Source organism: Aplidium turbinatum, chromosome 11 (genome assembly GCF_918807975.1).
Source record: "Aplidium turbinatum chromosome 11, kaAplTurb1.1, whole genome shotgun sequence".
Lineage (NCBI taxonomy): Eukaryota > Metazoa > Chordata > Ascidiacea > Aplousobranchia > Polyclinidae > Aplidium > Aplidium turbinatum.
In genome coordinates, this window is record NC_137482.1 from 216,618 (window position 1) to 359,942 (window position 143,325).

Genomic DNA, 143,325 nt, shown 5'->3' on the forward strand with positions numbered 1-143,325 from the left:
CCAAGTTAAAATTATGACTTATGCCTCTTGAGAAGTCCCACATAGTCTGTGGTGGATCCTGTCCATTAAAGTTTTATTGGTACTTTCACATACAACATTGTAAATGTAAGTTAATTTTGTTTGTCGTATCCAGGCTTACACCCGGTGGTTGAAGATTTAGATTAAGTGGACGGGAAGGCAAGGAAGCCAATCTTCGTGTCCACCTTCAGGCATGCCTTTTAGTGTCCTGCCACAGACACAGCCGCATGCTCTAGAGTGGTGTCGAACCGGCGCCCTTTCGATTGCCGTTCCAGTGTTCTCACCACTAGGCTATGCAGCCGACTGTTAAGTTAATAGCAAGTCCCTATGAGACATTGGATTTTCCGCGCACATACGATTTATAGTGTCAAGAACACTAATTGTGCGCTGTTTTTTTTTTCGGTCATTGACCGTATTTTTAGCAAAATGTCCGAAAAAAATATAGTCAATTTGGTCAAAATGTCCAAAAAAATATATAAATCAACCATTGTATTTTAAAGTAAAAATTAAAAGTCATATTTTATACTGACAAGCTTTGATAACGGTTAGGGAACGTTCATAACTGACTTAAACCACTCTTTGGCCATTCGTTTGCAGGGGTCCCACTCAAGACTTTCCTATTTTTTTATGATTTTATGCCAAAAAAGTAAAAAATTTTATGATTTTTTATGAATTTTTTTGGTTATTTTATGATTGTTTTATGATTTTCCATCAAAATTTTATGCTTTTTTTATGATTTTACATCAGAGCTTGATGTTTTGTTATATTTAATTTTTTAAAGTATTTCTTTTTACACTTTAAGGACACTCACAGCAAGGCAGTTGAAACATTTCACAAACAAAACAGAATTTTTAAAAATAAGACTGAAAATGGCGTTCGTTCAATTTCAAAGTTAACTTACTTGTTGAGACAAAGTTAATTGGTAAAGAATTCACTTTTACGATCTTTTCTTTTTAATTTCAATTTGGAGCCTAGCAAGCACTTTCTCACATTTTCTTTTACGATCACGGCCGATGTCAATTCTTGCTTCAGCTGCTTGAAGAACTTTTCGATCCAACGCTTTGTTTGACAATGCCTCCTGAAGCTTTGCATGCCCATCTCCAATAATTTCATCAGCAGCTTTAATGTTTGCTTCAGTTTTTTTAATTTCATCTTCATTTTTTTCGATTCCCTTGTTTTTCTGCCATATTGTTGGCTTCAACAGTAGCCTGAGCACTTTCTTTCTCTTTTCTCAATTTTTCTTCCAGAGCTCTTTCCTGCTCAAGGTCAGCCATATACTTTGCACAAGCACCATTCACTTCTGAAACTAGTGTTCTGTTAATGGGAAAGTTTACCTCATCATCATACCGATTTAATTCATCTTCCACCATTCTCAGTGCAACAATTGTGATTTCTTTAAGAAAACTTCTATGTGAATCAATCAAATGTTATTAATGGAGAAACTTCTTTCAGGACTGGCTTTACCGTGACTTAATGTTAGAACACATTTTGCAAGACTAAGTAGTTGCGGATATTTTTTTATCCCAGCATCATCTAACAGGCCTCCAATTTTTGTCCAATAATAGTAGTCAATTCTCTTGTAGGAAGACACTTTTGGTTAGGGTGTTACGGTTAAACCATATTTGATTAGTGCCTGAGTCCAGTAAGAAGATTGGGAATTGGTGTATTTGTTACTTTCAAGATCAGTCTTTTTGTAAAACTCATCTAGAATATCCTTAGATTGATACCGTAACTACTGTAGTCTTGCCTTATCATAAAGCTCTTCTCTTGAAACAGATACATCATTGCAAAAGCATTTGCAAGGCACTTTTTAAGGCAATTGGAGACTGATTGACGATAGACGTTGTAGCTCCAACATCATTTCTTTTTACTGGGTGCAAAAATTGTGCCTGCTTAATAACAGATGACTGTAATGGCAAATGATGTAAACTAAAAGGTAACTTGTAGCAACCACAAAAAAGTTTAGACAGTCAGATTTAAATTTCTTTTTGTCAGCTTCAGTAAGGACTGCAATATCACTGTCACTGACTAAAAATTTTGCTCGTGTTCCAGCATCAATCAAGTTCAACGGCTTCTGAAGTTCTTTGTTTGTGACATCAAGCAAAAGATTTTCTGACTCTGTGGATGATATGTTCTTTTTTTGATCAATTTGCTAAACAAAGCCATGATTAGATAGCACATTGCTGAGTAAAGAATGTGAATCAGTGGCTCTTCACATTGGAATAGGACTAAAAACCGTTCAAAGTCACCAGAAGTATCTCTGGGTGGATGCAATGTTTGACTTGAAGTTTTTTTGCTTAGGCAAAAACTGCAGGAAGTAATGTCAGAGGTCCCACTCAAGATTTAAGGACATGTCCGCTGTGAATTTCGAGGCCTGAGTAACACATTGCTTGCAAATGGCCTCAATAGTTTCCTTGCCTAGCTCTACGCTTTTTCCCAAAACATTGCTGTCAAATTATCCTTTTACCATTCTTCCACAATAACTGCAATGTCTTGAGATCTTGTCAGCGTCTACTTGTCTATGTCTAATGACGTTTAAAACATGCAATGAAGGTATTTAGCTACGCTCCTTTTCTAATTCCAGCTCCACAGACAACGCTGGACTTGATTACGCAACCACAGGTTTATCCTAAATCAGCTCATTCAAGAGACGGCGTTACAATCGTTACACAAATAATCAAGCTGTTATCATGGTTGGAACTGTTACACATTGCACTATATCAATTTTTTTTTGATTTTTACATTCTCAGTTCTCCATCAACACTAAATTTTATGATTTTTTATGATTGCGTCTAAATTTTATGCTATTTTATGATTTTTTCCAAATCAAGCAAAATTTTATGATTTTTTATGATTTTATGCCGAGTGGGACCCCTGCGTTTGTCTCTTTTCTGAGGGCTTTCTCTTAAGCTTCATGATAAACCCTGACGCCACAAATTGCAAAATAATGTGTCAAGATGATGTCACAATGCAAATTAACATCAAACAGCAAGTGCTATTACTAGACTACAAAAAATAATGAAAATGTTGCTTCCAATGCTTCGTGAAACTCAGCGTGAGAACTCTCATTGCCTCCCTTCCACAAATCAATCATTGTATTTTAAACTAAAAATTAAAAGTCATATTTTTTTTCAGAACGGCTAAACTATCGCTTCCGTCGCCCACTTTGGCCGTCGCCCACTTGGTTTGTCGAATCGTCGCACACTTGCAGGGGTCCCACTCAAAAGTTTCCTATTTTTTTTATGATTTTATGCCAAAAAAGTCAAAAATTTTATGATTTTTTATGAATTTTTTTGGTTATTTTATGATTTTTTTATGATTTTTTATCAAAATTTTATGCTTTTTTTATGATTTTACATCAGAGCTCGATGTTTTGTTATATTCAATTTTTTAAAGTATTTCTTTTTACAATTTAAGGATAAAAAGCGATTACGGAAAAACAATCAATGCAAGTCATCACGTCAAACCCAACATAGGCTACAGCTTTTGAGTGGAAGTACAAAACATATAATAATATACTGTAAGCTTGTTATTCTTTACATTATTTCAATATGGTTACATTGTTTAGCTCAGTTCAGAGCATGCTGCACTTTAAAAATCAAATCAACGCAACAACAGACTTGCGAAGACATTGGGAATAACCAGTAGGCTACTTCTAGGTTCTGCAGAAATCTAACTTATCGTAATTTCTTTGGAACAGACCTGTTAATCAGTACAGTAGAACTCGGTTAATCCGGATTCGATTTGACCGGCGATTCCATCCGGATTAGGCGAAGATCCGGATTAACCGATGACGGTTCTATCAAGCCTGACGTTACCTAGATAGAAGGGTGTCGGTAAAAATCACCGAAATTGAACGCATTAGTTTGGCCATCTGTCAATTCCGAGACGCGCGATCACCATATTAGCGATAGAATTCTTTTGAAATGCAGTATGCGTGTAAAACGATTGTATTTGTAGACTCTGCGTCTAACGCAAGAACACACTGGCAAAAGTTATATCTTTAGACATGCGTGTCGAAATAATCTGTAGTCACTCAAACTTTTGAAAACAGTTATGGAAGACGAGTTTCTTTGGAAAACTTACAAAAAATCAAACAAAGTCTTCTATTGGAAAAACATCACCGACATACCGCCGAAAATTCCACCAACATCTTTTCAAGTGACAGTACGAGTTTGGGCATTTACGCACGAATTTTGCGTTAGGAGGAATTACTGTTCATGAAAAGAAGAAATCCGCAATGATTTATTGCGTCACATTAACGGAACAATAGATAAGAAATTTCTCGCAATAAGCCACGTTACGTTTTAGCATAAAATGGCAAAACTGTCGGGAAAATCCGGATAAAGCGATAGAGAAAGCGCAACTTTTGTCCGGAATAGGCGAAGATCCGGATTAAATAATCCGGATAATCCGAAGCCGTTTCTCAAGGAAAAGATTACAAATCATTTGTACTTCCAGTTTCATCCGGATTAGGCAAAGATCCGGATTAACCGAGTTCTACTGTATTTGTTGTGGCTTGATCTTTCTAGCATTGCTCATGTAAACCAACTTTTTAGTAACATTACCGATACTCAAATGGTCAAACTGAATGTCTAGATCACCCTGCTTTGCCGAGTGTCGTAAATCAGTTATTATATTATTATACTCTTACTACAACCAGCCTAAAAAATAAAGAAAATGAATATGTAATGTGTGAAGAAAGTGAAATATGTGATGCAATAATGCTTTACAATAAACGATACAACTGTTCAGGAAGCTGCAATACCATAGTGTAGAACATGGCTAGTTGGCTACTATGTCACTTATTTAAATGCAAGAACAGTAGAATACCTAGTTTCAAATAGCTACAGACCTATATTTTAACACTAATAGGGGCTTTTCTAAAATACCAGTGGCCACTACATATGGTTAATGCAACCCAAAGCTGATCTAGCCCTATTTCAGATCTCGAACCGAGTCATGACCTTACTTTAAATAAGTTCAGGCTTAACTCTAAACTTAAAATAAACCTCCATAGGTATCATAACCAATGATCCTTACTCGACTAGTGGCCAAAGTGACCCTATGAAAAACTATAGCGGCCATTCATAGTATAGAGCAGCCTCTTCACAACACTGAATTGAAAAATGATAGGATAATGATGATGAAATTTCTGATAGGATGATGATTAGAGTGGTTCAAAAAAATACAATTTTCTCAGAATCTTCCTCCACAAGGCTTAAAATGTGCCATTTCCCCATAGAAGTGCCCTTGCAAAAAATTAGACTGATTGGAAGTCGTTTAAAGGTCAATCAGATTTTCACTTTTTTACCACATTCTGCCTATGTCAAACCCTATAGCACACAGGCCGATATAGTGTGCAAGAATTACAGAAGGGGAAATGCCCGCTATCATCTTGAAAACCACAGCAGAGAATGAGCTAGACTTCTAAATGATGCAGAATTAAACTTAGTGTGTATGTAAACAGATTTATTAACTTAACACCCAACAAAGCAAAAATCTTATTTCCATACTAAACTATCGGCAATTCGGCATCTACCATTATTATTGAAAAACACTCGAAACCGGCATTAGTCTCATCAGTCATCACTTCAATCATTTTCATGAGACTCAGAAACAGTACCAGTACCTACTGCAGTTAGTAAGCATCTACAGGAAAAGGTTTCCGGTGCCAACCAAAGCAACCCTTAATCTCAACAAAGCCTGAAATAAGACTGTGACGAAAACAGTGGCCGAATGTCATATCTGATTTAACACCACAGTCCTTGATGCTAACATTGTATTTTAATTCATTTATCGTGATATGGATGTCTCTTTGTGATAAAAGGAAAATTGTATTATGTTTAAACTTATTTAACCTATCAAAATAATTGAAGTGATGACTGATGAGACTACTGCTGGTTTCGAGTGTTTTTCAATAAAAATGGTAGATGCCGAATTGCCGATAGTTTAGTATGAAAATAAGATTTTTGCTTTGTTGGGTGTTAAGTTAATAAATCTGTTTACATACACACGAAGTTTAATTATGCATCATATAGAAGTCTAGCTCATTCTCTGCTGTGGTTTTCAAAACAATAGGGGGCATTCCCTCTCTGTAAGTCTTGCACACAATATCGGCCTGTGTGCGATAGGGTTTGGCATAGGCAGAATGTGGTAAAAAAGTGAAAATCTGATTGACCTCTAAACGACTTCCAATCAGTCTAATTTTTTGCAAGGGCACTTCTATGGGAAAATGGCACATTTTAAGCCTTGTGGAGAAAGATTCCGAGAAAATTGTGTTTTTTTGAACCACTCTAATGATGATGATAAAATTTCTGATTCTGAAGTACAAAAAACCTAAGCCATACTAGATCAAGAAAATGCAAACAAAAACTAAGAAAGAGAGATACCGATTGCAAGTCAGCATAATTTAGGCTACTTCACTAACAAAATAGAAATAAAAGAAATAAGACTGAAAATGGCGTTCGTTCAATTTCAAAGTCAACTTAACTTGTTGAGACAAAGTTAATTGGTAAAGAATTCCCTTTTACGATCTTTTCTTTTTAATTTCAGTTTGGAGCCTATAGCATTAGCAAGCACTTTCTCACATTTTCTTTTACGATTACGGCGATGTCAATTCTTGCTTCAGCTGCTTGAAAAACTTTTCGATCCAACGCTTTGTTTGACAATGCCTCCTGAAGCTTTGCATGCCCATCTCCAATAATTTCATCAGCAGCTTTAATGCTTGCTTCAGTTTTTTTTAATTTCATCTTCAATTTTTTCGATTTCCTTTTGTTTTTCTGCCATATTGTTGGCTTCAACAGTAGCCTGAGCACTTTCTTTCTCTTTTCTCAATTTTTCTTCAAGACCTCTTTCCTGCTCAAGGTCAGCCATATACTTTGTATGAGCACCCTTTTAGTTCTGAAACTAGTGTTCTGTTAATGGGAAAGTTTACCTCATCATCATACCAATTTAGTTCACCTTTCACCATTCTCAGTGCAACAATTGTGATTTCTTTAAGAGAACTTCTATGTGAATCAATCAAATGTTTATTAATGGAGAAACTTCTTTCAGGACTGGCATTACCATGACTTAATGTTAGAACACATTTTGCAAGACAAAATAGTTGCGGATATTTTTTTATCCCAGCATCATCTAACAGGCCTCCAATTTTTGTCCAATAATAGTCAATTCTCTTGTAGGAAGACACTTTTGGTAGGGGTGTTACTGTTAAACCATATTTGATTAGTGCTTGAGTCCAGTAAGAAGATTGGGAATTGGTGTAGCTATTTGTTACTTTCAAGATCAGTCTTTTTGTAAAACTCATCTAGAATATCCTTAGATTGATACCATAACCACTGCAGTCTTGCCTTATCATAAAGCTCTTCTCTTAAAACAGATGTACATCAATTGCAAAAGCATTTGCAGGACACTTTTTAAGGCAATTGGAGACTGTCCAAGTTAGATTGACGATAGAAGTTGTAGCTCCAACATTATTTGATTTTTCTGGGTACAAAAATTGGGTGCAACCTAATTCGTACTCTAAACACTTCGTACCCTCATTTCGTACCCTGAAAAGATCAAGAGAAAAAATTAAAAAAAAGCCAAAGTGGCTGATCGCAGTATCGGCAATATTAAAATTTTCCTCCTGAAAAGATCGAGATTGCATCCCAAAAATTGTGCCTGCTTAAGAACAGATGAATGGAATGACAAATGATGTAAAAGGTAACTTGTAGCAACCACAAAAAAGTTCAGACAGTCAGATTTAAATTTCTTGTCAGCTTCAGTAAGGACTGCAATATCACTGACTAAAATTTTTGCTCGTGTTCCAGCATCAATCAAGTTCAACGGCTTCTGAAGTTCTTTGTGACATCAAGCAAAAGATTTTCTGACTCTGTGGATGATGTTTTTTTGTTGTTGATAAATCTACTAAACAAAGCCGTGATCAGATAGCAGATTGCTGAGTAAAGAATGTGAATCAGTGGCTCTTCACATTGGAATAGGACTAAAAACCATTCAAAGTCACCAGAAGCAAATGATACAAATGAAATATATTCAATCAAAGGATCTTTTAATGCTTCTGAAATCCTTTTGTATCTCTGGGTGGATGCAATGTTTGACTTGAAGTTTTTTTGCTGAGGCAAAAACTGCAGGAAATAATGTCAGAAGTCCCATTCAAGATTTAAGGACATGTCCGCCGTGAATTTCGAGGCCTGAGCAACACATTGCTTGCAAATGGCCTCAATAGTTTCCTTGCCTAACCCTACGCTTTTTCCCAAAACATTGCTGTCAAATTATCCTTTCACCATTCTCCCACAATAACTGCAATGTCTTGAAATCTTGTCAGCGTCTACTTGTCTATGTCTAATGACGTTTAAAACATGCAATGAAAGTATCTAGCTACAATCCTTTTCTAATTCCAGCTCCACAGGCAACGCTGGACTTGATTACGCAACCACATGTTATCCTAAATCAGTGCATTCAACAGACGGCATCACAATCGTTGCACGAATAATTATTCTGTTATCATGGTTGGAACTGTTACACATTACAGTTACACTATATCAATTTTTTGATTTTTACATGCTCAGTTCTCCATCACAACTAAATTTTATGATTTTTTATGATTGTGTCTAAATTTTACGCTATTTTATGATTTTTACCAAATCAAGCAAAATGTTATGATTTTTTATGATTTTATGCCGAGTGGGACCCCTGCACTTGTCTCGTCGCCCACCTGGTCTCTCCCAAGTGGGTATCGCCCACTTTGTCTTGCCCAGTTGTCGTGTACTGTGTGGGATGCCGTTTTTAAGTCGACGTAGTCTGCTTCAACGACCGCTACCGGTTGTGAGGGTAAAACTGCTGTTTCCCACAAGTTCTATCATCATATGGACCCTGTGTCTGTCAGGGAGCAGACGGAGTAACTTGCAGGTAAGGCTGCTATGCCATACGGTATCATAGGCAGCCGTGAGATCAACAAACACGGCGCCAGCCTTCTTCTTAGCCGAGAAGCTGTCCTCAATGTCTTGGGTCATAACCATAAGTGTGACCTGATCTACGGTTGATCGTCCGTGTCGGAAACCAGCTTGTTCACGGGGGAGCTGCGGATCTATTATTGGTTCGACATGGGCGTAGATGAGTCTCTAGAGGTTCTTGAAGGGGATGCAGAGCAGTGAGATTGGACGATAGCTCATCGGGTCCCCTGGGAGCTTCTTCGGCTTAGGAACTGCAACCACAAGGGCTCTTCTCCAGATTCTGGGAATTCTCAGGTGGCGCAAACAGCAGGAAAGTAAGTCTTTTAACCAAGACTTTAAGGAAGCAGCAGCATGGAGTATCAACTCCGGGCATAGGTGGTCAGGGCCCAAGGCTTTACCTGGCTTTATGTGCTGGAGGGCGGCGGAAAATTCTTCCCGGGTGAACTCACCCGAGATGTTGTCCCCGTCTGGGGTTGTTACCCTCCAGAGGTCCGTCATTTCTTGCAAGACGGATCTATCTGATTCACGGTCTCTCGATTTGTATTTCCCGTTCTCCACAAGTTGTGAAGCGATGGAATTTGCTGAAACGGGACATTGTTGACAAGAGGCACATGATCTGCCGGTTAGGTTGTTCATTATAATCCATGCTATGCAGCTGGAGTGCGTGAAGTCGATTGATTCAACGGCTTCTGTCCAGCGCTCCTTCCTCTTTGAGTTCAGCCTTGCCAGCAGAGCTGTGGCTGAGCTGTTGGGCGTCATTGCCCTGAGGGGCGTGGAGGAAGTCGGAGTAGAGGCTTTCGCACTCCTTATCCCAGCACGGTATGTAGGTCTTTCGTCGGCCGCGGGGATGGATTGTTTTGCCGCTGATGTTATTGCATCACAAAAGTCCTGGTAGGCTTCTTCCATGTTGTTGGTGTGAGGGGATGGGAGATACTGTGTGGCTTCATTGGTGAGGAGGCTGTAGTACTCCCAGTTAGCCATTCTGAAGTTCCATCGCTTAACAGGCTTGCTCGGGACAGGCATTATGAGCATTGGAGCAGTGATAATCGAGGGTCGATGTTGGGACCTGGGGAGTGGGGAACTTCTCTAGCACACGTCTGTCCGGTTGGCAGTTATTGGGGTCATCACTTATCGGGGTCGCTGCACCCTTGGGATCGTGCAATAGGGTGAGGTTATTATTGGCTGACCATGAGGCCAGGCTTTCTCCGTCGATGTTGGTGGTGTTGTAGCCCCAGTCAACGTGGTGGCAATTAAAATCGCCAGCATAGAGGCTGGGTTGGGGGAACACTGGGATGGCTGTGTTAAGCGTGAGGGTGGTGGCTTATAGACATTGATGTGATAGCTTGACATGTCTATGCATAGCCACTCTATCTACGATTGGGCACTGGACTGGTCTATTGGCGTCCAGCTCAGTTGCTCATGAACAAACGTGGCAAGGCCGTGTTTCCTGCTGATTGGGTAATATCAACTTATCCACAGATGTGCAGTGGGTCTCCTGGAGGAGAATAACAAGGGCCTGATGTTTTGTGGCCAGATACTCGATGATGCTGAGCTTGCTGGCCGTAATGCCCTCGGTGTTCAGCTGCAGTACGGTGGATCGTCGGTACTTTTCGACACAGGAGCTGCCACGCCCTGAGAAGGGCGTTTCCCTATCCACCCTGCGCTGAACCTGGGCCTGGTTTGCTCGAGTGTGACAAGCTTCGCTTCGCATATCTTTTTTTCTTGAAGATATGGTACTGACGGGAGCAGGGTTGAGAAAAACCCGGGTTTTTTCTAAAAAGCCCAACCCGCCTGGGTTTTTTTTGTTTTTTTTTTAAAAAACATGCAAAAAAGGTAGATTCATGCTTATTTCACCTCAAAACTGCTTTTTACCAATGAAGTGCTCACTCACGGTACATGCTGGCATAACTCAATAAAATAATGCACTAGGGCTGTTTAGCTATGAGGCCTTCTTGCATAAATGAGTTTTAGTGTATAGTAAAGTGGCATTACTTGATTTTTGTGTACCGTACAGAAATATCCACTGCGTTTTCACTTTGTCCTTGGAAATTTCCTTCACAATCACATCCTCAAGTTCTAATTTGAAGTTTGTTTTAAGTGCCTTGCAGAGTCTTTGCTCATTTTTTCAATTTTCTAATAAAAATTGGACAAATATGATGCTTTGGGTTTTAAGTGGGTTTTTTTTAAAAAAACCACCCGGGTTTTTTTGGGTCAGGTAAAATACCGACAACTCTGGACGGGAGGGACCACAAGAAGGTGCTTGTTCTTCCCCCCCCCAAGTAGTTGAGGTATCGCCAATACTTCCAGGGTTCACGATTTCCAGAAGGCCTTCTTTGGGATAAAGTTTCATATTGGCCGGTGTCAGCTCAGATGCCAGCTCGAAAGCTCCTCCTTCTACAATTGGACCCGCACATTGGTGGCAACCTCATCTTGACCCAGTGGGAAAACTGAAGCAAAGAAACTTTTTCTTGAGTTCAACCGGTATAATATAAAGCTGATGAGGTACATACTCAAGTTTGGGAACAAATTGTCGGTTAACAAGAAATTGTCATTGGAGAAAAATAACAAGGGTCTGTGCCAGAACAAAGTACCACCAGGCCCGGATTAAGGTCAAATGGGGCCCCTGTGCTAATGAATTTTATGGGGGCCCTTACCAGCTTATGTGGAGCGTAATGGAAGTAAGCTGGTTTCGCTTGCAAAGGAAACCGAGCCTTGCTTAGGTAAGTTAGATAACTTTGAAATAGCATGTGATCGATGATTAAATAAGCATGTGCAAAGTAAGTCAACAATGTTTACGTTATAATGGATGCAAAGTCACACACATTAAATCAACAAAACCGTGCAAGGGAAAACATTGTAGCAAGGGACCACTGTTAGTACTGCACACTACACTGCAAATTGCAATGAAAAGTTATTCTGAATTTCTATTCTAAACTGCTCTTTCATTCACTACTAACTACCCGTACGTAAATAGGATTTAGAAAACTAACATGAAATTCAGTCAAACGAATTTTTTCTGGCTATTGATAAATGTGTTACTTTTTTTAGACAGAGGGGCCCCACTTTTCTTAATTTTTTTTCTTGAAAATTTTTTTCAGGAAAAATTTGTTATTTTATTTATTTCATTTTTAGGAAAAGTGGGGCCCTCTGTCTGCGGGGCCCCTGTGCTTTAGCACACCCTAGCACAATGGTTAATCCAGGCCTGAGTACCACTATTCCTGGCATAAACTTACCATCATGCCTTTGTTCATTTTTCTTTGGATGCAACCTATTTTGTCCCCTGAACACTTTGTCTCCTGATTTAGTCCTCTAAAAAGATTGAGAGAAAAAATAGAACAAAGCCGAAGTCACTGATCGGGTGCAACCTATTTCGTCTCCTGAACACTTCATACCCCCATTTCGTACCCTGAAAAGATTGAGAAAAATATACAACAGAGCCGAAGTAGCTGATCGGAGTTGCCGCAAACATTTCAAAATTTCTCTCGATCTTTTCAGGTGACGAAATAGGTTGCAGGCCTCGAATTTTATTTTGTTGATGGCGGTCAAACGTGTCCGGTCTGATTAGCTATCTCGGCGGAAAAACTAAGTCTCAGGGCAAACACACCAGTTTTAACGTCGATCGTCATGCTTAATTACTTTATCTTGAACAATATCTACGGTTTAGAAGACTTTTTAAAATTTCAGCAAACTCACTCTGAAAGGCTTTCATCAGACCAATGACCTGCGCTTGAAAAGTCAAACGTTTTTTTGCGTGTCATGACGAGCGAAAGTGATGAAGAGCAAGTAGGTTCATCGCCCTCAATCTCTTTCATAGAATTTTCGGTTATCTCACTGAATCGGCCGCCTTGGTCATTGGCGTCATCAGACGTTGTGACATCACACAAAAAGGTGCAACTACTTTTAGGAAGAAAGAAAAGGGTGAAAAAACGTGGAAGTGATGAAGCGGAATGGATATAGATTTTTAAAGCTTTTGTAGTGCCTTCACTAAATGTGCTGCAGTTTTCTTATTTCTGATCGGATTTTAACAATTTTGTTGTTGTTGGAACGCACGATACTGCATCTACTGGAATCAATTGGTTGTAAGTTCAGGTTTTCAAGGCCTTTTTTTAGTGTAATACCAAAACTTAGCCTACTCCTAATCTAATTTTGTAACCAACCTTGTCTTATCAATATTACTCGGAGATCAAAGCCAGTCATTGTGATGCAAGACTTGAACTAAATTGCGCTGATTAGTGTAGAAGTAGGTACTCCCATCCATTTTTAGCGAAAGAATTTACCTTTGTTACGCTGATTCAATGTCATCAATCGTTGAAGCAAGATAAAAATCCAAAGCTTTTTTGCTTAAATGGAAGCTAAGGGATATAGGTATACAGTATTAACATTTTCTAGATGCGATGGAAATTATATTCTTGCAACAATTGTTCGTGCTATGCAATGACGTCAGGGTTAAAAGTGTTTAAGCCAAGGATTCAACCTATTTCGTCGCCAAAACACTTCGTACCCCGATTTCAGGGTACGAAGTGTTCAGGGGACAAAATAGGTTGCATCCCGCTGATCAGAGTTTCTGCAAACATTTTAAAATTTTTCCCTTGAATTAATTACTGAATTTTTATGGCAGTGGCTATTTGACCGGCTCCGGTCTTTGAATCTGAAACACTATTTGACCGGTCATGACGTCACTTCATAAGCACTTTTTTATTTTTCTCTTTCAAAGCAAAAGACGATAAGCGCCTTAAGTTTTAAATTTAACACGTTTTTTTCAACTGAATCCGTGGCGCACACGTAACGTCTCGGGGTGCCATTCTAGAGGGAATGAGTTCGATTCTATTCGGAAGCGTTTTTTTTTTTTTTTTTTAACTAAATTTTTAAAAGTGGAAAGTTGTCTTGAAGGGTTGGTTGAGATGATGATTTGAAACTTGACTGATTGTTGTGCGACAATGAGACTGGATTTAATTTTTATCTTCGGACTTCAGCGAAACGTAATCTTACAGCCTATTAGAAGGTGTGATTTTTTCAGAGAATTTGTGCTAAGAAATGAAAGGAATTTGTTAAAAATAAAAACTAGAAAAAACTTTTTTAATTCGTTTTGAAGCTTTTTTATTCACTTGTTGATTCATTCATATCAGTTTGTATCCTTTTGTAGTTAAAAAAAAAGAAAAAAAAAAAACGCTTCCGGATAGTATCGAACTCATTCCCTCTAAAATGGCAGCCCGAGACGTTACGTGTGCGCCACGGACTCAGTTGAAGAAAACGTATTGAATTTAAAACTTAACGCGCTTATCGTCTTTTGCTTTGAAAGAAAAAAGTGCTTATGTAGTGACGTCATGACCGGTCAAATAGTGTTTCAGATTCAAAGACCGGAGCCGGTCAAATAGCCACTGCCAATTTTTATGGGCCACCACAAAGTAAGTGTGACTTTTTCTTTGTAATTTTGTCTAGAAATATAATATACCGTAGGAAGTGAATAGATCATTCCAATATGGGAGCTTGTCATCATTTGTAATGGAGGGGCTACAATCTCAATTTGATAAGCCTAACTCAAAAGTGAGGTTTGGTTTATCAAAATAACCTTCAACCCGAAAGTGAGGTTTAGTCTATCAACTATTATTTCAAGATGCTTAGCATAGTCAACAGTTTCGGCAACTCTAACCAGTGACCTCAGCGCTTCTGTATTTTTTCTCTCAATCTTTTTATGGGAAAAATTTTGACATGTTTGCAGCAACTCCCATCAGCGACCTTTCTAGAATTGAGAGTGAATTTTCTAGATTAACTGGACTAATTTGCTATAGCAAGTTTAGTACAGTTAGCATACCGTATGCACCATTTTTTTGTTAAAACGTAACCTATACTGGCACACCAAATTGGCTTACATTCATAAAAGCTTCTGACAAGAACTAACTTGCATTTTGTCGCTTCTACCTTTTTCTAGAATCTGCTGATTGGCATATATTATTTTTTGTTGTGATGGTCAGAAATAAAAACTGATCTGAAATTCTGAACCACTGAAGTTTTAATCATGAAAAGTTTGGCTTCAAAAGCAGATTACAAGCTCGAAAACTAATTTCATTTTCCGCCCTTTTTATTGAAGCCTAACTACCAAGCATAATGCTGCCTTATAAAAGGGAACAATGCTTTGATAATTTTTTTTATTCAATGGTATCAAGAGACAAACGACCACCACAAAGTTTGACATTTACCATTTATTGCAGAAGCCCAGAAGGTTAACAGTGACGCAATCGGCGAATCAGTAGGTTAAAATAGTGTTGCCAGACCAGGCAGATGAATTTTCTGCAAGCCGATTTTTCAATTCAATTTTATTTTTCATTGCTGGCGCGAAAATGAAAAGAACGACAAGATAAAGACACGAACTTGGCACCAACAAAAAGAAAACATGGCAAAAACAAAACGTTTAAAATATTCATTGCTAAAACAGTGTTTGGAAATTAATATTTTTAATTTGCACATCTACCAAACCTACTTATTAGAAGTTAAAAGCTAAAATGCAGAGCAGAGAACAAGAACAGTCAATGAATTCAATTCGTTTTTTTCTTTGTCGTGTAGGGACCCGCGATGTAATTTCCATTGTTTTTAACTTTCTACAAAATGTAATTCTCTCATAACATTTACGTTTCTTAAAAAACTCACTTGTTGTGCACAAATATAATTTTGATAAATCATTTTCTACTTAAATAACCTTCCACTCGCAGCTTTCCAAGTGATTCTGTTCAATGGCAATTCATCGCTTTCAATCTTCTCCGCTTTAACAAAACGTTATATCCGCAGTTCACCTCTGTGACGGAATCTCACCAGGAGTTCACCCCAGTTCGTAAACATATATTGTTGAAATTTGCCAATTTTAAATTACGCAACTGCTTATGCTTTTTCCTTTTTCTGAAAGTGCTTTATATACTTCTGCACAAAACAATTTTTACACAGATAACATAAAAGATAAAATAACATAAATTAGTGTATTTCTAAATTCAAAATCTAAGTTCAATTCGAACTCACAAATAAAAAAATTACTTGAGACTCATTGAGTTACTTCGATCTGTGTCATCGAAGCTTTGTTACGCCAGCAGTGTATCTGCTGTCTTCAGGGGAATAAACATTTAATGCAAATAAAATCTAGAACCCTTGCAGTCGGAAAACAACAGCAATGATGAAGTTAAAAATAGTAAACTGGAACAAAACTAAAAAAAGAAAAAGGTGGCAAAACCACAGAAGTTTAAAACGTGCATGCGATGCAGATTTAAAGGTTACTTAGATGAAAGTAAATTAAGCACGGCCACCAAACCTAACAGTTTGAAATAGATGAATTAGTTGAAAGAACCAGTTGGCTCCACATACCTAAAGCAACTAGAGGTCTACCTTACAACCAATACAAAAAAAAATCAAAAACATGAGAATTTAGGAGTAGCTAAACGTAGGCTACAGTAGCCTACTGAGCTAATAATACAAAAAACTATGCCTACAGTGTTTCGTTTTAAATGAAATGAAGTAGGCTAAAGTGTTCGCAGCAAAGACAGTGGTACCGTAGGCTATAGTTTTAAAATAGGAATCTATGACTGATAGGTTCAGGAATTTACATTGATTATTTTTTGAGCTCGATAATAAAGTGATGATCATAAATGATACATATGGGTGACGGCGGTATCGGAAAGGGATGGAGTTTTTTTGGAGTTTTTTTCAAATGAATTTCCAACCAAACTGCTGGAGGGTGATATCTTCATTGTTGTACGGTAGTACTCTTGTTAAACAAATTTACACAACAAAGTAACAGAGAGTTATAGGATTCTTTGAACAAATACAATACCGTATATGGAGTTCGGCTGATTAATGTCGTATTGCATTGGTAACGTAATTAGTAGGCTATTTAATAGCAGCCTATTTAAATTGAACAATTTTATGTTGTGGTGGTAGGCAGTGACAGTGACAGCTGTAATAAGCTAAGCAGATACTTGGTGTCAAACAGTAGTAGGCCAGCCTACCTGAAAGATTAAATATATAAAAGTAGGCTATACTAAATTGGAGTCATCAGCAAACACAGAAATCATTTATATACGGTAGGCTATGTCAAAAACAGAAAGGTCCTAGAATTGAACCCTGGGGTCCCCAAAACATATTTTGCGTCTAGTACAGGGCTTCCCGATTGGGGGTGCTCGCACCCCCTGGGGGTGCGAGTAGCTGCTGCTAGGGGTGCGAGAATCCACCGAGGAAGAAGAGCTATACTGTATGGCGTATATAGAGATAGATTTTGTTTAACGAGGGAGGTGGTGATTATCTCTCAGAGCATTCTATGTTGGCCTATACACTATACAGCACAATGCACAAGAAAATACCACCTGACAAGTTGCTGATAATAAAAAGGCTGTGGTCCAAACGTCACTTGATGGGTGGCGGGATAATGAGTTATTAGCCTATTGTGTCAGCAATTTGCTCATAGTTGACAATTTCTTATCGTACACATTGGGAAAGAACGTGTTTTAAGTGAGCACGTTGTAGAGTTGTTAGACTGTGGATTGACTTACGAAAGGGAAAGTGTCAGCTACTAGTCACTAGTCAGGCTACTAGTCAAACAGATAATTGCAAAGAGGCAGGAGAAAAGAAAGAGCTTGATTATCGCCATTGTGTTCTCAGTTTGTGTTATTTATTAGCTTTGGCATTTTGTGTGATTGCGCTGTTGAAGGCTGCCCTTTTTCCTATTCGTTAGCCATATAAAGGCCTGCGAGCTGCTTTTCTGGGTTGTTTTTGTACGTATTTTGAATTTTGTCTCAAAACCACTCCGCTTCAAAACAGGGGGTGCGAGATTGGCTTCATCAATCCTATGGGGTGCGGGGTGATAAACGAATCGGGAAGCCCTGGTCTAGTAGATTGTAATTAAAATCTCCCATTATGAAACATTGTGCGTTTGATTTTGTTTTTATTCTAAGAAGGAGCGTTTGTAGAAAATCAGAGTTGACAGCACAAAGTGATTGAAAAAATTTATAGGCTATAGCCTAATAGACAGACAATACCAATTAAGGCATATGCAGCTAATAAGGCCCGGCCAGTAATAAGGCCCACCCCCTGGATCTCCGTTGTTACAAATCTTTTAAACAAAATTGGAAGCTCTGATTGCTGCTATGGTGAATTGAGACTAACTGGTGAAGTTTCACAGCCTAAAGTTGAGAACTTTTTGAGTTACGGAAAGTTGAAGTTTGGGGGGACTGAAATTGAGTGGTTTTATTAATTTTCACATATTTTAGACTGTTCTGCAGTTAACAAACCGCTTTGACTTTCTTTTTTTTTGCATTTTATGTAAAAGATATGTGCATGCTGATGCAGTCAAACCAATAAATTTGAACTTTTTTTCTAATTAAAGCAAGACTGATAATGATGATCAGACTAGGCTAATTTTGGTAATGAGGCCCATGGGCCCCTGGGGTAACGTTGTGCACCCCTGGTTAAGAAAGTGAGGGTTAAAGACTTGAGTGGCCTAAACAATTCTTGTTACACCATTAATCCAATTTGTTATTCCAATGAAAATATCATAATTTCGGAATCAAAATACTTTATCATCCCTACCATATCTAAAAACACCATGTCGCTTTTTAAAAAATGGAGCATGGGGCGGGGGAGGGAATAGTTGTCACTGTGTATTTAATTATTAGTTATGTGCCTGTGTTGTAGATTAGAATTTGTTTTGTGGTGTTGTTATAGTGAAAATACACCTTTTCCATCACTTTTGGTGCTAATTCAAACCGGGCCTTATTCACAACACGTGCATCTAATAAGGCCCGCTTGAGATTTTTTTTATTTTTTTAATATTTTACAACCCCTTTTACTTAGAAACTTGTTTCATAGATATGTTGCTTAGATAGACCCAAAGTATCCTCATTCCAAGTTTCGTTCAAAATTATGCAGTATTTAGAAAAATATTGAGGTTTGAAAATTAGCGGGCCTTATTAGCTGCAGGTGCCTCAACCACACGGCATTTAACATCATAGGCCTACATTAAAATGAACATAAAACTATAAACTACGAACGTTTTCGGCCATACTCAAGTTAGCCCTTCTCAAGTAACGAAAAAAACTGATTTTACAACTAAGCTACATTTAGCCTACACTGAAAATAACTGACCTACACCATGAATTGAAAAACGAAATGAACAAGAATGAAACTGCAAAGCGGAGGAGAAAGGCACATCACATAGCGGTTAATTACGCGAGGCAAAAAGCGCATCATACATACTCACTCACCTACATACACCAAAATTGTATCTACATAATAGTACCACAAGTTAACTTTTTCTCTTGCAAATGTATCAACAAAATGAGATTCAAAGATTTTTCTTTCACAATTGTCAGGTAATAAAAAACAATAACTCCCATAAAAAAACTCCCACTCCACTTCCAGTCCCATAAACAAGAATAAAAGACAACTTGTCATGATGCTAAATGGAAAGTTAAAACCGCTTTTTAAATCAATCATCAATCATTTTATTTTTCGTCATAAACGTGTCCAGTACAAGAAAAAAATATGCTACTAGCTACAACAGTCGAAAATACCAGCACGTCAATGAACGGGAAAATCCACAATCACAAAATCATTCCACCGTCACTTTTTCTCCAAATCAGCTGCAGGCCTAAATGCACTTTGCTGAGCTACGTCCTTGAGTATAATTGGTCTAATAATCTTTTTGAACTCAACAATATGTTTCACCTTGCTGGGATTTTCACAAGATTTTTATTCAATGGAATGGAACAATAATTTTGTTTCAATAAAAACTTTGGCCGAGTGGTTAGCACGTTGGGCTCGCAGTCGAGAGCCTGCATGTTCGACTCCAGCCACCCGCACGTGCTGTTGTTTCTCTGGGCAAGAAACTTTACGATAATTGCCTCTACCCAGTGATCGATTTCGAGTAGTGGGTAGTACCAAATTTAAGTCATAAGTAGAGTAGGCCTAGCCAACCGGAAACAGACATTGCCGTCGGCTGCAGCGTGGGTCAGGTGTACCTCGGAAGGCGTACACCGATGCATAGCGCTCAAGTCCGCTTTCCCGCAATGCAGGATAAAGATAATAAAACAAACTTTCTGAAGATTCCAGCAAGGGTGAAATAGAATGTTGATCTAAAAAAAAATAACTACGTTTACTTAAATTTGCTTCGCTTACGAGCATTGAACATTTATTCAACACTTTCTAATGTTAAACTTATTCATACCATTACTGCATTGAAAAATAAAATAAAATAAAACAATGAAAAAACTATTAGGCTTAATACTACAAAAAGTGCTCAATGCTAAGCAAAAAAGCAAAGCAGAGCGAATTAAATCAAATATAGTTATTAGGCCTACTATCTAAACCCTTAACAGCCTGTTTCACCCAAAGGAGGATTACCAGAAGGTCCTTATTCAAATAGAATTTTTTAAGAAAAAAAAGAAAAAAAATATCAAGAAAAATAAAATATATTCCGAAGATAAATTGTAGCAATTGCACACAAAGCGCGCAATGCAGCCAGCAAAGCTAAGCTAATACAATTACAAAAAAAACTAAACTGGCTAAACTATGCGCTAGACTACCCAAAGGGTCATGCTAGGTGACCCAGCAATCATCACGCTTAACACGTATTCAAATAGAAAAAGAAATTATATAGGCAAATATGTCCATTCACAAGTCATAGGTACGTAATAATCAACAATACCTTCCACTGGCAAAATATTCAAAGTAGTACGATACTGTAGTTTTGTTTTAACTAAGCACTTATAAACAAAATTATTATGTCATGAAAGTATAAAAAAAAGTTTGACGAAATGTATAGTAAATAGTGTTGCCTTCATTAAAGTCATGTCAAGATCTCACCCAGTAATTTGTAACATAAGCCTATGCCCTTTATTGGAATAACTACTTTCTTGCTAACAGGTGAGTAGATCTAACGTATTTGGTTCTTAAAACAGCGCTGTTTCCACTGTGGATAATCGTTGCCTTTAGGATTTGTAACTAGATCACCTCCTCCAGTGGTGAGTGCTGAGTAACAATGCAGTTACTTGCTACTATTTTTATAATGTCTCTGGCACGACCCAGTGCGGTATTGAACCTACAATTGCCAACTCAGAGATGAGATTTCATATCTACCAATCTAGTGAATTCGGTAATATTGTGATATGCCGGTCGCCCATGCTAGGTTGATCAAAAGGTAGAGGCCAAACAAAACGTACCGTAGTCTAAAGTACCCTAGTCCCCAACGGTGGAACAGGCAGATGAAGTCAATCAAGCTCAACGACTGTGATGGCGGATGAAGGCTGCAGCATGCCACCAGCTCCAATCGTCTTGGCTTACCATTGGATAAAGCTGATGGCTTTGTCAAATTTATGTGTGCTTATTGAGTGTGCGCCATCAAGTCCACGCTAATCAATTCACGCACAGGCGTCTTCGCAAGGCTTTATTGCGGGGACCATCATCCTCGCAGACGAGGGATAACCATCATTCTAATAGCTTTTTCAGCAGTTCAACGCTTTTGCAAATTCCTTCTATTAGTAGCAAATGTAAATAAATGGAGAAAACAAAATAAAGTTAAGTCTCTACAAGAGATGTGGCAACACTGCCATCTTAGTTACTGGGCGTTGACATCATGAGACTGTCACTATTTATGATTGTTTGCTTTGCAGTTGCATGTTTGTTCGAAACCTCGCGCGCCGCTTGCGTGAACACAACAATCACAAATATCTTCGGTGAGATAAATTACCTCCCTTCCACTACATTGTTACGTCATACTCGGAGATGCACATGGAACATTCGTCCACCTACGGATCGGTTTGTGTTTGTGATCCAGTTCAGCTACATTGTCCAGTATGAAGACAACGATGCCATCGCCCTTCCGGATGGTGAGAAAACGTTTACAACTGTGTCGTAACAAAAGGAACAAACACGTTCTCTTTTGGAAACTCTTTGTGTTTTGTGTAAATTCTCATCTACATAAATTTTTCTTCTACATGAATCTACATAAATAATCTTCTGTAGGATCAAACCTCCCGCGTCAGACGCTATTGTATGGAGAGCAACCTATTTGCTTCAAATACATCCTCATCAACAGCCGATCCAAGAAGTGTCTTCAAGATGTAGAAGGAAAGTATTGTCCGGGGACGAATCTTAAACTGATTCGCACTCCTTTTGAAATATCCTCCAAATCCATCCCGACCTACCAAGATCCTCCGGACCTCTTCTTTTACACTAAGTTCCAGCTCACCTACACTTTTGTGCTTTGTGCGGAGGACGAGGAATACGTAGGTTCGTCTTCAGGATTCAGAAAGATTGTTGCATCATAATTTGTCATTCAACAGTTTATTATTTTAATTGAAGACAAGTAAGACCTCTCACTCAAACCTGATCATTTCGATCAATTGTGCATTATTGCCGAACAAGCGGTTGATTGAGTCACGTGACTTGGTTGTTTGTTTTTTTACAGGTGGAAACAATAATCTCTTTGGCGATCTTGCAGAGAATGAAAACGTCCAGAGCAACACTTGGCTCGCGCTGCTCATTATCTTCCTTCTTCTGGGCATTGGTGTCGCTGTTGTCATTATGATCAGGCGCCGGTAAGAGATCTTGCGAGAGGGGTGCTAGGCTTTTGATGCCAAGCACCCCTTCTGATACCAATACACAAGTAAATAAAAAGGTTTGCCACAGTAACCAGGTAAAAAATTTCAAAGACTGCTTTTATTGAACGGCACTTGGTGCATGGAATAATTCATCACAAACAACATTTCAACAGCAAGCTGAGAGTTGAATCTGTCAATCTCGATGATCAGGCGTTAATGGTCCAAAGCCTATGCGAGTAGACTATGCGAAACTGCTTGGATTAAGTTCTCAAAGAACTTTTCTCAATCCGCGCATAAAGATTCCCGCAATTAATCAATTGAACCAAAACTTTCCTCGTCATGCTTGAATGGAGTTTTGAAATAGCTAAGAGATGAATTTACCCTCATGAGGGCGCTCTTTGATTTTCTTTCTTTTTCAGAACGCAACTTCTTGCATTCTGTGAGCGCGCTCGGGAAGGAGAAAACGATATAGAAGAGGACACCACTGAAGGGGAAGGAGGCCCCAGGGGGCCAGGAAAAAAATGCCTGCATTGTGACGCATACACTGTAGTCAAGTTTTTATGACCCTTATGACATCACTATGCTGGAAATCAAGATTCTTGTAATTGCAAAATGCCGGTTGCGTGCGGCAATTGTACAATAAACAAACCGGTGTTCTTGTTGCTTTAAAAGTTTATTTGATTGCATCGTAAATTACTAGCTGGCCTACCACGGTCGCATTTTCCGATTTACTGACTCACGGTTGAGTCTGACTGTATTGTCTATTAGTCGGTCATCTAGGTCAGGAGTGGACTGATTTAGCTTTTAGATTAATACTTTACATGCTTCACAAGGTTACGCCTTTGAGTTACGCTTTCAGCAGCATGAACGTTGCTTACTTCACAATGTAGATATTAACGACGTGTTTTAGCCTGATGCTGTGGGTTTGCTGTGGTAGTAGCGAATTACACGAGCTTTCGGAACACAGTTCCCTAGTCATGTGCTATGACGAAGGCACATAACTAGGGAACCGCACTCTCTTTTGATACTGCGATCCGGTTATTATAACTAGGGAACTGTGTTCCGAAAGCTATTGCAAACCGCTACTACCACAGCGAACTCGCAGCATCAGGCTAAAACAAGTCGTTAAAATCTACATTGTGAAGTAAGCAAAGATCATGCTGCTAAAAGTGCAACTCAATCTATTGCAATTTGCAGTACTGTACAATTGTACATGTTGAACACCAGCTCCTGAATCCCGATTTAACTTGCTGCTAATCTGTAGTTACCAAGGATTCTGTAGTTACCAAGGATTCTGTAGTTACCAAAGTTTATGTAGTTACCATGGCTTTTGTTGTCTAACTGGCATTATTTATAGACATGGGTTAACTTTTGATATGTAGCTAGCTTCCCATATCCAGTTAACTTCAAGCTTGCTTCACGATTGGCATTTCACAAAAGCAATTCATATCTTTGTCGCTCATAATGTAATAGCGTACAAAAACATGAAACACATTAGCGTATGTTAGACAGCGTAAATCTTTACGGTAGGCTACCGTATCTCAAATTAAAACAGTAGCCTATTTAAAAAAAACACTTATTTCACGAAACCACACATTGGCAACACCTGGGCGTTTATGAATCAATTAAATATTGATGTTGTTTTTTCTGATAGTTTTTGAAAAACAATTTCTCAAGTAAACTGCGTCATAAAATGCGACGATACTGATAATAATAATAATAATAATGCATTTGAAATCATTTGCTCCAAAATTAATTTCCCTCTAGACTTAATTTTCTGTGAGATTTGGTAACTTTGTGACATAACAATGATAACTGTTTCTGTAACAAAATCAAAATTCTTTTGAATGTTTTATGTTTAATGTTTTGCAAAAGCACTTTTTATAGTAAACCTATCAAACGTTTAAAATAAAAAATAAATAAATATTAACTTCAACAACATGACGCAGTAACAAGTAGGTCTGTGCCCCCTTTGGGAGATAGCCTAAGAAAAAACTAACTACGCTAGAAAACATTCTTGATGTAAAATAGAATATCGATCCTGGCTTTCAATGAACAAATAAAGATATGGTGCAATTCTTGTTGCTATGTATGGTTTCAGCTCTCCTTCTGTCGCCCGTGTATAGTAAGTAACAACTAACAGTTTCAATAAATTTTTGTTCTTTAGGTTACAAGTAAACTACTTTTTCTAATGGACTGAGATTAATAATATTATTGGCTAAAATCTTTCAGTAAAATAGCTTAGGCTATTTGTTTGTAGGCCTATTTGGCATGTCGAAAAGAAATTGCCTCTAAATAACCAACCTACCAAGAAAAAGGCCAAAAGTTGTAGGTCAAACCTGTAAACGGAAATAATTTAGTTTAATTAACATAAAAATCGATGGTTATCGTCACATAAACGCAAAACAACAAACAACTTTTGGACTAACAATATAAACGACTATCGTATAAATAGCAACAATATATTTACATCAAACTTAGACATCACTGACTGGATTTCGTTTCGTTTATCTCAGTAAGTCATGACACCAACTTCCGGTTCAACTTTCGCGGAGCAGAAAGCAAAAAAACGTCGACAGCCACCACAGTTGCCATCTTCAGCGCGGCGCTCATTGTTTCCGTCATAATCAGCATGTTCATGGGCCAACCAACGAAGTGAGTGGGATTAGTGCACTGAAACAGTTTTACAAATCGGTGCTTCACTGTGATGAAATAATCACATTGTGCCCCACTAGACGAAACGTGATTTAGAAATCGTAAAACGCAACCCGAAGCGAACTCTCTTTCTTCAAGTTTTGATGACACAGCAATAATCAACTTCGCCTTGCTTCTATTTAATTTCGTCTCTCAGCTTGGGCAAATTAATGATTGACTGTTGTCTTGCCAGTTGCACAACTAAACTTTCCACTTTCTTTTGATGGTGTTAAATTTGTGAGTCGATCACTTTATTTTCTGCAAGCTTGGAAACGAATCTGCACTGAAATGAAAAAGTAAAAACACTTTTCTTCAACTTGATGAAGAGGGGGCGGATATTAATTACTGAAGTATTTTTGAAACTTAAACATCTTGCAATATTGTAATGTTCGTTTTCGATCAATTCGGTCAAATTTATTAAGTGACATTTCGCCTTTGGTTGAAATGTTTTTAGAACCACCGAAGATGAGAAAGACAAAACTATGAAAACAACAAAGACCAAGTTGAAGTCGGTTGATAAAGATCCGCCGGAAAAATCTGGAAAGAAGAATCGCGACGTGGCATGGATGGAACTCCTGACTCTGGAAAGCCGCTGCGACTCCGCTTTTGTTGAGGAGGATGGAAAGCATGAGGACCCGCCTTGCAAAGACGAAATGTCGCGTCATCCGAAACCGAAGACCGTTCGTCGAAAGCGTCGATCGCGACCATCGGTGACGACCGTGACACCAGCAGAGCAGCCCGTGACGATGACGAGCCGCGCGACCGAGGATTCATCTCGGCCTGGAATTGCGGAAAGAGATTCTTATATCAAAACTGCAGATAGGACACGATTTCGACATCTGACGCCATGCAGCTCGATTCTGACGTTAAACAGCGACATTTATCCGGTTTACACGATGAAGACCCTTAACATCACATACGCTCGTCCATCGGTATCGGAGACTATCTTTGACAGGAAATACAAAGAGATTCATTCTGCGCTCGAATCGATCTGCAACTCTGATGACATGGAAACCGCAAGCATGATTGCATCCACGATTGTTGACGAACAAAGAAGTGAGTATTGTGACGATCCTCTAACAAACATTCAAGTTTTGAGTTTTTAATTTTACCAAGGCTTGAAGTTGTGCTAGGTATGAGCGATGGAATGGCAGCACTGGGCCGTGTGTTGACTTCAGTTTGAAGTGGCCTCCTCGTACCAAGGTAGTCAGTGTTAGTTAAATTTTATAAATGACAGAATTAATATTTTTGATGTCGATATTAATCGCAATGGAGTAAACTGATTTGAAGATGAAGCAACTATACCCCGAAGTAGAGCAACCTACAAAAACGGGAGTTCCTTGTTTCGCGCCACATGCGCGCTTTAAATGACAACCAGAACCATGCGATTACATAAATTAAACGTCGTAATTGCTGAAAAGAAGCATCATCGATATTTATTAAACGTGAATAAACCATTCTTATGATTTAGGTGCTGCCAGCTCCAAGAAAAGACGTTTTTGCAAAGGAGAGAATTTTAATCAAACTTCCAATTCCATAATGCTCCTAACTGCCTTCCTCATTATGACGTTGGTTCAAATCACCAAGAAACTGAACACATCCGGGTATGCTCAAATATATCATCCAGGGATTCTAAACGTAATCTTTATTTGTAAGTTAGCCTATTGTAATTCAGAGCAGCCTAAAAATAGCCTACAAACTAAGCCCTAGAAAAAGTTGAAAAATAATTTAAAGTCGGAGTCGAAAAGACAGCTGAAGGAAGACTTTGAAAAGTCAAATTTTGAATAAAATATTGATCCGGGTCCAATATTTGTGTTGTTGGTCTAAAGTTATATTTTAAACTTGTAACTTTCCAGAGACCATCGAGGCCCTTCCCTTGATCCAAAAGTCATCCTCAAACAAATCCAAGCAATTACATCACAAGGTCGTACCACTCCAAGCAGGTGGGAAGCGGAAAGCGTTAAATCTTACAATGAAAAGAATTTTGGCACCCGAAGCCGTGGCGACAGCCAACAGCATGACACATGGCCAGCATTATCGCGACATAAAACCGAAAAATTGACAGGAACTATTAATGGAAAAGGCGAGAAATTGGTAAAAATTGTTCATGATAAAGGTCAGAAATTAACAAGAAATCTTCAAGAACAAGGCGGAAAATCGGCTGAAAGTATTCATGAACAACTTATGAATAAACAAAGATCGTTTTCTGGATCTAAACGTTATTCTGCGGATCGTGATAGAGAATCTATAAGGAGCAGCAGAATAGCAGGTTCAGTTACGTCAGTGACTGTAAGCGACGAACCGATCGAGATGACGCGAGCGAGAAAAATAATGAGAAATCAACCTAAGCGGGAGAATGCAGGGAGAAGGAGAAGCCAATTTGCCAAATTCTTAGAAAAGACACCACTGCCGAGTATATTCAGCAACAGAAAAATGGACACGGACGAAACAGAATGATGAGACACTGCAGCAGCAGAGGCATCTTGTTCTTCAACTTTCAAAAGAAGCTCCACAGAGTGGCTGCGAAGTGGCTGCACTTGTTCACAGGCCAAGGGCGAGACCTTGAGGAAGATTAAGACAAATTTTGTCACTTAATAAATTCTGTGTCGGTCAAGCGTTGGCAAAATTTCATTCTCATAAAATAAGTTTCGAACAACTGTCTGTTATTTACGTCATAGCTACTCAAACGAGTAGCTACAAGTTCCAAATGGAAGTGAGTGCATGGGAGAGTAGCATTGAGTGAGAACCTACTTAGGTAAATTAAAACATAGCCTACAGTACAAACAAATTCTACAACAAAGATCTAAAGTTGATGCCATGGCCATTGGCCATGAGCTGGAGCAAGCACCCTCAGATACAAAACAATAATATATAGGCTGTGTATATAGGCTGTGTAGGCTATATAGGCTGTGTATATAGGTGTAGGCTATATAGGCTGTGTATATAGGCTGTGTATATAGGCTGTGTATATAGGCCTAGGCCTTGTACCTAACTTAACTTTTATCTTAACCTCCCTCCTGCTGCTTTATTTTACAAAACTAACAGGCGACATGGGTAGGCTACAATTGTAGGCTACCTTCATATATGCTGCATGAAAATTAGCCTACCTAGGCTATACTTTCTGTATGGTCTTTATCGATTCCAACGTTTCAATACACGACTCAGACATAGGCTATCTTGTTATAGCGGAAACAATGAAAAACTTTGTGGTTTGCGTCCAACCTGTTTGCGACGAACATGGGCTACACAATTAGGCTACACATAAACAACGTGTGTTGTTTGCACAAATGAACAAAAAAGCTTCCTAAGCAATTGTTGAAATTACAGTAGGCCTATAAATAAAATCTATTGTATTCTTTTCGTGTAACAAAAATTTATTGTTTCCAAAATAGAAATTACGTCTTTTTTCTTGCATAAATTCCATACAAACTATGCGAAGGTACAATTGTAGCCTAGGAACGAACTTTCAAATCGAGAACGTTGTAGACAAATAGGCCTAATGCATTGATTATAACGAACGAATTGAACTGATTCAGAACATGCAAACTAGCCTAACCTATAACCAGTGTTGGGCGCGATAACTCATTTTTCAGTTAAGCGATACCGATAATAATCGATAAACGAAAAATGCCTAAAGCGATAACGATAAACGATAAATCAAAAAAAGGTTAAGCGATAACGATAAATTATGTCGCTTTTCCTTTTTTAAACACCTTTTATATCATACCAGCTATTAAATTCCTCTTTGATTGTAGAAAATAAAAATATAGGCTACTTCCCTAGTCAAGTCAAGTTATTTTATTTCAACAGCGCCATATATTAACAAACAAGCAGAGTAAATGTAATTGTCAAAAAAAAATACATTGTACAACTGTTGGTTAGTCCGCCCTGATAGCTCAGTTAGTTAGCGCGTCACTTCTGGAACGAAAAATCTTCAAGATCAAGCGGCGCTGGTTCGACTCTAGTAGTGTGCGCTTGAGCAACGCACGTTAAGGACTGCTCTCCATTCAGCGGCATCTAATGGATGGAATAATTTCCCAGCTACAACACTTCAACAATAGGAAACTTCACTCTGTCAATCTCGGTAACCGGGCCTGCGTCAGTGATTCCAAGCCTCTAGAAGTATGCGAAACTTCCAGGATTAAGCTCTTCAAGAAGCTTTCCCAGTCCGAAGATAAAGATTTAATCAATCAATCAAGTCAAGAAAAATAAACTAACCTAACATCCTATTCCTAACCAAACATCCAAAAAAAAACCTTTGGCAAGGAAATGATAAAGCACATGGTTTTCAGTGATGCTTGCATTCTAAGTACAATATATTTTTATTTTTGTTTATTTTATCAATATTCTTCTGCTGAAAACGCGAATTAAAAAAATATCCATCATGAATAAATCAATGCTTTTAGTCTGATTGGTTTTGGTTCTCATCCTCACATTAAATTAAAATATTTAATTTTTTATTTCTGACTTGGAAGCATGACGCTAATTTTTCAAGCAGCTATGAATAAATATTTGGTTGGTGCTTGGATTTTCCAAAAAAGTGCGAAGTGGCTATTTTTCCACATTCAATACCATGGTTACAATCAGGTGTTGCCAGAGTTGGGATTAAAGTTAGGAAAGGTTAAGGTAAAGGTTAGGGTTTTGATCTTTGCCCAGGACTAAGCAAAATTTTCAAAATACAAGTTTTTGTTTTCAACAGCTTTAAACTTTTCTCAAATTAGGGCAGAATTCCTTATCTGGCAACACTATTGAGGCTATTATTACACTATATAGTGTAAATATAGCCACAGCCAAAAAAGTGATGGATTTGCTGCTGTGGGTAAGCAAGTGTAGCGTGATATTTCAAACAAATTTTTTGTTAAAGGATTTTTTATTACAGGCAGTTGAAATAAGATGACAACTGTTTACAAAACTATTTTCTTGTACAGAAATCCTCGCTTATTAGACCTACTACAGAACCGGATGATTTTGGGCTTATTATTAAGCAGGAACAAATTCTTGCCACTCCTAATAGTCCTTTACACATAATTGACTATGACCCACTGCCACTGTACTACGGCTACAAGTTACTAAATGTGTCAACAACTGTTCCTAACAATCAGTTCTTTCCTGTTATGCGACACACAATTTTGCAGCACCTCAAAAATCACCAACAAGTTGTGTTTTGTAGAACAACCACAGAACTTTCAACAGTAAGAACTTAGTTAACAGTGTAATAAAGCATGAAATTCTCGAAAGCAAGACAAAAAATAGTATATTGTGATGCCTTTTTGCACAATTTCAAGCAAATGTAATAAAAATTAAGCATATTAAGCGTTTTTTTTATTACAGGAATAAGTAAAAGTATTTCAGGACTGGACCTAATTGGGCTTCATAAGTGGGTGAACCTATTAACCGTGCGCTTAATAAGCGGGACTACTGCATTTAGTAAATCATTTTTCTCTCGAGCACAATTTAATGTTCATGTTTTGTTGATTCTACCTTTTCTAGATCCTTACTATGTTACGGCAAGTGATATTGTTTTTTTGCTTTAATGGTTGGAAAAAAACACATGAATGAATGAACTTTGTAGTCAGTCTTTTTCTAGATATCTGCTGTTTTTGACATATTGTTTTTTGTTGTGATTGTCAGAAATAAAAACAAAATGAACTACAGTACATAGGCTTTGGCCAGGTTGCTACATCTTTTACTCATCTATCTGCTCCAGTAGCTCAGTTGGATATGTGTTCAAAGATACATACAGGTGCATTGTAAATATTTTGTTGACATTAGCCAATTGGAGGGCTCTCTTCAACCCATTGTTGTTTTGTTGATATGACCAGTTGGGAGCAGCTGACTAGATGACCAAATGGTCTTTCACTGCGTTTGACCAATCAGATTGAAGTAGGCTATTCAACACTGAGCATAGGCTTACTACTTAGGAATTGTATTTTATTGTGTACCGTACTATTATAGAATCTGATTGGAAAATAAAGTTATCTTTAAATAACATGATATATGTTCTTCTGGTGCAAACTACGCTGAACTATCACAAGGTTTGTAAAATGATAATCTGCTTTTATTCCGACGTTTCGTCAATTAGACACGAGTGACTTCTTCAGGGAGCTAGGTCAGGTATTGACTATCTGTCTAGCATGGCAAAACACAGCACCATGTTGCTGCAAACCAACCAAACATGCAAAATGAAATTCAAATTCCAAACAAAAATTATCACATGCAAATTTTGAAACTAGAAAAAAGAGTTTAAATGTCATCAACCAACAAGAAACTTAAATAACAGCAGAGTGGTAAGAAAGTGAACCATATGAATCATGAAGAATCAAATTGTATATGTACCACTGCACAGTTTACAATCAGCATCAAACCAATTTAAATACATCAAACAAGCACTTACAATAGTTGTTTATAAATAGTAGGAAAAGAGATGCCATCATTACGATTCATTACATGAGGCTTTTGAGTGATAAACCAATCAAATGGCATCTCTGTTTTGCCTTCCCATCAGCATATTTTAAATCTTTAACCACCAGCTTGGATATGACAAAAAACGACACGTATCGTACTGGCAATGAATGGAAGAATTGACTGACAACAATGTTTTATCAAGCAGAAAATTGAATTTGTCAACCATCATGGCTTTTTCAAATTTGAAGATAACAATTCTTATAATCAATTTATGCTTTGTTTTCTTAAATTCATATTGAATGTAAAAAGATTTTGATTTGGTGGAAAAGTACTGTATGTTACTGATACCGGCGCTTAATTGTGATTGAAGTTTCACAATGAAGCTTTTTGATTTAATAAATTCTTCATAAGACAACCTCAGGTACAAATTCATAATAAATCTTGTAGCAATGTTTTTGATGCATGATTTTTTTTTGTAGAAATTTTTGTTTAACATTGTTAATAATATACCACTCCGTGAATAGTTGTGTTTTGTTTGGTTATCGAATACTTAGCTCACTGGCGCAATGTCTGATAAGAGTGATAATGTTCGTGTTGTTGTTCGATGTCGACCTATAAATGAAAAGGAGAAGTCAGCTGGACATGTCCAGGCAGTGCGAGGTCAGTAATAAGATTTGTTTGTTACTGCGTTACTATTGCTACTCAGTACTCATGCTTTTGAGATATAGTTGTTGGATTTTGGCGTCTAGAAGTTTCCTCTGAAATGATTCACGGCCTTCACGCTTCACGCAAATAAATATAAAAAAATAAATAAATGTAAATATTGACAGCTTTTGATCTTTTTTCAATATAATTTTTGCTTAAAACCTTTATTTAAACATATTCTTACATCTTCTCTTGGCACATCTTGTAAACTTAATTTGCTTTTAAATGTTGTTTTATTTTTTTTACTTATGTTAATGTTCCGTAACTACAGTAGGTACTGTATTATTTATGCCTTTTCTAAGTTTACACAAGTTTATCCTTTTCTTGTATTTCAGTTGATGAGGTTCGTGGACAGATTAGTGTTGAAAAGTTAAAATCAAAAGATCCTCCAAAGACCTTCACCTTTGACACTGTCTTTGGAGTTGAAAGCAAACAGGTTGATGTTTACAACCTCACAGCAAGACCTATCGTCGACTCTGTACTCGAGGGATATAACGGTAATTATATACCTGACGAGTTACATTTAACTTTCTATTATTTAGTCGATCAAATGAAGTATCACCACTTAGTGGCAGCAGTGTTCTACACAATGCCAATGTTTGGTGAAAACAGGTGAAGTTCACTTATCATGTAACATTCTGAGGTATCACAAGGGATAATCATCCTGTTTATTGTTGAATCTTGATCACTCTACTTTACATCTATTTAAATATCCATTGCCGAGTGCTAAGCAAGAGCATGTGTCATTTTAGTCCATTTTACAACATCCTTGACATATTCCATGGCACAATTTTGGTAAAGAGGTAACTTTCTTTGAATGATGTTAAATGCCGTGTGGTTGCTTGGTTTTATCTGCCTACGGTATTCCATGGCATTAAACCATCGTTTATCAAATCAGAGGTGGGCACTCATTTCCCTCGGGCAGTGGTTGCTCGTTTTGTTGTGATGACAGTGATAATTGTATATTCGTCATAGCACGTGACCAGGGAACTGTGTTCCGAAAGCTAGTGCGAACCGTTACTACCACACCGAACTCTCAGCATCAGGCTAACACAAGTCGTTAGTATCTACACTGTGAAGTAAGCAACGATCATGCTGCTAATTGCAATTTATAATTAGTTAATTGCAAATTTTTGAATATCCTTGATTCTGAAACTGCGATGGAGGATTGATGTGATCCTTCTGTCTTCAGGAACAATATTTGCGTATGGACAAACCGGAACCGGGAAGACCTTCACCATGGAGGGCATCCGTTCTGCTCCAGAGATGCGAGGAATCATCCCAAACTCCTTCGCTCACATCTTTGGACACATCGCCAAGGCCGAAGGAGGAACCAGGTTCTTGGTGAGATGGCGTCACGTAACCTTCGACCTCGCAATGAGCGACTGTGGTGGTTCTCTGTTTTAGAGTTCGCTTGTTATGTTTGGAAAACAATCTAGAATCTAGATCGTGTTATCTTCAATGTTGTTTCGTATGTCGCTATTTTGTTACAAATGCAAGCAGTTTTCATTTAGCCTATCCATGAGGACGTTGTTGCATTGGTGGGCTGTGAGGTCCTTGAAACTGGGTTACTGGGCACTCCATCATTTGTCTTCAATGAGCAGCTGACTTCAGCAACTTCCTAAGTCTTGTCTTGTGTTGATCTCCTTCCAACGTATTCCTCCCTATCTCCAGGTTCGTGTCTCTTATCTTGAAATCTACAACGAGGAGGTTCGAGATCTCCTTGGGAAGGATCAGACTGCCAGACTGGATGTCAAGGAGAGGCCTGATGTTGGAGTGTACGTCAAGGATCTATCCATGTGCGTTGTCTACAATGCCGACGACATGGACGGCATTATGACGCACGGCAACAAGAACAGTCAGTGATTGTTTTTCATCTTTTGCTGCTTGATTGCTTTGCTTTCCCCTGGTGGTGTGTTCATCGTCAGCACGTTTTTCCTAGGATCGGTCGGCGCTACCGACATGAACGACCAGTCGTCACGATCCCACGCGATCTTCACCGTCACAATCGAATGCAGCGAGAAGGGAATCGATCAGAAGCAACACCTCAGAGTTGGGAAGCTTCACCTCGTCGATCTGGCGGTGAGTGACGTATTGTTGACGTCATTATCTTGTCGAACGCAGCGATCCCGGATCCTCAGTGATGTCACTTGCGGAAATATAGCATGATGTCGTTACAATCATGGCATCAATCGCTTTGTTGCAGGGGTCGGAGAGGCAGGTGAAGACAGGGGCGACCGGGCAACGACTCAAGGAGGCGACAAAGATCAACCTTTCCCTCTCCACCTTAGGCAACGTCATATCCGCTTTGGTGGACGGGAGGAGCACCCACATTCCCTACCGGAACTCCAAACTTACCCGAATGCTGCAGGATTCCTTAGGAGGAAACTCAAAGACAATGATGGTTTGATTGCATTCAAAATTTGCATTGTTTTTATAAAGACTCTATATCTCTTGCGTGATGCTTCTTTGGTGGAACTTACGGGAATGCTGATTGAATTCATTGGTGGACAAAACTTGAAAATGTTGTCAACTGGATATCAATCCTTTCTATTGTCGCAGTGTGCCAATATTGGTCCAGCCAACTACAACTATGACGAAACATTGTCAACGCTACGCTACGCCAACCGCGCTAAGAACATCAAGAACAAGGCCGTCATCAATGAAGACCCCAAGGTGAACCCTTTGTTTGTTACCCTGGTGCTGTGGGGCTGTATAGAGTCATTTGTTTAATCATTTAGTTTACTTTGACGTCATGATCAACTCGCAAATTGCTTTCTCGTTGAGATCACGAACCTTCACGGCTACAATTGCCTGAGGTGAGGCTTGAACTGAGGTCACTGGATCACGATCAGGTCACAACCTTACTGATGTTTTCTTACATAATTTGCTTCCTTCAACTAATCAATGATCCTCCTGCACAGGATGCTCTCCTCCGGCAGTTCCAAAAAGAGATAGAGGATCTCCGTCGGAAGTTAATGGAGGAAGGTGGAGGAAGCGACGAGAGTGAGGATGAGATTGGAGAAGATGGTGTTGTCATCAGGAGGAAAGGTTAGTTGATTGTTTTGGAAGATAAAGTGGACAAAAGCACCCTTGGGTGCTAATTGTTCTTCGTTTGAGCTACCGGGGCCGAGAGCCCATCTTTTCGTCATTTCTGAGACGTCATTCATAAAATTGTGAAAAGTTGATGAGACTCTTTCTTCAGGGAAGAAGAGACGGGGGAAGCAGACCTCTCACATGGCTGAGCTGGAGAAGAAGATTGCAGAGGAGCGCAAGCAGTTGGAGGAAGGTATAGAGATGGTGGAGGAAGAGAAGAATCGGGTGAAGCAGGATCTGCAGAAGAGAGAGGAGGAACTCAAGCGAGCCCAGTGAGCGCTTGAATTGACGCCAACTGCTTTGTGGCGTCGAATATGACACTTCAATTCATTAAATTTACGTCATAGTAAATTATTCTCCACACAGCAACAAACACCACTATTGGGTAATGGGTATTGCAAATTTTTTTGACCCAGCTTTCGATTGTATTTTTTTTGACGCAGCTCGGAACATGACAATGCGGAGTGTGTTGTCACAATGATCTTTGTCATTCTCCTGCTACGTTTGCTTGACAGTTGCGTTGATCGAATTGATTTTCAGATCCGAGCACGAACAACTGCAGGATCGCCTCCGAAAGATAGAGAGGAAGGTGATTGTTGGAGGAGTCGATCTTCTCCAGAAAGCTGAAGATCAGGAGAAACTCTTGGAGGAGTCAAACGTGGAGCTGCAGCAGAGAAAAGAACAGGAGGCGGAACTCCGGAAGCAAATCGAAGACAAAGAGGTGAGCTTATTGTGCCCTCCAGTGTTTTCGCCATCTTCTTTAAGACGCCTACAAACCTGAGGGTTATTTTGATCACGTCAGTTGCTCTACCTCCAAGAAGACTTTAATGTCACTTCAGTGGCAATAACTTGTCACCTACGTCATCACTTCAAACCCTTTTTATATAATCTTCTATTTAATTGATGATTTATGAAATCTTGTGTTCAGGCCGAGAGATTGGATATTGAGGAGAAATACACCGATCTGCGGGAAGAGGCCCAAGGGAAGACCAGGAAGCTTAAAAAGGTCAGTGTTCTGATCCATGGAAGGAAACCTCCTCCATCCACCAACTGTAGTGGAGTAAAGTTGAGTTTATTAAGTCGATAATAAATCTTCAGGTCTGGACAATGCTGATGTCCACACGCTCTGAGGTGCAGGACATGCATGAGGAGCATCAGAGGGAAATGGAAGCTCTGCTGGAGTCAGTGAGGCAGATATCTGGAGAGGTCAAGAGACTTTCTCTCATCGCGGATTACTTCATTCCTCCAGAATATCTCAACCTGATCCAACAGCACACTCACTGGAACGATGAGATCGGGGAGTGGCAACTGGTAAGGCTGTATAATTAACCTGTCATTGAGATGACCCGTATGGTTAGGGGTTTGGGGGGTTTACCTTATGTTGCGTAGTTTTAGTTGTTGAATAAATTCAAGCTGGTCATTGCTTTCCTAGCCCCCCCCCCCCCTCAACCAGTAAAAATGTAACAACATAGCTCGCCATTCAGAAGTCACTTCCTCTGTCTCGAAAACTTGTTTGGTGCTTTGCTCCTGTTTCGAGGTTCTTCCGGAAATAGTTTCTCCTCTAAAGACAGATGATGTTCACTAAGGGATTGAATCTTATGACTTGACTGTGGTGGCCAGAATAGAGATTTGGGAATACTTTTTATTTCTTGAAAGTTTTCATGGGAAAAAGCGTTAAATGTCGCTATAGAACATTTCAACGTCTTTAACACTGGATTTCATTTCCAGAAATGCGTCGCTTATACCGGGAACAATATGAGGAAGCAAAGTCCTGTACCGGAACGCGACCTTTCGAAAGAGGTAACTTTGTGTTGATGTTGTGAGCCAGGATCAGCTACTTAGCTCTCTCCATCAAACCAAAAGCAGCAAGATCGAGCAACGTTGGTTCGACTCTCGGCGTGTGCGCTGGAGTGACGTCAATGACAGCCTTCCATTGAGCGACTGTGCAACAATTGAAGATCTGAGTCGAAGAGCTACTTAAGTCCAAAATACAACTTTTGAAAGAAAGCAATTGAATTATTTCTAGGCAAACACCAGCGCGTGTTATAGCGAAATAAGTAGTTTTTTAAATCAAATTTTGCTTGGGAGCATGCATTGGCCATCGTCATCATCTGTGATGGTGATAACTCCAAACGCAGCTTAAGTAGTTCTACAACACGGGTCTTCAACTTCACACTTCCATGTTTAAACTCCTGAAGGTTTCATTCGCTCAGGAATGAAAACTTACTGAGCCATTCCAAGTGAACAACCATGACCGACAACAACAAACTTTGTACGAAATTGTTCTGTTGTTCGACTCTGCGTCGTATTTGCATCAGAGAATTTTGTTAACTGGTTGACCTCTAATGACCTTTTAGCAGAGGTGGGCAGTAACTAGTTACAAAAGTAACTAGTTACTGTAACTAGTTACTTTTTGAGTAACTGTAACGGTAACTTCGTTACTATTTTCCAAAAGTAACGAAACGCGGTAACTAGTTCCTATTTTAGCACTTTTTCAATAGTTACAGTTACAAGTTACTTTTGTATTGAAATTTCAGTTTTTAATTGCCGTTTATTTCTCTACATGTGTTTGTGTCTTGCTTAGTGCGTGTTTGCTGCGTTTTGCACAATAATGCATTTTTCTCGCAGATGTATCGGCGCAGCACTGCGCATGCGCGGTTCTACTTTTGTTTTGTAGTCTGGTGGGAAGGGTTGCCATATTGGCGAATTTATCGCTGAAGTCCAGAAATCTGGCGATTTTTTAAGACGTTTAGCTTCATATTTATGATTTGGCACTTTTTTGGCGATTTTTGATAACTGATTTGGCTAAATTAATTGTTCTTGGCGATTAATCAATATGTACCAAAGACAGGCAAGACACAACAATACAACAGGGTTGAGCATTACTGTATAATAATATATTTTACATATTTACAAATGAGTTTAACAGTCAAACGTTTTCGGTTTAACTTAAGCCCTCATCAGGAAACTGAAAATATTTATAAAAATCCAGTAAATTTCAACTTCTTGAAGGTAACTAACTAACTGACTATAAGCATCAAGAAACACGCAGCGATTAAAAGCAATTTGTTGATGCTTATAGTCAGTGACTTAGTTACCTTCAAGAAGTTGAAATTTATTGCATTTAGTGTAACGCTTGCAATGCCTCTAAAAAGATTGTCTGACATTAAAACCAGCAACAGCATTGCTGATTGCTTGCCGTTGGTGGACGTTCTTGTGGAAGCAATACAAACCAGATTTGGTCATTGGTTCGAGGACAGCGACTTTCAGCTTGCGACTGCATTCCACCCACAATTTAGACTTATCTGAGTTTAATGCCTGATCATTAAGCGACACTGCTGAATTGAAGACCAAAATAAAACAGAACATGCTTCAAGCAATTGAAGAAGCAAACTGCTCTGCTGAAGAGGGGAGTATAGCAGCGACACTGAAGTGGATGGTGGTAGGTAGAGCCACGGAGGACTTTTTGCACCACTTTACGCAAAAACCAACAAAAGAAAGCAATACGCGTTGAATCTGTTACAGGAGTATTTGGACGCGGACCCTGAGGACAAGTTAAGCGGATCCAGATTCACAATTGGACCGATGAAAAAACTGTTTTAAAAACATAACACTCCCATTCCGTCAAGTGTTGCAGTAAAAACATTGTTTCCATTGCAGCACTTGTTCATCACCAGACTTTATTCGTTCATCCCCGACGCGGACACACGCTCCATCGACCTGACACTATTAAGACAGGCATGGGTGCCCCTCAACCGTCTCCTTACGGGCGTCGGGCTTTTCCGTTCAACCATGCACCAATGGGAAATGGCCTCTTTCTCCTCCTATGAATGTGGTGCCGAGGAACAGACCGCAGACCACATCATTGATTGATTGATTGATTGAATAAATCCTTATCCTCGGACTGGGAAAGCTTCTTGCAGAACTTAATCCTGGCAGTTTCGCATACTTGTAGACTAAAGGCTTTAAATCACTAACGCAGGCCTGGTCACCGAGATTGGCAGAGTGAAGTTTCTGATCGTTGAAGTCTTGTTGCCGGGAAATTATTCCATCTATTAGATGTCGCTAAATAGAGAGCAGTCCTTAACGTGCGTTGCTCAAGCGCATGCCCTGAGAGTCGAACCAGTGCCGCTTGATCTTGAAGCTTTTTCGTTCCAGAAGTGACGCGCTAACCAATTGAACTATCGGGGCGGACATCATCAATGACTGTAGCCTAACATCTTCAAGCCACCTAACGGAGTGGAAGGTCTGCGTGTCATGAATGATGAAACCAAAGACTGGCTGCTCTCTAGTAGCCTTCCAGTGTAGTCCGGGAACATCTTGAGTCTGGGGTGGTAAAAGGATGGACTCTCGGCCCCAGAGGCTCACACGACGACGACGATTGGGCAGGGACATTTTAAAGCCCAAAAGGGCAGGCCTGAGTGACGAGCACTTTGAAATGCTCGTATTTCTCAAAGGAAATAAACATATAAGCCACGAGTATTTTTTTTTGAATAAAACCTTGTTGGTTTTGTACTTGTGCTGTTATGTTAGCATGGTTGGCTCTAACACTATATATCAAATATTGCGGTTAACCTGGACTTGCATGCAGAGCTGGCCAGGTGCAGAATTTTATGTTCAGATTTGTGAGCAACTGAAAGTAACTAGTAACTGTAACTAGTAACGGTAACTAGTTACTTTTTAAAATCGGTAACTGTAACGGTAACTCAGTTACTATTTTGGCCAAGTAACTGTAATTGTAACTCAGTTACTTTTGAAAGTAACTTTGCCCACCTATGCCTTTTAGTCTTCCACATTTTTCTTTGTGACGAAAATTAAAGTTTCTATCATCAATGTAATGTTCCAGTTGTATTTTGGTAACAAAGTTTTATTGGAGACGATTTTTCAAAATGACAACATCTACCTCATCACAGCTTGAGGTTGACCTCTCTAGTAACTACCTCAGCTATCCTAGAGAGGGTGCCAGAGACGCCAGTCAGCGCTTGAAGTCGGGGAAGTCCCGTACGTCCCGGTTGAAATATGGGCGGAAGTAAGTTTCAAGTGTTTTATACATTTGTACATTTTGTTGTTTTACCGAATAAAAATGGTCCAAATATCCACTAGGTGGCTCATATCCTGATGTGCGCTTTGCTAGGGCGGCGCCTAGTGGATGTAATACCAACAACAAACAGTGTTGCTTTAACTTTTCGATGTGGCGTGGAAAACTTCGTTCTCGACAGACAGACAGGCCACACCCTTGACATGAGGAATAATTCATGGCCTGTATAATCAAAATTGGTTGATGATGATATTTTGATTTATATTCACTAAATAACTTGATCGTTTGAGCCCAATCCTAGAAGGTGTTTGAATTTGTTCTTTGTTCTTCAACAAAGCTGCTTGACCAAGCAACCGAGGACCTCGGTTCGGTCTCAATTTTGCGTGTTTTCCTTTTTAGGAAGAGCTCTGCACTGACTGCTCAGGACCAGATCGACGCGGCGCTTCTCAACTCATGACTCCCCCACACTTCGTCCCCCATAGCGGGGCGACCGCACGCGACAACTGCGATTGCATCATTCTTATGCAAGTTCAGACATTATGACGATGTGTGGCGTGATGCAATGCTTGATTTTGGAAGCACTTTAAGAAATTTTTTCATCATCAAACTTTCTACGTCATAATGGTCATAATTTTCAATCCGATTGCGCTACGTATTTCCGCACAATGGCGCCACACTACGGGGCGGCCTGTATCTACCCCACCACTGCGTGGAGTGCCCAGATATTCGCATTAGATCGAAACTTTGTTTGTTGCAGATTTTATTGTTGTTGTTGTCTGGTTACGTCACTGTGTCAATAAATAGTTTATGAACGGGTCGTGGTTGGGGCGGCCTCCCTTGCTGAGACCAACCCAGTGTCAGGAACCTTCACAACACTCAATCGACTCAATGTTGCGCAAGTTGTCAATGCCAGCGCAAGTTGACGATTTATGTTTTGGTCTTAGCCAAGGTTTTGTGACGTCACAGCGAAGGCGGTTTTATTGGAGCTTGTATAAATAAACAAGCCACCCACCAAGGAGGTTGGTTCAAATACCGGAGGTGACGTGGCAATTAAGTGTGCGCTTTAAATATCCACAACATCAGATCAATTGTAGCCATGGTAACTAAACAAGTTTATTGAAGAGCAAACTTCGAAATAGATCACCAGTGACAGCCACGATTGATTTTGCGCCCATTGTGACAACAAAGAGTAAGCTGCTGCACTGCGATCACCAGCGCATCATGACAGACAACAGCGAAAGGACATCGAGTCAGCTGCTCCCGTGATTTTGTCATTTGAGTGACTTGCTGAGACACAGTGCGTGCTCATGAGCGGTGTCGAACCGACATCCTTTCGAACGTCACGCAGAATATTTCACTCCACAGCTGCTAATGAGAGAGGATGAGTTTGTGGAACTCAGCAACAGAAAAGAATTTCGAGTCAGATCGCGTTGTTTTAAGATGAAGTGCAGTCGGTAACTAGCTAACAATAGCTCATTGTTTGCAGAGTTGAAACGCGGTGACTTGTTTGCGTAATCAAATTATTTCACTGGCAATGTTCATAATATTCATCCTCGCAGTTGTTTCGATTGAAATCAAGTTGTGTCCATTTGCGTTCAACGTGGACGATCGGGAGATGTCGCGCGATGTGTTCAACGTCAGTACTTCCGCAGACGACTTCGCTGGTTACTCGGTCGCGGCGAGAAAAGAGCGAGACCGCGTCAGGTGTGTATGACGTCACTAGGAACGGGAAGTGCTTCGTTCGTTCAATGAGCTGCGCTGTTGGTCGCGATCAATCTTTTAAATCAACAAAATGTGAGCAAGAAAATTTCATTTCTTGGTAATCACCAACAAAACAATACAGGCTCGTGATGGGAGCTCCTCATCATCCTTCATCCGGGGCAATTGTGGAGTGCTTTGCAGAGATGGAGAACATAACAGGACAACGCAAAGGTAGGTGGAACAACATGTTCGAGAGTTGCTAGTTCAATTCCCTGCTAAAGCGAACCGGTGAAGTCACAAAGGATATAAAGTTTACAGTCTCTTGGAAAGTTTCTAATCTTACTTTTTGATTACGTAACTATTTTGTTTTGTTGCTATTGCATAGTAATCAACCTCATCTTGCAATTTCCATTCACCATGTTGTCGGCTCACCAGCTCCTGAAGTAGTTGATTCTCAATAGACAATGCTCGAGATGTTTCGATTATTCCGCAAAGCAATTATTGAGCAACAATAACGAAAGCAGATTCGCATGACGTCATTACTACGCAGATGCTCGCTGGCTGTCTCATCCTTCATGTGACGTAACGATCGATGGCGAGTCGATCGCGATCGGAGTAAACCACCTCCGTTCCTCCAGCTCTCTCGGACTCAGCCTTGTCATGAACGACGACCAACATCTCGTGGTGGGAACGTTGTATCATCGTATATTGCTCAACGTTATTGTAACATTGGTTTTTTCAAAAGTTTACCAAAAATCAGACAGCATAGTCACATTCTTACATTGATTTAACGGCACAGCTTTAACGTACATTCAACGGTCAGTTTTACTTATTGCAACTAGCATCCCAGACAACAAAACCTGTCATTTTTATGAAGACGTTAAATCAATGTAAAATGACGCATTTTGCTGTCTGGGATAGCAGTGGCAATCACTGCATGAAAATAAAGTTGCAAAAAAAATGATTTCTTAAATTTACAATAATTTAAAATATTGATCAACCAAAAAAATTGTAATTTTTTTTCCAACTGCTTCCTCAGAGACACCTTTGCTCTGTGATTGGTCCAATTCTGCCCATTGTGTTGAGCAACCTACAATATGCAAATTGGCACTTCGCAGCTTAGATGCTTGTAGTTCTATTGCAAAGTTAATTGAAAGGAAATAATATGTAAAAGTTGTTTTTTGAACAAGATTCCGTCTTCTCATGTTTCCTTGCAAAATATTAGGCTTGCGCTCCCGGAAGGCGAAAGCAGTGCGGGATGAGCAACATCTACGTTCCAGGTGCCTGTTATTACGGTATCCTCCACAATGACATCACAATGCTTACTGATTGGGGCGAAATAAGTGAGTGATTGTGACGTTCAAGTTCAGTTCAAATGAAACGAGTTACAATAAATTAGTTAGGGCGTTGCTTAGGTTTTGCTTTGGCAACTACAAATTCTCTACCACTCCACTCTAGAAACAGCATCAAAAGTAAAAACCCTCCACTTGAAACGTTTGAAAGCGTTTCTTTGCTTATCACAAACTTTTAAGTTGAAACTTCAAATATAATCAACTTGGGAGTTTGACAATATTTGAATGATACAACCAGGCCTGACTTTTAACCTCTATGCATTTTTTGTAAAAACTTCCTAATTTTTCTCTTATCTTTATTCTTGAAAACAGTTTATTGGTTTTATACTCTAAAGATGCTACATCTTCTTTCAGGATGCTTCCAGACGTACTTGGATGTCGTCTTCCTCATCGATTCTTCTTCCTCCATCACTTCCGACAACTTTGAACTCATGAAAAGCGTCCTCATCAATGTATCAGGGGTGTTCAGTCATAGCATTGGGGACACAACACAAATCGGCATCCTCCAATACGGATCTGGGTGCGCCCTTTAGTAGCCTAATCTATTTTTTGGAAACATTTTTTTAGATTGTTGTCTACATCGCCTGCATCGTTTGCGTCGTTTCCTTTTCGTCACAAATTTATCGGGAAAACTTTTTGAGAGAAGTAATTCTTTGGTGTTGTAAGCAGATGATTGACAGCAAAGTAATCGGATTGAGAAATATTGTTCAAACACTAACAGAAGCAACGAAATGAAACAAATTCAAATATTTTTCGCGAGCACTCGTTTAAAAAAACAACCAGCTGTAAATGGCGCACGGTGATTATTTTTTGGGTGTTTTTTCATCAGTAGACTCATTGATCCACTGATGAAGATCCGGTAGTGAAGTTTGCAGTTTGAAATATTCTTGAAGTGAATCATCTCTGAGCATCTTTGAATTGAGCCAATGAAAAACGTTCATCAGCAGTTTTAAGTTTGAGACTTTCATCATTGCATTGTCGCAAATGTCGCAAGCGCAAAATAAATGGTCTCAGCATCGACTTCCATGCGTGCCAGGATCTGCTCTTTGTAAATATCTCTCTGTTTCCAGCACGCAACATAATGCTGGATCACGTGACGCTTATGTGTACACCACGTGACCTTTAATACCAACTGAAGCATTTTTCGTCTTTGCAGTCCCACGTACGATTCTAACGTTGCGAAACATTTTGCTAACCCCACCAAGCTAGGGGATTGTCACGTCATCGAATGTTTGCAAGATGCCATCCGGCACAACATGACGCATCTGAGGGCAACCAACACCTACACAGCGCACGCGATAGAACGCGCGGTCAAGGTAACCTGCATTTGTGTCGTCATGTTAAAGTTGCTCAACTTGTCACCAGAGGACGACAAGAAAGTCTCCACCAACATTCAGGAGATGAAAGTTTTAATCATGTTTTAATCTGCGGCAATACTCTGCAAGTGAAGCTCTTTAGCTGAACACTCAAACCAGATAAAAATATCAAACAATTAAAAATTAGAAACTTTCGTCATCCTCCAGGTGGTGCAACTAATTGATGGTTTGTCTCTTCAGATCGATTTCCAAAAATCCTCAAACTTAGAGAGATCCGTGAAAGTCCTTGTCCTCATCACTGATGGTTCCGCCACGGACCACCAAGATCTGGAGGACATGTGAGTCCCAAAATGTCAACTTCTTCAATAAAACCCGAGATGTTAACTTCTTCAATGAGTCTCGGGATGTCAACCTCTTCAATAAGTCCCGGGATGTCAACCTCTTCAATGACATGTTTCTTTTACTTCTCCATTCGCTGACTTTCAGCTTTCACCTGACAGCCGATCACAACGTCACAGTGTACGCGATCGGCGTCGGCTTCAACGACACTGTGGAGCAGCTGCGCACTAGCGCCAACGGTGGCTTGTCTGATGAACGAGTTCTCACCACTGGCGACTTTAGAGAGCTGAATTCTCAACTTCAAATCCTGACAAAAGAAATATCTCAAGTTACCGCGGAAGGTAAAGTTTGGATGGTTTGTTGGCGATTATTATATAGAGAAGATAAAGATGCCTCTCTGCTGGCAAGCCATAGCCATTAGCCATTACTACCTTGCAGAAAGTCATTCGATCAACCAGTCAGTTAAACATGTGTTGATGTCTACCAGTTATGTAGACCAGGGGTCCGCAAATAGTGGGTCGCGACCCAAATTTGGGTCGCGAGACCATCCACAATGGGTCGCAAAACGGTTAAAACTTACTATGAATACAGTATAACTTGTGTAGCAAAAATAAATGCAATCATATACTCTTTGATGTGCTGAGTTTCGTACAATTTTGTACAAGAAAATTTATAATTTTGATTGTAGGCTAGTACAGTAGTCCCCCGCTTATTAAGTCCACGGTTATAAAGCCTAGAAGACACCTTGAGCCAGGACATGAAAAATCTCTCAGCTTATCTCCCGGTGTGGGTTTTATAAGCGAGGACGACCATATTGAAATTGATATTAAATTACAAAGTATTTTTCCAAAATTATATGTTTCTGAAACGTTTTGGTCGCGAAGATTTCGAACGATTGTTTTTTGTGTCGCGTCAACAAGCATTTGCGGATCCCTGATGTAGACTATGAGTCAATCGAAATCAACATGTTGGCCACCCCTGATCTATTTAGTAACAATATATCAACTAAATAGCACAACAGTTTCCACTCCCATGCCACTCGCAATTTCGTCACGAACGCCGTGTTATGACGTCACTAACCAGCATGCTCTGACGACAGGATCTGGGAGCACGTCAGCAAGTTTGGAGAATTCGCAACTCGGGTTTTCAGTTCATCATTCCAATTTGGTACGTAGATAAGATCAGTGGTTGGCAGCACTAAGGGCCGGTTCAAATTATACCATGACAGTGCGACGATGTAGCAAATATCAAGTAACCAATGCAGTTGAACATGCATTTCACTCAACCTCAGATCGGGTTTATGAGTTGCATGAAGATACTAATCCATGAACTGACTGAAATTGCCAAATTATTCTCTTCTGTCGACGTTATGCAGACGAGACAATGTAAAATTAGTTGTATTTTAAAAAACAACATTTTTCCATGACTGTTATCTTTGGTAACTGTGCGCTTTCTTAAAGGATGGAAATATTTATCTTGGGGCTGTTGGCGCCTACGAGTGGACGGGAACAGTAGCAAAGTACACACCAACAGATGGCGCTACACGTACGCTAGGTCGTCCTAGCATCGAGTCGATGTTTCAAGGTGAAGCCAAAAACTCTTACCTAGGTGAGCCCATGAATGGTCATGAGGGTCCCGTGGTTGTTACCATGGTAATCGGATGACGTTTTGCAGGTTATGAGATTACGACCGGCAACTACAACGGCGGCGGGAAGGTCTATGTGGGAGTAGCCGCACCTCGGTACCGGTTCCATGGCGCGGTGAGTCGCGCATGAATTGTTGTGTGTTGTAAACCAACGACATTCGTTCAATGTCAACCGATGGAAATGTTCATTTAATTTTCAGGTTGTGGTTTATCATTCCAACAACGTCACTGAGGTTTACATTATCCGCCCTCCCCAACATGGAGCCGACCACATACAACCAGGAGCATATTTTGGGGGTTCCCTACTTTCAACGGATGTGAACGGGGATGGAAGTGACGATTTGTTTATTGGGTCGCCGCTCTACACGGGGCAACATTATGACGAAGGCAGGGTGTTTGTTTACGTCACCAAAGGAGGTTCTTCTCTCGATCAATGGGTAAGGTTGCTATGGTTTCTAACTAAGCAACCTCAACTTTTTAAGTTTTATTGTTTGGAGCATTCGAGCTATCGATTTTATGAATTTTGTGATAAAATTTGCAAAATCAACCTCTGCCTCCATTTGCAGGTGACAACTGGATACGAACCTTTGACCTTGAGTGGTTACAAGTTGAAAGGTGGCCGGTTTGGTACTGCCGTTACGTCGGCGGGTGATCTCAATGATGACGGCTACAATGACATCATCATTGCTGCGCCGTATTCTGAATCGGACAATGGAATTGTTTACATTTATCACGGTTCAGTGAACGGGATTGACGTCACGGTGAAACAGGTAGTAACAATCTCAATCACACTCTCAACAGAATGCCTCAACAATAAGGAAAATTTCATGGTGACAACTTTGTTTCGTCCAAAACAACTTTCGTCGATCCAAATATTCATCTTGCAATACTAGCTCATCCTCATCACAACAATATCTTCTTCACTTTCAGGTTATTCGGTCCTCTTCCAACCTCAAATACTTTGGCCTTTCACTGCTAGGTGGTGCAGACCTCAATAGTGACTCCTACCCTGATGTCGTCATCGGTTCGCCCAGCAACGGAGCCGTTGTTGTCATGCGGTAAGTTAGTTTGTGATGACGTGCAAGCTTGATGACGTGAACAAATTCTATTTCGACAACTTCTCAAATCTTTTTATCCACAAGACAGATCGCGAACCTGCAACAAGCAGCACATTGTCTCGTTCCATGAGACTCTAACCTTCCTTGTTGCTTCAGGACGCGACCCATCGCGAGGCTGACTGGCAACCTCACCCTCGACAGTGACGTCATAGACGTGTTCGCGTGCGCCCGCGTGGCTGGAAGACAATGCGTGAGGGTGGAGGCGTGTCTTCTGTTCTGTGGGAAGTCTGTGGAAGCAACTGCAGGTGATTGATTGCGTCATCATAATTTTGTCTAAACAAGCTCCACATCCGTCGCTCAAAAGCGCTAGAATATTATGTTTGTTGCAGAAGTGGAATTCAATATTCATGTGGATCCAATCCTCAAGCGAGTGCAATTTCGAAAGAATAACAGTGAAACACTTTCAGTGTTGCCAGTTCAAACGGGAAAAATGAGGTTGAAGAGGAACATGCCCGAATGCCGCATCTTCCCGCTCCAAGTCCAGGTGAATCGTGCTCTCTCGAACCAAACAAATGACGCCATGAGATTTACTTAAATCTTTTTCATGGAAACAAACATCGCGATTGTTTTACTGAAAAAGCGTCTGGTGCCACAAGTTCCGCGGTTCCAGCGCACATTCATTACCGGACAGTTGTGTTTAGTGATGTCATCATCGATTAAATTTGTTTGGTTTTTCAGAAAAAAGTAGAAGATTTTTCATCTGCAGTAGACTTGGAAATGGTCTTTCACATGACGTCATCACACCTTTCCCAGCCATTGTCGTCCATGGTCGACCCGTTCGTGATGTTTGTTCTGTCATAGTGGTCTAGTTGTGTCGTCTGAAAACCACTGTTATAATTATTACTTTGTCGTGGCAGGAAGCGAATCCCGTCTTGTCCATGAACTTGAGACCGATCCTTTCATATCATACAAAACAATATAACTTGAACCGGTTTAACATATTTATTACACAAAGAGACCTCATTTTATTTATATTGCAGATTTAAGTAATTCCTGATGAGGACACAAGCACGTGTCGAAAACGTTTGAGTTTATTTTAACTATGTTAAGTCTTTTGTGTAGTAAAACATGTTAAAGCGTTTTAAAGTTACTTTGTTTTGTCCGTTTATGGTTCAACAAAGCAAACTCTCTACCAAATCTTTACCTTTCATCTTACTCTTCCATAGTTCCAACGCCAGGTCCGTTGCAACATCTGGGAGATTTGAAATAAACTGCGGGATAGACAAAATCTGTAGCTCCGATCTGAGAGCAATTGCATCAGCACATATCCCCTTTTTTGTCTCCCCCGGGTAAGATGCGCACGCGTGCGTCGGCCAATGCGTCATAATCGAATCCCGCATAGATTATTATCATGATAATGGATCAGCTTATTGAGAGATGATGTTTAATGTGGACTCGCATGAGGAGGCGCAGTCAACGCTGACGAGTTTACTGTGTAAAAGTTGTCTGCTTCACAAGCGATGTAGCAACTCACCTACAAAGTGGTGATGTGTAAGCACACGTCATACTTGTTATAAACAACCATAGCGACTGTGTTGACGTAAGATGGGCGGCATTCCCGTTGGAAATGTTTGGTTACGTTTTATACGTCATAACAAATTGTATCTTCAGACTGAGCAATACTTGCAAGAAGAAGTGAGCTACAAGAAATAAGCAGAATACCCGTAATAAGAAATAAACTTTGCAACTTTTGACTTCTTGTAGAAATGATGAGGAGGCCGTGGATTGGTCGGATGGGGGAAGGACACTAGTGGTTGCAGCAGAGACTGTTATTCGGCCCATTGTAATAAAGACCAACCTTTCAAACGCGGGGGAGCATGCATATGGGGCGGTGGTTATCCTAACCTACCCCGCTGCGCTAACCTGGCAGCATGTACGTGACTTATTAATGCCACACGAACGAAGTGTGACAATAACAATAAGATACTTTGACATTAAAAAATCGAGATTTGTTTTTTGGAAATGCGCCATTCACTGTATGTTGATTGCTGATCTAACCATGGGTTAAAGATTAATTGATTTTAAATCCTTGGTGTTATGACATCGTTGCTCATGGATTCATGAAACAATGACGTCACCTGATACGCAATCACTTCACTTATTTCCAGGTGGCGACAATAAAAAGTTCAAACCACGAATTCTCTGACTGCATCCTGGATCAATCTCCGGGCTCCATAAAAGGGTCCAGAAAGGTGAAGGTGCTCACCCATGTGTGGGACCAGGAGCTGGGTAGCGTCCTTCCTGCTGGGCAGTGGGTGAGTTGGGTGCTACAACAACCGGCTAGAAATCTATCGCCATGAGATGATGCACTCCATCTTGAATAAATACAACGTTCTATTGTGTCTATCCTACTTTTAGTGTTACTTCGAAATCCGACTTTCGTTCGCCAACTTGAGGAGGACACCAACAGAAGGGCAGCTGTTCATCGCCCTGCGCGCCCATACCGAGTAAGTCTGTGTGATGTCATACTTTAGAAAGGTGCCACGTGTTTGTTGCTTCATTGTGGTTGTTTTTTATCAACTTCCACTGATGTCACAGAGATTCCCAGACTGGACGAGAGACCAACCTTGCCGATAACAAGTGGAACGTCACAATACCGACCCGATACCGCGCCGACGTCAAAGTAGCAAGGTGGGTGATTACGCCACAATACAGTAGGTTGTCATCATTATCGACGTTACAAACGATGATATGGCGTCGACAGTTGCGTGTATGACTTTGTGACGTGACAAAGCAGATAAGTCACAAATTGCGTTTCAGGAAAAGCTCAGAAAACGTCATCGCGTTCAACTTCACAGGAGGCAACTCAACCGTGACTGCTGTCACACAGATTGGTGCAAACACATCTGACGTCATTATGCAGTTTCAGGTTCGTTGTGACATAATTAGCTCACCATGACGTAGGTTACTTGCTAACGAAATACGTTTGTGATGTTACAATTTTAACATTTGAGTTTATTTAACCAAAGCTGTTTGATTATGAAGAAGTTCGATTGATGAATTTGCATATTTTGTAGCTTTCTTCCAATCATTTCAGCATGCAATTTATTAAAACTACATTTTACGAGATCTATCCAACGTGAAGGAAAGATTTTTAGAATTAGATTCAGTTGTCAGTGCTCCTGCATCACTTCCATCAGTGCTCCTGCATCATTTCCATCAGTGTTCCTGCATCACTTCCATCAGTGCTCCTGCATCACTTTCATCAGTACTTCTGCATCGCTTGATTGGTGATGAAAATCTCATTACCATCAAGATAGTTCATGATGGAAGTATTAGGAGGAAGAGTTATCCATTTACTTCACTGACTAGCTTGTTTGATCCTGTCATTATTTGCCTTCAAGAAATCAGTCTACAAATACTTTAATGGTTATTTCAATGTAGGCTGGGTGGTTACACAACTAGTTGATTTACAAAGCAGGGATGCCAAGCGATCTAAGTGGAGTGAAATCTTGTTGTGATCTTGATTTTTTCCTTTCAGATTGAAAACTTAGGTTTTACATCTATTGACAAAGCGGCGCTATCTTTGACCTATCCAAGCATGTACACACCGATTCATCCGCTTCTGTATTTGTATAAAGTTAAATGTGCATCAAGCCAAGTGAGTAATTTAAGTAACACATCAAGGTGCAACTGTTGGAATTATGACGAAACAATAATAACACAAGGGAACACAATTTTTGTTGACTTTGATCTTACAATTGTTTTTGACTAACTTTTAGGCGCTGAATCCAAAAATGACATCGGTTTTTCTCTATCACGTCAAGTTTTTGAGCTAGGCACCCACCACTTTGTCTCATAACCCAGAAAAGTACAACATTTAAGAGATCTGCGTTTATTGTATAAAACGTTTTAAGAACTACAAGCAACCGAAAGTAACTCCATGGTTTTCAAATAAACATTCATACAGCTATATTCTGTTCCTTAAAACGGATATTGCTTCTGCAGGACAAATAAAGTGCGAGTTTTAAGGCAAAAATTTACACTTGTAGCTTTTCCTGGAATGTTCAAGCTATGAACAGTCTCGCTTATTACTCCAGCAATAGTCAGCCAGCATATCTAAATCCAATCTTCCCTGATATCTTTCCACCATCACCTTCAAATCTTGGTGGAATCTTTCTCCTTGCTCATCGCTGACCGCACCAAGGTTTTCCGGGAAATTAGCAAGACGGCTATGCAAAAAATGCATCTTGATGCTCATGTTGCAGCCGAGTTCTTTGTAGCTTTCGAATAGCTTCTGAACAATTTAGATATAATTCTCTGCCCGAGTATTCCCAAGAAATCCCTTGACAAAGTTTTTAAATGATAACCACGCATTTTCTTCCAATTCTGACATTGAACCACTGAAATGTTCATCTTTGATGAGTTTCCAAATTTGTGGACAATTAAATAGGCTACACCAGCCTTAATTTTTTGTATTGACAGGCCAGGAAAAGCCAAAACGAGGTAATTGAAACAGCTACTTTCGGTTGACCATGCTTTAACGAATTGCTTTGTCAGGCCGAGCTTTATATGCAGAGGTGGGAAAATAATTTTCTCTCTGTCAACAAGTGGCTCATTTAGAATATTAGGATCACCAGGTTTAAGGTCAGATCTCGGCCACAAAGCTACTATCACTTCGAAAGTACGGTAAAAACGCACTTTCTTTCGATCGAAAGTGATACCTTCGCTCCTTTCCCAAGTAAATTTTTTTCATTTAGTCTGGATGCTAAGAGTTCCGAAGCTTTTTTTCCTAGTCCCAAATCTTGTGCCAAATCATTCAACTCATGTTGATGGAATACTACACGTTCTGAATCATCTTCAATTGCAAAATCTTCATCATTAAGCTTGTCATCATTAAAACATTCATCATGATCCAAATCTTCGAGCATAGGTGTTTGAACGAAAACTGGAACTGGGATTTCAGCTGAATGAGGCACTGGAGGTAGGCTATAGCTGATGGAAGACTTGGGTACTCAATTTTACGTTTTTTTTTCTTTTTATACCCTGAAGTTTGCACCAAGCAAAAGTAACAGTCTGTGTAATGATTTTTAGGCTCTCGCCAAACTATGGGTATACCGAATGGCAATTTGTCTCGTGTTCCCTTGGTCTACATCCGCAAACTCTCGATACACTGCTTGCATACCTTGTGGCGTGCCCAAGACTTATCTTGATCATCAAGTTTTATTTTAAAAGGTGCAAAGTAGGCTTATTTGACAAATGCACTAAAGTCTTTTCTTTGGCTAGGAATGGTAAAAGTGCCGCAAATATAACAAAATGAATCCGGGTTATTTAGACACTGAGGACGAGAAACAGCAGACACAGTCGCAGACAAGATAGTATTCTAACAAACAAACATGTAGTACTAATAGCCTACATACATGATTGAAAGTGGAAAGCAACTAACTTCAAAATTGATGACTGCATCGTTGGATGATTGCATCCTCCTACCAAAAGTGGGGGAAATAGCATCGACCTAAATCGATGCCTGTGCCTGTTTTGCTTAATAATTCAGTTGACCCTTCTTGTATATAACTTACTATATGATTAGTTTGTGCATTCCTATTACGTATGGAAAAGCAATACGGCTAAACTCGTGAAAAGTTGCATATTTTGGGTGTATGCTGTAGAGCAAAAACTTGACGTGATAGAAGAAAACTGGCGCCATTTTTGAAATCAGCACACCGGAATTAGCCTAAATCAAGTGTAAAATCAAAGTCAACAAAAAATGTTTTCAAAATTGTTCCCCAGTGTAATCTAAGTTGCTTTATGGTTTTGTTGTTTCTGTAATAGACTCTAACGGTCGTTGATTAATTTCAATTAAAACTTTCAAGAATTAATTGAAGATTTTAAGCTTAACTTGTAGAAATTTAGTATGAGCAGTTATTTATCTTATTGCTGACGACAAATTGTCGTTGCAGGGAATTCCTGGCTGCTCCTGTCAACATGACGTCATCAATCGACTAAACCTATTGGTCGTTAATTCATCGTCCGATGACGTCAATGCTGTTGAGGTCATAAGTAACCCCACCCTTTTGCAGCGGACCTTCTTTGTGAGTCAAAAGTTGTTTATGTTGGTTTAATGGGCTTCATTAACCTACACTTGCTTGTATGAGATTTTCTATCAGCCAATCAATGTCGTCCATTGATTTATTTTGTAAGTTTGGCGCTAGGTTGGTTGGATTCTTTCCTCAAAAGCATCCAGAGCATCCACGTGTAGTTGAAGCTAAGTTGGTTTGTTGCTTATTGTTGAAGCAATGTTCCCCAGTTCTGCTGGTCCAGGATTCGGTTCCAGGCTAGACCTGATGCTACGAGTTTATCAACTTCATGACCACGACTTTTAATGTCTGGGAATATTTTGTTTCTCTAGGATTGTAGCACTAACCTGACGTCACACTGGTGTGACGCATTGTTGTGTGACATCACAAAGCTAAATCCTACCGACAAAGTGACGTTGACGGCGACTTTTCGAGTCTGGACGGAGACCCTCCATCTGCAGGTGAGAAGTGAAATGAAGGTTGGTCCCTGGAGGTCGGACCATTTCTTTCGAGTGATCCTGGTTGCCATGGAAATACATCTGTTGTGACGCACAATGAAAAGATTGTTTTGTGTAATTGCTTTGTGACTCAATGAGCAACTAACACAGGATTTGGTTTGCTCACAGAGAAACTTGATGTAATCGAAAAAGATTAATTTAACGTCCGGTTGCGTTGAACAGACGAAAGTTTATTTAAACTGATGCATCTTGTTCCAACGACGTGCTCATTAATATTCTGAAGTGGTAAAACAAATTGTAACGTGTCATCTGATAATTTCTTGTTTCAAGAATGTCTCTGAAGTCGTCTTTCGGTCGCGGCTCGCTGTCAGTACCGAGGAATCCCCCTACGTCATCGATCGATATGGAAACAACCCAACCGTGATGACAACCGAGGTAGAGGATTGAGATTGATCGACCAAATAGACCGTGACTTGATGACGTCATTGTTATTAAATCAACTCGATTCAACTGATGATGTCACCAACGATGCCGTAACAAGCTTTATGCGGAATATTTAAATAATGAATTGATGTGATTGACTGCAATCCATGTTCCATCGCAGGTTGACACGATTGCAACGTTGTACCAGGCGAGTGTGAGGACGCCAGTTCAAAACCTGACCTGGGTGTTCGTGGCAGGGGCTGGGGGCGGATTGCTTCTTCTTTTAATCGTCGTCGCCATCATGTACAAGGTAGGTCGGGGGTAGGTTGGGCCAACTTAACAACTAGCTTCATAAACACAAAGCTACAGATATGATGATAATTGTGCAATGTGGATCTTGTGATCTTCTTCCAACGCTAAAGCAACTCTCGAAGCTTTCAACGAGATGCAGTGACGTCACCGATTGTGACATACATGCTAATTTCATGACATAACCGCTACGTTTGTGTTCCCTCTTGCGTCAGTTGCCAGTGGTGGAACGAGTTTCATCATCGATTGGTTTTGTCTTCAGGGTGGAATGTTCAACAACAAGTTCTACGATGTCCAAATGATGCAAGAGAGGGGAGTTGCTGAGGGAGTCATTGGTCATCTTGAAGATGAACCGGTCCGAATGTGAAGCCCAGGACACTTTATATTTGTTCCGATCACGTGACCCGCTTGAACATTCTTGCGATGGTCACTCTCTGTGACGTCAGAAACATTAATCTATCGTTGTCTTTTTGATTAAAACCTCCCGTTTTAATTCGCAATGAAGTTGATGACGTTGTCATAACGTAACGGCGGGAGGGTGGTTCAATAAAGGTTTGGAAGGCACATGCCAAGCCAGTAAAACTTGTTGTTTTAAAATTAATTGGAAGTCTGGAGACGCTGAACCAACATAAAACTGCTGGCTGGGTGGGTATAGTTGTGCTAGAGAAAGTGGCCGTTGTACGACAGTTTATGTTTGTCGCTCGCTGCCATGTGATTGTGTAGCTGCTATTGTAGACTTTTGTAAATAAAATCAATTTCTTGAAGTTATGTAAACTGCTCCAATTATTATTGTTCGATTCGTCGCAAAGGCCGCACCATGTTTCAAATCAGGTGTTTGGTAAACAATTTCACTCAATTAGGTTTTTAAACTTACTCATTTTCTCATGGTTCACTAAAGGTCGTCTCACAAAAACGTTTCTTTAACATATGTTGCGGGAGCGGAAATATCTTTACACGGTTTCTCTCTAACTTGGTTCTTTCTGAACATATTGTTCGCTATCAATGACCGAAGCTTAAATGTCGCAAACATAAATCCTACGTGTTCTTCAAGCAATGCCGAGAATTATTGTCGCTTTATTGTTATCATATCAAGTCATTGTCACGTCACAATGTTGTGTCCTTGTTATGTCACGTGCAAGATTGTAATCATCACCTGTGCATCGCGTCCCACCGCTCATCAGCCTTCCACCTCCACGCCTTAGGGTGGTTGTTTGGTGCTATTTTGACGCGAAACGACCGCCTTGCTCGTCTACAAGCTATCGCCTGCCCCTCTGCAACTGCGTGGATGAATATCTTGTTTACACTTCAACCCACTCTCCCTCGCCTGGGGCGTCTCTCGCATGGCAACACGTTCGCGAAGTCATTCGGTGATAGCGTTGTTTTAATTCTTTTTTGAAGGCAATTTTAAAAAAAATTAAAAATTTTTTGATCCAACAATCTCGCTTTTCAAGTTTCGCAATAATGTCACATGAATCGCAGTGGAAATAAGGGAAGCCTTCACGACAACGCCTCGCATCGAGACGCCGCCTTCACGCCACAAACTAATCGAACGTTGTTTGAGAATTTCTAATATACCGCGCTTAAGTTCCTTAGCAGCTTCGTGAGAAACCTTAAAGCTTTTGGATCGTGAGCTGCGGTCGTTTCAATAGAGATGGTTGTGAGACCAGCATCGCCTTTCCAAGTGTCCAGTGCCCACTCTGTGCCAATTGTTTCAGATGATGCTTCTGGACAGGAAGCTGGTGGCGACCATTTCTCGAGCTCATTGTTCGTCACAATCTAGAGTGCGAGATCGATAATTATTTCTTTTTACGAAACCAGAATCTTACCATTCCTATTATTTCACTCAGGATTGTTTCCCCCTAGATTCCCTGAGTTTAATGCTTTGGAATGTCACCTTGTCAGAGCATTCCGCATCGTACTTTTGTAGGACGTCTGTTTTGTTAATTGCACGGTTTCCTATGATTGTTATGTTCTCCTGAACCCCTCCCCGCGCGCTGATGAGCGCGTCTGATAGAAATTTTTATTCTATTTGAATAGACTTGACTGAAGATGATCTAGCTGCTAGCTGATCGAAATCGTTTTTTAGCTGTTTATGATTGAACTGACTTGTGTGAAAATAAATTCGTTCGTATTTGACGATACAACAATTATTCTGGCGTTTACAATCCAAAACCTTTCATCGTTTATGATCTCACAATCATCGTTGTGACGTTTGCTTCCTTCTGACACGGTTCTTGGTCACGCGTTCGCACGCGCGCGACAGGACCTCAGAGAGCATGCGCACGTCGTTGCGCTTTTGTCTTCACGTTTGTTTATTCTTACACTTCCCGTGAAATTGTTGATAGATCAAACATTTCATTCCTGGAAGAAATTTGTGACTTTATTTCAGGAAACGATTCTTTGTAATAGTTTTGTCTCAGAAGATTCACCGAATCTTTTTATGGTCGGCACGCGTCGCTATCTTCTCGGCCTTCATGAAACCGCCCACAATAGAAGGACCAGGTTTAAACCTAAACATCGCTCACGAAACCAGACGAACTCAAAGTGAAAGGTCAAAGATTTTCGGTTTTGTACATTTTTCACGTCTACACAACAAACACTCAAAAAAGAATTTGCGCCTCGCTTGTTGCAAAATGTTTGTGAAAGATTTCAAGATGCAGTTGATTTTCTTCCCTTTCAAATTTTTCACTTTGACATTCTAGAAAAAAATGAGTTTAATGCTGAAAGATCCCAGCTTTGAAAGACGTCGGTTCAAACCTGGAGCGATGCAATTTCAATTCATTTCTTTTTCAATTGTTTTCCACCCAGTATTTCGTTATCAGGACTGTTGAAAGAATGAGATAGGCACAGCACCAATTACATGTTCGGGCACTCAAATCAACACCTCAAAAAAGACGTAACCCAAAATACGTAAGAGAAAATATCAACCAATTCATCAACGAAAGGAATGACTTGGGTTTCTTTTCTCCAAAGTAGATTTTTTGAAAAATGAACCGGATTGTATACAAATGCATCTACAGAATTTGCTGAGGTTTTCTCAAGTGCTTACCTTTTGTGAAAATTCTGGTCCCCCAGAATCACACCGGATTCACAAAACCCCTGAATTTCCTTGTAAGCACAAGTGTGGTTCAATTATTGCAAGTTTTGGTTCCCAAAAGGATCGTCGTTCTTCACTGCGCCCAACAAGTGAATAGAGTTAACCTTGCCAAGCGTAATGATGTCATAAAGGAGTCGCCTGTCCTCGTGATGTTTCCACCCATTGTTTCAATGCTCCATCCATCAACTGAATGTTGCAGCAAGTGCAGCCGCGGCACTTGAAGTGTGAACATTGATGACGAGAAGCAACTTTGTGGTCACTTGTCACAATTTCCTTTGCGACTGATCGCTTTGTTTCGCGCTGCGCAGACTCGTCTCTGCTTGCTCTCTATGATGTTATAATAACTCAACAAACTACTTTAACAAAAGTGATTGTGTAAACTCCACGTCATAAAGAGTTATCAGATTGGTAGCGACTCAGGTTTAACACAAATTCAACAATGAAACAACGTCAGCTCGGGCTTGATGCAGAAGCGCTTATGACGCGATTTTGAAAGAGAATCTTCTGTTTGTTAGTTCGCGTGGCAGATCATCTTGGCGACGAACGAAGTATTTTAGTTTCATTGTTTGCACTTATTAAAGAGTTTTTTACCCAGAATTGTAGTAACTAGTTGAAAAGAATTAATCTGCCAATCACGTTTATTGATCTGCTTTGTCAATCAAAAACAATCGGGGAATCCCCGTCAGCAGTTATAAATAGACCCGGTCGTTGCTGGAGCGACGCATACGAGAGTTGTTGCAGATGAGATAGATGAGCTGGAGATAAAAGTGGAAAATTACTGAAATAATTTTTTTTAACAATAAAAGATTTTTTGCAGCAGAAAGTTTATTAAGTGGCTCGATGTCAGGTCAACGTCATAGTGAGAAACAATTGACTGACGTGACTATCTTTGTTATACAGTATTTGTCAAATTGTTCAGACGTCATATTGAACGTTAGCGCTACATATTGATATCAGCGATGTTCTTGGTGGTCGCCAGGCCTCAGTTCAACTAATTGCTGCTTCGTGTACAAAGCAACTTGCTTCAGTCGAGAGATGGGCGTCTGTATGACGACCGAAAGAACGCAGGTTCGACACCCTCCAAGAGCATGTAGCTGTGTTGGAGCAACACACTTAATGACAAAAGTGGACACGAAGCTTCCTTTCCATCCGGTCCGCATGGCCTAAACCTTCATTCACTGGTCATCAGGTTAAATAAACGCCTTCGTTCAGCTTCGAACCCGAAACCTCAAAGGTTGTAGCAGGTGGGTGGAGCAACTTCCATACATTCATCGGGAGAACCATTCACTTCCATCACGAAAGAAATGATTTCTTTCAACAAAAGCGTGACCACTGATTATGCAAAACGCATTTCAAAAGTTAACCTAAAGACCACAAGAACCAGATACATTTGTCTGGTGAGGTCTCTTCAGTCGTCATTTGTAAACTTTAAATGTTGAATCAAAAGTTCTTCCAATGATTTAAAATGAAAAGTTCATTTTGAAATCAAAGTTTTTTTGTAAAATGAAAGATAGTCAAAATTGAATCTAGCCATCTTCCCTATCTGCAAGGCTTAGAGCGAATAGAATAATGATCATTTTATAAGCGATATATCTACAAACTGACAAAATGTCAACATCGAAGTATCTAGAAATGTATCCGGAACTTTCGATGATTATTACTTTTAAAAGTGCAGGGGAAGATATTGACGTTCATGCAAATACAAACTTTACTATCGATCAACTGGTGATGTCATCACTAACGCGAAGAGTTACCTAAGGCTCAAACCTTGAGCAAATGCGCAGGCGATGTAATTGTGAGGCGCAGGACAAGTATGAATTACGACTGAGGGGCGTAATGAAGCTCCCGACGCGATATGTGCCTCCTTGACGAGCTTTCGCTGGAAGTGAGATAGGACAATCGGTCAGGTGGCAGCTCATTGACAGACTGGTTGGTGAGGGAAACCACCGATGTGAGGTCATAGGGTAATTCCCTATTCTGAGTAGCATTTTGGGCTTTTCCGAAAGAAATTCTGTCGACCTACTTTGTATTGTGATTGAGATAAGAATGGGTTCGATTTTTTCTGATTTCCATAGCAACCACGTTCAGCCTGAGCGCGAAATGCAACGCGAGTGCTGATTGTCGTCAAATTTGTGTTTCATGGTTAGTCGCCATAACGCGAGACTTTTATGACGTAGCGACTATGTGAACTTGTGAATTGCAAAGTGCAAGTCTAAAAGCAACAAACAAGTTGGAAGTTTTATGAAAATATGTTTGTGGGTTCATGGCTTTGTAGGGGTGAGCTGGTCTGGTAGAAAATTCAAGCAACTAAACTTAGTGGAAAGTGATAAGGGCTGCCAGTGGTTTGATTATAGACATGATTATGATTAGTTCAATGTTTGAAGAAACTCATTGTCTTTCAGTGAAGCAACAAAAGCAAGGAAGAGTATTTTTTTAGATCATCTTCACTTATTAATTGAAACACAGCTGAGCTGATTTCAATGTTTTTGTAATCTTTCAGTTGCCAGCAAAATAACCAAAGTCACTTTTTGTAGGTTTTCAATGGAATAAGTTAGAAACTGTGACGTAATAAAGAAAGCATGCGTTTGGTTAATGTTGTTCTGGTTTTCATTGTTCTGCCCATCCTTACGCAGGCCAGGGAAGGTAAGCGACGTTTGCTGTAATTTGATGTGAACAAATAGAAGCATCAAATAGTAAACCACCAGTTCCTTAGGGCGGCTTTGAACCAACGTATCTTTATTAGTCTTCTCACATCAATTTATGCAAAGAACCCATCAATGTTTTATTTGACTTCTCCCAATAATTAAAAACGATAATTATTGTGAATAGTCTACGTTCTAAGAACTTTCTAGTGTGTGCAGTTAGCAAAGTTCCTAGACCAAAAATTTATAACCCAAAGAAATGTACAGCACGGCAGGTACCTGAATTCGTTGACAAAGTTTTGACAATTTGTTTTCTCACTTTGTCAAATTTACTACCTCGAAGCTTTGGTGGCGGAGGATAATTGCTCGAAGATGAAACATAAACAAAAGCGTCTTAATTCACAAGTCGTGCTGTGTAACGACAACGCTGTTGGCCGCTGGACATAATTCCCATGGAATATTTTCATTCCAACCAGCATCGATCCATCCAAGGAAGACAGTCGACTACGTCACAATACAATTCTGCATATCGGGTGACGTCATCTTGCAATTCTCACGTTGCTCATTTGTTTTCAGAAGCTGAAGACTGTCTTTGTGACGTCACAGTGTCTGAAAGAACAAAATGTCCTGCTGGTGAAGCCTTAGAGAAGAGCGAGTGTCTGGAGAACCATTGTTGCTACAGCGAGAAGAAGAAAGACTCTCCCGGATGTTACGAAAGAAAAGGTTGGTTCGCGCAAAGCACCGCATCGGTCTCTGGCGTGTGGCCCGCAGGCCAAAGCATCGGTGACACGTAGTTCGGCTAATGAGATGGTTCTTGTTAACATCTTTGAAATGACACAATTTCAAATTTACTCAGTTACCGCAATATTCAAGTTGTTGATACGTCACATGGTTGATACGTCACGTTGTTGATACGTCACGCACTCAACTCTTTGCAAGTCGAGGCAAGACGATAAAATTCTTGCAATGTTTTCAATATTTTACTTTTTATTTGAATGAAACGCTGCATGTAGCCGCACAGCCATGGCCTAAGAAATTGTTTTTATTTCATGGATGTACAAGATGCATTTTCATTGAAACATATCAGCACATAACGTCATGCATCGAAGTAAGTTCTTCTACTCATTTCGGGTAGATCTCTTATTCTTCGCCCCAAGGCATTTGTGAGAGCTCAACTGAACCAAAAATTAATTTCTTAGTTGAGATCATGATTACAGGATTCGGCGCATTTGTATAAGATCTTATCTGTCGCGTTGTCGCATTAAGACAGGTCAAAGGGTATGGAAAGGAGTTTAAAGTAACTTTGCTCTTGATAAGAACTTCGTCCAATTATAATTTGAGAATTATCCTACATTCAAGTTTATGCCAAATCATAAACATCACATTCAAACCCTTCGCTGAGATACTTGACCGATGAACAAAAGTTTCATCAAGAAAAAATATTTTGTTCTTGATTTGATTTTCAGTTGCCTGGCGCAAACGCACGGCAACCCTGAAACAAGGTCTTGCTTGAAATCTTTATTCCAAGAGAGTTATCAAACACAACGGAATGTATCTTCGCATTGAGTCAAAGTAATTCCTCCCTGACAAGCGTTGTCTGGATGGTTTATTGAATGAGATGCACGTCCACTAAATCCATGCAAACGTGCCATCAATCAATAAATACCAAAAGTCTCTCTCGAGGAGTTACCCCTTAATTTGACGAGGATCAACACACAACTTCGTTACATGCGTTATCGAGAGAGTTTCATATCAAACGGAGAGATACCGATCGTTTCCTGGGGGCGGCTGAACAATGAGCAGCTTCAAGGTCGTCTACATTCTCCTTCGAATCGTGATTGTCAGCAGAAACTATTCCAATTATTTCGCGGATTATCGCGCCTCGCACGCACCACCATGGTGAGATTATAAACTGGTTTGTCGCAGTTTTCCTGGATTTACCAAAGTTGCTTTATATCATAAAGTAGATTATATTAATCTCGCATTGTTCGGATTGTTGTTGAATTATCCGGACAGATTGTCCAGACCACATTCCTTCCCTAATGAGGACAGAGCTATCGAGGCGTTGGTGATTGACTGATGGCGTTTGTTTGCAGCGTTTTGCCGCGACGACAAGTGCAAGGTTCGTCCGGAGAAGCGGCACGCTTGTGGCTACTGGCAACTTGGGAGGAGCTACTGCAGGAACGTGATGGGATGTTGTTACGATCATCGCACCTTCCCATATTGCTACTACAGCTACGGTGAGTCCAACAGATCTTGCACCAATCATTTCAACAATTTTAAAACTGAAATGTGATAAACTCAAGAATGTAATTCTGAATATTTTCCTTTTATGCATTGAACAAATGTTCGCTTTTTGAGTGGTACTGGGGTTGAATTGAATATATTCATATGGGATATAATTCGTTAATTGTTATCCCGGTCTTGGTTGCAGACGATAAACCAGATTTTGTGACGGCTGCTCCAACTACTGCTCCCAAGGCTACCACTGGGGTCCCAATTGACTTGTCCCCAGCCGGTCCCAATCATACCTTCTACAACCCCCAAACCCGCACCCTGGTCCGGGTGAGGTGCGACGGAGGGGCCGAGAAGATCCGGTGTGGGAATTTCAATGTAGAAAAGTACGTCATCAATTTTCTTGTTCTCATTGTCCTTTCATTTGTTGGAGATGAAAGAATCGACTTTTTGCATCTTTAGGGTTTCTAAGCATTGTTACAACAATAATCACTAAATGACGTCACTGTGATGTAACAATACTGTTGAACCGGCAACCAAGCAGAGATGCCTGCCGACTGCTTCAAAGTGTGGCAAAGTTACGTAATTCGATGATTACTTTTGATAGAGCGTTGAGTAAAAAGCAAAGTCAGTGATAATAATAATGATGATGAACTTGATTGTCAGGAAGTTGTCAATAGTAACGCACCACTTTCTTGTTACAATCTTGTAGCTACTGGCACAATACTGCTGTGTCATCATGACTCAGCATGTTGTTCAACCAGTTCTTCACAATTTCCAACAATTTGTTGCAAGTTATCGGTTGTCATCCAAATTGTCTCGGTACCACACTACAAGCAAAAAATGGCCTTGACATAAAAACATTGCTCTGATTGCATGGCTTCCCGTTTGCTACTGAATAACATCTAGATTCATTCCCAGAGACGTCTGTGTGGACTCAGGATGCTGCTGGGATCCAAACCTGGAGGACTTCAGCTGCTTTCAAGCGACTACAGCATCACTTAGCGAAGAAAGAGACTTCGTTGGTGCGTTATGATGTCATGCATTTCTAAAGACGCTTGATTTTGTTGAAATTTTTTGGGGATTTTTTCTCTGCGAGATAATATAAATTCCCCCTAACTTAGCGCTGTGACCTTTGAAATGACGGAAATATATTCGTTGGTGTGGAATACTTTTCAAAGGAATTGATCACTGTTCCAAATTCTGATCCTACGCGGTCATGATGATAGGGTTTCGGTGGGGATACGAACCCGAGATCAGTGAATCGTGAAACAGATGACTTCTAGCAACGCACCACGTCACCTCTGGATCGTCGACGTCTTATAGAAGCTTGCCCGCGCCACCTATAGAGCTTCTGGTTTTCCATTGTTGCGCAACAAACTTGATTCACTGTTCCGTCACATTGAATGTTTTTAGAAACCGTTGCTGTGACTCTGGAAGAATACGTTGCCAAAAAAAATATTTCTGATGACGACGCTAACGTCATCGCCGTGTCACCGATGACGCAATATTCTTACGGTAAATTTAGCGTGCATCTAGAATGTGACCTTGATGACATCACTGAAGAAAGGCCATGTCCAGCGGACAGTAGGTGAGATGCGTCTGCTATTGTTTAGTCAACAATGCATGATGAGATTGCGCAGATGTAATGGACGACTTTGGTTTTAATCGATCTCCAATTTCAGGAGGAGGTGTCTGGAGCAATCGTGCTGCTGGACAGGAAAGAGTTGTCGCTTTCCAAAGTCCTGGTTTCAAACAGGGAAAAAGCGCGTGGCTACGATTTCAACCGGTAAGCAACTTTTTGTCATGTTGCGTGCAGTTGTTTAAAAGTTTTATAAATGAACTAATCGCGAGTTCTGGAAGTTTGTTGGCACATTTTTGTTGTTGTTATGGTTCCCTATATAGGCCATGTTCTAAACTAGAAGAAATTTGTGTGGACACTTTTGCTAAAAATACGGATTCTGTTATTGTATCCCAGTTGATTTCACTAATTTATACTGCACAGATAATCACGTTAAATCGACGTTGATTATAATATACCCACTTGTGCTTTTTGTGACGTCATAAATTGCAAGAAAATTAATTGGTTTAAATTACAAGGAAAAATTTCTGTCAGTTCCAACCAACTTTGTCACATTCCAGGAAGCGATCTTCCCATGATGGCATCCGATCCTGGATTCTGGCTTCCATCTGATTTGTCACTGGAGGGACAATCCGAAGAGCAGGAAGATTTCCAGCTGGTTTGCTCTAATGAGGAAGCAGCTCTCCAGTGTGGATCCGAGAGAGTAACAAGGCGAGTTTTGTTACATTTTTTTCACATTTCTATGGAAAAATAGTTTAGGAATACATTCAAACAACTTGTTTGCTATAAACCAAGTTTTGTCACATCTGTTTGGAATGCAACAAAGTAAAAATGATGAATGGAAAGTATGAACTCCAACGCATTCCACTTGAGTTAACATAAAAGTTTTGCTACTTACCATTGTTGTTGGGCTTGATTTCCAACTGATGCTTTAGAAAGGAATGCGTGGATTTGGGATGCTGTTGGTTTCCTGGCTATGCGCTGATGGGGAGGAATGACGTCATATGCTCTTTACCTTCCTTCTACAGCTCCGAGATCACTGACGCATCCGGAGAGCTTTCTGACGGTAAATACATTGAACAAAATTGTGGTGGGCACCAATACTCTAATGAAATGACACTAATCACAGACATTTGTAATCGGTACAATTAAAACGAACACGATAAGATTCTATCTATTACTTCTGAAGGATCATTTTTATTGACTGATGATTTAATGGATTGATAAAGACTTTTCTTGATTGGGTTATTTAACTGAGCACGTTAATAGTTCAACTCACTTTTAGTTTGTTTTTATTTCTGATCATCACGGCGAAAAACAGTGTATGCCAAACATAGCAATAGCTGAAACATCGTCGCTTGATCGTGCTTGTGTGCATGTAAGTTTTAATATTTGACTGTTCAACTAGAGTCTAGAGCTAGACTAAAAAAAAAAAAAACGGTTTAACTACGGAACGCTGCGGTGTTGTTTGTTCGATTTATTAAGGATCATTTAAAATGTATATTTGAAATAAACTACTTCTTCAGTAGTAGGGCTATTATAAGAAAAGTAACAAAACGCTAACCGAGTTTTCTGCCGCGCGTTAAACAATTCCTACGTTTTTACATTTCTAGATACGTCATCAATTCCTGAACCACCTTCCAGCGCATGGAGCGCTTGGGAAGAGTGGTCTGCCTGTTACGTCACAAAGCCTTGCAGCAACGAAGCTATCAGGTCAAGACGACGACAGTGCAGCGCGACAATTGTCACCAGAAGAGGCCGCCGAAGGAATAGAGCGCATGCAGACATCGGTTGTGCTGGTCCAACTATGGAATACGAGGAATGCTCTGAGCCCACGCAATGCGTCACCAGGTGGTCGGAATGGAGTGGCTGGTCAAACTGTACGTCCACTTGCAGTCCTGGAATTCGCGAGAGACAAAGAAAATGCGAAGACCACAACTCGTTATGTAAGTACAAATGGCGAGGTATGATCAAACATGCTTGACTTACAATTCCTATAGAATTCAAAGACTCATTGACGTGAGCATTCCAATAATGACAAACAAATGTTAACGTCGTACTGTGTTCTGTTTCAGACTTCAACCCATTGTGCGAAAATGTTGCAGCGGCGTTTGGCTTCCTGAAAGACGATATTGAAACTAACCCATGCAACATCAATCTTTGCGATGCGTGGACAACTTGGTCACCGGAGAGTAATTGTGACGCAATATGCCGGTCTGTTGGCGTCAAAAGAAGAACACGGAAGTGCGACAACGGAATGGACTTGTTATCTCATAAACTGGATTGTTATCTCCAGACAGATCCGTGTGATGGTCCATCCATTTGTCCTCCATCGTGGGATGAGTGGATGGAATGGTCGGATTGTTCTGATACTTGTTCTCCTGGACTGAGATCTCGAACGAGAGTTTGCACGAATGAGAATGGAACATTGGTTGATGATGTTGAATGTGAAGGATCTTCATCAGAAACTGGAAGTTGCAATGAAGATTTATGTAACAATTGGGGAGAATTTGAAACAACAACTGATTGTGATGCATCATGTGAAGAACAAGGATTACAACAAACAATGCGGCATTGTCTTGATTCAAGAACAAACGAAACAGATTCTCAAACGGAGCTAAACGATTGCAACAGCAGAATAATAGATTGTTTTGGGGCATTGTGTCGTGGACAATGGGGCGATTGGGGAAATTGGAGTGATTGTGGAGATAATTGCGGACCATCCACCAGACAAAGAATGAGGAACTGTTTTGTAAAGAAAGAAATCACAGAAGAAATATTCCGTTGTCAAGAGAATGATGAAAGTGATGTGGAGGTTTCATCTTGTAATGAACATCTTTGTTCGAGTTGGGAAGAATGGAGTCTCGAAGATGATTGTGATGCATTATGCAGAAACAATGGAATGCAAACTAGTTCAAGATTATGTTCTAATAGTTCAGTCATATTGGAAGATCACAACTCAAGTTGTTACATCACAAAGGCACCATGCGATGGTCCATCCATTTGTCCTCCATCGTGGGATGAGTGGATGGAATGGTCGGATTGTTCTGACTCTTGTTCTCCTGGACTGAGATCTCGAACGAGAGTTTGCAGAAATGAAAATGGAACATTAGTTGATGATGTTGAATGTGAAGGATCTTCATCAGAAACTGGAAGTTGCAATGAAGATTTATGTAACAATTGGGGAGAATTTGAAACAATAAACGATTGTGATGCATCATGTGAAGAAGAAGGATCACAACAAACAATGCGGCGTTGTCTTGATTTCACAATCAATGAAACTAATCCACAATTTGAATTGAATGGGTGTAACAGTCAATTGGTCGATTGTGTTGGGGCATTGTGTCGTGGACAATGGGGCGATTGGGGAAATTGGACTGATTGTGGTGATAATTGCGGACCATCCACCAGACAAAGAATGAGAAACTGCTTTGTAAAGGAGGAAATCACAGAAGAAATATTCCGTTGTCAAGAGAATGATGAAAGTGATGTGGAGGTTTCATCTTGTAATGAACATCTTTGTTCGAGTTGGGAAGAATGGAATCTCAAAGATGACTGTGATGCATTATGCAGAAACAATGGAATGCAGACTAATTCAAGATCATGTTTTAATACTTCAGCCATATTGGAAGATCACAATGAGTCTTGTTACATGACAAAGGTGTCATGCGATGGTCCATCCATTTGTCCTCCATCGTGGAATGAGTGGATGGAATGGTCGGATTGTTCTGACACTTGTTCTCCTGGACTGATATCTCGAACGAGAGTTTGCAGGAATGAGAATGGAACATTGGTTGATGATGTTGAATGTGAAGGATCTTCATCAGAAACTGGAAGTTGCAATGAAGATTTATGTAACAATTGGGGAGAATTTGAAACAATAAACGATTGTGATGCATCATGTGAAGATCAAGGATCACAACAAACAATGCGGCTTTGTCTTGATTCAAGAACAAACGAAACAGATTCTCAAACGGAGCTAAACGATTGCAACAGCAGAATAATAGATTGTGTTGGGGCATTATGTCGTGGACAATGGGGTGATTGGGGCAATTGGAGTGATTGTGGAGACGATTGTGGACCATCCACCAGACAAAGAATGAGGAACTGTTTTGTAAAGGAAGAAATCACAGAAGAAATATTCCGTTGTCAAGAGAATGATGAAAGTGATGTGAAGGTTTCATCTTGTAATGAACATCTTTGTTCGAGTTGGGAAGAATGGAGTCTCGAAGATGATTGTGATGCATTATGCAGAAACAATGGAATGCAAACTAGTTTAAGATCATGTTCTAATAGTTCAGTCATATTGGAAGATCACAACTCAAGTTGTTACATCACAAAGGCACCATGCGATGGTCCATCCATTTGTCCTCCATCGTGGGATGAGTGGATGGAATGGTCGGATTGTTCTGACTTTTGTTCTCCTGGACTTAGATCTCGAACGAGAGTTTGCACGAATGAGAATGGAACATTAGTTGATGATGTTGACTGTGAAGGATCTTCATCAGAAACTGGAAGTTGCAATGAAGATTTATGCAACAATTGGGGAGAATTTGAAACAACAACTGATTGTAATGCATCATGTGAAGATACAGGATATGAACAATCTTCAAGAAGATGTTTAGATCCAAATGAAACTGATGCAATATCAAGCTTTTGTTTTGTGAGAGAAACTGAATGTCAAGGAGATATATGTCGCGGGGTGTGGGCTGTTTGGGGTGAATGGACTGACTGTGATGAGGAGTGTGGACCTTCATCGCGCAATCGATCTCGAAATTGTTTGTTTGAAGGTGACGTAACATCCGATCTGTTCTTATGCCAGGAAGCTGATGAAATGACAGAAACTGAAAGTGAAGTTTGTAATCGTCAGTTTTGCTCAGCATGGGGTGAATGGGTTACTGACGACAATTGTGACGCTCCGTGTAGAGGAAGCGGTTTTAACACAAGAACAAGAAGTTGTGTCGACGAAACGTACAAACTAAGACAACAATTTCTATTAAATATTGCAGAAGATGAGTTGAATGGGGCTTTGAATGAGTCTTGTTACATCACAAAGATACCATGCGATGGTCCATCCATTTGTCCTCCATCGTGGGATGAGTGGATGGAATGGTCGGATTGTTCTGACTCTTGTTCTCCTGGACTGAGATCTCGAACGAGAGTTTGCAGGAATGAGAATGGAACATTGGTTGATGATGTTGAATGTGAAGGATCCTCATCAGAAACTGGAAGTTGCAATGAAGATTTATGCAACAATTGGGGAGAGTTTGAACCTTCTGGATTTTGTAATGCATCTTGTGAAAAACAAGGATTTGAAACATATTCTAGAACCTGCACTCGAAACGAATTCGAGTTTCCAGTTGAGTGTACTAATATGGAGGTTGAGTGTGTAGGTGCTCTCTGTCCTGGTCAGTGGGGGCCATGGGGCGAGTGGTCCGGTTGTAAAGATGAATGTAGCCCATCAACCATGACGCGATCACGATTATGCTTCATCAAAGGTAAGATGGTTGAAAATGCTCGTTGCTTAGAAGGAACTAACCGGGATGAACAAACTTGCAATGACTTCTTTTGTCCCACTTGGGATGAATGGACAACTACGGACTGCTTGGGAATATGTGGAGTTAATGGACAGTATGTGAGGCAAAGAGCTTGCATCTTTAATGGCGAGTCTGTTGTTGAAAATGACATTGGAACAACTTTTCGTGGAACCCCCGAAAGCTGTTATTCAGTAGTAATGGATTGCATAGCAACATGCGTTCCGGAGTGGTTGCCGTGGTCGGAATTTTCGGAATGTTCCGAGCTTTGTGAGCCAGGCATTCAAACTCGAGAGCGATTGTGCACCTTCAACAACTCCATTACTGATCCATCCGTGTGCTCTTCTCACTTCCGATCTGCTGATGAGGAGATTACGGGTGAATTAAGCAATGATGGCAGCACAAACACCATCCCGTGTAACAGCAACACTTGTCTCACCTGGTCAACTTGGACCGAAAGTACCTGCGACGCGAGATGCGACGAGCCTGGAGTAATCAGACGAAGAAGAACTTGTCGATTTACACTCGTGCGAAATCAAGTCACATCGCCTGCAGTTAGACGATGCAGCAACGAAATAGTTCCATGTTTCGGCCCTTGCAACACGTTCTGGACACCGTGGTCGCAATGGGGTTCCTGCTCTGAGGACTGTGGACCCGGATTGAGTACCCGAACAAGAAGATGCAGAAAAGAAGGAGTCGAGTCATCACCTGACGAATGCAGTGAATTACCTGAAGCCACAGAGGACGAATACATCCTCATCCGACCTTGCAACACGCTCGTCTGTGACTCCTGGAGCCAATGGGAGGAAACCAAATGTACGGTACAATGTGGAGGTAGAGGAAAAAAGCAGAGAAGAAGACGATGCTTAGGTCAGGGTTTGACTGCCCCTGTAAGCGCTTCCTTCCGCGACACAAGCTGCCGATTCCGCATAGATGAGTGCGGAAACATTCCTTGCTCCGTTTCCTACTTTCCCTGGACCAGTTGGACATCCTGCTCTAATAGATGCGGCTCAGGAACTCAACGCCAGAGACGACGCTGCTTTGCCAGGGGCAGTGGGATTGCTCGTGTCCAAGATTGTTTATCTTTAGGGCCATACACTAGGACGAGACCATGCAATCCGACCAACTGTCTCGAGTGGTCTTTGTGGACAAGTGGGGCGTGCTCTAAAACCTGTGGGGGAAGAGGAACATTAAGAAGAAGGCGAGAATGTGAAGTCACTGGGGATTTCCCTTCACCCACTTTAAGCGGAAGGTGTTATCGAGAAAGTCAGAGATGCAACGAAGGTCCGTGTCAATAGCGGCCTCTGAAGCTGTTTTCTATGCAATTGTTTCAAAATAATCACTTCTGTTGTCAGTATCAAGAGATGATGAAGTTGCACTCCAGAACCGCGCGTTACGAAAAGTGCCTTTAAATGTGTCACGTCTTCAGTGACAGCTGAGTCAGTTGATATTGTTATCTGTATCGCGGTATTAAACCTAACAACCGTTATGAACAGGGCTGCCAAGTTTTGACTTAATTCCTGAGTTTGTAACTCAGATGCGAAATGTACAAAATGTATTAGCTTAGGCTTCCAACCTTTAGTATAAGAAAACTTCTCAATCACACTGAAAATAATGTTTAAAGTAAATTTTCTATTGCATTAAAGTTTTATGAGCTCAAAACAGAAAATTTAGGATTTTTGGTTGCCCTGGTCGTGAAAGTTGATTTAAACTTTATCAGTTCTTGAGCGGTCATCATTTCAAGTTTATGACATCACAATGATGAGTTTTGTTTTTTAAGTAGTTGAAAATATTCTTCTGAAAGCTAATTAGACACAAACAGGTGTCAACTAAACTATCTGAACATGTTGATGATATGCGCAAACCCTGCACACAATTTGTCGGTAGGCCAATAACTTTCGTTCATTACGTATTGCTACTTGCGAACGAGTAATGCTTGATATGAACAATGTAAAATCTTCATCACAACGACATGTTGTCCTCCTCAAACTGATCCTCCCACAGAGCGCGCTTGCTTTGAAGTCTGCCATTGTTTAGTTTTGCGTCAACAATTTTGTTTTTTACTTCTAGTTCGTCTTTAATAAAAAGATCCAGGTGAATGTTTTTCAATGAAATGCGGTGCAATGATGACGAAACTTTTACTGAACGTTCGCACTTATTGTCTATGACGTCGGGTCATTTTCAGTAGCAACGTTTAAGTTCAAGATCCACTTCGCTTTCCTATCACGCCAGTCCGATGGTTCCAAGTTCAATTCTCAACCGTTTATTTAATACAAATGTATTTATGATGTGGTTACCTTAAAAGCTGTATCTTTGTAATTATGGCATCGGCGACTATGAGCTTATGCAGATAACAATGAAAGAGTCAGAAGCGAAACATCGATCGTGGACGACGGTTACAACCTAGTGCATCAGGTCGGAAATAGTTTCAACTAGGGTATACATCACGAGCTATGGAGTTGCCGTACAAAGCTGTCACTATCGATACTTCATCGCAACCACCAGGGCCTGATTAAGGCTCACGGGGGTCCGAGGCACAGCTATGTTTAGGGACCCCTATTGGCAATCGCTTTCGACGCAGAGCAGCAGTACTCTACTGAAGCCTGGCATAGCAAGTAGGCTAACTTTTCTAGTAACAAATGGGCCCAAGACCATGCAAGCATAATAATAATATAATGTTATGTCTGTCTTGTTGTTTGATACCACAATCCTTCACTTGATCGCGTTCAAGACTTCAAGCGAAACGAACGCGTTCAAGCGAAATTCGCCGAAGCGTGACGATTTGGAATCGCTATTCTATTTACCAATCGTTACTCAAAAATAACAACTGTGCACACAATGGCACAACTTTCACTACCTACGCCTAAGATGCTAATGTAAAAAAATTGGGGGCCCCAAAACCAGAGGGCATGAGGCCTGTGCCTCGTGGTTTATTGGGCCCTGGCAACCACAATCGTGTCTCTGCAAACAACCTTTTAAGGAATATACCAAAGTTTATCTGGAAATGACTTTGGTCAGGCGATACAATGTGATCGCTTGTTGGCAAATCAAAGAGATTCTATTGTCGAGGGCGTAGCGGAGTGTTGCCCCAGCTTCGCCTCAAGCTTTCAACAACCTCAAGCTGTTACAGCACCATGGTTATTTTATTGTGACGTATGCAATCCTTCCGCGATATAAGAAGTAAGGTTGAGAAGTGGCGCAAGATAAAAACAAACTAGAAACGAAAATACTGCATTGCAAGCTCAAAGTAGCAATCAACAACTGGTGGTTGTGCAGAAGTCATCTGTATATCTTCGGACCTGGCAGTAGAGAGGCTTTGAACCACTGATGGGTCACTCAGATTGACAAAGTGAAGTTTCCGATTGTTGTCTGTGAGCTATTCCATTCACTAGGTGCCGATGAAGAGCCGTCCTTGAATAAGTTGTTCAAGCGCACCCACCAAGAGTTAAACCAACGACGCTTGATCCGGACAAGGCTTCTCCATTGTCTATAAGTGTTTGGATGGATTTTACAATTACTGCCTGCTGGGTGATTTACAGAAGTTGGCGGCATCAGTTGAACACCCCTGATGGCTTACATTGAGCGGCACAAGGGCCAGACAGAAGCATCGTCGCAACAACGCGAAGAAACAAAAGCAAAACAAAGAACGACAATAGATCGATGACGAAGGAAATCGCTTTGTGCGTTATTGATCACGACATCGAGCACTTTCCTCCTCAAAGTCAGACGTCGCTGCAAAATAAACGTCACCCGATGATGGTTGGAACCGAACGTACTTCCAAGGTAATTCAAAGTGAACTTTTCTCAACTCAATAAAGTTGCCTCATGCATCAGCTCAAGATTAACTATTGTGTTGTCACAAACCACATTGAGAACATCAGCTAATTACGAGCAGAGATGTGCAGGCTTCTTTAAACTTGGACACAAACTGCTAAAATTTATTAAAAAGCATAGAAATGTCGGCAAAGTACTTTGGCAGCAACAAAAGAGGTCTGAACGAAAAGTTGTGAATCACTCAAACGTAAATTAATTCACGCATTTGAAACATGGCGACCTCTAGTGATTTGCTCCTACCATGAGGGTCCAGCATCCTTCAGAACTGGAACTATGTTCATCGGGGATTCCCCATCATCTTCTTCAAATCTAACCTGGAAATGCATGACGTCATCAGCATTGTTATGAAATGAATCGATAACGTTTCTCACCAAATACAAGCTTTTGTTCACATAAAGCTCAACGGGAGAAGCTTTCCATGATTTTACTGGCAACTATCTACCTTCCGAACCATAACGATTTACAATGTTCTACATCAGGGGTCGGGAACCTATGGCTCTTTTGGCGACGGCATCTGGCTCTTTTGAAGACGGCATCTGGCTCGCAAAAAATCCAATCTTCCAAAGTGGAAGCCGCAAAGTTTTATCTTAACTTTTCATTACAATTTAGAGCTGAAAATACGCTCAGAATGCACCAAATTAAATGTAAGTTTTCTTTTTTTGTGGGGGAACCCCCAAACCCTCGCTGTTTTTCTCGTCTTGCGAAGACACGCTCTCACTTTCACAACTCACCAGTGCCACCACATGTTAGTTGTATTAAGTGTTAAAGCGTTACAGTAGCCTATAACCTATGGCTCTCATGGAAATGTATTTTCAAAAATATTGCATTAATGGCTCACTTACCTAAAAAGGTTCCCGACCGCTGTTCTACATGCACAGGCTTTGACAACTTGCGAACTAGAGGCCGCTGTAATTTTGGTTTTGAACTCGAAACTAAATTGGCTTTATATTCCTTTGAAATGATCGTTTTAAGAATCTAAATTGCCAAACTGTGATCACTGAATTTCAATTCACGATAGAGGAAGAGCTGGTGTGATGTTCTGGGCCACGGCCGTGTGACACACGATGAAGAAGAACTTCAAATTCCTAATTTTACGCTAAAAAATGATAAAGCTTTTACAATTCCTAGTGTTGCCAGATGATTTTTGGATTCCCAGCACAAAATTTAGTTTATTATTTGTACGGTAACAACAGTAGGCCTACAAAAGTAACTCAGGAACACAAAATTTACACAAAGACAAATATTTATTAACTACTACTTAAACTATCTACAAGCGATTTTGGCTGATAACAGATCGGCCTTCAGTCAAATTTGAAGCTGCACGTAGTCATGGCCTATGTGTAAACGTCGCCATGTTCCGAAAGATAATATCTGAGATAATTTAGCGGCAAATCAACGAAACCACGAGCCACATTATGGAAGAGGAAGATGAAAAGTTGATGTCATCAAATTCTTCCATTAGATGTGCATCGCTGGACAAGCAAACATTCGTAATGAGCTTCCAACATCTTTTCAACTTCTCCACCTCGACACGCTTGACTTCCTCTGGAACGGACAAACCCTCACGAAGCCGATGACGTAATAAGTTTTGTATTGTTTATCAACAAAAGTCGAGCACGCGCTGAACTAACCTGTTTCCCATGTTTCGATATGCGCATCTTTCTCCTGTGGACGAACCGGAAGATAACCGCGATCACGGTTAGCGCTATCTCTATGACGGCAAGCAGGGCGAGCGACGCGTTTAGAACAATCGGTGCCTGGAAGATAAAGTCATCCAACACGATAGCTTTGTTGTGTAATAGATGGACTATTATTTTGTTAACAGCTGCCTCACCAGCAAAAGTTGCGTTTTTACATCATTTTAACGTCGTAAGTTGACATGAAACAGCATCTTCTGCTGAGTAGGGCATCTGTCGTTTCAAGAGTAAAGTTTCCAACAGATGAACACCACCTAAGTTTAATGGCTGATGGCTCTTCCGTTCCAGACATAGATGTGGCTTGCTCCTCCTGCTTGGCAATGCAGGTCATGAAAAATAAAAGCTCCTCCCTTTGGATCTTATCTTCCAAGAAATAGTCTTCAAATAATTTCCGTTCAGTCTGAGAGAACCCGAGCAGGAAACTAAATCATGTTTTTCCATTGATCTCTTTTGTTTTCGTTTAGAAAGCAAACAAACAACTTTCTCACTGCAAGGTTGCTGTGATGACGACATGAATCGCGATCAATATCGATGCATAATTGTGTCACCATGGCAACGCGTCTCTCACTAAGATCGATCCTTTCATTCCGTCTGCGTCGTCATAGCTACCTGACGTCACCAACACAGCGGATTCCTTCACATCAAGCCAATACTTGTGAGAATAAGTTATTCTGACACTCTGTTCGCGTCAACGAAATTTGTTGGTTGTGGGGTCGAGATTTTATCATCGACTAATTTTAAAGTTGGTTGTGAACTTATTGCGGAAGGCGCAATTTGGTTTCCATCGGTCTAAGTCACAGTTTCTCTACATGTGGACGATAGAAGGTTTGTATCTTGGTCCACAGAAACGAATGAAGAATGTTTTGAAACAAGAAATTGCATAAAGACTAAAGAACGTGGCATTAATAATTCTGTTCTGAAATCCACCCCTTGAGGTGAATGCTGAATAAAGACTCGTTCTATGGCTTCCACAATCTTGCTCAAGTAATTCCTGCTTCAAACGATTTGTAGCTAGAACTTGGGCGGACATGATCGAGCGTGTCGGGTCAAATAAGCACAAACAAAACCGCGGAATGTTTCTGCTTCCGGGAAAAAAAAATACAGCGTCGGGTTCAGCGGAATTCCTCAGCCTCTTATCAAGAGCTTTTCTCTCAATCTCCTCTCAAACTAATTTCCTACAAATGATAACGACACCTCCGATACAAAGGACGCCATGGCATAAACAAACTCAATGAATGGTTTGAGTACTTTTTATAAAATGCTGTAAAACTGATGTACAGGACTTCCATTAAACTCGCGCAACATGACGACACAATACCCGACATTTGGAATCATGAATATCCTTCCAGGGGCATCTACCGTAAGAGACGAACCATGTAAGGGGTGTGGACAATATGAGGGGTGTGGACCATATGAGGGATGTGGCGTCAAAACAATCAAAGCCGTAACTTGCAAATCAACTTCGCTCTTACAATCGATTATTTGCGAATGTTTCACAAGTTTCTGTTCTGAGGTTGAACAAACGTCGCACGCGCATACGCGACGATGACGCAACAAATGATGGCGATTCACAAACTCACCACGCTAAGTTCATCTTCGCAAAGAAGAATCCACAACTCGACTCCCTCCACGATAATCATGAGCGCCCCGAAGTGGCAGCCAATCACGGAGAATGTGACGAGTTCCTGCGTAATGATCACATCGGTTCATGTCGTGACCTGCCCCTGATAAGCCCCCCACAATTCCATTCACTCTTCCCCAAACTAGTACTTGGATGTCTTTCTATGACAAGAGGAACATTGCCACGCAACCGAATGGTGGAAACATCGAGCCCACGTGGAACTACGGAGAATTGATGTGTTGATTGAACCAGATTAAGATGAAACAACATCGCTCCTTCGCAATACCGAGAAGCTGCTGTTGTGTTTCGATAAGACAATGGTTGAAATTTATCATTCTTGACTTCTCTTCGGTTTAATTCAAATCTTTGGCTACTACAACTACCAGTCACACGCATGAACACAAGTTGTAACTTCCTTGTCGGGTTGAAGACGATTTGTAAACTTGATGCTAATAACCATAGACAAATAAAACCTAACAACCAGACCGCATTTAACATAATAACATAAAAAGAAACTAAAAATTACAAGCGTTTTCAGCCATACTCGTAGTTTATTTTCATGTTATTATGTTAAATGCGGTGCCTTGTTAGGTTTTATTTGTCTAAGGTTAAAAAAACCACCTCTCTACCAAAATTGATGCTAATAATTAAATTGATCGAAAACTTTCAAAAGTAGAAAATTAATTGTTTCGGCAACTCACCCTCAGTCTCTTTCCTGCGTGGACGCTCGTGTAGTTGATCAGGCCAACCAATACGAACTGCACAAGAAACCAATGAAATAAATCTACAGTAAGTAACCATCATTGTGCGCAAGACAATACCACATTGTGTGAGTAGTTCTACAATTAAACATTCGACAATTGCACTGAGGTTTATTCAAACACGCAATGATGATGTCACAACTAGTTTAGTATTTTTAGGCACCAAAGGAATTTGTTATTCTTTGGTTTGCTGAGCTCGGACACACCAAATCTACATTTTGCCTAGATAATTATTTTCGATTTTGTAGGGGGCGAAATGACAATAAGGGACCTAATTTCCAGTTAGTAATGAATAGGTTGGGATTCGAACAGCTCCCCATGAGCCATGTTCAGGGCTTCTTGTGTTTCTCTGTTTCTCAACTTGCATGTGAAGTGAAACTGCAGTCCCTTGCAAAACTTTTAGTTGTAACAAAATGTTTGAGAAGCTTAGCCACTGGAGTTGAGCTTCAAAGCAAAGAGCTTCACAATTGGAATAAATTAACTTCTCGAAGCAAACTAGAGACGCCAACGAAATAAACTATTCAACTTTACCAATAAATTTCATGAATGAAAAAATGTGATAAATTAATCAGTGTGTCTTCAATTATTAGTTAACGAAACAATCCACGTTTGTCAACGTCACAATCTCGTTGCGTCAGTGGCTTCGCAGGCAAACCGGTTTGCGAGTGACGATACATCTCGCGGTGGAATATTGAGGCGTTGGTGTCATCTTAAACGTTTTCAGACTCATCATTAAAAGTCGACTTGAAGTTTTGCACGTTTCATTGTTCGTTCACAATCAATATTGTGTTGAATCAAAGTGAGACACAAACAATCGTTAAAGAACAAGATTCCGTACAAAGCTGCAAAGCGCGAAGTTTGTTGCAATCCACGGATGATTCATTCAGTAGGGTCCGGGTTCGCAACCGACAACACAATCCATAAAATTATTCTAAACTTCTATGACACCATTGATCATTACGCATGAGAAAATTATGAAGCAAAATTCCCAAAACCGAGGTGACGACAAAATAAAAACCAAAAGCTTGTCATGAAAAACACATGTTTCGTGAAGCAGAGTTGCCGTCCAGAAAAAGGAAAGCATGCACTGCATGAACGATATTTGCCTCCTTGGCGCATCCAGTGCATATGTTCCTACTCAAATGCTTTGTGACGAAATAAAGACGACTTTTATAAAAGTTGGTGAAAGAACTCACAAACAAGGAACACCAGATTCCACTTCCCGAGTAGGAACGCTGGACGTTCTCGCACAGAACAATGGAGATTGTGATGCAGATAAGAGCAAGTGTGACCTGTGAGAGCTGAACACAATGTGGTTATTACTCGTCTACATACAACAAAGATACTATCAACTGTGTGGTAACAATTGAATAAAAAAACCATCAAAGAAAATTAAAAACAAACTATTTACAATGACGTCAAAAGAAACGTGTTGCCACTATACAATTTAGAGATTGATGGAAGTATATCGTGCTTTCTAATAAAAATTAACTTTCAGTCTCTAATTACCAACAAAGCTATGGAATTGAACAACATTATTTAGAAAAGCAATTTGCAACAAATTAAATGATAAACAACGTTGCTTCGACGTAGTTTGAAGGAATAGCTTGCTAGCTATTGTTCAGTTACAATGGAACATTCTTACCCCGATTATTCTTAATCGGGACCGAAGATTGTCTTCCGCCTTTGATGAGGATGGTTTTCTGGTGTCGTCTTCATCGCAAATGACATCTTTATTAGGAAGGTTGTTCCGAAGAGCGAGCGGCGATTTGTCTTCAAGGCATGAGACTTCTTCGCGTTTCTGTTCAAAAGGCTTTTCTAAATCTTGAGTGAGGCTTTCTCGCGTCATAATTAATCCTTTCAATAAACAAACATAGACCAACTTAACATGAAGAGACTAACCATCTGATAGCAAAGTGCAATTTTTAAAGACTGTCAGGCGATTACTGTCACAAACAGTATTCAAACACCGGTGACGGACACGGGGAGAGGGAGCGATCGCTCTCCATAAAACACAAAAATCAACTGTATTCATTGTGTTGTTGCAAAGTTGGATTAATGTAAACCGACACGTCATTATGTTTAGTTGAAATCGCCTCCCGCCTAAAACTGCTTTCTTGGTCCACCCCTACCCAACATATACCCCGGACAGCAAATTAATCATTTTCACATCGATTCAACCAACCAAACTTGGTGGAAGCTCACTTGGTGACCTTCCGGTCTTTCACTGCCATCCTTCTTGTGCGAATTATTGTGCTTTGCATAATTTTGTTTTTTCGTCGACAAAACAAATTAAATCGAACACGTCTGCAGTTTAATTTGCTGAGTGGAATAACTTTACGCAAACAGTGACACGTGTCCTTGAAGAACCAGATTTCTGGTTGAGGTTGCCTACAAATTTCGAACCTTTGGGAAACCCCCTGAGCGCAAAATCACCGAAGCATCTGCGTCACAATGCCCGATTGTGTCAACTAGTTTGTCCCCAACTTCAAGTCATTTTCTCGTAACTTGTACACTTACATTAGACTGATATAGAATTTATCACAGTCTGGTTTGTCAAATTTCTCTGATTGTTGGTTTTGTCATCCCTAACATTCTGATGATAACAACTTGAAATAATGATTTGACGCAGAAAGTTAGAGCGACAATAGCCTTGGACGCACCAGAGCGACAAACGCCTTGGACGCACCAGAGCGAAAAACGCCTTGGACGCACCAGAGCGACAAACGCCTTGGACGCACCAGAGCGACAATAGCCTTGGACGCACCAGAGCGTCAAACGCCTTGGACGCACCAGAGCGACAATCGCCTTGGACGCACCAGATCGACAATCGCCTTGGACGCACAAGAGCGACAATAGCCTTGGACGCACCAGAGCGACAATAGCCTTGGACGCACCAGAGTGACAATAGCCTTGGACGCACCAGAGCGACAGTAGCCTTGGACGCACCAGAGCGACAGTAGCCTTGGACGCACCAGAGCGACAATAGCCTTGGACGCACAAGAGCCACTATTGCCTTAGACGCATCAGAGCAACAATCGCCTTGGACGCACCAAAGCGACAATAGCCTTGGACGCACAAGAGCGACTATTGCCTTAGACGCATCAGAGCAACAATCGCCTTGGACGCACCAGAGCGACAATAGCCTTGGACGCACAAGAGCGACAATAGCCTTAGACGCATCAGAGCAACAATCGCCTTGGACGCACCAGAGCGACAATAGCCTTGGACGCACCAGAGCGACAATAGCCTTGGACGCACCAGAGCGACTATTGCCTTAGACGCATCAGAGCAACAATCGCCTTGGACGCACCAGAGCGACAATAGCCTTGGACGCACCAGAGCGACAATCGCCTTGGACGCACCAGAGCGACAAACGCCTTGGACGCACCAGAGCGACAATCGCCTTGGACGCACCAGATCGACAATCGCCTTGGACGCACCAGAGCGACAATCGCCTTGGACGCACCAGAGCGACAATCGCCTTGGACGCACCAGAGCGACAATCGCCTTGGACGCACCAGAGTGACAATCGCCTTGGACGCACCAGAGCGACAAACGCCTTGGACGCACCAGATCGACAATCGCCTTGGACGCACCAGAGCGACAATAGCCTTGGACACACCAGAGGGGCAATCGCCTCGGACACACCAGACAATTACCATACTGGAACTACCTGTCACTATCCCCACAATATACCTGTCACTGTCCCCAGTGGAAAAACAAATGACTTTCTACTAAATACTTTAATCACTTCTCGTATAAACTACAGACACAAGTGTAGGTTGTTCTGGAACCTTGCTCGACCTTCCTGAGCGGAATTACTGAACCTTCCATCAACTCGTTGCGCAAGCTTCAACTTCAATTGGCTACTCCTGGCAGGTTCAAATCTTTTCAACAAAAGCTGCAACATGACAAAAAGCTGATAACAACTATTCACTGATTAGTAGAAATTAGCAAACACATTGTGAGGCGACAATGTGTTGCCTGATGGAGACATGTGCAACGCGACGTCATTATTGCGTTGAACTGATAGAAGCAATCAGCGCTGCACACAATGGCTTGATAAGCGGCCGCGATAACGCCTCCGGTTGTATACAACGTCATCAAAAGCTGCAACGCGCGATGGAAGGTTTTTTAATCCCAGTTACTGCATAATCGCCACGTTGGCTTCGCATGAAAGCAAAGTAACCTCCCTGGGCTGGAATCGAACTCGTATTACTCTGTCCAACTGAAGTTCGTTTGGGGAAACCTCGTGTGATGATGTCTTAGGTCGACCAAATTAACATGAAGTTCAAATGTTATCAGTTCGATTCTTGTTCTCCAACCTTGTCGTGTTTCTTCCCACAAACAATCGATAGAAACAGAACTTTCACACGAACTTTCCAATGATCTGAATTGGAGTTGAAAAACACATTATCTTTCACGCTGAAATATTTTGAGGGTTTTGGTGAATGAGATGTTAGTCGTGTTTGTGTTGGATTGGTGGTTTCGCTTCAGGGACTTCACCGCCAGGAGTGGCAACGAGTTAAAACCAACCAAACCCTAAACTGAAAAATAAAAACTTTTTACCAATTTGATCGGAAAACTATTTCCTGGTGTAACGGTCCAGGAGTTACTGCGGTCTAAACGTTACGTAACTTCTGGACCGCGTATGCGCGGTCTGAAAGTTACTGCCAGTCCAAAAGTTACTAAAACAGGGTTTTCAGATTTGACGCTTGTAGCAGATTTGTATAAATGATTTCAACATTGGAAACAGGTTGAACTTGAAGACCTATCCACCATTGCATCTTAACAACATGGTTTACAGCAGAAACGTAATTGGGAATGAAGCGAAATTAAGATGAAAGTTAAAAGTTGAAATTTGTACCAGAAATTGTTGCTGTGTTGGAATGAAATTTTAATTTGTAACCTAACAATTTACGTAAGCTATCATTTTAACCTGATTTGTGTGTATTATACCATTTGAAGTTGTATCCGTGCCTTACGTGCGTTTACAAATAAATTTTCATGGGGAGGTGATTGACTAGATGACCACTTAGCCTATAGTCTTTTGCTGTCATCCTGATTGTGCTATGATGCAACCTACGATTCACAATGTAGTGTTATGAGTGTTTTATTGACTCGTTGTAGGCTATGGCGCTGTTGAAACAAATAATTTAATTCATCATCGCTCCAAACATTTGAAAGTTTGAATCGTGGCTATACGTGAATCCAGTGGCGTAGCCAAAGGGGGGGTTTTTGGTGGTTACAACCCCCTTTGGCACGCATGTGACGTCACGATATTGAAAATGATGCTTTCAGTCTAAAAAAAGTTGCCTAATTTTAAACAAAATTGCATTAAAAGAGCAAGTTTTGCCAATACCAAACATCTCAGCCAGGAATTAGCAACAAGAAAACATAGAGACTTAGCTTTATTTCCGAAAAATGCCGAAGAAAACATGATCTTATCCTTTTGCTATGCCACCAGACGCCACCATTTTACAGGAATATTTGTAACCAGATTTTTGTTGAAAATGCTCTCAGAATGCACCAAATTCAAAGTAATTTTTCAAAATTTTCTGAGGGAGGCCCCCCAGACCTCCCGCCGCTGGGTGTCGTCATAACCCCCCTTTCAAAATTCCTGGCTACGCTAATGCGTGAATCGGTGGCATTTATTAGGCTACATGCCTAAATACATCGTGCAAAGTTTGCATTTGAAGGCTGACTTGTTAGCCGCTGGTCTTGAGTTGTAGTTGACGAACATAGTCTTTGACTATATTTTATGTATTTCATGAAAGTTAAAACCAAAGTTTTCTAGTGAATGAAGCACTGAGCTTATTTTTGGTCTGGTTTTTCATAACTACCGTTTGGAAGAAATATAAAGTAACTTAGGCTACATGTAGGCCAACAGGTAGTCAAAGCGCCATCACCCTTCAGTGAGCAGGCTATCACACTCTCACAAGTGGGGAAGGCTTTAACTTTTACGAAAGTGTTGAACACTTTGAGATTCCAAAGAATTTCCGTTGGACTCCCATCGAAAACACGTGGCACGAAACTTAAAGTCAAGAATAATGGTTTCGTGGTGAGAATATTTATCCTTGGGATTCATCTTTCGCACACTTGCAGAGGGTTTAATCTACTGACCAAGTGAAGTTTCAGTCCATTTACAAGTTTTCCCAAACGAATTTCGAAAAAGCACACCCACTTACAATAGCAGTAACTTTTGGACTGCTTTTGCGGCGTTGCAGTCTGGAAGTTCCTGTCAGTCCAAAAGTTACCGGGGGTGCCTGGCGTTTTTGCAATCGATAGAAAAGAGAAAATTGTTTTAACTAAGTGTAATGAATTCATTGCTCTCAAACTAATGCAAGCTTTTCAGTTAACATTACAAAATACTTATAATTATTAATCTGACCTTTTGAGAGGTTAAAAATTTAATTATTTTTCAAAACAATATTAAATAAAATTTAAATGAAATATTTGGCAACCCTTGTAACTTTTGGCCTGCAGTAACTCCTGGACTGCTACACCGGAAATGCTCTCCATGTTATGTCAACAAACTTCGCTGCATATCATCACACAACAGCGAGTTTCGATCTTTTTTGATCTGCCACATCGAAGAATTTTGAAATCTACTGCGGTACATCGCTTTCTTACGTCATAGTTTTTGTCATAATATTCCCCTTCGCTATTGTTTTGATCGAAGCTGCTACGTTGAACAAACTACACATGACAGAAGTTACTTAAGCGATATTTTAATCAAAGTATGCCGGAAAAATCATTTACTTTTCTTGCAATGTGAGCAGTGATGGCAGAATGGAAACCCATGTCCATTGCAACTAATTGCCGCCACAATGTCGATTAACCGGTTCAAACGATTTTGGAGGCAATCTTCACGCAAACAGACGATGATCGAGCGATTTAATTGTCTGTAATTTATAGCAGACTGCAGTAACAACAATGCAAATACTCTCCAAACTAATTTGACACTTTGCGCTGGGGGCGTTACATTCACATCAGAAAACTTTCGAATCTTGCAAAATCTCCACCATGAGATGGAACATGTTTGGACACATTCTGAGACTTCACCAGGACTCACCTCCCCAGAAAGCCCTTGAATTTGCAATAATTGGCAGCAAAAAGTACCAAGGCCGAACCGGACGTCACCGTACCAACTTATTACAACTGCTGAGATCTGACATCAGAAAAGCTGGCCTGGGATCCCTGCTCAGCACACCACATCTCCATCGATTGCAAAACATCGCAAAGCACAAAACAGAATGGAGATCCTATCAACCTTGTTGAAAGACTGATCGAAGCCAGCGGATGTCAAACGATTTGGCTACACTGGCGGCCGAGACAGTTACAATAATAAAAAACTTTCGAATCACCCTTGCAACCTTCTTTGCTTCCGGGCACTCAGTTTGGGAAGCTCTGTCATAGAAGTTTGGGAAGCTCTTGTCACGAAACAATGCTAGGCACTCACACTAGAACTATTCCATAACTTTCCTTCAATGAGGTTGACGCGAACAAGACGCTTGACTTCCATTATCCTGGAGACATAAATTTGACAATTTCCTGCATGAAACCGCCGACACTTCACCGGTGATAGAATGAAGTGAAGTCTGTTGTCTGTGAATTATTCCATCTACTTGGTGACGTTGAATCCTGTCTTTGAAGTGCGCAGCTCATGCACACTCCTAGAGTCGAACCAGCGTCGCTCGCTTGCACTAAATAAAACATCTATGATATTGTTTTATTGTGATGGTCAGAAACAAAAGTGACTGCTCTGGTTCTTGCTTGCTGACGTCACAAATACGTTCTGCGTGTTCTCCTGACGTTAACAATGGAGCATTGTTCAAACAGCCTGCCATCTTTCAAGTTGTGCGAGGACTGCGGCTGTTTATGTTGCAAATAGAAAGCAAGCACACTAGCTGGAGATTACAGACCATCAGCTGCTTCGAGACGATTTATAAATTAAACTTCTTCAAAACCACTGGTTGTGGCAACTTGCATTAAGACAATGTTCTGAAATGTTCAATTGACATATTTTGACGTCGAACCAACGTACAAAGGAGCGGATTTTGTTAATCGGCAGTCCAAGTTGCTTTTACGAACATTGCGGGTTCGACAAAATTATTTTTCCTGAACTGAAATTGCCTCAAATTTAAAATCGACTCAAAACTTTCAACTTGTTTCTGCAACAGTTGAAAACGTTTTGAGGTCGTTTGTTGGTTCGCATTGAACTTCCCGCGTAAGTACGTCACTGCAATTAGTCAGACTAAGCGAGCGCTTTGCGACGTCATGGAAAGATTTTTCTCAACCAGCTTTGGGGAATCCCCGTAACAAGTGATACTTCACAATCATCGTCAGCTGTGATTGTGAGAACTTGTTAGTAGAAGTGTTACGTCATGTTGGGGGCTTCTAGCGGCATCTTGTTAATGATGAGTTGGATGACCTTTGACCTACCGTTTCGACATTCAAACAAATACCAACTTCTGTTTTCATGACACCTGTAGCGTATCTTTTGCGCAACCAAGCGACTGAAAATTACAGTCAACCACAACACGACCGGGGCTATTGAGTCGTCACTCGAAACAGGCAACATCAACCAAACAGCTCTCCGTGGAGGCGATCACTATCGCTAAGAGCTGAGGATGGAATGGGCGGCACCAAGTGAGAGAACAATTCACAGACAACATTTCAACAATCGGAAACTTCACTCTGGTAACCTCAGTAACCGGATCTGCGTTAGTGATTTAAAGCCTCTACAAGTATGCGAAACTGCCAAGAGTTCTCGTTCTCGTTCAAGAAGCTTTTCCAGTTCGAGAATAACGATTCAATCAATCAGTAAGTTTCCGGGTGGGGGAAGCGTCAAGTTTCTAACTTCCACCGTGCGAACATAAAAATTTTCTCAGTCAACCATTGTTTTCAAATTTGAATCAAGAAGAACAAATCAAAACACCAACATCCCAATCTTCTATCAACAGGGTTGATGTTCAACTAAGAGGCCGTATCCAGGCTTATGTCCGGTGGCTGAGGGTTTAGATTAAGTGGACGGGAAGCAAGGAAGCCAATCTTCGTATCCACCTTCAGGCATGATTTTAAATGTCTTGCTAAAGACACATCCGCTTGCTCTTGAGCGGTGTCGAACCGGCGACCTTTGGAACGTCGCACCAAAGATTTCACCACTCGGCAATGCAACCGACTTGGAGGTGAATGTGAGCTTGGCGCACTTAGAACATACAGTAGTTGGCGCACTTAAGAACATAACGTTACCAAAATTGTATTATACAGTAGTTTGTCTAATAGCTTCACTCCAAGTCGAGCAACATGGCAAATGAGTTGTCCTCATTCAAAGTGATGCCAAATAATAAACATACTCGAGTAAGCAAAATCATCAGCAGACATACAAACAAAGTGGGTGAATGTTTTCAGCTGAAGTCGTCCACCCACATTGCACTTTCTTGTCTATCACTTCTATTGCTTGATGTCTGTTCGAATGGGTTTGTTTCAGAAATATCGTTTGCAGTTTCAGTATTCATGAGTTTCAGTAACAAAGCTTCTACAAGGCCACTTCAACTGCATGGGAAGATTTCGGCCAATCACGTTTGGGTTTACTACATCAGCAAGCCTTCAAGTGTTAGCCTCCAAAGCATAGCAGACAGCACCGCCAATTTCAGCAAAATATGCCAGTACTTCTATAAATCCCTGATCAATTTCAACTGCTCTCTGCTCCTACAAATCTTTTTTTTTATACAGCAATAAAACAAACAGCATAACAGACGTTATACTCATCATGTAGCATAACATACATTATACTCATCAGTGGATAGATGTAGCATAACAGACGTTATACTCATCAGTACATAGATGTAGCATAACAGACATTATACTCATCAGTACATAGATGTAGCATAACAGACATTATACTCATCAGTACATCGTAAATGAAGTTTGCAGACAAACAATTTACATTGTAGCTTGTTTCTCCTAAACAACTTTCCGTTCAAGCGACTACACTACTTTTTAAAGATGCATTTTCTTGATTGTTTTGCAGAAAATAAATTAAATTCAAATTCTAAAAAATAATAAACAATTTTGATGATGAGATGACTCACTGGATGGGCCCATGAGGCATCCAGACATGATCCTGCTCTGTGGGTTCCTCGGAAGCATCAAGTAGTTTGGGGAAATATTGATGAGATCTTTCAGAAAATTATTTCGCGTCGATGAGTCGCCATCCCAGTAGACAGTGATGAGTCGCTTTTATCGCGTTCTCAAATCAACTTCTTTCAATCAAATTGTGATTTGAGTCATCTGGAACAAAACAATGGAAACACAAATAAACGGCACCACACACTATCAAGTCGATCTCGGATTGTATGTTGCCAGTAGAAATGACAATTAGCGATCGCGAGGATGATGTGAACGCTCAGGCAATCAGATTTCACGACCATTTTACTCTGTTTTTCACAAACATGAAAACTTCTCTTCCGCGCGATTCTTAGCCGCGAATGACAACATTCAATTTCGGCTGAAGACAGAACAGTCAGAATAGCGACTTTCTGTTGTGTATCGTCATTTGAGATTCTGGGGCCGAGGGTCGATTTTTCTGCAACCCCAGGTTGGAGATAAGTCAGAAAAACCACCAGATGGCAGCCACTTTAATCTCATTGAAAGACCAACAGACCTTTCGCCCCGTGAACGGATGACGTACTGTGACGTGAACATCAAACGGGTCGCGTTGCAACCAGGTGACGTGGACGCAGAGTAATCTTTGTGGCTTCAAAACTTCTAATTGTATTGTTACGTCAGAATAACTTCTTTCAAACCAGTCAAATGGAACTTTTGTCGCAATCAGGTAATTTCATTACAAGACTTCCCGGATAGCAACGTCTGGTGACGGTGAAACAATGTAAGACATGCCAACTTTTCGAGAAAGGGAACTTCTAACTTCTTTTGAATACCTTCCACAAACGTTTGGTAAGATCTTGGTGATAGGTTATCACTGCTTTGACCAAAGCCAAAAACAAAGTTGTGAAGAAAATTTCAACAGAAACCAAAGTTTATAAAAATAATAAACAAACCATCCGCAGAAAAGCAATGAAGCAACGAAAATGATTTTTCCAAGTAAAACAAAAGAACAGATCTTCATATTATTTCTTTTACAAAACAAACTCATTTTCATCAACTTAAAACTTTTGTGAAACCCTTAACGTCTAATCAACATTTGACGAACGCAGCAAAACAATTAATTTGTTGTCCAGGTATGTTCTCAGTTGAACACGCAACACAAGATTCCCGCGATAACGCGCGATCTTGAGAATCATGTTCATGATGGGCGACGACTGAGTCATGAGATTGTGGGCTCCAACATTAAATGATCCTTCACTTTTCAACAGAAATACACATTTCATGTCAATGTCTGACGTTGAAAATGTCATTGATGATGTCATAATTCAAACTGCAGATGTGCGTGTTTCATCGTTCACGCAAGAATTGTAAAAAACAATAAGTTGCATCTAATTCTACTCTCGTTCTTCCATTGATAAACGATCCATGAAAGTCTTCGAAATACAAACCGTTCGATTTTCTTTATTTAGTTTCATTAGATCTGAGTTCAATTCTTGTCAGAAGAAGGATATTCTAATCACGTGACCTACCGCCATGTTGTAAACGAACTAGCAAAAGTCTCGATACTTTGCTCTGACATCACGCTAATGGATGTCGGAGATAAAAGACTATTAGAAATCGCATCAGTAATGCATTCCACAAACCAAACGTGCGTTTGCTTCCAGAACGTTCCTTGAACCGTTTTCTTTTGATGGGAAGTTTCACAGCTGGATTTGTTGATTCTAGAGCAGTGGTTCCCAACCTTTTTGTTGTCACGGACCCCTTTAAACAAATTATTAATTCGGCGGACCCCTACCTAAATTTTGCCTCAAACTCAATTAATTTCCTACAGTATTGACTATTTACCTTTGGTTGCATCGCATGCCAGAGTTGCCATTTTGGCTTTTTTGAAGCCAGATTTTGAGAATCTTGCTGTTTTTTAACTCCTTTGGCTTATTTTTTTTTAAATAAATAATTTTTTCATGCTTCATCGATTTTTTGTCAAATTAATAAACAGCCAACATAATTTTGGCTTTTTTTGGCTTAATTTTATCCGTCCCGATCTTTTTTAGAAAAAAAATCAGTCTGCGTCAATCAGAGCAGTAATTTCTACCTGATGTTTAGTGTCCGACCGACTGTCGTTTTGAAGCCGAAACTAGAAAATTTTCTAGTTGCTTGCCTTTTCATTAACTATGTTTCTGCGTTGTCACTGAGGTCAAAGTTGGATGGGACACTATTTGGTTTGTGCACTTTTTATACTGTATGTGTATGTTTAATGAATACTAATTGACTTTTTCAGCTATTTTCTGTTGGCTTTTTTTGTGACTAGTTCTGGCTTTTTTTGGTGAAGACAGGTTGGCATCCCTGTCGCATGCTTTCTATTACGTAATAGACGAGCCAATCCTGATTTGACTGTAATCGACATGCGTTGTGGTAGATGTAGTTTAAGGTCAATGTACACACTATAGGGCAGCATCATAAATTTATTTTAATGCCTACCGGTACAGTTTATTCTCACGGGCTTCAGCTTGACACATTTGCATTTAAAGAGTGACATGAAAGTAAAAAGATCGCTTTTTTTTTCTAAATTTATCAAGGTAATCACGGACTCTCAAATGCTTTCTCACGGACCTTTAAGGGGTCCGCAGACCCCAGGTTGGGAACCACTGTTCTAGAGGGAGGGATGACGAATGCATAATCTCTGTGCAATCATTCCCTATTCCCATGACGAGTGTTGCAACCAGGGCCGGATTTAGCTGATGGGGGTCCGGGGCACTTTTAGATCGGGGGGCCCCCATGCAAAAAATTTTTTTGCGCCTACGGCGCGAAAAACGATCTCTACGTCTACAGTAGCATCAGTCCAGTACTGCAACAGCATTTTGCAGAAACTTTAAAGGCCAAAAGGAAAAAAAATAACACAAAGTCACATTTTAACCACATAGGGGGGGCCTTCAAAAGTCGGGGGGCCCGGGGCAACTGCCCCCTCTGCCCCCCCTAAATCCGGGCCTGGTTGCAACTGTAAGACTGTCAAGTGGAACACACTTTGTTTGTGACAATACTAACAATGAAACACCGGCAACTCATCAGGCGTCAATGACGTCTTTCAATGATCACGTTCCACACTTCGATTGTTCATCGCCATAAGCATTGTCTGACGATGCGGCTTTACCAACATGTTCCATTCACCGGCATTTGAGTGGCTTTGCACGATGAAATAACGTTAAGTTAAGTAAGATTCCGTCTACAAGCCAAACAGGAAGCTATCAATGTGTCAAGTAACGTTCTTGCGACTTTCTGCAGATCCAACGTCAAGCATCGTCGAATCAACGTTTTGATAAGAAGTTAACCAAAGCACCTCAAACCGTGATACTGGTCGCATCCTATGGCAGCAGCAATCGCTTTATGACGAAGGGGCAACAGTGATGACATCATCTCCAGCAACAAGTCCGCGAGGGGGTCATGGCATGCCGCTATTGTGAGTCACAATCGTAAAAAAGCGTTTGCTGCGAATGCTTGCAAATAATAAATGCGGCTTGGATTCCACAATCCAACAATTAAGAATTACGCAAGTACAAACAATGCCGCTTATTGTGACGTAAGATAGAGTCGCGCGTGTGGTCAGAGTGGCTTTCCGTAAGGCACTGGTTCGATTCTCCATCATCGGATTATTTTGAAAATAACATCACCTCTTTGTACAAGAAATTTTGCATTCCAGGAATCTTTCAAGTGTCACAATTCCATCAAGTTCTTACACGTAACGAAACATTGGAAAGATTAATGACATAATTTATTGGGATAACCAAACGTTGAACAGTCAGATAAATGGTCGAGTAGTTCTACTTGTGAAATGATAAACGAAAATTCTTAAACTGACAAAAGGTTCACCACTTCCAACACATAAAGAAATCGAATTCTGAACAGCAAGCGACTTTGTTGATTTCAAAATAAACATACACTACTACTTGCAACAGCTACTTAATTGGCAATAACTTCCACTTTTACAATCTATTCAATATCGACTAATACTTTACAATCTTGAATCTTCAACATACTTTTTATTACAGCTTCTAATCCTCATAATACACAACTCTAATAATAACTGTAAACAAATCGTGCTGCTATTTATAACAGGTTTGCTTGGACCAGAAGCTTCCAGAGACTAGGGCAACATTACATCACAACAATTCACTCTTCTGATCAGCAACATGAAGTTTCCAGAATGTCACCTCCACAGAAACTTTCTAGAAGCAGATTTCCTAATAAAAGTTTGCGTAACTAAAGGTGACTATTGGTCAGTAAACGACGAAACCTCACAATCGAATTACGCAATAAAATAGTTCACCCATTCAAGAATAAAATTGTAACTTACCGCTCGAGCTACGCATGTGGATTATGACATTAAAGTTGTAACAAGCACTTCTCCAAAAAACTTTTGCGCAAATGCAAAGATTTAATTGAACGATAAGGAATTTGCGAGAGAGGCAAATATTAAGCCAAAAACACCACTTTCCAAATAGGAGCTGAAGATTTCAGGATCTCTTTTCAAACTGAATTGTTGCGCACTCGAAGCACGATCATTTATGAGGTCACAATGATAGATATTATGAAGTCATTAATGCCTAAAAATATGATGGCACTGTAATAAATTTATAGACCAGGCATCTTCAAGACAATTAAAAATAATAGGTTTCCATTTCTTGTAAAATTAACAGCATGAAAATTAAAGAAGTTGTCAATGCAAGAGATTTACAACGACCGTGTTTCCAGACATTGAATAAGAATGTCTGGAAAACACACTTTGCCTCCCCGTTCACTTATCCGAAATTGTTATCATCAAGCAGTAAACATTGATTGAAATTCTCAAGAGAATGATCAAGCTCTCGCTGGAGATTTTCTACCGTTGTCGAGTATTGCTTGGCCTGGTGCAAAGGCAATTGATGCTTTTGTATCTGCTTTACGCCGATCCTCGATTGACTTTACGTTGATACGGGTTTAAAGTAATCGCCCCTTTTTTTTATAATTGAATAAGAATCCGGTTATAAATTTTCACTGGGAGACCTGATTAAAATATAGAAGTTGCTTCGGATGCTAAGTTTGTTCATGGACGAAAGCACAGAGTCTGTGTGCGGCCTTCCAGTGCATGATCACACAAAAGAAAATGCCTTTATAACATTTTCTGGCGACTTACATCTAGATTCAAGCACTTGAAAAAATAATCTCAAGTTTGCAATTGAAAATATTGATGAAAAGATGGATATTGAATGGCAGATCAATTTTTATCTTCGCATAGGGTACTGTGCCGAGTATGTTGTACGCGATCCTTTATGTCATTAAATGTTGTGAGTGAAGATCTATTTCCTTGCCGCATTTGAACAAAACCACTATTCCTTCTGGACTAAAAAAGCTGATTCTGAAGCAACAATTTCCTTTGTTTCATCACAAGGAAGAGTTGACCAAAAATAGCACAACGTTTCATAAGTCGCTTTCATCGCAAGTGGGCGTGTTCAACAAACGAGCATTCCATTTAAGTAGCAATGCAATAATATATCGCGAATGGACAATCCTATCGCGAATGGACAATCCATTTAAAGACAAAACTAGCTAATATTTTTTAGATGACATCACAATCACCGATGTCTTAAAAGTAGAATGACGTCATACTTTCCTTACAACGTGTTTGCATGATCTTGTTCAACGGCTGAGTATGGAAAGAAGGCAGAGCGGTCTGCATCGAAAGCGCGTAGATGGTTCCGCCCTACGCGGTTAGTGGTTATCGTGCAGTGAGTTGAAAGGTTTGAACTCTTTTCAAAAGCCCAATGGAAAGGTTTCGGCTGAAAAGTGAATTTAATGAAATGGAGCTTGATACAAAGCAAGTAAAAGAATTTCATTTCCTTGCGGAGGTCAACAACAATCCTCGGCGCGATCACGTGACAAGGATGCAAAATGATTTATGTTAATTAGACTGCTTCAAATTGTTCAAAACAAAACTTATTTTATGATACGATGTAGCTCATAGTGATTGAAATAAACGCTCGATGTTGATGTTGTCACAGCCAGTACACAAGGCCCGATGTTAGAATCATTTCGTGTAAAAAATTCAATTTGAGATTTAATATAATTGCTCCACAGCTTAAAGAAACTAGCAGAAAATATGGACTTTGATGTCTTCACAACTTGACACATCGATCGCACGTGACGTCACAATCAAACCGCGGTTTCATGGATTCTGTGAGATAGACTTGAAAATATCAAATCGCATAAAAACACCTGACATCAACCCCTGGTTCCTTTGTATAATCTTTTCATTTGAAGTTGACGACGCGGATTTAACTTCAGATTCCTCACAATAGAAGCTATCTGAAATCACGACGATCTTCGCTGCCTTCACAACTTGACATATCGATCGCATGTGACGTCACAATCTAACCGCGCTTGCAACGACGAATTCAGCCGTGAGGTGACAACGTGCTCGAAGTGCCGACAATTATTGCGACCCAATTAATTATAACAAAACTTCCAGAAAAAACTTTCACCGCGATATTTCAAAGGTCACAATTCAAGACGCATTCGCGCACCGGCAACGTAACTCGTTGCAAGTTATGCAAAACTTCGCCCATGGTGATGCAACTGATTGTGTGACGTAATAAAGCTTATATGAAGACGACTGAGCCTACTGCGTAAAAGCATTTATATGTTCAAGCATTTTGCAGAGGCGCCACATTTCGAATTGTTTATGTTCTAGAATTGCTTGACGTCTTCTCCAATTGCCAACAATACGTCATTTCAAAGTAAAAACACAAACCGGCAATAACGAGACACCTGAACAGCAAAACCCGTTATTTTTGTAGTTAACGTTGAACCAATGTAAAATGATGGATTTTGCTGGCTGAGTTATTGCCCACACAGTGCGCAGTGGTGGTTCTCCTCACTAGAACCTCATGCCTTAAACTTCTCAGCAGTGTGTGCACTTCTGATTGGGAACTTCTAAATAACGGCAAGCGGTTTTTATCATCCACCATAACGTGGAGTCGAACCAGGCTCGTACGGTTTAAAGCTAAAATCCTAAACACTGGTCCACCTCCCAGTGAAATCATTTCCACTAAAAATCCTGTAGCTACATTGATATTCATGGCACAATGTGTGGATCTGTCTATAGCAGTGGTTCTTAACCTATGGGTAATTACCCACATGTGGGTAATTTGAAGATAGCAGGTGGGTAATCAGCTGAACCAGAATATATAGAATTATAGATGTAACAAACAATGTCACAGCTGTAAGTGGTAAAGTTGCTTTATTACTTACACTTTTTTTGATGTTTTGAGTCCTTTCAAAACAACCAAACAAGCACAGTGATATTTTATCATTTTTAAAATTGTTTCGTCATAGTAATTTATTTTCTCATCATTTTTGTCGCCGGTTTTATGTATTTTATTTTTGTGACATAATAATAAGATTTTTCTTGTATAATAATCAGTTCAGTTACAGTTGTTTTATGAGCAAGCTTGATGGCTGCGTTGCTGTTTGAAGTAGTATAGCTAAGTGTACATTTAGAGTTAGTGTTGAGACGAGCGAGCTATATTCTTTTGAAGATGAAAGCTTGGGAAAATTCTGGGGAAAGCATATCCAAAAATCACTAATATTGTTGACCATGTCGTCTCTAATAAGCTGAACTATCGTAACTCCAAAAATGCAGTTTTGAGAAAATTGAATTTTAAAGTTCACGCTGTGTTTGCTGTACATTCATTTACGATAGTTCATCGTTCTGTATCATCAAAACTAAAGTAGATAGAGTTACGATGCTTTAACAAAATAAACTGTAGTCTATAAAGATACCAAATCAATCGAAAACGCAATTTGAAAAATTTGGACCCCCGGTTTGGACTTACGATAGTTCAGCTTATTAGAGACGATGTAGCCTATGTATATTCTACTTATCTCTGTAAATCAGCAATTTCAAGTGTTGTTGCTTTGAAATCAAAATCCCGAAACAAGCTTTTAGATCTGGAGTCAGATTTGAGTTGTGCAGTATCCAAAATCGCACCCGATATTGCATCGATTGTACACAAAAAACAAGAGCAACTGTCTCACTGACACTATTGATGTCGTTCTTTGCATTAAATGTTAATTTTGTTGAATAACGCTGTTCTATATTTTTAATACGGCAAAATAGATAAAATTAGATTTTGGGTAATCGGACTTTGATCTGGACAGAATTGGGTAATAAGGGAAAAAAGGTTAAGAACCCCTGGTCTATAGCCATCCTGCCCTTCCATAGGCTAGTGGCAGCCATCCTGCCCATCCATAGGCTAGTGGCAGCCATCCTGCCCAATGCCCATCCATAGCTAGTCACTTCATTATTTTCACATTCACCATAATCAGGTTTTCAAATGTCAATGGAGTGATCACGTGATCATTTGTCCTTACTTTTAAACGAGGGTGAAAACTTAAACTAAAAACAAGCGGCATGCAGAAATGTTTGATCTTTCAGGACTAGTAAAAGTTTTCTGGTATGAAATTTAAGCATGAGACAAAATCGCTATCAAGGATATTTCAAAACTTCCAATGTAAATTTAAAACGACGCGTCAAATACTTCGCGAGGTTAAAACAACATTTTTAAAACACGAGCTATTTGAAAAGTATTTTAGCATAAAAACAGCTGAAATCAAAATCTGTTTGTAAAATCAATGAATAATCCTTTAAGAAATATGTTTGGCGTCATTGTTGAAGGAATTTCAAGTCGCAAGACGTTGGATAACTGAATATTGCTTTTCCCCAGATAGCAAATGAATCGTTCAACCGTCTGCAGACGTTAAATCAATGTAGCAAAGGGTTGATTTGTTTTCCGGGTCCTACCACTAGAGCACGTCGCTGCTAGTTCTGGAGTTCATGGACCATTCAGAATGTAGATATGTCAACATCACATCATGGGGAGAGATATCTCGTTTGATAATAATACAAGACGATTATTATCACAATCAACATCAATCATCATTGTTCAAACTTCCTTTCAAGATTGCTACAAGAAGCCAGTGACGTATTCAAACAGGTTTGTCGTCGTTTCGAACAGCAGACGCGAGAAATGCACAAGTCCGTTGCAAGTCCGCTTTGCCTGCAATACTCACTGTGGAAAAGTATTGTTCTGCAATTGCTAATTCATTTACAGCTTGTCACGTACCCAGACAGCAAATCGGTCGTTTTTAGACTAATACAACGTCTGTAGACGTTGTGTAGACGTTGTAGACGTTGTAGACGTCTGTAGACGTTGTATCCATGTATAGAACGACCGATTTGCTCTCTGGGACTCCAGCGTCGGGTCCAGGTAAGAATATTTTTTACAATGTTTCTCGGTACCGCCACAGCCACGGTAGCCACTTTAACAAGTCGAAATTCTGCCACTGAAATTGGCTAGAATGAAACCGCCAACCAATCATAAGCTACGGTTTAAGTGACGTAAAAAATGGCGAAAAGAAGATGATAGAAAGCAAATTAAGTGATGGCTTTTTGTCAGCTGGTTGGCTTAGGGGTTAGGGTTAGGGCTAGAAAGTAGTAATTTCATTGACGCGGGTTCGATTCCCACCACTGCTATTGTTCTTTTTCTTCTGTAATTACCAAATAAAGTTCAAAACAAGCATTAACTCTCTGGATGAGTGCTAGAAGGGTCACAATTGGACAGTAGCCTCTTATAACGTGTTCTGATTGGTTGGCGGTTGCATTGTAGTCATTCGCAGTGGCAGAATTTCGACTTGTTAAAGTGGCTACCCACAGCCACAGGCTAATGCAAATCGGAAATGAAGCATAAAGGTCAAGGCGACTGTGAACAAACAACATTATGAGGAAACAATCGTTCAAGTCATAACAGAATTGAATGTACATTGTTTACTCATTGAGTGAAGAAAACAATTTAAAATAAAACTTTTCAGATTGCCTAAAATAATTTTCTACAGGACACGGTTGGAAACTGATGAAGCGTGACATCAGGTGAACTTCCCCTGCCAGCAAATCATTCCATCTTTGCATCAATGCAACGTGTACAGACGTTGACAATGACCGCGCTTCCTTTCTGAGGCAGCAAGCCACAAGGACTGATGGCGGAGTTTAAATTGTCTTCTGGGCACATAAACCTATTCAGACTAGAGCATGGCTTACTGTACTTAATGGACGAGAGTTACATTATGCAGAGGTTTGTCAAAGTTCGCTCATTACCACACCAGCGAGGCAACTGCACGATTGGAATAATGAACTTCAGAGTTACAGAAACAAGAATATCCTGCTATCCCAAGTCTTTCCGAAAGCCTTCAACAAGTTCCCCACTCTCCCCTTGATAGACGAGAGTGGTGTTGCGTAATAGCGCCCGCTGCGGAGTCGGGAGAAACAAAAGAAATTTTTTTCAAGGGAAAATGGCTCCCGACCCCAATGTGTGATTGCGGCTTACACAATTAGACGATGAAGCACATCATCAATCCTCATCAATTAATGATCTAAACCACATTAGACAATGCTCAATTATCTGGCTCCAACACTGGCGTGACAAGCTATGAATGAATCGTTAAAAATCTCGAAGCAATTATAAACAATGTTCTCATTTGGCGTAATAATCTCTATGAATGAACTGAAGATGTTATTCTGGGGAAATTGATACGTACGTCATCAAATCCTTAACAACGGATTGACATTCTGCGTGGCCTCATTAGTCTGTTGCACTTCTTCATAACCATTTTATTTGACAACATATCCGTCATACAGGGCCATGACAATACAAATGTCAGTGAGGGAAATGGTTATTGCTTTTCACGGACCAACTTATAAAATGTTACCACCAATCGTCAGCTCTGATAAGGGCAACCGTGATGGAAGAATTCGTTTGCATTGCAAAGTTCTTGCAGCAATTTATAAATATCATGGTTTACCAGAAAGTCAACAAAATACGTCCCGAGTGGGTGAACCTTACGACAACAAACAAGATAAAACGTCCTTGCTGGTATAAGCAAAAACTTGAGCAAAAATTTATCGTGACCCAAGCAAGGTGACGTCATAATTCAAGTGTTCAATTCTTTGTGTTTTTTGGGAAGAATTTAAAAAAAATAATTAATTACTTGACAACTTTGAAAACTTTAGGTTTGTGACTCTTGAGGCTTGCAAATGCAATAATTACCTTTTCGTGACGTACAAAAACATATAAAACGTATCTAAATCAATGTATCTGTGGCAGCTTTCGCAATATTTAACGCAACAATTCTTTCTCGGCCAATGCAGCGACACCTAAACAGAGCGACGGACTTGTTGTGGCAATTTGTTAAAACAAACATTGAAACTTCAAACCAAAAACAACTTTCATAACTGTTGATTCTTACTCTCCATTAGTTTGTTCCAGGTGTTGAGTGCAAGAAACAAAAGCATCCGAACTACAAAGTCCCCACATGTGCCAGGCAGTGTGTTTACATTGTAAAATCTGCAATTATGTAAACATATTTTGGCTCGATTGATTTCAAGCAAAGAAACAGCATAAGAAAGACCAAGATGACGTCATTCCTTTGAAGTGATGACGAAACAACAAAATGAAACGGACATTAGCAACTCACTGCAGGCACTTAGAGGCGTTTCATGCCGCATGTGACATGCAGGTTGAGATGTCTTAGCATCACAATCACAAAAACCTCGTTAAAATTCAAAAATATCCCAATTTAGTGAATTCGATGATTCGGCATGACGTCATCATATATGATGCGTCACTACTTTTGTTATCTTTTCGCCATCTAGTGGACGATGAAACACAATCTTTTAATGGAGCGGAAAGTGTGAAAATAACTAAAAGGATAAAAACATGCGCACAGCCGAATACTGTGCAGTTTCACAAGAAAACACTTCTTTCTTTTTACTGTGAACAGCGTAATTGTACAGTGAGTCACAAAACCGACCAATCAGAGCAAAGGGGAAAGTATAAGAAAGCTCGCGCGTCGTCAGTGTCACAATTGAAGAGTGACAAAACAATTTGTCGAGATGAAGATTATACTCAGCATTTTCTCGGTGGTCTCTATGGCGATCTCGGCTCAAGGTTTGTAGCAAAGCCAGAAGATTGACCGTTGTCTGAGATGCATTGTTGCAAAACAATAGACTGCACAAAGGCTATTATGTCGCATGAACGATTGGTTTTAAACTACCATCTCGTCATGAAGGCAAACATCACATCAGCATGTTGAACTGATCAACTTATTAGTTCCTGCATTCAACATCTATGAATGTTAAAGTGACGTAGATGAACGTATCATGTTACTGGATGGTATACTGGTAGTGAGAGCTTCTGCCGGGAAGCAAGATACCAAGGAAGCGAAATTGGATTCTTTGCCACCCCGCCACTGGCACTTCATAATCTGGACCCGATTTTATTAAATCAAATTTTTCATTGAAAAGTTTCACCTGCAACATCTTAGAAATTTTCAAACATTTTTCCAGGTTTGAGCTGCTGGGTGTGCGACAACGCGAAAAGCAACGATGACTGCATCGCGAAGGGGCGGCTACAGAGGTGTCAGTCCAATGAGGTGAGTTACGCTGATGATGTCGTCGAACTACGTCATAGCGAAGAGCCTGTAATGTCACAACAGAGTTTTAAAGTTTTGGTTAAAGGCTTACTTTGTCATAAATTATATTTTAAAACATCTGAATTAACAACCATTGTTAAAGGCAAAATGATCGTTTTCGACGCTAATTGTGTAGCAACAATGCTGAGAATTGACTTCTTACAAGGATTTAACAATCAAAGAATTTGTTGTTTGTGAAAATAATAAAAAGTTTCTACCCACAGGCAAGCAATATAGCAAACAACATGATTTGACACGAAACATAAATTTATGCCACCTAAGAGATGCTGTTAGCTGCAAGATGTCGATGCTGTATTATCACGTCACCAGTCACCAATGACATGCTTCATGAAACCGTGGACAAACGGAAACAACAAATATGTTTCTGCAACCTAAAAATGAGGAAACATGGCGTCGGTATTTAGATGACTTGTCATTGAAGGAAATAATGAAACTCACGATCTCATATGACGTCACAAAGATAACCTATGACATCTATGTTAAGTAAAAAAAAACTCAGATCATAGCGACTCTACACAAGCCTTGCCAACGTGTAGACTTATGATAATGACTTGAGACTGTTGTAACTGCAACCCTATTCTCATGCACTATGCCTCACTGAATCACAAATCCCTGCCAAGCTCCTGCTTTCACTTCATAAGACGACAAAGCTTTTCCCTACTACCAGTGTTGCCAGATGCTCTGCGGATTTCTAGCACATGCAAAATTTACTTCAATATTTGTACGGTAACTATGGCACGAAATCAGCCTAAATGTGCACGAAGGCAAATTTATTAACTGCCCAGAGACTAGCAACTCAAAGTAGCGATTCTGACTGCTACCATGCGTAGCTGATCAGCCTCCAAATAAATGTGAAGATTGCACGTTGGCATGGCCGTGCGTATAGGTCTGCATGGCTTAGATTGAACAACGACCAAGACATTGCTTTGTCCACACATTTAACAAAGCTTAGTCATTTGTATCATGAGTGATGATACAAAGAAAAGCAGCACTTCTCATCGCGATGTCATCGCTTTTCTTAATTCGCGTTTGATTGACATGTTACCAGAGAGCCTGCCAAAATCAAGTGAGGCGCGGGAGCTATGGGACCCTCATATGGAAGCAATGTAAGCAAGCACGCGCCTGCGACAACAACTTCATACAGGTGAGCCAACTGTCACTGCAAATCTAAATGATTGTTATGCTGACTTTCGCTTTCTCTTTACTTACTAGGACGCGACTATATTAATATATTCTTGCCATGTTTATTATTCATGTCAGGTGATGGCTTGCAAAGTTGCCATAGCAACCTGCCCCGTACCAATAAACTTCCACATTGATAACTTTTCCATTTTATTTTAACATTCGATGAAGGTTCATCTTTGCTTTGTGCCACCGTGGAAACTATGGCAACCTTTATCCCTCGCAGCCATCAGCACCAGATAAATGCTTATGGTGTTCTAGCGTCGCCGGTGCATAATTCGCGCTAACTTTAGTTGTACAGTATTAATAAGATTATGTGGTTGTGTGACGTCACAATGCCTTTGCAGAACCCAAGAGCTGCATGGGTGCCGAGCCAGTGCAACACTCGCACCCCCAGTTCGGTGTGCCGATGCTGTTGTAACTTCGATGAGTGCAACAAGGGGTCGCTCGAATGCGAAGAGAGGCGTAAGTTGAACAAATACGTAACGTCAATGACGACTCGACTATTCAATAAAGATGTATATAACGCTTGTGTTGCACAATAATACTTTTTGATCGTCATCATACACGTCATAGTTGAGATTATCACACAAAAGCCTCATTTGATGATGAATTTCGTCCGAATGCGGATGTGTCAGAAGTGCCGCCAAACTATCGGCACCTTTGTCTGTGAGCTATTTTCCTTCGGTTTCCACATTAAATTTTTGTCATTTAAACACACAGCTCCCATTGAGCCCCGGACAAGGAACCAACCCTTGACCTGCTTTCAAATGAAAGTGCCAAGGAACGGAAGAATGCAATGTTATCTGAGAGGGGTGCCTAGCCCCCGCGTTGGAAGGGTGGACTTTGGGACGGAATGTTTCTTCTCTTGCAACAACGGTAAGATAGAGGAATGAAAAGCATTTGGCTCAAAAAGGTTAACAAATAAATTTGTACCTAAACCACATGTAGACACTGCGTAGTTGTATCAGGCCATTGTCTAGTTCGGTACATTTCATATTATCTGCTACTTCTTCAAGCGCTGAAACTTCGATATATTTCAAAAAAACTTTGAAGAACGCAATTTTTAAAGGTGGTTACATGTTTATGAAACAAACGCTGAAATATTATGTGGTGACAATTGCTCGCAGGCTACATGTTGACTGGAGCAAGTCAAAGCATGTGCGATCGAGATCCATTGAGGGAGCTGGCCAGGTTTAACCAACCTCAACCGATGTGTAGATGTGAGTACTACGTTATGACTTCACAATAAAGTTTATTCTTGACGTAAATCTAAAACTCAAAATGAGTTAAATATTTTCTAAATCCAACAACGTATCTGGTAAATTTTTGATTGAATTACATCATCAGCGCATCTACCTTTTCGTTACAGCGACTAAATGCTTCCCTCGTCAGATAAAGCCGCAGAACGGCACGATGAGGTGCACGGGGAGGATTTTTGGGGACGTTTGTTCGTTTCAGTGCGACGACGGGTTCACTCTGGTAGGCAGCGCCTCTATCAGCTGCTGTGAGTGCCCTTTTGTGGTTATAAATTTTTTTTTTTAAATTACTTACTTAAGAGAGCACCTGGAAAGCTTCAGGAGTTTGGTTTGGGTTATTAACTAAGATAATGATCGATGCTTTGCGCGTTAAATCGTCATCTTGTTCAAGCAAAGGCAGTAATTAATGGAAGCCAATCAAATCTATTTGAGTCAAAATATATTGACGATACTGGCCAAAGCATCTTGTTCAATAAAGATACCGGATATTTAAGATGACCTGGTTGACTTCGTCACGTATGGATTGTTCTGAGACGCCTAGGGTGGGTACCGACGCTGCCTCGCCTTACATATCACCCTTCGGACGCTTCTGTCACATTGGTTTTGTTCGATACGTCACAGGAGGTTGAACAATAAGTTGGTTAAGAAATAAACGCAAATATTTTTATAATAAGATGGTCACAGCGGTAAACCATAATCTCTTCGTGGGAAAATTGTAACATAAGATTCCCGAATCCGTTCGTTTGTATGTAATGACCGAAAGAGAAACACTCCTTTGAAACGTCTATTCAAATTTGTATTTCTGTAAAATTAGCCACCTGGCTGTCGAAATGGGAATGCAACACCGTACACCGCTAAAACTTGTCACTACGATACAAACTAATTAGATAAAGACGGAATTTTTGTCCAGCTAGCAAGCACTAAGCCAACAGTTAAATGTGCGACTAACTCTCAATCAACCATTTCATGAATGACCAGAATAGATAGCAATATCTCAAACTCACGTACGCAGTACTGTGACGCAATAATGAAAAGCAATTATAAAGTCATTCAAACAGGTGTTCAAAGAGACTGATGCAATATTTCATGTTTAAACAGGTTTGACACAAGTCTTACGAACAATGGTGCAATTTTGGCTCATTTTTAGGAAAAATTCCATGACGTAAGATTCAGTAGACCTGAACGGTTTTATATGACGTTTGATTAGGTAAATAATTGTCGGGAACATAGCGGCCCCTAGTTATGACAGTCTGACATGGCATAACTAAAAAAGAATTGACGACAATTGTGAGCCAATGAATAAAAACACACGATACACAAATTGTTTGAATCACTCACGTTTAAGTTAATACGCAAATACAAAGGGCATGCAAAGAATGAACAACAATAAGAATAACACACGACGATACATGAAATTGGTACCATAGGTACACGCTAAAATGACGCTATATACAATGGTTGCGATAATAACCGACTGTTCTGGGCTCAGACAAGTGTCGGCCACCGCAGACAAAACCAGGCTCAAACCCTAACACTTAGGTGTTCTTTACGGGGGCGAGGCACGAAATATCCCTCAACACGTAGTCTACTTTCACTTTCCCCGTACTCTCATCATAGTTGCAGACGGCAACTTTAGCTCTACGAACCACAGGCTTCCCTTTCCTAATTTGTGGGACCACCTCATGCACCCTCCCAAGTTGATACTTCCCACGTTTACCAATGTCTTGGAGAGAACCCACCACTACAAGTTGACCAGGCTCCAAATTCTCGGCCATTTTTAACCATTTTTTCCGGCCCTGAAGACCTGGCAAGTAAAAATCTATCCATTTGCTCCAAAACTGCTTAGAAAGTGACAAATTGAACCGATAATCCCTTCTTAGTTGGTCACGATCATGTGGTTGCCCAACAGCACAGTATGGGTCTAACTATGGGGTCAAAAGTGAGGCAGGGGTGATGACAGTAAAATCCCTAGGGTCGTCACTCAAAGGTACTAAAGGGCGTTCGTTCACGATCCGAACGGCACTGCCTGTGTACGTAAGCAGTTCAATAAAATTGGGTTTACGTATTGAAGAGTCCAAAATGTGAAAAAAGTACTTGGTCATATCGGCCACGAAACCAAATCTACTCAGCCGAAATCTAGCCAAGAGATCTGCCAGAGGGTTTAACAAATCAGGAAACGAAAACATTACATCATTAACACAAGTTCCTCGAAATTCAGATTGTTTTAAAGCTTTCTTCCTTAAAGCAGCAGCTCTATCTGATGCCAACACAAAATTGTTAGGTAAATCAACATCTTCCTTCAACGGTACAGGTATCTCAAATCGACCATCTTTCAACTCAATATTCGGTTCAACAAGTTCTCTAGCCAAAATATCATTGCGAGACAATTCACAGGCTTCATTTTGCAAGGTCAAATCCTGAATGACTTTATTCAGGTCTGCTATTTCCATATCACGAGACTCAATTTTACGCTGAAAGCTAGAGATGACATCCGACTCTGAAGACGTTTGCACTCTGCACACGTTAGCAACGCTTTCATCTAAGGGTGACTTACCACCACAAGCCAACCAACCGAGAGGAGTGAGCAAAGCATGTGGTTCACTACGATTCTCACCAACACGCTCTTCTTTAGCACACATCAAATAAGCGTTGTCGTTGCCAATCAGTACATCTACAGTACTACAATCATTCAAATGAAACATATTCACGTCATGAAAATGACGGAAACCACTTAAATCCTGTTTATGCGGTAAAGTTTTAACATCGTCAGCCCAAGCTGGGTTAACCACCGAGGTTATATCACAAAACAGTTCATCTGTCTCTAACGACTGGATGTTGAGTTTGACAAGGTCAGCACAAGTAGTGACGCTTTATCGTATGGTTTAAGACCAAGTTCGCACACCAAATCACTCGAAACAAACGTCAACTACGAACCAGGATCATGCTGACAATACACCAACTTCGATTTGCCAGTCATTGGATTCAAAACACGAGCAGCAGTAACGCGGTTAAAAGCTGCTTTAACATTTCCAATCTTAACATTACGCACAGGAACTCTGGCTTCAGCATCATCTTTGCCAATCGAATTCAGAGAATCACGTGACGTCACATAAAAATCATGCAGAAGAAAATAGTGTTTCCTATCATTGTTAGGCCCACACTGACGACAGTTGTTTGTATGATTACAGTCCCTAACCATATGCTGGCGCAAACAATTCAAGCATTTGCCAGCTTTTACAATGACATCTCTCCGATCTTTAGGTGTCAAGCGCAAAAAATCTTTACAATTAGACAAAAAATGATATTCAACTTGACCACGTGACGAACAATAAAAACATGCCGGTATGTCACTACGTCTGGCCACACCACCGCGCGGTGCGCCAACAGCAGTCGAATACTGCAAACTCCCTGAAATCACATTATCATGGGGTTTTACCGACGTCTGCCTAACCCAGGGGTTCTTAACCGGGGGTAAATTTACCCCCTGGGGGTAAATTTCACCCACTGAGGGGGTAAATTCACTGAATCATAAACTAAGGCATTAAATTAACTTCATTTTTTTCAGTTATTAAAAAACTGGTAGTGTTGCACTCGATTTTGATTCAAATTTATGCTTAATGTAAGTTTTCGTCTCTTTTATCTCCACGGAAGTAGACTACCAGTTTCATTTCAGTAGCGTATGTGTGCTACATTTTCACTGTACACAACCTAATTAGGACTTCGACCACAAAGAAGAAATTTGAGCTAGTAAGGCAAGAATTAGTCTTCAGCTAGACGAGTCAACTGACTTGTCGAACTGTGCATATTTGTTGGTTTACTGTCGATATGTGCATGCTGGTGAGTTGAAAAAGGAATTCTTGATGTGCGAAAGTTTAGAGACGACTACCAAAGCGGTTATGGTTCTGGAAAAAATAGATAATTTCTTTCAACAAAATAATATATCCTGGAATTATGTGGGTTCACTTTGCACAGACTGTGTCCCTTATATGCTCGGTGCTAAGTCTGGCTTTACAACTCTGGTGAAAAAACGCGCACCTAACATCATTTCTACTCACTGTGCCCTTCATCGACATGCACTGGCAAGTAAAACCCTTCCAGAATATTTTAAAGCAGTATTGAAATTGAAGCATATGGTTAAATGTGTGAATTTTATCAGGGCATGTGCTCTTAATCATCGTCTTTTCAAAGTGGCTTGTGATCAGATGGGATCAGAACACTCTGTTCTCCTTTATCACACCGAAGTTTGCCGGCTCTCTGGGGGTCTTGTTTTGTCTGGAGTTTTCGAACTAGCCTACAGGTGAAATCGAGATTTTTCTTCGAGAACGCAAATCCCCGTTGAGTAAGCACTTTGGCGACAACAAATTTATTGGTACATTGGCTTACTTGACAGACATTGTTTTAAGTTTGAACCAGTTCAATATGCAAATGCAAGGAAAAAGCGATAGCCTACCATTATAGATGTACATGATAAAATTCAGGGCTTTCAGACAAAATTATATCTGTGGAGTAGAAGAGTTCAAAAAGGAATTTATGCAAATTCTCCAACATTTGATGATTGGAAAGTCAGTAGAAGTCGCAACGAGATTACTGACCTCGAAATCTGGACACGAACATCACAAGGGGCCAACAAAACGGTGGGGGTAAATTTTAATTTTTTCATTCGGCAAGGGGTAAACGAGACAAAAAAGGTTAAGAACCCCTGGCCTAACCGGACATGAAGGCAATTTTCCTTTGCCAAACTTTTTAAAATGCTGCGACTCACCAGAATCGCCCATTAGCATAATGCTAAAATCAGTCGACTTGCGCGTTTCCTCCCGTAGCCTACTACAAATTCAAACAAACTCTGAAAAGTAGGCTCATCAGTGCCACCATACTGATCACCTAAAAAGTCAAGATAACGCTGCTTATAGCGTCAAACGGGAGTCGCTTAGCCAAATCCAAAACAAAACGTCCTTCCAATTTGTCACGCTGACCATAAGCTTGCGCGTAAAGCAGACACTGCGACAATTCATCTTTAAACTCTTTCAAATCACTGGAAAAGATCGAATTCAATTTGCTACCATAGCGATACTTTCTAATTTCCGGTTCGGCGAAAAGACCTCCACGAACTCCAAAACGCTGGGACAAGCGAGCTAACGACATTTCTATCGTGTCTTCCTCTGACAAGCCAGGGGTGTCAGAAACCAAATTAGCAATCGTTTGCGCAGCTGTTCTAACACAAGCTGCTTGCAACAAAGTCAAATGAGTTCCTTTAAAGGGCGAAGCTGCCATTAAGGCCGTAATACGATTTTTAAAGAAGATAAATGGCATATTATTACCATCGTAACCAATCAAGGCCGTCATATCAAAAAACGTCCTACTATTTTGGTATTCAAAAAAGCAATCCTGCTGTTGAGAACTCGATTTAGCGGGAGAAGACAAGCTATATCCCTTAAGGGGCTGAGGGGGCTCATTCACATGCACAGCCCGATCACGCTCCTTACACAAGTTAAAATCAGGAGACGCGATACGCCTCTCACAACCACCCAAATTACGTGTAGCTGGGCGATCAAAAACTAGCGTCGCAGAAAACTGTGAAGGGGGCAAAGCATTACTGCTAATCGCGGCCCCGTGACCTGTACGCTCTGGGGGAGGAGTTCGGCTAAAATTCGCTGGCTTTGGATCCTTCGGAAAATCCTTAGCTGCGGCCCCGAGACCTCCCGAAACAGCTTGAAAAGATGTGGATTGTACTGGTCCACTTACAGATTGAACAGGCGTTTGGAAAAGGTTATGTAAATTAAACTGCGATTGATGCTCACTTCTGGAATGGCTAGAAGAGCCCTTCTTAGAACTACGCCGGGAGCCCACCTCTGATCGATATTCAGCCAAAGCGACCTCTTTACGTTGTTCAGCCCTCAACTGTGCGTCTTTGAGTGCGAACTCAGCAGCTCTCGCGGCAGCCTCAGCTCGTATGGCCTCAGCAGCTCTCGCTTCGGCCTCAACTCGTATGGTCTCAGCTCTCGTGGCGGCCTCAGCAGCTCTCGCTTCGGCCTCAGCTTGTATCTGAAGCTCCTCTCGTCTTAGCTGCAGGTTAATTTGTGCAACTATCCGTGACGAGCTCTCAGACATCCTAGTGCTTACATTTGAGGTGCTATCCTCAGGATGTATGTCAGCATCCAACCTATCTGAGAACTCACTTTCTTTTTGTTCGAAGTTATTTTTTAACGAGTTAAATTCAGGATCTACCCTATCACGAAGTTCTGCCAAGATTGCAGAGTTAAAAATTTTACTCAAAAGAGCATGGAAATGCCGTAAATCCTTTTCCAAAGTAGAAAACTTAGATCTAAAAATTAACAGTTCCTGCTTATCACTCAAAGAACCTAGGGCTACAGAAAGTTCCCCAATTTGAGTCAAAATATCCCTTCTAAGATGCCGGGCCTCTCGAACTGACTTAGCCTCATTGTTACTGGGTCCCTCCCCAGAATGGCCTGCCCGACCGCAAAGAACATCATCAGGCTTAAACTGTCGAGTCTACGGGGGTCGAGTCCTTGTCGCCACCGAGGGTAGACATATTAAATGTAGGGGCTAAATTTAACAATTAAAAAAATTAAGTTACACAAACACACAAAATTAAGTTATAAAAAACTTAACTGCAAAGACCGTAAAAAATACAAAAAAGAATTTAAATGCACAATACCGTAGATGTAAGGGTATATGAATGAAGTCCAAAAGTTCCACAAAACTTGCTTGGATTCGTTCACTTGCATCTTCAAGCACAGATCGATTGTCTTTAATCTTTTTTCTTCAAATGAATGTCAATGTTGTTTTTTCTTCAGAATCAACAAAGAAACGCCTTTAATTTTTAACTTGAAGTTCTTCAGTACCAACTGAGAAGAAAAGTCTTTAATTTTCTTTTGCTTCTGTAGACTACCAACCAACAAGATCTTCTTTTATTATTTCTGTTTTGCCTGTGCTTCCGTACAAACACTAGCCAGATAATCGTCTTTTATTTTTTATGTGCTTCAAGTGCTTCTTGGCCTACCAGCTAACAAGCCACGTCTTTATTATTTATGGTCACAGCGGTAAACCATAATCTCTTCGTGGGAAAATTGTAACATAAGATTCCCGAATCCGTTCGTCTGTATGTAATGACCGAAAAAGAAACACTCCTTTGAAACGTCTATTCAAATTTGTATTTCTGTAAAATTAGCCACCTGGCTGTCGAAATGGGAATGCAACACCGTACACCGCTAAAACTTGTCACTACGATACAAACTAATTAGATAAAGACGGAATTTTTGTCCAGCTAGCAAGCACTAAGCCAACAGTTAAATGTGCGACTAACTCTCAATCAACCATTTCATGAATGACCAGAATAGATAGCAATATCTCAAACTCACGTACGCAGTACTGTGACGCAATAATGAAAGACAATTATGAAGTCATTCAAACAGGTGTTCAAAGAGGCTGATGCAATATTTCATCAGTCTAGGAACAATGAGCCAAGATTGCATCATTTTTTAGGAAAAATTCCATGACGTGATACGATAAGATTCAATAGACCATATCGGTTTTTATATATGACGTTTGATTTGTTGAACAATTGTCTGGAACATAAGAACAAACCTGATTCTCCATGGGAGGCGATCTTAAAACCTGGGTTCTAGACCACAACTGAGCAATCCTTCAAATGTTTGTTTATCTTCCGCTACAATAACAATAACTGGGTTAGGGCAGTTAAGTTTCTGGCAGATACAAATGTACCCTCAACTTTGAAAGGGATCTCGGGTGCGAGATTGTTTGATCACATTGGTCGAAGAAAGCGTTAAGTTGATTGTTATCCTGAAAATGTCTGAAAACTATTCGGTAATTCAAAAAACAATCGGAGAATACGTCTAATTGTCAGAAACAAACGTATTTGTAACATCATAGTACATCTTGTCTTTATTAAAACAGTGCCATTCCAACGGTGGTCGAACAACGCTCCGACATGCACAAGAGTCCTCTGCATACCCCCCCAAGCCAGCCCCGCTAATGGGTTGGTCACGTGCAGCAACACAAACGAACGCGGCAGCGAATGCAGGTAAGGTTGCAAAGTGACGTCATAGAGCGCTTGAGTGTGACAAGGAGAAATGAATTTATCGAAACGAAATGTTGTTTACTTGCAAATTTGCAACCTGTCCGATAGTTGCAACAAACTCCGATACCTCAGTTGGTTAGGGAACGTTCAAATATTACGTAACGCTTTTTTTCCGAATTTTTGACCCCCCCTCCCCCATGTAACGCCAACGTAACGCTTTTTTCAATCCCCCCCTCCTCCATGTAACGCAGCACAAAAAACTACCATTCCGTACTCGAAAGCGTTACGTAACGTTTTGCTTGAAGCCCCTCCCCCCCGATGTGACGCTAACGTAACGCTTTGCATAACCCCCCCCTCCCCCTCGAAGGCGTTACGTAATATTTGAACGTTCCCTTAGCGCTTGACTTCTGGAACGAAGAAGCTTCAAAATCAAGCGGCGCTGGTTCGACTCTCGGGATTTACGCTTGAGCAATGCATTCAAAGGAATTGCTCTCCGTTCGGCGGCACCTAATGGATGGAATAATTCTCCGGTAACAACACTTCAACAATGGGAAACTTCACTCTGTCAATCTCGGTAACCGGCCCTGCGTCAAGCGCCTCTACAAGTATACGAAACTACCAGGAATAACCTATCAAGGCTTTGTCAGTCCGAGGATAAAGAATCAAAACCAAACAACCAAGGTATAGAAAGTTCCACTTTTGTCGGAACGGAAAAGTTTCCACTGGAAACAACTTGAGCTGATGAAGATTGTTGTCCAATTTCTAACAAAAGTTTAACGAAATTGTTCTTGGTCCTTCATAGCGAATATTTTCATCACCAGGTTCGAATGTTTTTCGGGGTATACATTATTGGGAATTCCCCTTTCTACCTGCGTTGAAAGCCCCAGAAGCCCAGTCCCAAAAGTTTGGGAATGGTCTTCACTTCCTCCAACCTGCCGGAGCCGGAGTAAGTTGAGACTTTTCCAACCATGTATTGATTTCCTATTCACCAAAATGTGGACAAACTAACGATTCACGAGTTTTCGCAGCCGATTCAAGATTATTGACTTTAGAATCTACCCCTTTGATTATTGCGGATCCGCGGTTGTTATAAGCAACAAAGAATAATTGAAACACAAACGCTGAAAACAAGAAGATCCCTTTGTATTTCAAACAGGGTAAAGAAAATTTCAAAGAAAGATTTAAGCTATTCTCTTTGATAAATATCATGATTAATTTAATCAATCCTTTAATTTGACAAACTGATGTTGACACATAAATACGTTACAGAAATATTTTGCCCTCACCAAATTCCGCCCTCCAACGGCGCTGTAAATTGCGGTGATCTCACCATTGGGAGTACTTGCCTGTTCTCATGCGACAACGGATTCTCACTGGTTAGTGAATCACAATCTATGTGCGTTGATGATGGGAATGGGTACAGTGTAGGGGAATGGTCTAACCCCCCTCCCATATGCCGAGGTAAGCCGACAACGCTTGAAAGATGCCTTTATGACGACATGTTGCTTTGTCTTACGCCATAATCACAAGACTAAAGGACTTTTCTCTAACGTATTCATAATGTCCAGTTTCACTGTTGCATTGGTAAGCTTTGTGATGTTCTCTTGGAATACGAGATACGGGGCATTCCAATGCAAGCCATTCAATGATGTGGTTTGCAGGTTTGCATCTTGGATCATTGTATTCTGGTGGCTGTGATGAAAGTTGAGAAAGGTTCGTTGGGTGCTCGACCAATTCGGGGTGAAATGGGTTATTTATTGTTCTAGAAGTTCTGACACCCTTTCGTAATATTTATCAACGTTGGGGCAGTTTTGTAGAAGGGGGGGATCAAGTCTGGTCGTGATGTTTCTGGAATTCGGTTTATTTAAAGAAAAGTCTTGAGGAACTTTTCAGTTTTCAACTTGTTTCACTTTCAGAAATATTTTGCCCTCCGCTACTTCCGCCCACCAACGGCGCTGGAAATTGCGAAGGTGTCACCGTTGGGAGCAGATGTCAGTTCTCATGCGACAACGGATTCTCGCTGGTTGGTGAATCACAACCTACGTGCGTTGATAGTGGGAAGGGGGGCGTTGTAGGGGAATGGTCCACACCCCCTCCCATATGTCAAGGTAAGCCGACAACGCCTCTATGACGACATGTTGTTGTTTCATTTGACGCTAAACACATAAGTTGACACAAGTCAAATCGGTTTTCATTGACGTCATTATTGCATTAGTGGGTTGTGTGATATCCTCCTTGGAAGTGGGTAACTGGGCATTCCAATCCAATCCGAGCAACGGACTGGTTTGAGACTTGAACATTCGGACAGTTTGAAAGAGTTCTCATCTTCCGTCGATGATTGTTGTCTTTCATTTCAGCCTGTTTTCCTTTTAGACCACTTGCGATGGATCATAGTTTGGTGGCCGCTGTACTGAAACGTAGGAGAGGTTTTGTTGGTACCAGAGATTAAATGGACCAGACAACATCTTTGTCTGGTACACATTATCACTAGATCTGGTGGGGGTTTGGGCGTGACTTCTGGAACGAAGAAGCTTCAAGATCAAGCGGTGCTGGTTCGATTCTCGATGTGTGTGCCTGAGCAACGCATTATAAGGACTGCTCTCCATTCAGCGGCACTTAATGAATGAAATAATTCTTTATGACGACATGTTGCTTTGTCTTACGACATAATCACAAAACCAAAAGAGTTTTCTCTAACGTATTCATAGTGTCCAGTTTCACTGTTGCATTGGTAAGCTTTGTGATGTTCTCTTGGAATACGAGATACGGGGCATTCCAATGCAAGCCATTCAATGATGTGGTTCGCAGGTTTGCATCTTGGATTATTGTATTCTGGTGGCTGTGATGAAAGTTGAGAAACGTTCATTGGGTGCTCGATCTATTCGGGGTGAAATGAGTTATTTATTGTTCTAAAAGTTCTAACACCCTTTCGTAATATTCATCAAACTGGGGCAGTTTTGTGGAAGGGACAGACCAGGTCTAGTCGTAATGTTTCTGAAATTCGGTTTATTTAAAGAAAAGTCTTGAGGAACTTTTCAGTTTTTAACTTGTTTCACTTTCAGAAATATTTTGCCCTCCGCTACTTCCGCCCTCCAACGGCGCTGTAAATTGCGAAGGTGCCACCGTTGGGAGCAGATGTCAGTTCTCATGCGACAACGGATTCTCACTGGTTGGTGAATCACAATCTACGTGCGTTGATAGTGGGAATGGGGGCTATTTTAGGGAATGGTCTAACATGCCCCCTCCTTCATGCCAAAGTAAGCCGAAAACATGGCACAGCTAGCACAAACATTCTGGGGGGAAATGAGCATTATAGCAGATAGGAATGACGACGGTCTAGACCCCGATACACCCAAAAGGGGTTTCTCGCAGAAAATTAAAAGTAGCCTACACATTCTGAGATTATTTTCAGTTTAAATAAATAGTAAAACTCTGTCAAATAATGTTGTAACAGAGGGTGAAATGTTTATTCCAGTTACATAAAATCAAAACAGCAGTAAGAATAAACAGACTGGACTTGGTCTATAATCGCTGGTTCAACGGTAGGCTAGCTTACTCATCTAATGGTTATATTAGATCTGAGGTGTGCGTCGCAACTTGCGTAGTAACAAACATTCGACATTACATTTGGCTACTGGTAGGCTAAGCAAAACGGTAAACAACAAAATTGCATATCACTGCCTCTGAGTCTGACTCCAGTTAGCAGCAAAAGTGTTACATGATTAAATATCGCGCATAAACTTGATCAAAAAAATATCTCTTTGCGATTTGCAGCAGTTGATGCAGGTGATTCAAACAGTTTGGTAGAATTGCCATTCTCCATGGCTGTTTGTCGTCTTTCAACCTGTTTTGCTTTTCGACGATTTGCATTGGATCATAGTGTTGTATGGTGCTTGTATGAAAACGCAGGTTTTGTTGAGACCCGCCAATGGCCGTTATTTGTTTTTCCACAAGGTCTGCTTATCTGTTGTAATATTTCAAGGGGTGGGGAAACTCTAGTCCTGATGTTTCTGGAATTTGGTTCATATGATGCGTCACTGAAAAGTTTTCAGTTTTCAACTTGTTTCACTTTCAGAAATACTTTGCCCTCCGCTACTTCCGCCCACTGACGGCTTTGTAGAATGCGGTGATCTCACCGTTGGGAGTACTTGCCAGTTCTCATGCGACTTAGTATTCTCACTGGTTGGTGTATCACATCCTACGTGCGTTGATAGTGGGAAGGGGGGCGTTGTAGGGGAATGGAATACACCCCCTCCCATATGTCAAGGTAAGCCGACAACGCCTCTATGACGACATGTTGTTTTATTTGACGCTAAACACATAAGTTGACACAAGTCAAATCGGTTTTCATTGACGTCATTATTGCATTAGTGGGTTGTGTGATATCCTCCTTGGAAGTGGGTAACTGGGCATTCCAATCCAATCCGAGCAACGGACTGGTTTGAGACTTGAACATTCGGACAGTTTGAAAGAGTTCTCATCTTCCGTCGATGATTGTTGTCTTTCATTTCAGCCTGTTTTCCTTTTAGACCACTTGCGATGGATCATAGTTTGGTGGCCGCTGTACTGAAACGTAGGAGAGGTTTTGTTGGTACCAGAGATTAAATGGACCAGACAACATCTTTGTCTGGTACACATTATCACTAGATCTGGTGGGGGTTTGGGCGTGACTTCTGGAACGAAGAAGCTTCAAGATCAAGCGGCGCTGTTTCGATTCTCGATGTGTGTGCCTGAGCAACGCATTATAAGGACTGCTCTCCATTCAGCGGCACCTAATGAATGAAATAATTCTCTGGCAACAACACTTCAACAATCGGAAACTTCACTCTGTCAATCTCGGTGACCAGGCCTGCGTCAGTAATTCAAAGCCTCTACAAGTATGCGGAACTGCCAGGATTAAGCTCTGCAAAAAGATTTCCTAGTCAGAAAATAAAGATTCAATCAATCCACAAGTTCCGCTTATCTGTTGCAAAATTCATCGAGGTTGGAGAAGTTTTGTGGAAGGAGTAGATGAAGTCTAGTTGTAATATTTCTAGGAGGGGGGGGGCAACTCTAGTCGTGATGTTTCTGGAATTCGGTTCATTTGATGCGTCACTGGGAAGTTTTCAGTTTGTGATCAACTTGTTTCACTTTCAGAAATACTTTGTCCTCCGCAAATTGCGCCCTCCAACGGCGATGTAAATTGCGGTGATCTCACCGTTGGGAGTACTTGCCTGTTCTCATGCTACTTAGGATTCTCACTGGTTGGTGAATCACTACCTACGTGCGTTGATGATGGGAATGGGGACGTTGTAGGGGAATGGACTACACCCCCTCCCATATGTCAAGGTAAGCCGACAACGCCTGAGAAATGCCTCTATGACGACATGTGGTTGTTTTGTTTGACGCTTAACACATTTTACCATCATTTTCTGGCCTACAGTAGTCCACTGCTAAGCGAAAGCCCTCCCCATTTCTTTCGAATTCAGTCGATCGTGTTTCTTTGTATACCAGTTTGTTGTTCCATATTCTTTGTCAATCTCTTCTCTCCATCTCATTTTTGGCTTTCATCGTTTGCGTTTGTTTTCCCAGGGTGTCCAAGTTATTAATTTGTTAGTCCATCTGTTGTTCTGATGTCTTGCTATATGACCTGCCCATGACCATTCTATTTTTTTATTGTTACTAGGATTGTTTATTGCTGTTTGCATTGATCTTAGTATAAAAGTTAACTTTTTTTGTAAGGTTCCAAGTTTCCACGCCCTATGCAACAATTAGAAGAATGCATTGGTTGTAGACTTGTTTTTTGTTAGAAAAAGGCAATTTTTGTTTAAATATTGAACTTGCTCTGCTGAAAGCTTTCCAACCAAGTGATATTTTTCTGGTTATTTCATTTTCTTTGCTGGAGTTACTGTAATGGTAATTTTTGACCAAGGTAAATGTATTGCAACTCTTTCGATGGTAATTCGATCAAGTGTAATGTTACTAAACACATTACTGATCACAAATCCAAAGCGTTTTCATTAGACGTGTCAATTGAATTAGTGGGTAGTGTGATGTCTAATGTGGGCTCTTGGGCACATAGCCTACAAGATGATCCGATGGCGGCTCGTGGTTAGTTTTAATGGATAGGCTGCAATATGCTGCAAAAATGTTTTACATTCACCAACTTCACGAGAGAAAGCTGCAGACTTGCAGCCTGTTAGGACGAGCAGCCACTGAGATGATCAATGGTTTGGTTTGCATCTTGGATTATTGTATTCTGGTTGTTGTGATGAAAGTTGAGAAAAGTTCATTGGGTGCTCGATCTATCTAGAGTGAAATGGGTCATTTATTGTTCTAGCTAGAAGATATAGTCAGTGGTATGAAGCAATCAAATGCAACTGACGAGGAAACTCATAAATGAAAGTTGGTTTAGCACAGTGGTTCTTAACCTTTTTTTCCCCAGCGCCCCTTTTCAGAGATTTCCATAGTCTGGCGCCCACCATAATATAAGGGCTGTAGCCTACTAATGACATTTTCTTCCAAGACTATAAGGCTAGCCTACAGCCAGTAGTAATTAGTTATTAGTTAGTAAGAAAAAACTAGTTTAAGCCGATGTTAGTTTTAATACTAAAAAATCAGCACAGATGTGCCTTAAGGCTCTTAACTTAAAAGTCTTAAGGCACATCTCTGCTGATTTTTTAGTAGTTAGTAAGAGTTACACTAATAACCATTATTGACTGACTATTATTATGACCAGTCCTTATGGTTTGCTTGCACTGCCTGCCCGCTGTCCCTGCCAAAAGCTGACCACAAAATGCCATTTACTTACTACAAGGAAAGGGAAACAATGCCCATTATCAACAACAAAGGCCATGCACAACACCATCCGACGTCCACGCTTGTCGGATGGTGTTGTGCATTGTGCTGTATAGGCCAACATAGAATGCTCTGAGAGAGAATCACTACTTCCCTTGTTAACCACAATCTCTATACTGTATATAGCTCCTCATCCTCGGTGGATTCTCGTACCCCCAGCAGAACTACTAAAGCAAGTTTGCAGTGAGGAAAATATCGTTACACCTTCTGAATGTAGCGCCCCCTATAACGCCCCCTGAATATTTCCCCCCTCTAAAAGTTAACAGCGCCCACTAGGGGGCGGTAGCGCCCAGGTTAAGAACCACTGGTTTAGCACAACCTGGGTTTGCGAAGAGCCCAATGTTTTGAATTTTATGGGAAAATAAACAATGATAAAAACCCACTTGGAAAAATCAATGAGAGAATCAGAAGAGGGGTCTTCTTTGTACAAAATCCTGATGTCGCGTATTCGGTGTAGGGGGATCCCCATTCCGATAGAAAGATTTAAGCTATTCTCTTTGATAAATATCATGATTAATTTAATCAATCTTTTAATTTGACAAACTGATGTTGACACATAAACACGTTACAGAAATATTTTGCCCTCACCAAATTCCGCCCTCCAACGGCGCTGTAAATTGCGGTGATCTCACCATTGGGAGTACTTGCCTGTTCTCATGCGACAACGGATTCTCACTGGTTAGTGAATCACAATCTATGTGCGTTGATGATGGGAATGGGGACAGTGTAGGGGAATGGTCTAACCCCCCTCCCATATGCCGAGGTAAGCCGACAACGCTTGAAAGATGCCTTTATGACGACATGTTGCTTTGTCTTACGCCATAATCACAAGACTAAAGGACTTTTCTCTAACGTATTCATAGTGTCCAGTTTCACTGTTGCATTGGTAAGCTTTGTGATGTTCTCTTGGATTACGAGATACGGGGCATTCCAATGCAAGCCATTCAATGATGTGGTTCACAGGTTTGCATCTTGGATCATTGTATTCTGGTGGCTGTGATGAAAGTTGAGAAAGGTTCGTTGGGTGCTCGACCAATTCGGGGTGAAATGGGTTATTTATTGTTCTAGAAGTTCTGACACCCTTTCGTAATATTTATCAACGTTGGGGCAGTTTTGTAGAAGGGGGGGATCAAGTCTGGTCGTGATGTTTCTGGAATTCGGTTTATTTAAAGAAAAGTCTTTAGGAACTTTTCAGCTTTCAACTTGTTTCACTTTCAGAAATATTTTGCCCTCCGCTACTTCCGCCCACCAACGGCGCTGGAAATTGCGAAGGTGCCACCGTTGGAAGCAGATGTCAGTTCTCATGCGACAACGGATTCTCGCTGGTTGGTGAATCACAACCTACGTGCGTTGATAGTGGGAAGGGGGGCGTTGTAGGGGAATGGTCCACACCCCCTCCCATATGTCAAGGTAAGCCGACAACGCCTCTATGACGACATGTTGTTGTTTCATTTGACGCTAAACACATAAGTTGACACAAGTCAAATCGGTTTTCATTGACGTCATTATTGCATTAGTGGGTTGTGTGATATCCTCCTTGGAAGTGGGTAACTGGGCATTCCAATCCAATCCGAGCAACGGACTGGTTTGAGACTTGAACATTCGGACAGTTTGAAAGAGTTCTCATCTTCCGTCGATGATTGTTGTCTTTCATTTCAGCCTGTTTTCCTTTTAGACCACTTGCGATGGATCATAGTTTGGTGGCCGCTGTACTGAAACGTAGGAGAGGTTTTGTTGGTACCAGAGATTAAATGGACCAGATAACATCTTTGTCTGGTACACATTATCACTAGATCTGGTGGGGGTTTGGGCGTGACTTCTGGAACGAAGAAGCTTCAAGATCAAGCGGCGCTGGTTCGATTCTCGATGTGTGTGCCTGAGCAACGCATTATAAGGACTGCTCTCCATTCAACGGCACCTAATGAATGAAATAATTCTCAGGCAACAACACTTCAACAATCGGAAACTTCACTCTGTCAATCTCGGCGACCGGGCTTGTGTCAGTGATTCATAGCCTCTACAAGTATGCGAAACTACCAGGAATAAGCTCTGCAAGAAGATTTCCTAGTCAGAAAATAAAGATTCAATCAATCCACAAGTTCTGCTTATCTGTTGCAAAATTCATCGAGGTTGGAGAAGTTTTGTGGAAGGGGTAGATGAAGTCTAGTTGTAATATTTCAAGAAGGGGGGGGGGCAACTCCAGTCGTGATGTTTCTGGAATTCGGTTCATTTGATGCGTCACTGGGAAGTTTTCAGTTTGTGATCAACTTGTTTCACTTTCAGAAATACTTTGCCCTCAGCAAATTGCGCCCTCCAACGGCGATGTAAATTGCGGTGATCTCACCGTTGGGAGTATTTGCCTGTTCTCATGCGACTTAGGATTCTCGCTGGTTGGTGAATCACAACCTACGTGCGTTGATGATGGGAATGGGGACAGTGTAGGGGAATGGTCTACCCCCCCTCCCATATGCCAAGGTAAGCCGACAACGCTTGATAGATGCCTTTATGACGACATGTTGCTTTGTCTTACGCCATAATCACAAGACTAAAAGACTTTTCTCTAACGTATTCATAGTGTCCAGTTTCACTGTTGCATTGGTAGGCTTTGTGATGTTCCCTTGGAATAAGAGATACGGGGCATTGCATTCCAATGCAAGCCATTCAATGATGTGGTTCGCAGGTTTGCATCTTGGATCATTGTATTCTGGTGGCTGTGATGAAAGTTGAGAAAGGTTCGTTGGGTGCTCGACCAATTCGGGTTGAAATGGGTTATTTATTGTTCTAGAAGTTATGACACCCTTTCGTAATATTTATCAACGTTGGGGCAGTTTTGTACAAGGGGGGGATCAAGTCTGGTCGTGATGTTTCTGGAATTCGGTTTATTTAAAGAAAAGTCTTGAGGAACTTTTCAGTTTTCAACCTGTTTCACTTTCAGAAATATTTTGCCCTCCGCTACTTCCGCCCTCCAACGGCGCTGTAAATTGCGAAGATGCCACCGTTGGGAGTACTTGCCAGTTCTCATGCGACAACGGATTCTCGCTGGTTGGTGAATCACAACCTACGTGCGTTGATGATGGGAATGGAAACGTTGCAGGGAAATGGTCCACACCCCCTCCCATATGCCGAGGTAAGCCGAAAACAGGGCACACCTAGCACAAACATTCTGGGGGAAAATGAGCATTATAGCAGATATGAATGACGACGGTCTAGACCCCGATACACCCAAAAGGGGTTTCTCGCAGAAAATTAAAAATACACATTCTGAGATTATTTTCAGTTTAAATAAATAGTAAAACTTGGTCAAATAATGTTGTAACAGAGGGTGAAATGTTTATTTCAGTTACATAAAATCAAAACAGCAGTATGAATTAACAGACTGGACTTGGTCTATAATCGCTGGTTCAACCGTAGGCTAGCTTACTTATCTAATGTTTATATTAGATCTGAGGTGTGCGCCGTAACTTACGCAGCCTACAAACAAACATTCGACATTACATTTGGCTACTGGTAAGCAAAACAGTAAACAACAAAATTGCATATCACTGCCTCTGAGTCTGACTCCAGTTAGCAGCAAAAGTGTTACACGATTAAATATCGCGCATAAATTTGATCAAGGAAATATCTCTTTGCGGTTTGCAGCAGAATGATGCAGGTGATTCAAACAGTTTGGTAGAATTGCCATTCTCCATGGCTGTTTGTCGTCTTTAAACCTGTTTTGCTTTGCGACGATTTGCATTGGATCAGAGTGTTGTGGCAGCTGTATGAAAACGTGGGTTTTGTTGAGACCCCCCATTAAATGGCCGTTATTTGTTTTTCTACAAGGTCTGCTTATCTGTTGTAATATTTCAAATGGTGGGGAAACTCTAGTCATGATGTTTCTGGAATTTGGTTCATATGATGCGTCACTGAAAAGTTTTCACTTTTCAACTTGTTTCACTTTCAGAAATACTTTGCCCTCAGCAAATTGCGCCCTCCAACGGCGATGTAAATTGCGGTGATCTCACCGTTGGGAGTACTTGCCTGTTCTCATGCGACTTAGGATTCTCGCTGGTTGGTGAATCACTACCTACGTGCGTTGATGATGGGAATGGGGACGTTGTAGGGGAATGGACTACACCCCCTCCCATATGTCAAGGTAAGCCGACAACGCCTGATAAATGCCTCTATGACGACATGTTGTTGTTTTGTTTGACGCTTAACACATTTTACCATCATTTTCTGGCCTACAGTAGTCCACTGCTAAGCGAAGGCCCTCCCCATTTCTTTCGAATTCAGTCGATCGTGTTTCTTTGTATACCAGTTTGTTGTTCCATATTCTTTGTCAATCTCGTCTCTCCATCTCATTTTTGGCTTTCATCGTTTGCGTTTGTTTTCCCAGGGTGTCCAAGTTATTAATTTGTTAGTCCATCTGTTGTTCTGATGTCTTGCTATATGACCTGCCCATGACCATTCTATTTTTTTATTGTTACTAGGGTTGTTTATTGCTGTTTGCATTGATCTTAGTATAAAAGTTAACTTTTTTTTGTAAGGTTCCAAGTTTCCACGCCCTTTGCAACAATTAGAAGAAAGCATTGGTGGTAGACTTGTTTTTTGTTAGAAAGAGGCAATTTTTGTTTAAATATTGAACTTGCTCTTCTAAAAGCTTTCCAACCAAGTGATATTTTTCTGGTTATTTCATTTTCTTTGCTGGAGTTACTGTAATTGTAATTTTTGACCAAGGTAAATGTATTGCAACTCTTTCGATGGTAATTCGATCAAGTGTAATGTTACTAAACACATTACTGATCACAAATCCAAAGCGTTTTCATTAAACGTGTCAATTGAATTAGTGGGTAGTGTGATGTCTAATGTGGGCTCTTGGGCACATAGCCTACAAGATGATCCGGTGGCGGCTCGTGGTTAGTTTTAATGGATAGGCTGCAATATGCTGCAAAAATGTTTTACATTCACCAACTTCACGAGAGAAAGCTGCAGACTTGCAGCCTGTTAGGACGAGCAGCCACTGAGATGATCAATGGTTTGGTTTGTATCTTGGATTATTGTATTCTGGTTGTTGTGATGAAAGTTGAGAAAAGTTCATTGGGTGCTCGATCGATCTATCTAGGGTGAAATGGATTATTTATTGTTCTAAAAGTACTGACACCCTTTCGTAATATTTATCAACGTTGGGGCAGTTTTGTAGAAGGGGGGGATCAAGTCTGGTCGTGATGTTCCCGGAATTCGGTTTATTTGATGCGTCACTGAAAATTTTTTAGTTTGTGATCAATTTGTTTCACTTTCAGAAATTCTTTGTCCTTTACAAATTGCGCCCTTCAACGGCGCTGTAAGTTGCGAGGGTGTCACCGTTGGGAGCAGATGTCAGTTCTCTTGCGACGACGGATTCTCACTGGTTGGTGAATCACAATCAACGTGCGTTGATGATGGGAATGGGAACGTTGTTGGGGAATGGACCAACATGCCCCCTCCCTCATGCCAAGGTAAGCCAAAAACAGTGCGCAGCCAGCACAAACATTCTGGGAGAAAATGAGCATGGTAGACGCCTGGTATAACAACGCCTGGTAGACGCCTCTATGACGACATATTGTTGTTTTTATGATGCTCAATGCATGTTTGATTGCAAGGGAAAAAGATTTTCACTTTTTTAATTCTTGATGTTATTGTTCTGCTGTATGATATCGTTGCGTTTGGTCGTGCTTTTCCGGCAGCCGTGATGAAACCTGGAAAAGTTTTGTTGAGCTTTCGGTTTATTCGGGATTAGGTGAGTTATTTATTGTCTCCACAAGCTTTGCCGCTCTGTTGTAATATTCATCAACGCTGGGGCAGTTTTGTGGAAGATCAAGTCTGGTCGTGATGTTTCTGGTACTTGGTTTATTTGATGCGTCACTTTGAAGTTTCCGCTGCTCTGCAACGGAGAATTATAAAGACGGAAGTGTATGGTGGAGGTTGAATGACCCCCTGATGGTTCCTGTCGGTTTTAGGATAAGATTATTTCTTGTTTGTAGCTCACCAACAACATTCCTGAACTGTTTTTGTGTGTCAGTGTTGGGTTCAATGTAACAAGACACTTTGGGTTGTATCTATGTGGGGTAGGTCATCCATGACTTCTATGTTTAGTTGTAGTTTTGTGGTGTCAGCAAACAGGTTTTGTGGTGTCAGAAGTGCGTGGTGTCAGCAAACAGGCACGAGTTATAAGCTTGCAAAGATGATGCAGCTATCTATGGAATCCTAAATTGTTGACGTGGCGTTGGTGGAAGTAACAGCATTGTTATCAACAATACGACGTCGCGCTTACCATGGCCATCAATCTGTTGTGTTTTTTTCTTGATGTTAGATGAAATAAAAGTTATTCTCACAAAGTTATAACCTTTTTCATCAGATGATTACTGACAGGAAAGTTTTCCTAAACTATTCCACATGCATGTCATATCTTCCACTCCTGTTGCAAGATGATTCGCATCTGTCACGAAAAGTAGAAATAAAACGTGAAATGTTAAAAATTCACGACAAACTGATTTAAATTTTAGAAATACTTTGCCCTGCGCTACTTCCGCCCACTGACGGCTTTGTAGAATGCGGTGATCTCACCATTGGGAGTACTTGCCAGTTCTCATGCGACATTGGATTCTCACTGGTTGGTGAATCACAACCTACATGCTTTGATGATGGGAATGGAGACAGTGTAGGGGAATGGTCCACACCCCCTCCCATATGTCAAGGTAAGCCGAAAACGCTTGATAGATGCCTTTATGACGGCATACCGCTGTTTGATATGATGCTTAATGCAAATTAATTTGATTGCAAGGCTGAAATATCTTCGTTCCGCATAATTGACGTAACAATGAGCGAGCTTTGTAGCGATGACGAACTTTGTTTGTTCGTCTGCTCATGTGCGATTGGAACAACACGATTGGATTGTGACAGTAATTTGCTTTGTGACGGAAATAATCAAAGCATTCCTTCGATACCAATCAATGTTGTATGACAGAAAACACGTGCGAAAAACTTGGACCAATCAATAACGGGGAAATCGGCTGCACCAATGAAGAGTTTGTTCTATCCACTTGTAATGTGGAATGCAACGAAGAGAATGGATTCACCATCTACCCTCCCACAAGTAACGAACTAATTTGCCTTCCTAACGGATCCTGGGACAGGCCGACTCCTTGCTGCTCCAGTAAGTTTCCAACTCAGCCACTTTTGTTCAAAAACATGTTTTGCCTCATTTTTAATATCAAATCAAACAGAGAGTTTGCTTTAGGAGTCAATGCTGAAGAAGGCAAATAGATTTCTCACTGAAACGTTGAGTAGGCTACAGCGCAATGCCACGAACTCCATCGTGTGTTGGGCGAAGCTACTGACCTCGAGCATAAGCATGGCATGGGTCAACAAAAATGCAAGCATTCTCATCAACACTATGAATAGACCCGCGCCAATTGTTGTCATAAAATTAATTCCTTGACGCTTCCCAGGATCGTGCCCGCCATACGCGCTCATGGATCTCGTTCTAGTAATGGACTCATCGTCATCAATCGGCAACGACAGTTGGGACACGATGACCACTTTCATCAGAAACATTATCGAGTGAGAGCCACAAAGCTTTACTTTTGTTTCTTAAGCTTATGCCTCAAATTAAGTCAAAGAAACTAAACAATAAAAATATTCATGCGCGCGGAGGCGGATTAGCCAACCGGGAATTCGGGAACCTTCCCGGTTGAATTTGTATAATTTATTTTTGTATGAGCTACAAAATTATGTTTGACAAAAGTGGGCCGCTTTTGTTTTGAAATGCCTGGGCCAGTTCAGTTTGGTTATCCGACTTTGCTTGCGCGTATGGATCTGCACAAATAAATATCTTTTTAAGCAAAAGTGCCGCAATTTTGATGCAAGAATATAAATGGAACATAATTATGATTATTGTAATAACATAGCAACATACTGATAGCTCATCTCACAACCCAACAATTGTTCATTGATGTTTTAAAACCTATGATGCTTACCCATCTTCTCCCGTTTATTGGGGGACAAACACATCGCATACGAGTGTGGGTGGTACGACGCTTTTCATTGCGGACACATTTGTGATGTAATAGAATACGTTTATTTACTGGCATGTTCATGTTGCAGTTCCTTCGAGATCTCGTCCGACTATTCAAGAATTGCGGTGATTCGCTACAATCGACACGTAGATGTCGACAACCAGATACGCTTGTCTGACTTTCCAGACGATAAACCAGGACTGCTCGCCGAGTTTGACACAATCCCGTATGATGGGGCTGGTATGTGACGTCACTATAGTCGGAAGAGGTTACATCGATTAACAAGCAGGCGAAACCAAACATTGTTTTACGTTAAAGTTACGTTGCTCATTCAATTCGTTCACGTTTGCTTGAAACTGTTTGCGACAGAAAAAACCCAAAATGGAAAATATGCAAACAAGTGAATAAAAAAATAGCAGTAACATCTCAAGTACATGTAGCTCCACACAAAGTGAAAATTACATGCCTTTTGATTCTTTTTCATTTGTTTAAAAATAATGTCTAAAAAGACATTATTAAAAGTAACTAGGTCACTGTCTGTTTTTCAACAACCACCACCATCGCAACCGCTCCTGGATTTGTAGAGATGCAACCGCTGTCATATAAAGCAGCTCAAGAAGAATGGCTCCAGCGCGGCTAGTGCAAATCAACAATAACATTTCCTTGACTTTGTATTCTTCCGCATTCCAGGAACGCGAACCGGGAATGCAATCCGCTACGTGTCCAACGTCATCCTGACGGAGGAAAACGGCGACCGCCCTAACGTCAGGAATGTTGTCCTGACCATCACTGACGGCCAGGCCCAGGATGGAGGGGTCTTGAGAACTTCTGCTAGAGCACTTAGGAGAAGTGGAGCTTTGGTGAGTAAACTTTAATTGTGAAGAGATTTCTAACCTCTACTTGCCTTGAGAGAGAAGGTTGGACAATCGGGGATTAAGAGGGTGAAATTCTTTAAGGCGTGAGTAAAATGCCTTCTATAACATAAGACACCAGTGAACGGAATACGATTTTAAAAAATAAAGGGAAGCACTGTATTGGGTTGGGGAATAAGATTTTTGTGGAAATACTAAAAGTCCAAGTAAACAACCGCGGTTATGGGTCCGAAACTCAAGTTAGTAAACTTAACTATTGTCGATTCACAGACGTATGCCGTTGGGATCGGAACGAATCTTGATCCCCAGCAGATGCTAGACCTTGCTGGATCTCAGGAGAATCTTCTAGTAGCTGAAGAAGGATTCTCAGGATTGAACGACATGCTCTCTCTCAGGATTAGCAACGAGATCTGTGAGAGTCGATGCGAAGACAATGATCGCGAATTAACTGGAAGAGCCCCAGTGGAGGAGGAGAGACCCCCCAGAAAATAAAAGTATTAGATTTCGTGCGTGTCACTGTCAGATTCACAAGCATCCACTTGTTCAATGTCGTCAATTAGGAATCCACAGATGAGCTCTGGAAGTGTTTGAGACTAAAATTTCACATAAAGAAAATCAAAGAACTACCCTCTGGAAATAATTCTAAGAAACTGACTTCAACAAATTCAATGTTCGTGGGCATTCCATGGAAAACCTTCCAAGCAAACATGGAAAACCTTCCAAGCAAACATGGAAAACCTTCCCAGCAAACATGGAAAACCTTCCAAGCAAACATGGAAAACCTTCCAAGCATAGGCGTAGCCAGGGGGGGGGGCGAAAGGGGCCATAGCCCCCCCCCCCCCAAATTTTCCAAGTTTGGATTCCGAAGTTGAGCCCTTTGTTAAAAATGTAATAAAATTTGTAGAAATTTATAACGTTTTCCAAGACATCTGGCTATTAAGTTAACACTCCCCAAGACTTGTTTTAGACACACAGAAAGACACCAATAAATTTTGCAAATCGTAAATCGCGCAAAGTTTACGCGATTTATGTTTCTTTGAACTAATTTGTGGAAGCAATTTCAGAATCGCTTACTCTGTTGAGTTTTTGTGTGGTTATTGATGAGTTTTTGTGTAGCTGAGTTTTTGGTGTTCTCTAATTTTAGCCGCAGTTTTTGCCCGTTCGTGTGTAAGAGCTACTTTTAATAAGTTAATAGCTGTTTACCTGCTAATAAACTTCATACAAATATTACCCTAAAATTGTTTCCAGAAAGCGCTATAATCTATTATTTGAGTGTAATTTTTCAAAAAATTTTCGTGGGAGCATGCCTCCGGACCCCCCTAGAATACGCGTGCCTTCGGCACGCTCTATCCCCCCACCACCACTTTCATTGCTTCCCTTGCTCAACCCACCAGGATATGCCACTGCACATCAAAGTGGCGATGGCTTAAATCAAACACTTTGTTGTTCATTTTAATTCATCAAATATTTGCCCCTCCCCCCAATTTTTTTTTTCTGGCTACGCCACTGTATCAAGCTAAGGTAATTTTTACTTGACAATTTATACATTTTGTTGCGTAAGTATGTAATTATATATGTTTTGTAACTTGATGAGCAGTTTAACAAAACATGCATCCAGGGGCCAATTGTGAGAGGCTTTTGAGTAGCCTACTGCAAATAACACTAGTAATGCTAACTATCCCTGAATGCTAATAACAAAGAGTTGTGCAGTTCAAAATCTAAACTTGCTTGTGTCTGGCAGTTTTGTCTTCCATTAACCCACTTTTTAAAAATCTTATCAGAAAAAAGCATGGAGCTTACTGAGAGAATCATGGCATTAAAAGCAACATTAGTCTTATTCAAACGGAATCATTTCAAAAATAGTGTTTTTTATAATGGATTTTTAGGGAGCGACAGTTAGTATATTACTAGGAGCGACAGTTAGTATAATACTAGAATTTTCTTGATAGGCATATGGTACAGTTTCTTACACTACACTATTGTATTCAGGGAATAAATTACGGTAATACTAATCTCCAAGTGAAATGGAGCATGATAATACAAATCCATGGGCCCTACATGGAAAAGTATTTTAAGCTCTCTTCTTCGAAAGGCAAAAACTTATATTTTCACTGCCAGATGTGCCTTCCGGCCAAAAAGATAATTTCTTGTGACGAGAAATCGCGAAGTGGCTTGAAAAGTGTGTTGTTTCGAGTGGTTTATACCGTGTGAATGTTTGGCACCTAGCAAACAAAATGAGTTTGCGCTAGTGTATGCGCTGACGCCGCCAACTTTTTTTACAAGTTGCGTTGACGCATGCGGCGTATAGTTTTTCGAACGTTTGCGTTGACGGTGTCAATATTTTTTGTATGCGCGTACATCACTGTCAGATAATCACGTTAAATCGACGTTGATTATAATATACCCACTTGTGCTTTTTGTGACGTCATAAATTGCAAGAAAATTAATTGGTTTAAATTACAAGGAAAAATTTCTGTCAGTTCCAACCAACTTTGTCACATTCCAGGAAGCGATCTTCCCATGATGGCATCCGATCCTGGATTCTGGCTTTCATCTGATTTGTCACTGGAGGGACAATCTGAAGAACAGGAAGATTTCCAGCTGGTTTGCTCTAATGAGGAAGCAGCTCTCCAGTGTGGATCCGAGAGAGTAACAAGGCGAGTTTTGTTACATTTTTTTCACATTTCTATGGAAAAATAGTTTAGGAATACATTCAAACAACTTGTTTGCTATAAACCCAGTTTTGTCGCATCTGTTTGGAATGCAACAAAGTAAAAATGATGAATGGAAAGTATGAACTCCAACACATTCCACTTGAGTTAACATAAAAGTTTTCCTACTTACCATTGTTGTTGAACTTGATTTCCAACTGATGCTTTAGAAAGGAATGCGTGGATTTGGGATGCTGTTGGTTTCCTGGCTATGCGCTGATGGGGAGGAATGACGTCATATGCTCTTTACCTTCCTTCTACAGCTCCGAGATCACTGACGCATCCAGAGAGCTTTCTGACGGTAAATACATCGAACAAAGTGGTGGTGGGCACCAACACTCTAATGGAATGACACTAATCACAGACATTTGTAATCGGTACAATTAAAACGAACACGATAAGATTCTATCTATTACTTCTGAAGGATCATTTTTATTGACTGATGATTTAATGGATTGATAAAGACTTTTCTTGATTGGGTTATTTAACTGAGCACGTTAATAGTTCAACTCACTTTTAGTTTGTTTTTATTTCTGATCATCACGACGAAAAACAGTATATGCCCAACATAGCAATAGCTGAAACATCCTCGCTTGATCGTGCTTGTGTGCATGTAAGTTTTAATATTTGACTGTTCAAATAGAGTTTAGAGCTAGACTAAAAAAAACAAAAACGGTTTAACTACGAAACGCTGCGGTGTTGTTTGTTCGATTTATTAAAGATCATTTAAAATGTATATTTGAAATAAACTACTTCTTCAGTAGTAGGGCTATTATAAGCAAAGTAACAAAACACTAACCGAGTTTTCTGCCGCGCGTTAAACAATTCCTACGTTTTTACATTTCTAGATACGTCATCAATTCCTGAACCACCTTCCAGCGCATGGAGCGCTTGGGAAAAGTGGTATGCCTGTTACGTCACAAAGCCTTGCAGCAACGAGGCTATCAGGTCAAGACGACGACAGTGCAGCGCGTCAATTGTCACCAGAAGAGGCCGCCGAAGGAATAGAGCGCATGCAGACATCGGTTGTGCTGGTCCAACTATGGAATACGAGGAATGCTCTGAGCCCACGCAATGCGTCACCAGGTGGTCGGAATGGAGTGGCTGGTCAAACTGTACGTCCACTTGCAGTCCTGGAATTCGCGAGAGACAAAGAAAATGCGAAGACCACAACTCGTTATGTAAGTACAAATGGCGAGGTATGATCAAATATGATTGACTTACAATTCCTATAGAATTCAAAGACTCATTGACGTGAGCATTCCAATAATGACAAACAAACGTTAACGTCGTACTGTCTTCTGTTTCAGACTTCAACCCATTGTGCGAAAATGTTGCAGCGGCGTTTGCCTTCCTGAAAGACGATATTGAAACTAACCCATGCAACATCGATCTTTGCGATGCGTGGACAACTTGGTCACCGGAGAGTAATTGTGACGCAATATGCCGGTCTGTTGGCGTCAAAAGAAGAACACGGAAGTGCGACAACGGAATGGACTTGTCATCTCATAAACTGGATTGTTATCTCCAGACAGATCCGTGTGATGGTCCATCCATTTGTCCTCCATCGTGGGATGAGTGGATGGAATGGTCGGATTGTTCTGATACTTGTTCTCCTGGACTTAGATCTCGAACGAGAGTTTGCAGGAATGAGAATGGAACATTGGTTGATGATGTTGAATGTGAAGGATCTTCATCAGAAACTGGAAGTTGCAATGAAGATTTATGCAACAATTGGGGAGAATTTGAAACAATAAACGATTGTGATGCATCATGTGAAGAACAAGGATTACAACAAACAATGCGGCATTGTCTTGATTTCACAATCAATGAAACTAATCCACAATTTGAATTGAATGGGTGTAACAGTCAATTTGTCGATTGTGTTGGGGCATTGTGTCGTGGACAATGGGGTGATTGGGGCAATTGGACTGATTGTGGTGATAATTGCGGACCATCCACCAGACAAAGAATGAGGAACTGTTTTGTAAAGGAAGAAATCACAGAAAAAATATTCCGTTGTCAAGAGAATGATGAAAGTGATGTGGAGGTTTCATCTTGTAATGAACATCTTTGCTCCAGTTGGGAAGAATGGAATCTCAAAGATGATTGTGATGCATTATGCAGAAACAATGGAATGCAGACTAATTCAAGATCATGTTCTGATAGTTCAGTCATATTGGAAGATCACAATGAGTCTTGTTACATGACAAAGGTGTCATGCGATGGTCCATCCATTTGTCCTCCATCGTGGGATGAGTGGATGGAATGGTCGGATTGTTCTGACACTTGTTCTCCTGGACTGAGATCTCGAACGAGAGTTTGCACGAATGAGAATGGAACATTGGTTGATGATGTTGAATGTGAAGGATCCTCATCAGAAACTGGAAGTTGCAATGAAGATTTATGCAACAGTTGGGGAGAATTTGAAACAATAAACGATTGTGGTGCATCATGTGAAGAACAAGGATTACAACAAACAATGCGGCGTTGTCTTGATTTCACAATCAATAAAACTAATCCACAATTTGAATTGAATGGGTGTAACAGTAGGGCGTGTCAATTATAGCAATAAATTTTTTATTGTATTTTTTTTTAGATGCTGGGGTCTGAAAACTTGTGTATGCTTGTAGTAAGGTAGAATATGCAATTTTTTCAATAAATTTTAGTTGTTTAGCTTGGTAAATTGACAAAAAATTAAAATATTCTCAAAAAAACATTTTTTTTTCAATTTATTTTAAGTTGATTCTTTCCCAGTTTAAAATATTCTTTGTCACTTTATTCTGTATTATATTTTTTGACATAAGCAACAATTATTTGTTCAATTTATGTTCTTTCAAGTAAGAAAAACAAGTTTGTTTAGAAGAAATCTTGAAAATTTAGTGAAAAAATGCCTAAACCACCTATTTTGCCAAAAATTGTGTATATTTTTCAAACTTTGCACATAAGAGGAAACAATTTACACTTTGCAAAATTGTCTGAAATGCTGTTCACAAATACAAAAATAGTTTTAAAAAGTTGCAGGCATTGTCATTTGAGCTAAATCCTGTCTCGATTCATTTTTACTCATAATTTGTCGACTCGCTTGTTGAACTCTAACAAAGCTATCTCTCTTTTCGTGGGTGTAAACTCGGCTTGCAGCTTCTGTCACCATCTTTACACATCTTTCTACAGCTTGGCCGTGGCAGGGCCATTCAGGGACTTTCATTGGCGTATCAACAAACTTTTTGATTTCTTCCAATGGTAGCATAACAGTTAAAGGAGGCTCATAGACTTCTGTTGACCAATCGATCAATTCAATCAAAGAAGTTGCATTAATGTTAATTGTGGGACTGTGGGAGTCTTTCTAGGACGAACAGAGTCATCACCTAAACTGCATACTCTGTCACCGCCTCTTATTGCTGTTATTTTTCCAGACCTTTTTTCCTCTCTTCCATATCTTCTGAGCACAACATAGTTTGAATTATCATCTCGCTAAATGCATACCACGCTGATCGTTTGATTGTCGGCAAAACTGCTTGTATGACAGATTTGTTTTGTTGTTGAAGTAGACGAAGCTGAAACAAAATATGCCGTGGTCCTTCAATCCAATTGTGCTTGACTTTAATTTGAAAACAACAAGGGTAATAGACACCAACAATATATTCAACAATCAATTTCAAATTTTTGAGATTTTTTTCTTTTAGATTGTGCTTCGAAACCCATATTCGACAAAATCTGTTTGCTGTGGTCAACCATCTAGCATGATTGACAGGGCCAATGTGTAAGAGAGCTAAATCCGAGGGAAGATTTCCAGTTTTGATTGCCTGTGTCATCCTGTAACCATATGCTTGGTCAGTCGAAAGATTATCTACAACACTATCTTCAAGTTGAATAAGTGCTTCTCCAATAGATATCTTGAAAAAGGATTGATGTATTTCCAAGTCAGTTGCGTTCTCCAGCATTTTCCCAAGGTTTCCAGCCCATTTGTTGTTAGATAAAGTTTTTTCCATCCAAGCAGGTTATTAAATGCCGGAGTGGCAATTTGTCTGTGTGAAGTGCACAAACTAACCAGTTTAGTTTTCGACCAAGCTTAACTTCAACCCAGTGCATTGAACCCCCCTCCCAACCAGTATTGACATTTGTAGAGTCACCACCAACTGCTTGCAGGGTTTTGTCACTTCCAGTCTCCTTTAAAAAATTAACCAGATGATCAGCAATAACTTCGGCATGTTTTTTCGTAGAACTTTTTACTGGGGTAAAATGGCAGACATAGTTTCCACCAGGCTCATTGCACACCGTGTAATGCTCTTCTTTGATCATACTGGGAAATTGTTGTTTCGAGTTGTCGGCATGCAACATAATCTTTGTTATATCTTGTCTACCATCATAAAAAATGCATTCAATTGAGCGAACTGCCGATGCGTCATGAGGTGTCCGGCTCATGAAATCGGATACTCTTTCTTGAGCCCTTTTGACTTTATTATGATCCACAACAAAAGTGTGATCATTCCCGGTAACTAAACCAGCATCAATATATGCTGCTGTCGTAATAGCAGCTGTTGCGCGCAAGCCAACTCCGTACCGAATACTTTGCATAGCAACGTGAGGAATTTCTAGTCGATTTTACTGTAATCGTTGTGGTTGTTGAGCAGCAGATGAAGACATTCTTGGTGCCTGCATTTCAATATCGTAGCTTGGATCGTTTTCAACGCATGCATCACTTTGAAAGTCTTCTGTGCTACTTTCATCACTGGAGATTGTGGTTTCAATCTTCATTTCTTGCTGTTCGCTAAACTTAAATAGATTATTTTTATCCTCTTCTTGTCGTTTTAGTTTTTTCATTAGTCTGCTATGCTCCGGATAATCTGGTAAGCCAATTTGATATAGTCCCAAAGATCCATTTTTTTCTCTTTGAAATTTGATAAATGCAAGTTCTTTGACAGGGATTTTCACATCTTTGTTACACTTGCAGTGTATGTGAATTTTTTTTTTGCAAATACCATTGACAGTGCACCCATAATCAGAGCATAACACAATTCGACATTTGCAAGTAAGAATGTCAAACAGCTTGTCCAATTTGTTAATGAATGCTTCTTTCTGATGTAGTTTTCCTCTCCCTAAAGATATTTTTTGGCTTGCTCCCAATTTTCTTGAATCTTCCGTGTAATGTTTACCCTAGAGTTTACTACTGGGGGTATGAAACAACAGTTAGCAAGCTTCCATTTGTCAATCACTTTTGGGTAGATATCTTTAGTAAGGCTTGTTGATGGATAGTTTCTAACATCTTCACTGCACTCTTTTCTCAGCAGAATGCCACATCTCAACACATCACGTAGAGTAGGCAATTCAGATGGCAGCAGCTCTCTTCCAGTTCCAATCAGATTGTTCATATGTGTAAATGTACTACTCCTGGTTTTTCGCTTTAAATCCATATCAATCACCGTTTGAAATTACAGTAAATCAAATCACACAAAAGATTTTGATATCATAATTAGCTCTATAATATTGTTAATCTGTAACATGATAAAATATAGTTTGGCATGTAGTTAACTGCTCTAGGCTGCTGCTGAGCTGAGTCGGAGTCTGCCTCACTTTCTAAACTAGTCTTGTTCTGCAACGATCCCTGGTCCATATCTCAAAGCTAAAACTTCAATTGCTAAGGCACCAGGGATCAGTTAACAGTAGATGTTAATCAGAAAATGTATTTCGCACTTGCTAGTGCATCTTCAGTTCTGATCTGAAGATGCACTAGCAAGTGCGAAATATATTTTCTGATTAACATCTACTGTTAACTGATAGTTTGGCATGCGTTGAAATAAAAATTGTCATACAGCAATAGTATTTACTGTTACAAAAGTTAGTTGATCAACAACTACCGGTACTAAGTTTAATTGATTCTAAGTTTAGTTTACTTACAGTAATTGAATTAAATCGAATTAACCTACTTTAATTGCAGTCATCGCAGGCAAAAGTTGCTGGTTAATGAGAGTTTTTTTGCTAGCATTTCTGCACTTTATGATGTCATAGTACTTCACACCTCCTTAGCAAGCTTCAAAAGGTAGCAAACTATGGCGTCACAGAACCTACAAGTTGTAAATGAAAATTTCTGGAGGTCGGTAAATTTTGAAAAATTGTCAAATATTTGAATTTTTAGGGAACGATTTACCAAGCAAGACGTCATTTATTTTTGAAAAAAATTATATTTAGCGAAGTTTCTAGTCCAACTACAAGTTTTTAACACCCGTCATTTTGAATTAAAAATTTTTGAGTAAATTGACACGCCCTAGTGTAACAGTCAATTGGTCGATTGTGTTGGGGCATTGTGTCGTGGACAATGGGGCGATTGGGGCAATTGGACTGATTGTGGTGATAATTGCGGACCATCCACCAGACAAAGAATGAGGAACTGCTTTGTAAAGGAGGAAATCACAGAAGAAGTATTCCGTTGTCAAGAGAATGATGAAAGTGATGTGGAGGTTTCATCTTGTAATGAACATCTTTGCTCCAGTTGGGAAGAATGGAGTCTCAAAGATGATTGTGATGCATTATGCAGAAACAATGGAATGCAGACTAATTCAAGATCATGTTTTAATACTTCAGCCATATTGGAAGATCACAATGAGTCTTGTTACATGACAAAGGTGTCATGCGATGGTCCATCCATTTGTCCTCCATCGTGGGATGAGTGGATGGAATGGTCGGATTGTTCTGACACTTGTTCTCCTGGACTGAGATCTCGAACAAGAGTTTGCACGAATGAGAATGGAACATTAGTTGATGATGTTGAATGTGAAGGATCCTCATCAGAAACTGGAAGTTGCAATGAAGATTTATGCAACAGTTGGGGAGAATTTGAAACAATAAACGATTGTGGTGCATCATGTGAAGAACAAGGATTACAACAAACAATGCGGCATTGTCTTGATTCAAGAACAAACGAAACAGATTCTCAAACGGAGCTAAACGATTGCAACAGCCGAATAATAGATTGTGTTGGGGCATTGTGTCGTGGACAATGGGGTGATTGGGGAAATTGGACTGATTGTGGAGATAATTGCGGACCATCCACCAGACAAAGAATGAGGAACTGTTTTGTAAAGGAAGAAATCACAGAAGAAATATTCCGTTGTCAAGAGAATGATGAAAGTGATGTGGAGGTTTCATCTTGTAACGAACATCTTTGTTCGAGTTGGGAAGAATGGAGTCTCGAAGATGATTGTGATGCATTATGCAGAAACAATGGAATGCAAACTAGTTTAAGATCATGTTCTAATAGTTCAGTCATATTGGAAGATCACAACTCAAGTTGTTACATCACAAAGGCACCATGCGATGGTTCATCCATTTGTCCTCCATCGTGGGATGAGTGGATGAAATGGTCGGATTGTTCTGACACTTGTTCTCCTGGACTGAGATCTCGAACGAGAGTTTGCACGAATGAGAATGGAACATTGGTTGATGATGTTGAATGTGAAGGATCCTCATCAGAAACTGGAAGTTGCAATGAAGATTTATGCAACAATTGGGGAGAATTTGAAACAACTACTGATTGTAATGCATCATGTGAAGAACAAGGATTACAACAAACAATGCGGCATTGTCTTGATTCAAGAACAAACGAAACAGATTCTCAAACGGAGCTAAACGATTGCAACAGCCGAATAATAGATTGTGTTGGGGCATTGTGTCGTGGACAATGGGGTGATTGGGGCAATTGGAGTGATTGTGGAGACGATTGTGGACCATCTACCAGACAAAGAATGAGGAACTGTTTTGTAAAGGAAGAAATCACAGAAGCAATATTTCGTTGCCAAGAGAATGATGAAAGTGATGTGGAGGTTTCATCTTGTAATGAACATCTTTGCTCCAGTTGGGAAGAATGGAGTCTCGAAGATGATTGTGATGCATTATGCAGAAACAATGGAATGCAGACTAATTCAAGATCATGTTCTGATAGTTCAGTCATATTGGAAGATCACAATTCCATCTGTTACATCACAAAGGTAGCATGCAATGGTCCATCCATTTGTCCTCCATCGTGGGATGAGTGGATGGAATGGTCAGATTGTTCTGATACTTGTTCTCCTGGACTGAGATCTCGAACGAGAGTTTGCACGAATGAGAATGGAACATTGGTTGATGATGTTGAATGTGAAGGATCCTCATCAGAAACTGGAAGTTGCAATGAAGATTTATGTAACAATTGGGGAGAATTTGAAACAATAAACGATTGTGATGCATCATGTGAAGAAGATGGATCACAACAAACAATGCGGCATTGTCTTGATTTCACAATCAATGAAACTAATCCACAATTTGAATTGAATGGGTGTAACAGTCAATTGGTCGATTGTGTTGGGGCATTGTATCGTGGACAATGGGGTGATTGGGGCAATTGGACTGATTGTGGTGATAATTGCGGACCATCCACCAGACAAAGAATGAGGAACTGTTTTGTAAAGGAGGAAATCACACAAGAAATATTCCGTTGTCAAGAGAATGATGAAAGTGATGTGGAGGTTTCATCTTGTAATGAACATCTTTGCTCCAGTTGGGAAGAATGGAATCTCAAAGATGATTGTGATGCATTATGCAGAAACAATGGAATGCAGACTAATTCAAGATCATGTTTTAATACTTCAGTCATATTGGAAGATCACAATGAGTCTTGTTACATGACAAAGGTGTCATGCGATGGTCCATCCATTTGTCTTCCATCGTGGGATGAGTGGATGGAATGGTCGGATTGTTCTGACACTTGTTCTCCTGGACTGAGATCTCGAACGAGAGTTTGCACGAATGAGAATGGAACATTGGTTGATGATGTTGAATGTGAAGGATCCTCATCAGAAACTGGAAGTTGCAATGAAGATTTATGTAAGAATTGGGGAGAATTTGAAACAACAAACGATTGTGATGCATCATGTGAAGAACAAGGATTACAACAAACAATGCGGCATTGTCTTGATTCAAGAACAAACGAAACAGATTCTCAAACGGAGCTAAACGATTGCAACAGCCGAATAATAGATTGTGTTGGGGCATTGTGTCGTGGACAATGGGGTGATTGGGGCAATTGGAGTGATTGTGGAGACGATTGTGGACCATCCACCAGACAAAGAATGAGGAACTGTTTTGTAAAGGAAGAAATCACAGAAGCAATATTTCGTTGCCAAGAGAATGATGAAAGTGATGTGGAGGTTTCATCTTGTAATGAACATCTTTGCTCCAGTTGGGAAGAATGGAGTCTCGAAGATGATTGTGATGCATTATGCAGAAACAATGGAATGCAGACTAATTCAAGATCATGTTCTGATAGTTCAGTCATATTGGAAGATCACAATTCCATCTGTTACATCACAAAGGTAGCATGCAATGGTCCATCCATTTGTCCTCCATCGTGGGATGAGTGGATGGAATGGTCAGATTGTTCTGATACTTGTTCTCCTGGACTGAGATCTCGAACGAGAGTTTGCACGAATGAGAATGGAACATTGGTTGATGATGTTGAATGTGAAGGATCCTCATCAGAAACTGGAAGTTGCAATGAAGATTTATGTAACAATTGGGGAGAATTTGAAACAATAAACGATTGTGATGCATCATGTGAAGAAGAAGGATCACAACAAACAATGCGGCATTGTCTTGATTTCACAATCAATGAAACTAATCCACAATTTGAATTGAATGGGTGTAACAGTCAATTGGTCGATTGTGTTGGGGCATTGTGTCGTGGACAATGGGGTGATTGGGGCAATTGGACTGATTGTGGTGATAATTGCGGACCATCCACCAGACAAAGAATGAGGAACTGTTTTGTAAAGGAGGAAATCACACAAGAAATATTCCGTTGTCAAGAGAATGATGAAAGTGATGTGGAGGTTTCATCTTGTAATGAACATCTTTGCTCCAGTTGGGAAGAATGGAATCTCAAAGATGATTGTGATGCATTATGCAGAAACAATGGAATGCAGACTAATTCAAGATCATGTTTTAATACTTCAGTCATATTGGAAGATGACAATGAGTCTTGTTACATGACAAAGGTGTCATGCGATGGTCCATCCATTTGTCTTCCATCGTGGGATGAGTGGATGGAATGGTCGGATTGTTCTGACACTTGTTCTCCTGGACTGAGATCTCGAACGAGAGTTTGCACGAATGAGAATGGAACATTGGTTGATGATGTTGAATGTGAAGGATCCTCATCAGAAACTGGAAGTTGCAATGAAGATTTATGTAACAATTGGGGAGAATTTGAAACAACAAACGATTGTGATGCATCATGTGAAGAACAAGGATTACAACAAACAATGCGGCATTGTCTTGATTCAAGAACAAACGAAACAGATTCTCAAACGGAGCTAAACGATTGCAACAGCCGAATAATAGATTGTGTTGGGGCATTGTGTCGTGGACAATGGGGTGATTGGGGCAATTGGAGTGATTGTGGAGACGATTGCGGACCATCCACCAGACAAAGAATGAGGAACTGTTTTGTAAAGGAAGAAATCACAGAAGAAATTTTCCGTTGTCAAGAGAATGATGAAAGTGATGTGGAGGTTTCATCTTGTAATGAACATCTTTGCTCCAGTTGGGAAGAATGGAGTCTCGAAGATGATTGTGATGCATTATGCAGAAACAATGGAATGCAAACTAATTCAAGATCATGTTTTAATAGCTCAGTCATATTGGAAGATCACAATGAGTCTTGTTACATGACAAAGGTAGCATGCAATGGTCCATCCATTTGTCCTCCATCGTGGGATCAGTGGATGGAATGGTCGGATTGTTCTGACACTTGTTCTCCTGGACTGAGATCTCGAACGAGAGTTTGCACGAATGAGAATGGAACATTGGTTGATGATGTTGAATGTGAAGGATCTTCATCAGAAACTGGAAGTTGCAATGAAGATTTATGCAACAATTGGGGAGAATTTGAAACAACTACTGATTGTAATGCATCATGTGAAGATACAGGATATGAACAATCTTCAAGAAGATGTTTAGATCCAAATGAAACTGATGCAATATCAAGCTTTTGTTTTGTGAGAGAAACTGAATGTCAAGGAGATATATGTCGCGGGGTGTGGGCTGTTTGGGGTGAATGGACTGATTGTGATGAAGAGTGTGGACCTTCATCGCGCAATCGATCTCGAAATTGTTCGTTTGAAGGTGACGTAACATCCGATCTGTTCTTATGCCAGGAAGCTGATGAAATGACAGAAACTGAAAGTGAAGTTTGTAATCGTCAGTTTTGCTCAGCATGGGGTGAATGGGTTACTGACGACAATTGTGACGCTCCGTGTAGAGGAAGCGGTTTTAACACAAGAACAAGAAGTTGTGTCGACGAAACGTACAAACTAAGACAACAATTTCTATTAAATATTGCAGAAGATGAGTTGAATGGGGCTCTGAATGAGTCTTGTTACATCACAAAGATACCATGCGATGGTCCATCCATTTGTCCTCCATCGTGGGATGAGTGGATGGAATGGTCAGATTGTTCTGACACTTGTTCTCCTGGACTGAGATCTCGAACGAGAGTTTGCAGGAATGAGAATGGAACATTGGTTGATGATGTTGAATGTGAAGGATCTTCATCAGAAACTGGAAGTTGCAATGAAGATTTATGCAACAATTGGGGAGAGTTTGAACCTTCTGGGTTTTGTAATGCATCTTGTGAAAAACAAGGATTTGAAACATATTCTAGAACTTGCACTCGAAACGAATTCGAGTTTCCTGTTGAGTGTACTAATATGGAGGTTGAGTGTGTAGGTGCTCTCTGTCCTGGTCAGTGGGGGCCATGGGGCGAGTGGTCCGGTTGTAAAGATGAATGTAGCCCATCAACTATGACGCGATCACGATTATGCTTCATCAAAGGTGAGATGGTTGAAAATGCTCGTTGCTTAGAAGGAACTAACCGGGATGAGCAAACTTGCAATGACTTCTTTTGTCCCACTTGGGATGAATGGACAACTACGGACTGCTTGGGAATATGTGGAGTCAATGGACAGTATGTGAGGCAAAGAGCTTGCATCTTTAATGGCGAGTCTGTTGTTGAAAATGACATTGGAACAACTTTTCGTGGAACCCCCGAAAGCTGTTATTCAGTAGTAATGGATTGCATAGCAACATGCGTTCCGGAGTGGTTGCCGTGGTCGGAATTTTCGGAATGTTCCGAGCTTTGTGAGCCAGGCATTCAAACTCGAGAGCGATTGTGCACCTTTAACAACTCCATTACTGATCCATCCGTGTGCTCTTCTCACTTCCGATCTGATGATGGGGAGATTACGGGTGAATTGAGCAATGATGGCAGCACAAACACCATCCCGTGTAACAGCAACACTTGTCTCACCTGGTCAACTTGGACCGAAAGTATCTGCGACGCGAAATGCGACGAGCCTGGAGTAATCAGACGAAGAAGAACTTGTCGATTTACACTCGTGCGAAATCAAGTCACATCGCCTGCAGTTAGACGATGCAGCAACGAAATAGTTCCGTGTTTCGGCCCTTGCAACACGTTCTGGACACCGTGGTCGCAATGGGGTTCCTGCTCTGAGGACTGTGGACCCGGATTGAGTACCCGAACAAGAAGATGCAGAAAAGAAGGAGTCGAGTCATCACCTGACGAATGCAGTGAATTACCTGAAGCCACAGAGGACGAATACATCCTCATCCGACCTTGCAACACGCTCGTCTGTGACTCCTGGAGCCAATGGGAGGAAACCAAATGTACGGTACAATGTGGAGGTAGAGGAAAAAAGCAGAGAAGAAGACGATGCCTAGGTCAGGGTTTGACTGCCCCTGTAAGCGCTTCCTTCCGCGACACAAGCTGCCGATTCCGCATAGATGAGTGCGGAAACATTCCTTGCTCCGTTTCCTACTTTCCCTGGACCAGTTGGACATCCTGCTCTAATAGATGCGGCTCAGGAACTCAACGCCAGAGACGACGCTGCTTTGCCAGGGGCAGTGGAATTGCTCGTGTCCAAGATTGTTTATCTTTAGGGCCATACACTAGGACGAGACCATGCAATCCGACCAACTGCCTCGAGTGGTCCTTGTGGACAAGTGGAGCGTGCTCTAAAACCTGTGGGGGAAGAGGAACATTAAGAAGAAGGCGAGAATGTGAAGTCACTGGGGATTTCTCTTCACCCACTTTAAGCGGAAGGTGTTATCGAGAAAGTCAGAGATGCAACGAAGGTCCGTGTCAATAGCGGCCTCTGAAGCTGTTTTCTATGCAATTATTTCAAAATAATCACTTCTGTTGTCAGTATCAAGAGATGATGAAGTTGCACTCCAGAACCGCGCGTTACGAAAAGTGTCTTTAAATGTGTCACGTCTTCAGTGACAGCCGAGTCAGTTGATATTGTTATCTGTATCGCGGTATTAAACCTAACAACCCTTATGAACAGGGCTGCCAAGTTTTGACTTAATTCCTGAGTTTGTAACTCAGATGCGAAATGTACAAAATGTATTAGCTTAGGTTTCCGACCTTTAGTATAAGAAAACTTCTCAATCACACTG

The 143,325-nt window shown here is 40.6% G+C and overlaps 9 protein-coding genes across 9 annotated transcripts in view; 8 read left to right on the forward strand and 1 right to left on the reverse strand.

Moving 5' to 3' along the window:
* The first annotated feature begins 20,676 nt into the window (after nt 1-20,676).
* On the forward strand, nt 20,677-23,211 carry LOC145779888 (uncharacterized). The gene is made up of 5 exons (XM_082591560.1): nt 20,677-20,873; nt 21,620-21,835; nt 21,972-22,238; nt 22,417-22,546; nt 22,969-23,211. Exons 1-5 carry the CDS (start codon nt 20,837-20,839, stop codon nt 23,111-23,113), a joined length of 795 nt encoding a protein of 264 aa, XP_082447686.1. The 5' UTR covers nt 20,677-20,836; the 3' UTR covers nt 23,114-23,211.
* Nucleotides 23,212-24,407: 1,196 nt separating this feature from the next.
* LOC145779276 (uncharacterized) lies at nt 24,408-28,011 on the forward strand. The gene is made up of 5 exons (XM_082590818.1): nt 24,408-24,674; nt 25,066-25,204; nt 25,698-26,299; nt 26,715-26,847; nt 27,100-28,011. The coding sequence occupies exons 1-5, from the start codon at nt 24,617-24,619 to the stop codon at nt 27,698-27,700; spliced, it is 1,533 nt and encodes a 510-aa protein (XP_082446944.1). The 5' UTR covers nt 24,408-24,616; the 3' UTR covers nt 27,701-28,011.
* A 4,121-nt stretch (nt 28,012-32,132) lies between these two features.
* Nucleotides 32,133-41,337, forward strand: LOC145779275 (kinesin-like protein KIF3A). Its single transcript, XM_082590817.1, has 15 exons — nt 32,133-32,308; nt 32,689-32,850; nt 33,546-33,697; nt 34,028-34,211; nt 34,296-34,435; nt 34,560-34,757; nt 34,916-35,029; nt 35,278-35,404; nt 35,559-35,721; nt 35,990-36,170; nt 36,378-36,455; nt 36,548-36,760; nt 37,178-37,249; nt 40,363-40,478; nt 40,887-41,337. The coding sequence occupies exons 1-15, from the start codon at nt 32,215-32,217 to the stop codon at nt 40,942-40,944; spliced, it is 2,052 nt and encodes a 683-aa protein (XP_082446943.1). The 5' UTR covers nt 32,133-32,214; the 3' UTR covers nt 40,945-41,337.
* A 765-nt stretch (nt 41,338-42,102) lies between these two features.
* Nucleotides 42,103-55,532, forward strand: LOC145779646 (integrin alpha-11-like). The gene is made up of 29 exons (XM_082591284.1): nt 42,103-42,191; nt 42,331-42,419; nt 42,739-42,872; nt 43,414-43,531; nt 43,895-44,072; nt 44,697-44,856; nt 45,097-45,194; nt 45,343-45,536; nt 46,217-46,362; nt 46,656-46,803; nt 46,870-46,955; nt 47,041-47,277; nt 47,407-47,610; nt 47,771-47,898; nt 48,055-48,203; nt 48,288-48,442; nt 48,637-48,743; nt 49,125-49,247; nt 49,663-49,831; nt 50,067-50,213; nt 50,317-50,405; nt 50,497-50,589; nt 50,719-50,827; nt 51,440-51,559; nt 53,859-53,990; nt 54,308-54,436; nt 54,764-54,868; nt 55,038-55,166; nt 55,428-55,532. Exons 1-29 carry the CDS (start codon nt 42,103-42,105, stop codon nt 55,530-55,532), a joined length of 3,870 nt encoding a protein of 1,289 aa, XP_082447410.1.
* Nucleotides 55,533-61,356: 5,824 nt separating this feature from the next.
* LOC145779647 (SCO-spondin-like) lies at nt 61,357-72,389 on the forward strand. The gene is made up of 10 exons (XM_082591285.1): nt 61,357-61,627; nt 63,001-63,144; nt 63,339-63,525; nt 64,061-64,164; nt 64,556-64,730; nt 64,825-64,928; nt 65,282-65,432; nt 65,657-65,787; nt 66,335-66,667; nt 66,797-72,389. Exons 1-10 carry the CDS (start codon nt 61,357-61,359, stop codon nt 71,551-71,553), a joined length of 6,357 nt encoding a protein of 2,118 aa, XP_082447411.1. The 3' UTR covers nt 71,554-72,389.
* A 996-nt stretch (nt 72,390-73,385) lies between these two features.
* LOC145779945 (uncharacterized) lies at nt 73,386-80,063 on the reverse strand. Its single transcript, XM_082591637.1, has 7 exons — nt 79,814-80,063; nt 79,365-79,469; nt 78,109-78,165; nt 77,367-77,471; nt 75,721-75,846; nt 74,330-74,403; nt 73,386-73,987 (listed from the first exon to the last, which is right to left on the reverse strand). Exons 1-7 carry the CDS (start codon nt 80,015-80,017, stop codon nt 73,978-73,980), a joined length of 681 nt encoding a protein of 226 aa, XP_082447763.1. The 5' UTR covers nt 80,018-80,063; the 3' UTR covers nt 73,386-73,977.
* A 20,185-nt stretch (nt 80,064-100,248) lies between these two features.
* On the forward strand, nt 100,249-127,821 carry LOC145779651 (sushi, von Willebrand factor type A, EGF and pentraxin domain-containing protein 1-like). Its single transcript, XM_082591289.1, has 25 exons — nt 100,249-100,316; nt 100,715-100,800; nt 101,909-102,004; nt 102,390-102,573; nt 102,766-102,921; nt 103,173-103,265; nt 111,237-111,363; nt 112,182-112,306; nt 112,630-112,821; nt 113,277-113,468; nt 114,423-114,617; nt 115,436-115,627; nt 116,497-116,688; nt 118,769-118,960; nt 119,416-119,607; nt 120,481-120,672; nt 121,133-121,324; nt 122,141-122,332; nt 123,480-123,674; nt 124,722-124,913; nt 125,183-125,371; nt 125,667-125,778; nt 126,322-126,473; nt 126,924-127,093; nt 127,376-127,821. The coding sequence occupies exons 1-25, from the start codon at nt 100,298-100,300 to the stop codon at nt 127,595-127,597; spliced, it is 4,041 nt and encodes a 1,346-aa protein (XP_082447415.1). The 5' UTR covers nt 100,249-100,297; the 3' UTR covers nt 127,598-127,821.
* Nucleotides 127,822-129,628: 1,807 nt separating this feature from the next.
* On the forward strand, nt 129,629-132,385 carry LOC145779274 (coadhesin-like). Its single transcript, XM_082590816.1, has 4 exons — nt 129,629-129,762; nt 129,987-130,117; nt 130,665-130,997; nt 131,127-132,385. The coding sequence occupies exons 1-4, from the start codon at nt 129,629-129,631 to the stop codon at nt 132,383-132,385; spliced, it is 1,857 nt and encodes a 618-aa protein (XP_082446942.1).
* A 3,811-nt stretch (nt 132,386-136,196) lies between these two features.
* Nucleotides 136,197-143,325, forward strand: part of LOC145779618 (SCO-spondin-like) — an 8,215-nt gene continuing 1,086 nt past the window's right edge. The window contains exon 1 of the mRNA XM_082591256.1: nt 136,197-143,325. This exon is cut by the window's right edge and continues 1,086 nt beyond it. Within this exon, the coding sequence (XP_082447382.1) occupies nt 136,197-143,015 (6,819 nt within the window). The 3' untranslated portion in view covers nt 143,016-143,325.

What these genes read in the sequence shown, in the direction of transcription:
- LOC145779651 (XM_082591289.1), top strand. An exon ending in TTTCTTCTCTTGCAACAACG is followed by an intron (nt 102,922 to 103,172) that starts GTAAGATAGAGG and finishes AATTGCTCGCAG; the next exon opens with GCTACATGTTGACTGGAGCA. An exon ending in ACCCCCTCCCATATGTCAAG is followed by an intron (nt 115,628 to 116,496) that starts GTAAGCCGACAA and finishes TTTCACTTTCAG; the next exon opens with AAATACTTTGTCCTCCGCAA.
- LOC145779275 (XM_082590817.1), top strand. Translation starts at nt 32,215, where the DNA reads ATGTCTGATAAGAGTGATAATGTTCGTGTTGTTGTTCGATGTCGACCT. An exon ending in TGTACTCGAGGGATATAACG is followed by an intron (nt 32,851 to 33,545) that starts GTAATTATATAC and finishes TTCTGTCTTCAG; the next exon opens with GAACAATATTTGCGTATGGA. An exon ending in AGCAAATCGAAGACAAAGAG is followed by an intron (nt 36,171 to 36,377) that starts GTGAGCTTATTG and finishes TCTTGTGTTCAG; the next exon opens with GCCGAGAGATTGGATATTGA.
- LOC145779888 (XM_082591560.1), top strand. Translation starts at nt 20,837, where the DNA reads ATGCCCTTTATTGGAATAACTACTTTCTTGCTAACAG. An exon ending in AACTACTTTCTTGCTAACAG is followed by an intron (nt 20,874 to 21,619) that starts GTGAGTAGATCT and finishes TTTGCTTTGCAG; the next exon opens with TTGCATGTTTGTTCGAAACC. An exon ending in GGAGGACGAGGAATACGTAG is followed by an intron (nt 22,239 to 22,416) that starts GTTCGTCTTCAG and finishes GTTTTTTTACAG; the next exon opens with GTGGAAACAATAATCTCTTT.
- LOC145779647 (XM_082591285.1), top strand. Translation starts at nt 61,357, where the DNA reads ATGGAATATTTTCATTCCAACCAGCATCGATCCATCCAAGGAAGACAG. An exon ending in CGGATGTTACGAAAGAAAAG is followed by an intron (nt 61,628 to 63,000) that starts GTTGGTTCGCGC and finishes GTTTGTTTGCAG; the next exon opens with CGTTTTGCCGCGACGACAAG. An exon ending in CGAAGACCACAACTCGTTAT is followed by an intron (nt 66,668 to 66,796) that starts GTAAGTACAAAT and finishes GTTCTGTTTCAG; the next exon opens with ACTTCAACCCATTGTGCGAA.
- LOC145779276 (XM_082590818.1), top strand. Translation starts at nt 24,617, where the DNA reads ATGGTGCAATTCTTGTTGCTATGTATGGTTTCAGCTCTCCTTCTGTCG. An exon ending in CCTTCTGTCGCCCGTGTATA is followed by an intron (nt 24,675 to 25,065) that starts GTAAGTAACAAC and finishes CGTTTATCTCAG; the next exon opens with TAAGTCATGACACCAACTTC. An exon ending in AAGAAACTGAACACATCCGG is followed by an intron (nt 26,848 to 27,099) that starts GTATGCTCAAAT and finishes GTAACTTTCCAG; the next exon opens with AGACCATCGAGGCCCTTCCC.
- LOC145779945 (XM_082591637.1), bottom strand. Translation starts at nt 80,017, where the DNA reads ATGACGCGAGAAAGCCTCACTCAAGATTTAGAAAAGCCTTTTGAACAG. An exon ending in ACGCAGGAAAGAGACTGAGG is followed by an intron (nt 77,472 to 78,108) that starts GTGAGTTGCCGA and finishes ATCATTACGCAG; the next exon opens with GAACTCGTCACATTCTCCGT. An exon ending in TATCGAAACATGGGAAACAG is followed by an intron (nt 74,404 to 75,720) that starts GTTAGTTCAGCG and finishes ATGCATTTCCAG; the next exon opens with GTTAGATTTGAAGAAGATGA.
- LOC145779274 (XM_082590816.1), top strand. Translation starts at nt 129,629, where the DNA reads ATGGCATCCGATCCTGGATTCTGGCTTTCATCTGATTTGTCACTGGAG. An exon ending in ATCCAGAGAGCTTTCTGACG is followed by an intron (nt 130,118 to 130,664) that starts GTAAATACATCG and finishes TTACATTTCTAG; the next exon opens with ATACGTCATCAATTCCTGAA. An exon ending in CGAAGACCACAACTCGTTAT is followed by an intron (nt 130,998 to 131,126) that starts GTAAGTACAAAT and finishes CTTCTGTTTCAG; the next exon opens with ACTTCAACCCATTGTGCGAA.
- LOC145779646 (XM_082591284.1), top strand. Translation starts at nt 42,103, where the DNA reads ATGTCGCGCGATGTGTTCAACGTCAGTACTTCCGCAGACGACTTCGCT. An exon ending in TCCTTCCTGCTGGGCAGTGG is followed by an intron (nt 50,214 to 50,316) that starts GTGAGTTGGGTG and finishes TCCTACTTTTAG; the next exon opens with TGTTACTTCGAAATCCGACT. An exon ending in ACGTCATTATGCAGTTTCAG is followed by an intron (nt 50,828 to 51,439) that starts GTTCGTTGTGAC and finishes TTTTCCTTTCAG; the next exon opens with ATTGAAAACTTAGGTTTTAC.